This window comes from Mus caroli, unplaced genomic scaffold (assembly GCF_978045245.1).
Source record: "Mus caroli unplaced genomic scaffold, Mus_caroli_1 scaffold_18, whole genome shotgun sequence".
In the NCBI taxonomy this organism is placed as follows: Eukaryota; Metazoa; Chordata; class Mammalia; order Rodentia; family Muridae; genus Mus; species Mus caroli.
Window position 1 is genome coordinate 6,910,001 of NW_028227273.1, and position 118,179 is coordinate 7,028,179.

At 48.5% G+C, this 118,179-nt stretch overlaps 1 protein-coding gene across 1 annotated transcript; it reads left to right on the forward strand.

Annotated features, from left to right (window-relative positions):
- Nucleotides 1-57,708: 57,708 nt before the first annotated feature.
- Nucleotides 57,709-104,440, forward strand: Kcnk12 (potassium two pore domain channel subfamily K member 12). The gene is made up of 2 exons (XM_021149667.3): nucleotides 57,709-59,486; nucleotides 103,417-104,440. Exons 1-2 carry the CDS (start codon nucleotides 59,096-59,098, stop codon nucleotides 104,316-104,318), a joined length of 1,293 nt encoding a protein of 430 aa, XP_021005326.1. The 5' UTR covers nucleotides 57,709-59,095; the 3' UTR covers nucleotides 104,319-104,440.
- Nucleotides 104,441-118,179: the final 13,739 nt, after the last annotated feature.

A 118,179-nucleotide genomic window follows, 5' to 3' on the forward strand; every position in this document is an offset into this window, starting at 1 on the left:
GTTGAGGGCCCCTGCCCCCAGTTGGTTTTTATTGGTAAATAAAGTTGTCGGTGGCCAACAGCTGGGTAGGGAAACACAGGCAGGACTTTAGGATTCCCAGACGAGGGACTGAGAAAGCAGCAGGAAGGGAGAAAGCCACCATGCCAGGGAACGAGTAGATGTCGTGCCTGAAAGATGCCAGACAGAGAACAGAGCGGTGATGTAGATGCTGGGGAACTCAGCCAGAGAGGTCTGAGTCTGGGGCAGCCACGATGGAATAATGGTGTTAGTAAGTAATAATTCAGGAATCTCAGAGGGAAGAGGATTAGCCACACGGAGGTTTGGAAGTGCCCAGCCATTGAGCTGTTGTAAACATAAGTCTGTGTGTGTGTGTGTGTGTGTGTGTGTGTGTGTGTGTGTTCATTCAGGCAGCAAGGAGGGGCACATCAAGGGGCATGGTCACCGGGACAGTCCAAGTAGAGTTATTTGTGTACTGCAACAACTTTGTGCAGTGGAGGGATTGGTTTATACACTGTTAAACTTTGGTTCAAACATCCTCATAGGGCCATCTTGCTGTGCTGGAAGACAGCCATGTCAACACTCCCAAAGAGACGGATGAAGGGACCAGTTAGTAACTGGACACTGTTTTCTCTTGCCCTGACCTATTCTTTTCAAAATTGTTCTCTCCTTTAGATTATCGTAAACTTCAGGATGATGAAAGAAAGGAAGGAAGGAAGGAAGGAAGGAAGGAAGGAAGGAAGGAAGGAAGAAAGAAAGAAAGAAAGAAAGAAAGAAAGAAAGAAAGAAAGAAAGAAAGAAAGAGGGAGAGAGGGAGGGAGGGAGGGAGGAAGGAAGGAAGAAGGAAAGAAAGAAAGAAAGAAAGAAAGAAAGAAAGAAAGAAAGAAAGAAAGAAAGAAGGAGGAGGAAGGAAGGAAGGAAGGAAGGAAGGAAGGAAGGAAGGAAGGAAGGAAGGAAGGAAGGAAGGAAGGACAAACAACCCACAAAGAAAATGAAACATGGCTGCCAGGCAGCAGCAACTTCTCATGAGACCTTTGGCTCGTGGAGGGGTCCTTAGGTGGAAGGTTGCTCTACTCTCCCCAGAGAAAGCAGAGGGCTTTGTTAGCAGGAGGCAGAGATAAATAAAGCTTCCTGCCTCCACTGTTCCCTCTTGCTAGGCAGGACGGCAGCCTCTGCTCAGGGATGAACCTGAGTTTTGACATCTATCACCAGAGCTGTCAGCCTTGCCTGGCTCAAGGTCAAGGGCCCGTCCGTCCGTGACTGGAATACAAGCTCAGCTCTGCAGTTCTCGAGGAATGTGGTAGAAGCACGTGGAGGCGAGAAGTCTTGTGTCTCTTGAAGTATAGAGAAACAAACCTCAAACGCCCTGTGTTGCTCTCCCCACTTGCCATTGGGCAGCTACAAAAGGAGAATCAAGTGCACACACAAAACCAAAACCCAAAGCTACATCAGAGGTTAGAGGCTTCCCGAGGGGGACACCAGGATTGCACTATGCAACTTTGACCCAACAGCCTCCTGACACCGTTTCTGGCTCTGGCTGCATTTTAAAAGCCAAGATACTGCAAACATTCTATTTTGTGGAATAAAGAAACGAACCCTTGAGTAGCCAAACTAGGTCAAGCCAAACTCCCCATACAGGGAGCAAACAGTCTTTAGGCACCGTAGACAAGTTTCACAATTTTCTGAGAAAGCCTGCAAGGGACCCTGAAGCAGGACTTGAGAGCTGCCCCAGGGTGGGGCTTACACTAGGCAGGTGTGAGGCTGTGTCTAGAAGGCCAGAAATCACAGAGAAAAGGGAAAGGGCAGCACGAATTTCAGCAGCCATAGCAGAAAGTTCTAGAAGAGCAAATGAGCTGCTGGGTTTGAACGCCCTTGAAAGTGGCTCCCAGGTTTGGGGAGGGAAAAGGCATCACTGATGGGGAGGCCAGAGGAGGGTAGGAGCAAAAATGAACACAACATCATTTTACATATATGTGCATAAAGTGTCATAGTGAAGCCCATGGTTCTGTATGCTAGTTTAAATATTAATTTATTCTTTATTATTTTTGAGAATTTCATACAGTATATTTTTATCATATTCTTTGCTACCTACTCAATGTTATGTTCTCTCTCTCTCTCTCTCTCTCTCTCTCTCTCTCTCTCTAGAAGAAAAGGAAAGGGAGGGGAGGGGAGGGGAGGGAAGGGAAGGGGAGGGGAGGGGAGGGGAGGGGAGGGGAGGGGAGGGGAGGGAAGGGAAGGGAAGGGAAGGGAAGGGAAGGGAAGGGAAGGGAAGGGAAGGAAAGGAAAGGAAAGGAAAGGAAAGGAAAGGAAAGGAAAGGAAAGGAAAGGAAAGGAAAGGAAAGGAAAGGAAAGGAAAACTCCACTAGAAACACGAGTCTGACTTGTGTTAGCCAACTGCTCTTGAGCCTGAGGCCTGCTCTGAAGTATGATTCACATACCCATTGGTTGGTCTATTAAAGAAAATTGATTTTCCCTATTGTATGGGATATAATTTGCCAGTGGCTTCTTGGCTAGGGGTGGCGCTCTGTGCCACGTGCCCTCCTTGGTACTAGGGTTTTGTCTGGCTTGAGCTTACGCTGGCCTTGTGCATGCCGCCGCAGCTTCTGTGAGTTCAAATGTGCATCTGGAAAATGCTGTTTATCTTAAATCTTCTCCCACCCCTGGCTTTTACAATCTTTCTGTCTCCTTTTCTACACAGACTCCTGAGCTGAGGGGAGAGGTGAGATAAAGACATTCGATTCGGGCATGAGCACTCCAAAGTCTCTCACTCTCTGTACACTTTTGAGTCTCTGCGCTAACTGCCAACAACTGCAAGAGGGTCAAGGGATACTTTGCTCTATGGGTATTATCTTAGGGTTGCATTGCTGTGAAGAGACGCCATGACCAAGGACAACATTTAATTGGGGCTGGCTTACAGGTTCAGAGGTTCAGTCCATTATCACCAAGGCAGGAACATGGCAGTATCCAGGTAGGCATGGTGCAGAAGGAGCTGAGAGTTCTACATCATCATCTGAAGGCTGCTAGAAGAAGACTGGCTTCCAGGCAGCTAGGATGAGGGTCTTTTGTTTTGTTTTGTTTTTTGTTTTTTGTTTTTGTTTTTTGTTTTTCGAGACAGGGTTTCTCTGTATAGCCCTGGCTGTCCTGGAACTCACTCTGTAGACCAGGCTGGCCTGGAACTCAGAAATCTGCCTGCCTCTGTCTCCCAAGTGCTAGGATTAAAGGTGTACACCACACCCGGCTTAGGCTGAGTGTCTTAAAACCCATGCCCACAGTGACACACTTCCTCCAAGGCCACACCTACTCCAACAAGGCCACACATAGTCCAAGAAGGCCATACCTCCACATTGTGCCACTCCCTGGGCCAAGTATATTCAAACCGCCGCAGGTATAGCCCCGTGCCATCAGTTTACAGTTATGATCATTTAGCAGAATAAGAGGAGTAGGCTTTCCTCTAGGAGTTTTCTAGTATCAGCTTCTTGACCTCATTAACATCAGGGATGAGTTCCGTCTCATGGAGAGGACCTTAAATCCAACAAAACAAACAAACAAACAAACAAACAGAAGTGACTGGTTTCTTCCTTACAGAGCATTCAAGCCACTTCTGCACCAGCGGACATATCTTTCAGGCGGGTCATGATGACAGCGTAATGCAGGATCTGTAGCATCTCGGTGAGATAGATGGTTACTTCTCTTCTCTGGTAGCATGTATAGTGCCTTGAATGTTAGATTTTTTTCCATGTTCTATGTCATGATGATGTGGTTTCTTCAACAACAAAGTCTTGCTGTCAAGTTGTGGAGGGTTACCGACAGCACTGTCAACAATCTATAATTTGGGGCGGGGGACCCCCTGGTCAATGACTCAAACAGATGCAAACCATCTGGTCCTGGGGATTTTATGGTCTCATATGATGGCTAGGTTTTCATACGTTTTTTCAAAAGACTTTAGAGTTACTCATCCCTCTCCATGAAAAAAAGAGAGGAGACCTGGGTTCCAAAAGGTGGCTACTCTGGTGTACCCCTGTTGTTTGTTCCAACACTCAAAAGGCTGAAGGAGGGTAAGTTCAAGACCAGCCTCAAAAAGCAAAAAAAAAAAAAAAAGAAAGAAAAGAAAAGAAAAAGAAAAAGAAAAAAGAAAAAAAGAAGAGAGAGAGAAGAGAAGAGAAGAGAAGAGAAGAGAAGAGAAGAAAAGAAAAGAAAAGAAAAGAAAAAGAAAAAAGAAAAAAAGAAAAGAAAAGAGAGAGAAGAAAAGAAAAGGAAAAAAAGAAAAGAAAAGAAAAAGGAAAGTGGGGGTGGGGGAGAGAAGAAAGGATGGAAGGGGAGAGGGAGAGATATGAGTTATAGCTCTGAGAAGAAAGGTTTCCTCAGAGTCACAGCTCTGCTCTGGGCTTTCCAGAGTGTTGCTCATGGTAGTAAGGAGCTAGGCAATCCCACAAGTCACACCACACAGCAAACCTCACACAGGAGATCTACTGGGAGAGAACAAAACCCAAAAGAGTAGCTGCCTTTGCTTGGGTGAGATGCAGCAAAACACCGAGCAGAAGACACGGTGGATACAGTTGTTTCTTGGAGACAGAGCATTCCAGGATAGAGCTAGGGTAAGGATTGGTGCGATTTCATGTCCCGAGCTTAGGGAAAGCCTAGGCTTGGTGGGTTTTCAAGTCCAGGGCTGGATCCAGTTGTTACGGCAGTTTGAGTGTTCGTTAGGTGGGATCTGGCAGTTGGAGGTCCTCAGGGGAGGGGCCTGGCCACTCCTGTCTCTCAAGGGGCTTAGAAGATAATGAAAGAACAGAAAATGGGTCTCAGAGGACAGCACTTCCATCTTAGTTGGGCTAAAACTGTCCCTCTGGGAACTTGGTGACCTGGTAGTGTCCTCCTCACCGGCCAGCCACATCTGGCTTTTCGGTGTCTCTGCCTTAGTTATCCAGGAATGGGGGTCTAGATTCTTTTACAACACTAGAGAAGTGGCCTCCTACACGGGCTGGGGGCCATCTTGAGAATGGGGTGAGACCAAAATGCAGCTTGGGAGGAGCAGGCCACTGTGAGTAGAAACAGAATCCGTTCTGCTGCCCACTGCCACACTGCCCCCCCCCCTCACACCGGGCAGTGTATGGGAACTCCAGAAAGCAGTTCCTTGACTGCAATCATACAGAACAAGTGGCCCTGCTTTCGTCTGCAGTGATGCTGCTGATGGTTAAGGACAGCAGAACGTTGGACAGAAGTCTCCCCACCGTGCATACACGCACCATTGCAGAGGTTGCAGACAAGAGATAACAAAGTGCCCACACACACCGACATAGCAAGAAGCTAAGTCTGGCGTTCAGAGCACCTAGCACCAATCTCCTTCTAGAGAGGCTGCTGGGTCAGTGTCTCTGGGCGTGAGTCATGTCTCAGCCTCCCTGCCTGGGGCACTGGCAGCCACCCCTCCTCTCCTGCTTGAGACATGACTGCTCTGCTCCTTTAGTTATTTATTCCCTGTTCCTCTCCTCACCCCAGCCTATGACTAATGGGCTTTTATCACCCCAGGGGATGATGGGAGGGCATCACCAGTTGTGCAATTATCTGGATCATTCACAACAGAGTCAGTGTCTCCACCTCCAGCCCCAGCATAATCTTGGTTCTGAAATCCCCCACATAAACCTGGTGTCCTAGATATCTGCTCTATACAGTGATCTGTACAGTGGCTCATGAGATGAATCCTTGGCCCCTGGTTCCCTTGGAATATGAGGCCAGCTCTGGACTAGTCATGATTCCAGAAAACTAGCTCTGCTACCAGCTTTTCAGCATCACAAACATGGCCATTTTAGAGCCAACGGGATGGCGGTAGAGGTGAATTCATCCAGGGAGACTGGAAATACTGTTGTCTCTTAGAGTGCAAGCATATATGGGCCATGCCTCAGAGATGGTGCCCTGCAGGACAGTTCCAGAGGGGAGCACTGCTAAAGAGCACCCAGTTCTCCTGACTAAAACCCTCTGCTCAGATCCACCTCTCCACCTAGTGAAGCCTGAGCAGTGGCAGGGCCAGACAGAGCCTCCCCACATCCTGTCCTTCCCTGCTCACAGCAGGACCTGCTATGTGAGCAGTGTTTCCATGAAAATGGTGTGTTAGAGTTACCTTTTTGTCACATCATTCAGATCCCTCCAGTCTCAAATGCCTTCGTCGGTCACACACCTCCTTTCTTTTTCTTCTTTTTTTTTTTTTTAAGATTTATTTATTTTATTATATGTAAGTAGCTGTCTTCAGACACTCCAGAAGAGGGCGCCAGATCTCGTTACGGATGGTTGTGAGCCACCATGTGGTTGCTGGGATTTAAACTCTGGACCTTCGGAAGAGCAGTCGGGTGCTCTTACCCACTGAGCCATCTCACCAGCCCCCACATCTCCTTTCTTTAGAAACTGCTTAGTCCCAGACCTGGACTCAGCTTCTAATATGCTGTGGTTCTGGGGCCCCACACAGCCTTCCTGCCTGTGAGCAGCAACCCTGGCTCTTGGGCACTCTCTTGGCATTCAGCAGGCTGTGGACCTGACCTGAAGGAGAACCTCCGTGAGAAGCCTTCCTTAGACTCCTGGGTCCTGTGTACAGGGAGGGCATGGGTAACTGTGAGGATGCCAGGTGACACACTCGGCCTGGATGTTAGCCTCTGGAACTCCACCGTGTATTATTCTGTGTAAATGTTCACAGCAGACGGAACAACCAGACAAGCAAGTGCTGAGGTCTGGGAACATTCCCAAGCTGACCCACAGTGTGTCAAGGCCACAAGGTAGAAAATAAGAACAGCGCCACCTAGAGGGCTAGGAAACACTGGGACAGATGCTTTGTTTATTAGTTCTTAAACAAGAGTCTCATTCAGGCTGGCCTTAAACTGGCAACTTCCTGCCTCAACCTGAAGAGTAAGGACTGAGATTACGGAAAATGGGCCAGTATGCTTGGCCAAAATCGTGGCTTTGAAGAAAAAAAAAAAAAAAAAAAACACAAAAAAACCAAAAAAACAGAGAGCTAATTGGGAACCTGATTCTTTTCACGGGTTCCATCTGTAAGAATGCAGCGGACTGGGGACAGACGACACTGCCAGGTGTGGCTACCTGAGAGGGTAGACACTAGCCTGTGGGCCTCTGTCATCTGTCTGCCCCGAAGGCACAGGAATCTCCCTACTTGTACAGAAGAAGCAGTGTCCCGGGGACTCTGCTCCAGAAGTGCTTGTTCAGGAGGGCAGCAGAGGAGACGACTCAGGCTGTGGCAGCTGCTGGCAACTCAGGATAAGGAGTGATCAATTCCCCATAGAATTTACAAGCCAGGCAAGCAGCCAAACCTGGGATTTTAGGACAGTGCAGACGATTGATCGTGAGTGGAGAAGCATGGGGGTTCATGACTGCCTCTACTCTCTCTCTCCCTCATTGACACTGCCACCAAAACTCCTGAGTCTGCCCCCAGCACGCCACAGCATCTGCCCCCTCCTCCCATGCTTTACCATAATCTTTCCAGCAACTTCCACACCCCCACTCCACCTGAACCCACACCCCTTTCCTGCATGAAATTTCTTCTCCTGGGGGCTGAGAGATGGCACCAACTGCTCTTCCCCTAGACCCAGGTTCAAATTCCAAGCACTACACATGGTGTCTCCCAACCATCTATAACACTAGTCTCGGGGACCCAACAGCCTCTGTCCTCTGTAGGTACCAGACACTTTTGTGATGCACTAGGCAAAATGCCCATACACATAAAATAAAACATAAAATGAAGATAAAAACCACAAAACCCTTGTCTGTTTAAAAGAGGTAGGAAATGAGACAGACAGCAGATTAATTATCAAAGGATGCAGCAGGGAACATGGGCGGTGCTGAGACTGGGGCACATGGATCTAGTTGATCTAACAGGCTGGGAAGGCCATCCGCAGAGACGCTACACACGGGAGCCCGCCAGGGATCAGGGACATACAGAAAAGAAGAGCAAATGGGTCAGTAGCCCTACTGTGCGACACAGAGGCTGTCTAATGTCTGCTGGGTGGGTTGTGGTAGAGTACTTGCTTAGCATTTGCGAGGCATGGGACTCGTGTGAATAAATAAATAAATATAATAAATGAATAAATAAATAAATATAAAGTTGTCGGATGGACAACAATTTTCTTTTTTTTTTCAGTGCTGAGGATCACAACATGGCCATAGGCAGGCACTCCAGGGCTAAGCCACATCCCAGCCTTTGGTTTGGGAGGTAGTGACTCACGTGCAGCCCAGGCTGGCCTGTGACTCACAAACCTCCTCCCTCAGCTTCCTAAATGCTGAGGTTACTGTGTGAGCCACTATACCCACCCAGGTCAGGCCTCAATACTTTTCTTCTTCTTTTTCTAGTGCTAGGCAAGTGCTAGACCACCGAGCCACACGGCCCGATGCTTTCCTCCTGTTAGCCTGTACCCATTCACTCTTCCTGACAACCTCTCACCTGGAGAATGGACCTCTGACCTCTGGTCTTCTATCTGCTCACCAACACTGTGTGTAGATAGCAGACTGTCAAGAAATGCATCCCCAGAAAGGGCGAAAACAAACACGGGACAAATACTGTGTATCTTTCATATGAAAGGTTTTGGGTATTTTTCATACTATGCTTGAAGTCCTGTGCATTAGAAGGTATTAAAAATAGAAAATATTTTCAGAAGCAAGAATCCAGCAGGGTTGCATTGAATGTCTGACATCTGTGACATCTCAAAAGCCCAGTGTCCACTGATATTCAGAGGTAGAGGTTTCTGTCTTAGCTCCACCCTCCACCGCGTTTGGGTTTAAATGTAAACTTACTCCATTTGCAGGGGCGGGGAAAGCACATTCAGAGGTCAGAGGACAACCTCTGGTGTCAGTCCTCACCTGTCACCTTGTCAGAGGTGACAAGACGACGACACCTGAACCTCTGTTCTTTGTTCTTTGTTCTTTTTCTGGTATATTTACCACTAGTCCCCAGACCCCATCACCCACACTGAGTAAACTCTTGAGGATTCTCCTGCCTCCACCTCCCGTCTCCAGCTGGGATTCCAGACACTTGTACCACACCCAGCTTTACGTGGATGCTGGGGATTTGAACTCAGGTCCTCACGTTCATATAACAAGTGCTTTACCGGCCGAGCCATCGCCCCAGCTCCATGGCTATATTTGATATTGTGAGGTGGGTTATGCTACACAGAGATTTACTGTATAAATACCTTTTCATGTTGAGAAGTCAGCATTTTAATAGCTGTGCTTTTTTACCTAAGGTGGGTTTCCCATAATTTATGGAATCCAATGATCTGTCCCCTGTAAGTCCAGACACTGGCCCAAACAGTTTCCTTAGGGTACTTTCTACAGTTCTAGCTCAAGAGGGATCCTCTTCCTCCTTCTCCTTCTCTTTTTTTTTTTTTGTTTTGTTTTGTTTTGTTTTTTTTGTTTTGTTTTGATTTTTCTAGACAGGGTTTCTCTGTGTAGCCCTGGCTGTCCTGGAACTCACTTTGTAGACCAGGCTGGCCTTGAACTCAGAAATCCACCTGCCTCTGCCTCCCGAGTGCTGGGATTAAAGGCGTGCACCACCACGCCCGGCAGAGGGGAATCCTTCTTGTGGGGAAGTGGAAGGTGATGTGGGGGCTTAAAAAAAGAAAAGAGGCCTGACAGGTTAGAACTAATGAGGGAAGCCCTCATCTCCCACGCTACAGGAGTTCCTGGCGGTAAAACACCAGCTGCACCAGGCAATGCCTTCTGAGGCCGACAGTTTCAGAACCTGCCTGAGCCACTGAAGATTGAAAGGGGCTAAGTAGAGCCACAACAGAGCTCCTGAAACCTCAAAGCCTATTTCAGTGACATACTTCCTCAAGCAAGGCCATGCCTCCTAATCCTCCCTCACATCAGCTGGGACTTACAGGGGACAGCTCATTCAAACTAGCACACTGGCCACAGACCAGTCAGGCTTAAACCTGTGAGTGCTATCTAAGTAGGTGCAGGGGGCGAGACTGCTCATCTCCCTCATCTGCCAGGTGCAGACTCAAAGCACCATCAGCTAAGATGCTAGAGACCACGACCTGCTCTCGGACAACCTTGGAGGCTGGAGGTCTGGAGCGAAGGCACCAGAGAAGCAGCTGTATCAAGGCTGCAGGAAAGTTCTTCCGCCATCCCCAGCGCTGAAGATCTGAGGAGCCCTGAGCATCATCTGCATCCTTTACCCACTATCTGTATCACTTATGTTTGGAGCCTTCATTGTCACATGGCCTTGGTGATGCCATCCCCTTCTTGTAAGGACACTGTCACGCTGAGTTAGGAACCTTCCTTCTCCAGAATGACCTCATTTGAGATAATTGAGTCTATGACAATCCTATTTCCAAACAAGGTCATGTTCAGAGATCCCGGAGGCTACGTACGACTCCAACAACTGAACCCTCCAGAGCCCAGAGGTCCTTCAGAGATGGCTGTCCTCAGTGCGTGGGGACAAGAGCACCAAATATCTCCACAGCAAGGGCAGTGCTCCAGAGAAAGCTCTAACTAGAGCCATGTTTGCAGCCCTTTCTAGACCCCTCAGAGATAGGGGATGAAGATCAGGCATGCATACACTTTTAACACATTGCAAAGTTTTAAAGTGAACAAACCTCAAGGTCTGGATATGCTGGCTACCAGATGTGGGGAGCAGGACAGTGGGATAGTAGTGGTATGGGAGGGAGGACAGTGAGTGGGAGGGAGGACGGTGAGTGGGAGGGAGGACAGTGAGTGGGAGGGAGGACAGTGAGTGGGAGGGAGGACAGTGAGTGGGAGGGAGGACAGTGAGTGGGAGGGAGAATGGTGAGTGGGAGGGAAGACAATGAAGGGGAGGGAGGACAGTGACTTTGAGTAGGAGGGAGGACAATGAGGGGGAGGAAGGACAGTGAGTGGGAGGGAGAATGGTGAGTGGGAGGGAAGACAATGAAGGGGAGGGAGGACAGTGACTTTGAGTAGGAGGGAGGACAATGAGGGGGAGGAAGGACAGTGAGTGGGAGGGAGAATGGTGAGTGGGAGGGAGGGCAGTGAGTGGGAGGGAAGACAATGAAGGGGAGGGAGGACAGTGACTTTGAGTAGGAGGGAGGACAATGAGGGGGAGGAAGGACAGTGAGTGGGAGGGAGAATGGTGAGTGGGAGGGAGAATGGTGAGTGGGAGGGAGGGCAGTGAGTGGGAGGGAAGACAATGAAGGGGAGGGAGGACAGTGACTTTGAGTAGGAGGGAGGACAATGAGTGGGAGGGAGGACAGTGAGTGGGAGGGAGAATGGTGAGTGGGAGGGAGAATGGTGAGTGGGAGGGAGGGCAGTGAGTGGGAGGGAAGACAATGAAGGGGAGGGAGGACAGTGACTTTGAGTAGGAGGGAGGACAATGAGGGGGAGGAAGGACAGTGAGTGGGAGGGAGAATGGTGAGTGGGAGGGAGGACAGTGAGTGGGAGGGAAGACAATGAAGGGGAGGGAGGACAGTGAGTAGGAGGGAGGACAATGAGGGGGAGGGAAGATGGTGAGTGGGAGGGAGGACAATGATGGGGAGGGAAGATGGTGAGTGGGAGGGAGGACAGTGAGTGGGAATGTAGTGGCTATTCCTGGTTGTCAACTTGACTATATCTGGAATGAACTACAATCCAGAATTGGAAGGCTCACCAGTGACCCTTATCTGGAGGCTTGGAGGTAGAAGTTTCTGATCTGGATCTTGGTATGGAGATCTTGAGGCACAGTGACTATGGCTTCCAGAAGACTAAATCTCTGAGTTCAAGGTCATCCGGGATTAAAGGTGTGGTGGAACACATCTTTAATCTGGGCTACACCTTCTGCTGGAGACAACATAAGGACATTGGAAGAAGGGAGTCTCGCTCTCGCTCCCTTGCCTGCTTGCCATGTGGGACTGAGTAACTGCTAAATCCTTGGTGTCAGAGACCATCCCATGAGAAAGTGAGCCCTTCACAATCTCCCTAACAGGCCAAATGGCCTGGTACTAAGAGCTGGTTATCACCCCCTTTCCTCCCTATTCCCTTCCTGGCACCTAAGGCTGTAAAAGCTAAATTATAGTCCCCTCTTTCCTATCTCTTCCTGAACTCCCATACCATCCAAGGACATGAGTTACGCCTGAGCCCAGCCTGACGCCCAAGGCTGTCAAGGAGGATCTATGTTCCAGAGATAAGATGCAGAGTGCCCGCTGCCTGGCGCCTGACTTTGGCCCCCCGTGTCAGCAGGTGCCCACTTCTTTGTTCTTTATATAATTCTCCTGCGACCCCTCCCATATTCCCCGCGATGTATGCTTTAAAAAGAAGGCACCTCAGCATAATAAACGAGACCTCGATAGGTACCCTTCCTGGTCTCCTATTTCCTCTTTTTCTTCCTTCCATCTCCTTCCAGGTTTGCGGTCTCCCTTGCACCCACGAATAACTGAATCCCGAGGGATGGGATACCTTGGACTTCCATTCACAGCTACTACTGAACCATTGTTGGGAATTGGACTGCAGACTGTTAGTCATCAATAAATTCCTTTACTACATAGAGACTATCCATAAGTTCTGTGACTCTAGAGAACCCTAACTAATACAGGGAGGGAGGACGATGAGTGGGAGGGAGGACGGTAAGTGGGAGGGAAGATGGTAAGTGGGAGGGAGGATGGTGAGTGGGAGGGAGGATTGTGAGTGGGAGGGAGGACAGTGAAGGGGAGGGAAGGTAATGAAGGGGAGGGAGGACAGTGAGTAGGAGGGAGGACAGTGAGTGGAAGAGAGGACAATGAGGGGGAGGGAAGACGGTGAGTGGGAGGGAGGACAGTGAGTAGGAGGGAGGACAGTGAGTGGGAGGGAGGACTGGGGGTGGGAAGGAGGACAGTGAGTGAGAAGGAGGACAGTGAGTGGGAAGGAGGACAGTGAGTAGGAGGGAGGACAGTGAGTGGGAGGGAGGAGAATGACTGGGAGGGATGACAGTAAGGAGAAGGGAGGACAGTGAAGGAGAGGGAGGACTAGGATGAATGTGTGACAGGTGAGTGGTCAGCTCAATCCTCTTCAGGGGTTCCAGCTCCTCCCTCCCCATTCCTTTTTTCTATTTATAAAAGAAAGGTAATTTTTCGAAAACAAATGAGTAACACATTCAAATTACACCTATTTACAAGGTGCAGTGTGTAATTTCACATGCATAGAGCTAGAGCCACCCTGAGCTGTCAGGAAATTAGCATTTCCATCTTCTTAGCTAGTCTTTATGTTTGCTTGGGAAAGTGGAAAAGGGATGAGAGGACAGAGAGAGGAGGCAGGAAAAAAAGATGAAAGTTTGAAACGGTCCTGCTGTCCATAGCACCAGAAGACAGTTCATGCCTCTGCTGAGCCTAGTGCAGCACACAGGCAAGCAGGCACACAGCCAGACAGGCAGGCACACAGGCAGGCAAGCAGACACAGAGGCACATAGGCAGGCAGGCACACACCCAGCCAGGCAGGCAGGCACATAGGCAGGCAGGCAGATAGGCAGGCAAGCAGACACACAGGCACATGGGCAGGCAGGCACACAGGCAGACAGGTAGGCAGACAGGCACACAGGCAGGCACATAGGCAGGCAGGCAACAGGCAGACAGGCAGGCACACAGGCAGGCAAGCAGATACACAGGCACACAGGCAGGCAGACACACAGGCAGACAGGCAGGCAGGCACACAGGTAGGCAAGCAGACACACAGGTACACAGTCAGGCAAGCACACAGGCACACAGGCACACAGTCAGGCATATAGGCAGGCAGGCACACAGGTAGACAGGTAGGCACACAGGCAGATAGGCAGGCACACAGGCAGGCAAGCAGACACATAGGCACACAGGCAGGCAAGCAGGCATACAGGCAGGCACATAAGCAGGCAGACAGGCAGGTAGGCACATAGGCAGGCACATAGGCAGACAGGCAGGTAGGCAGGAGCAGCTCTTCTGAGAGTGCCCCTCTCCTCAGTTCAAACCCTCCCTGTTGTTTACTTATCCTAGACCTTGGGCAGTTTTCCAACAGTGAGAAAGCTCAGGTTTGGGCCTTGACATCTCAGGGGCTTGCCTGGGTGGCCTGGTGAAGCAGAGCTGATGGAGTCTCTGTAAAGCCTCCCATCAATGGCTACTCTGCAGTGACTTTGGAGGTGTCTTATAGGAGCCTACTGCTGGACAGGACCTCACTTGGCTCTTTGTTCACTGATGTCCCCACCTCGGCATGTCTTTCTGCTCTGGTCGCCCAGTCATGGAAGCCAGGCAGCTCCTGGAATGGGGACATGGCTTGGGAGAGGCAGCCATGATTCTGGAATAAGGGTCTTAAAGACAGGACTTAGAGACCAAGAGAAGGGGCCTGTATAAATAGGAAAAGGGCCCACTCCTCCCGGTGACAGTGAGTTCAGGTGGACATAGGTCACACTGGTGGTGGGTCACTGAAGTTCCCTTTAGTAGTTTCCATCCTCCAGGGATGAGGCTCCTGTGCAGAAGATGGCACAGGGAGCATGTGGTTTGAGGAAGGAGGAGAAGCGGTGTCCTGAGGAGAGGCAGGTAGGCACTGCCTTGGGAACATTGCCTAGCGGGAACAAGTGATGCCTGGAGATGAAGCTTGCAAACCAAAGCAAGGCCACATGGTTTACCTGGTAGAAGATTCCCAGCACTGGCCACAGAGTACAGGGGACAGTGGTGAGTGAGAAGCAAGGAAGTTCAGAGCATTGCACCCAAGTTAGAACAAATATGGGCCAAGGACTCTAATCTGGTCTGCCTGCGGGGACAGTCAGGAGAGTGTGACCCAGGCCTCAGGGCTGCCAAGGACAGGCTTCCCTATGCAAGTGCAGTAAGGTGCCTTCACCTGGCATTGGCAAGTCCCCTCTCAGGTGGAGACCATGGGTGGAAGTCAGGCACATAGGCCATGACAGTCTCAAAAAAAATTTTTTTTTAACAAGTAATTTTGAGCTAATAAAAAATAAAATAAAACTTGGGAATTAATTTGTCTTTTCTGGGTGTGCTAAAAGCTACATCTGCCACCTGATCTCACTCCCGTCTGCCTAAGCTTCCTTGAGTGAAAAGGAAATGAGAGGATGATGGTCATCCTACCAGTGGTAGGGCATTTGGCCTAGTGAGCAAAATCAGTGTTGTGGCTTGCATACTTACCAGGTGAGCAGCGCTTCACCACAGAGCTTGAGAGGGCCGAGACAGGCTGACTCCATGACCGGATTCACACTGGCAGGTCAGGAGACTAGGTCTAAATCTCCGTTTCCAAGAACTGGGCAAGTCCAGGCAACCGAGTTACTGGGAAAACCCCAGGCCTTGGGCAGCCAATCAGAAGCTGCCCCACCACCTGTCCTGAGACAAGGACAATGGGTCAGCAACAGTTTCCAGGCTTCCCCAGCAACAGTTTCCAGTCCCCACAACCCCCAGCAGTGGCTCGAGAATGTCCCTAGATATAGAGCTAATCAATTAAGATAAATGTCACCTACTCCTCCCTGGAATTCCGCTAATGTGCTTTCAATTGGGCCTGCGAGCTCACTTGGGCATGTCCATCTTGGTAAATGGTAGACCCCAGCATGCTGGACTCTGCAGAATAAAACACTCTTTGCTTTTGCATACTATACGAGTCTGGGTATCATTCTTCAGCGAATCATGGACCCTTACAGACTGAGACATTTCAAGGGTCTTCACACCTGCTATTCTTGCTGCAGAGATCTGTGACACACAGAGCTGGGGGCCATACACATAATTATCTACCTCTTCTCCCAAAGTTCTGTGGCTATGCAGCTGGCAGAAGTTGTCTGGCCTCCCTATGGTAAGCAGCTACTCTTAAACCATGCCCTAAGGTTCCCTGCACCTTCTCTGCCTGTTCCTGTTATATATGAGTTTAAAGGCTATTCCCATTCAAACCCTTGCCTTCCACCCAGGGCCACCCAGCTTGCTGGTAGATGCACAGCAGGAGGGAGAACTGGGTCTCTCAGTGACAAAGGGCCAAGCTACTGACCGAACAAGAACACTTCCTTTGTCCCTTAAGTCACTCAGCTGAGAACAGATTCTGTGCCCCCAGGGATCACTTGTATGTACAATGGGCAGAAGAAACCACCCTGCAGTGAAGCCCAACGGGAGTCATCTGCAGGCTCACTGTACTCTGGAGCAAAGGCGTTCTTTCATGAGGGTGTCCTTAGCCTGAGTCAAGGGATGGGAACCTTTGTGTTCCTAGAAGCAGGCTGCTCCCACAAGGGAAGCACCAAGTGGGAAGCCTGTTGGATAGGCAAGCACAAAGCCTCCTCACGCCACATGGAGGAGACTGAGGCAGGATGACAGCCCCGGCTCTAAACCACCAACACTCTCTGAGGCTGGAGAATGACCACCTAGATCCTACTGAGGGTCTGCTGGTACCCTACAGGATCTGTTACGACTCATTCCCACAGAGAAACGTCTATGCTCTGTAATGCTTTTCTTCGAGCTGGGCCTGTCTGTCACAGCAACCTAGTCCACCACCATCTGATTATGTTCTGCACGTGGTGTCCTAGTTAGGGTTTCTGTTTCTGAGATAAACACCGTGACTTTGAATAACCCCAGGAGGAAAGGGTTGATGTCAGCTCAGAGCTCTCAGGTCCCACTCTATTGATGAGGGGAGTCAGAGCAGGAACTCAAACAGGGCAGGAACCTGGAGGTGGAGGCCAATACAGAGACCACAGAAGAGGGCTGCTTACTGGCTTGCTCCTTGTGGCTTGCTCAGCCTGCTTCCTTAGACCACCCAGGACCACCAGCCCAGGAATGCTACGACCCACTGTGAACTGGACCACCCGCCTCTCCCCCCTATCAACCATCAATCGAAAAAACATCCTAAAGACTTGCCTACAGGAGCCATCTTTTGTTTAAGATCTCTTCTTCCTACATGCCCCTAGCTTGTGTCCGCATGACATAACAACTAGTCGGCACACGGGAGCATGTCCTATGCTTACAGAACCCCCCTAGATGTGCACAAACTCAGTGATTTCACAAAGTGTGGTCCCAGTACAACAGCATTACCATCGTCTGGGAAACTGTTCTCATGGCAAATGTCACCCCTCCCCCAAGACCTACGGAGCCAGGATTTAGGGGATGGGACTGAGCACAGCTTCAGCAAGCTCTGATAACCAACGTTCATCCTGCAGATCCACTAGGTTTCCCTCCCTCTCTCGTCAGAGCATCTGGCTGTCATGCCGAGTGCTCCAGAGCTATCAACAGTCAACCCCTTCTATAGCTGGAGAATGGCAGCTTTGCAAGGTGGTCTGGAGGTGCCCTGCAGGAGCTATCATGGAATGCCATGTATCAGGAAGCTCCACTGCCCCAAATTCTGGGGCCTGTTCCCCTCAACCAAAGGAATTATTTTCGTGTCACTGTCAGAAGGGACAAATGACTGTCGACCTGTGGTGCCTATTAGCACACCATAGCTCATGCTGGCCTCCAAGCTCCAACACAAGTCTCAACTCTTCCCTTGCCCTCAGCTTCTCATTCTTCTTGTGTTATTTTGGCAACGCTCTTGTTAATCCCACAGATTCGAGGAGAAAGACCACTGACCCAGATCATGGGCAAATTAATTAAAACAACCAATTAATGACAGTAAGGGTTTTTTTGTGTTTTGTTTTGTGTGTGTGTGTATGTATATAGGTTGTCTTCCCTAAAGATGGAGTTTAAGAGATCAGCACTGAACATGGGTAAGATAAGGGTTCATATTATAGTACAAGAACAGGGTGTTTCCAAATGAAGAATTTGGCAGGCAAATAGGCAGGGTTATAAGAGCACAAAGATAACAAGCTGGTTATAACAACCTCCTGAACCAAAGGCATGGTTGAAGAGTTGTCATAACAAGGTAGTTATGACAAAGTGGTTGTAACAACATGTAGGGTTATAGGTCTCGAGTCCTCTCCGTCACAGGGCGTGGTTCCTGGGGAGGCAGGAAGCAGAGTTGACTGTGTTTACCCCATGCTGTCAGTGTGTGCTGGGCTGTAGGAGAGCCCCAGGACACTGCTGAGGACGGGGCGGGCGGGAGAAGCACAGTCTGAGGCATCCAGGGCATGCAAGCAGGTCAGGGCCGTCTGGTTCTCAGGCTCTTGGACACCCAGGCATTGCTGGATGCCGTGGAAGAGCTGAGAATGGAATGGAGGCACTCAGGTTGGATCTAGCCCAGGGCCAGTGTGTGTGTGGGAGGGGGGAGGGGAGCTCTAGCTGGTCCCTGGAGAAAGAGTCCTTGGCTTGGCAGCTGCAGGCTTATTGGCTTAGTGGTTGGGAGCACAGAGAGGCCTTGCACAATGGGAGACTAGACTGCAGTTCTATAGGCAAAGGCCTTCTCCATGGCTCCCCACAGCGGATCCTGATAAAAAGAGGCAGTTCATGGTCTTGAACCTACATGACCACAGGTCACGTCTTCTACCTGTGGAGGGAATTGGTCTGTTGCCCTTACGTGACTGATGGCCACAAATCTATAGAGGGCTATAGCTAGTGACATGGGTCTGGTGCCCAGGACACCATGACAAAACGCCTACCATCCCTTCAAGGTCTCTAGGGTTTCGAGCCTCAGCTCAACCGGGAACCAAGCTACCTTTCGAGGGCATAGCCCAATCCTTGAGAAAAAGATTAAGTCATAAATACAAATGAACCTAGTTTGTCTTTACTATTAGATAGAGGTCAAGCCAAGATGAAGCAGGCTCCTCTCCTCTCCTCTCCTCTCCTCTCCTCTCCTCTCCTCTCCTCTCCTCTCCTCTCCTCTCCTCTCCTCTCCTCTCCTCTCCTCTCCTCTCCCATTTGCCCACATTCTCTTTGTCTTCCTTTCTCACTCTTCCAGTCTCTCTCCTCCCATGCCCTCCCTGGTCCAGCTTGTTGGCTGTGTTCAGTCTACCACTTTCTCTCTCTCTGCTCTGGACTCTTCCAGATGCCTCTAGCTGTTCTCTTCCCTCATATCTACAATAAAAACCTTTGGGGACTGGAGAGATGGGCTTAGTGGTTAAGAGCCCTGGCTGCTCTTCCAGAGGACTGGGTTTCAATTCCCAGCACCCACATGGCAGCTCACACCTGCTTCTAACTCCAGTTTCTAGGGATCTGACAACCTTACATGGGATGATATGCAGGCAAAACACCAATGCACGTAAAATAGAATTAAAAACAATACACTGAGAAAATAATAATAAAAAATAAATCCTGTAGTACTTAGGCAAACCTTCCCCTCAAGCACACCTTGCAGCAGCCAAGCCCTCGTCCTGTGAGGGAGGGAGGACCTCTAACTAAGGGTGATTTGGAGCAGCCTGTCCCAGAGGCCAGGGCGCTGCACGCAGATGCTCAGAGTGCTTGTGGTCATCTGTTTCTAGGTTCCCACCCTTCCCCACCCGCACCATCTCTGTTTCTCTCCGATGCTCTGTAACTTCAGACAGAGAGAGGAAGAATCCAAAGAGTGAAGAACAATCGCCGCTTAACCTGAGACCAGGGCTGCTGCTCTTCTATATCTGGTCTGACAGCCAAAGACAGATGACAGACAGAATTCCACTCCTACCACAGCTGAAGAACTTCCCTAAGAGTTGGTTCCGGTAGGTGGTAGATGGGAGATCTGGACAGCTGAAGGGGCGGCCACCCTAGTGGAAACAGCGGTGAGCTTAATTTAATTTCTCTGGTCACATCTCATTACCTAGCACAACGCTAGTTTTGCATCTCAATTTTGTTTTTCTCTGAGGTCTGCCCTAACTGCACGAGCTAGCTCCCTGATTTTGGGGTTACTGACCAGTTAAAGAAGCAATGCATTCCTGTCACTGTCCCCACAGACAGCCCACCCCTGAGAGCACTGTTCTGAGATATCATACACCTGAGAAGTCTGAGGACTACACATCTATGAGCAACCTACCCCCAGGGCAGATTCTAGCCTGGGCTTCAGGCTGCTCCAGCTGGCATGGGATAGAGCAGAGATGATCTCACCACACTAAGTCTTTCCTAAACTGAAGACTCATGAGAAAATTCACACTATCATGGTTTCCAGCCTTTATATCTGTAGCCATGTAGACTCCCAATGTAGACTCAAATGCACAAAGCAGGATGATGTCATAATAAAACTTAAAAGCTAGAGCTTTAGATGGGGTCAGGGACATGGAAGCTTAGGAGAGATTGATGGAAATCCTTTCAATGGCCTTAGCTGGAGAGAAGGCTTAGCAGTCAAGAGCTCTGGTTGCTCCTGCAGAGGACCCAGGCTTGGTTGTTAACATCCACAATGGTGGTTCACAACTATCCATGGTGGCTACAGATCCGGGGATCTGACGCTCTCTCCACTCTCCACAGGTACCAGGCATGTATGTGGTACACATTTATTCATGGCTGGCAAAGCACACATACACATAAAATAAAGTAAAAAAAAAATCTAAGATGAACAAATAAAAGACAGTCATGAAGAGGCTGAAGAGATGGCTTAGTGGTTAAGAGAGCATGTTGTTCTTACAGAGGACCCAGGTTCAGTTCCAGCACCGACCTCACAGCCATTTGTAGCTTCAGCTCCAGGAGATCTGTGACTTTTCTGACCTCTATGGGCACCAGGTACACATGTTGTGCCCATTCAGACAAAACACTCATACATGGAAAATAAAATAAATAAAGAGAGTAATGGACACCGAGGGCCTAGAAGGGCCAGGGTAATATTTCCAGTTCTGCACTATCTCCCAGAATCCTCTCCTGTCTGTGGAAAAGCAGGCTTTGTTCTCCCCTCTCCGCTTTTTGAAATTGGATTGAAATGAAAAGAAAAAATTAATACCATTATATTTTTAAGTTCTGTGTGGGGGAGTATGGAGAAAAAGGCTCCCAAGGCTATGTCTATCAATCACTCTAAACAAGCACTGACTAAAACAAAAACGTGGGTGTGTGAGCTAACTCCACAGGTGAAGACGCAGCCTTTGTCAGATCTCTGGAACACACTTGGTGGAAGGAGAGAACTGAGTCCTCCAAGTTGTCATCTGACCTCCACACGAACACAACGTGGCGTGCACACGCACACTTACAAACCGACACATACATGCACAGGCACACATGCTCACCCACAAGCACACAGATATATCTGTTAAATGCATGTTAGTCTCTGAGTAAACTTAAACAAGACAAATCACAAGAATTAATAGCATGGCACTTACTTTTTCCATGACCACATTTAATTCTAAACTGTCCCTGAGATAGGAAAGCTCACTAAGAAAGCACTCTTACCTCTCTAAGACGGGGAGTAACCATTCCTGGGAAGATGGGGACCCTTCTTGCTAGGGTGAGGTTGGCCACTCAACCTTGAGTGACAGACTTAGGAAGACTTTCCTCATGACAATAATGAGTAAAATGAGCCCACGTTGTGTTTAAGCTTGAACCTAACTTGGTTTTGACGCTATGATTCCCATTACAAGTCCCCCACGTGGGACCACATGGTGGTCTCGAGGCCTCAAGCCTGGCTTAGCTTCCCATAGGCTTCCCTAACTATCAACTGTGAGCTGACAAGGTCTCTCCCCACCTCCACTCCTGTCTGCAGAGCCCTCCTCACTACACTGGAGTGTCTCTGTTCACTCCCTGCAATGAAATATATTACAGTAAGGGGGTATCCAAGGCAATCCGAGTCAAGGTGCACCCCTGAGAAATTATGCCATGGAACAGATCTGGTGTAGAGGGGGTTTATTGGGGGAGGTGAGAGAAGTGAGGACCTAGGAGTGAAAGAGGCAGGGGGTGGAGTGTGGAGAATGGAGGAGGAAACATGGGGGGGGGGGGGGAGAGAGAGAGAGCACTCTGGAGTGATGATGGGTCCTTTCATTGCCCCACACAGCAGGTGCACCTGGCAATTGAGAAGGCTAGACTGATTCCATGATAAACTTCAGATTGGTAGTTAAGGAGACTAGGCCTAAGAACTGGGCCAAGTCCAGGCAAGTCAGTTACTAATAGAAGAAAACCCCGGGCTCCAGTCTTCTTGACCTGATCATGTTTCCAGAATGCCTAGAGATGGAGTAAGATAAAGCTCACCTACCCCAAATTCCAATGTGCTTTAAATCAAGCCTGCAAGCCCACTTGGTTGTCTCTCATCTTGGTAATGGGAGACCCCAACATGCTGGACTTCTACAGAATAAAACACTCTTTGTGTTTACATACTATTTCAGTCTGGGGTATCATTCTTTGGCCAATCATGGACCCTTGTATACTGAAGGTTGTGTCAGGTCATGACGTATGCAGTTGCTAGGTCTCTGAGGGCAGGCCAGTAGAATTACCTGTATACTAACACTAACCCTGTTCTGAATTCTTTCCATGTTCCTCCAATCCCGGCTGTCCACACCTCTTGAATATATTCAGTCTCATTAGATTCTGAGCATCCTCCTGGCTGACTGTGTAGTCTTCCATGATAGCCCAGAGATGGTTCTTGAAACATCTTACAGCAGCCTAAGGGTTATAAACCGAGGGGCCAGGCAAGAAGGTGGGGGCGGGGAGGACTCAGCTGGGTCATACGCAGAAAGCAACACACTAGGCCAAACTCCTGTATTTCAGGGAAATGCTGTGCTATGCCTTGTTATAGGAAGCCTGGTTGGCCCCGTTGGACTTGGTATGTGTATGTGAATAAAATGTAATGACCAGTCAGGAAAGAGCTGTTACACAGGGTGGGGGTCGGGGGAGGTGGGAAGGGGAGTGATAAAACCAGGCAAATCCAGGTGCTTGTTTTCAGTTATGCCCCCACCCTCTTCCTCCCCACCCCCACCCCCTCCAGCCTTGCTGTAGAAGTGAGGACCATAGCGAAAATGTGGTTAAAAGCCCACCTGCTACTGGGCAAACGCTGTTGTTCCGGGGATCTCTGAGGAAAAACTCTGATTTCTCCCCTGGTGGCCTGAACTTCCTGAAGGCTGCTCAGTAACCCCCTGCTGCTGTTTTACAGTTGCTAAACTGAAGGTCTCATTGTCTGTACATACCAGCTTTGGTCCTAAGCCTAGGCAGTAAGGAGCAGGGCAGGCCTGCAGCTGGAGATGAGGGGTGTGCATGGGTGAGTATGAGCGGGCATCAGACCACAGGACACTTTATCAGCTCTGCCCAGGGAGAGAGTTGATACGTCCTAATTTCTGGGGGAGAAAACAGTTTCTTAAAATCCAGTTAGCATGTTTGAAGGACTGTAGTAGGCCATAGCGTGACAAACGGGCCCAAGCTCTGGGGGCCTTGCCCTTCCCACATTCTCTCTGTCTGCCTAGTTACAGTTCTAAAGCAAGTCCTTACGGTTTATTCCCTTATTTGGCCACTTCCTCCTCCTGAGGCTGATGACCAAGGTCCTGCTACTGAAGTTCAGCAATCAAAGCCTTTTTTGGCTCATCTAATTAGCATACCCATTCAAAACTAACACCCTAATCCCCACTACCTTTACAAGATGCAATTTGCATATGGGCCACTCCTCCGTATCCAGAGGCAGTCCTTTGTCCCCCACCCCCTCTTGTTCCCTTCCCCTCTCCCTCATCCGCTCTCCTTATTCCCTGCTCTTTATCCCTCTGGGGTAAATAAATCTCTTTTGTGCTTGAGAACTTGGTCTTGGTGTGTTCTGGGCTGATTTATGTCCTTTCACCCATACAAAATGCGCTATTGGGAGCCTTGACCTATGTGACTAATAGTCAACCTTTATAAGGAAACGAACCCACAAGAGTACTATGTAAATATGTGTGCGTGCCCAAATGTACATAGGTATACGTGGTCCGTGGTGTCTGGCATAGCCTGACTCATTAAAAGAGAACTAATTATACTAATAACTACTGAAGAACTCTTTGCCCTGATGATGTAACACAGTGCCTCTGGCTAATCCCAAGGAGTCAGAAACAGCACAGTGAGTCAGAAACACAGGATGTGAACTGACCTGTAAGAGCCCAGAGGGTCTCATGGGGGACGGGAGGGCAGGATATGCACACCTGAGCACCTGTTTAGAGGACGAAGTGTGGACTGGCTGGAGCACGGCATTTGTGGTGTAGAACAAAAGACCAGGTCTGGGGCTTTCTTTTTCCTTTCTAAAATGTTTTTTTGTTTGTTTGTTTGTTTTTAATTTTATGTGCTCTATTTGCATGTACACCTCATGCCAGAAGAGGGCGTCAGATCACACTATAGATGGTTGTTGGGAATTGAACTCAGGACCTTTGGAAGAGCAGACAGTTGTGCTCTTAACCACAGAGCCATTCTTCCAGCCTCCTTACTACATTCCCTTGTTCCTTTATTCCTTCCTCCCTCTCCCCCCCCTCCTCCTCCTCCTCCTCCTCCTCCTCCTCCTCCTCCTCCTCCTCCTCCTCCTCCTCCTCCTCCTCCTCCTCCTCCTCTTCTTCTTCTTCTTCTTCTTCTTCTTCTTCTTCTTCTTCTTCTTCTTCTTCTTCTTCTTCTTCTTCTTCTTCTTTTTCTTCTTGTTTTGTTTTTCTTTTTTCTCCAGTGACATGGTTTCCACTATGTAGCTCTGGCTATCCTGGAACTCACTTTGTAGACCACACTGACCTCAAACTTGGAGATTCGCCTGCCTATCTCTCCTGAGTTCTGGGATTAAAGGCATGCACCATCATTGTTGGTATTCTGTCTAAACCCCACCCCCCCACCCCATCCCACCCCACCCCCCAGTTCCTGGCAGCAACCAGGTATGCTCCTCCCCACAGTTACCTGGCAACAGCCAGATAGGCTTGGCCCACTATAAAAAAACGGCTGCTTGCCCCCCCCCCCTCTCTCTTACTCTCTTATCTCCCTTACTTTTGCTTCCTGCTTGCCCCCTCTCTCCCCATTCCCTCCCCACCTCCCCCTCAACATGGTCATGGCCAGCCTCTACGACTCTCCTCTTTCCTCTCTGCCTTTCTCTGTCTCTGTTATTCTCTTAACTCCCCTTCCCATGTCCTGAATGAACTCTATTCTATACTATAGAATGGCTGGTCTCTCAGGGAGAAGGGATGCCTTGGCATGGGACTGCTGAGGGACCCACTTCCCCCACACCCTGCCAGAACATATTCTTATAGCTCTTTCTCTTTTTATGATCACAACAACCATCATTTGGCTTGAGGCCCTCCTGAATGCCGGGTGAAAGAGTTCGGACCTTATCCTGAGGTAATGAGAGTGTCCTGGAGGGTTCTTGAGCAGGGAGCAAGGTGATGGCGTGGAGCATAAGATAATAAATGTAGTCCATTCTGTACAGAAATGACTTGGAAAGAAGACTGGTGGCAGGGATACCACCCTGGCTTCTTTGGCTGCCCCAGCATGTGCAGATCGGACATGGGTGAGAAGAGACACATCTTAAGCCCGTGAAGAGAGCTCAGAAGCTCCTCTAGGCTCCAGGCTCACCCTGTTTCTTGGCTTTTACAGTTGACAACCCTGATCTAGCTAGTTCTCATCCATGGCCATTTTCCTGGAGAAGTTAGCATGGGGACCCAGAACATGATTCAGGAAAGTTGTTTTGACTTTTCCACGTAAATTTTAGAATCCATTTGTTGATTTCTATAAGAGTGACCTGGGATTTGGTAGGGAATATAGCAATTCTACAGAGTAATTTGGGGTAGGGGTTCCAAGGAAATGGCTCTGTGGGTAAAGGCACTTAGCACCAAGCTTGACAACGTGAATTGGCTCTCTAGAGCCTACATGGTAGAAGAGAGAATGGGCTTCTGCAAGTTGTCATCTGTCCTCTGCATGTGCCTCGAGGGACACATACACACACTAAATGCACAGATAGGTAGATAGATAGATAGATAGATAGATAGATAGATAGATAGATAGATAGATAGATATTAAATAACCAGAGAGAGCTAGCATCATAAGAGCATAGAAACTTCTAAGCTGTGAGCAGAGGTGACATTTTCATTTGTTTAGTGGTTGCTTCCTGCCCCCCAGCCCCATATTGTTTTGCTTGCTTTGTTCTTAGAGATAAACTGTCATTCATTATAAAGTCCTGGCAGGCCTGCTCTCACCATATAGCCCAGGCTAGTGTAGAACTTGTGGCAAGCTTCCTGCTTCTGCCTCTTGATGGCTGTGAGGGCAGATATGAGCTACCAGTCCTGTATGCTCAGTTTTGTTGTTAGTGGTTGTACCTGGCTGGTTGGTATTTGTGAGAGAGATGATTTGAAATAAGAGTTCTCTGGTTCAGCCACTGGTGTACTGGGGATATGGATAGACACAGATGACCTCCTAAAAGAACCAAGTTTGAGAAACACTGCCTGAGTTCAGGTTTATTATTACACAGTTACACAAGACAGGGCCTCATTGGCATCAAGCACACAGACAGATAAATGGAATAGAATAGGGCCCGGGAATAGACTCATACATGGATGAACCCGTGGTTTCAACATATGCAAAAAAGTGTGTGCACTGGCAACATGTTCCCATCTATAAACTTACAGAAGGGCACAATCCTCCAAGTCCCCCACATTCATTTCCAGACAAAACCCAAAATCCATGCCCTGTCCAGGATCCATACTTGCATAAAAAGAACTAAATAAGGTTGGCAGGATGGCTCAGTTGATAAAGGTTCTTGCTGTGAAGCCTGAGAACAGGAATGCAAAACCCAGGACTCACAGGATAGAAGGAAAAAGCTGACTCCCACCCAACTGTCCTGTTACTTCTGTGCCTGTGTGTGTGTGTGTGTGTGTGTGTGTGTGTGCGTGCGCGCATGTGCACTCTTGAGATGGAACTTCATACCTTGCACACACCAGTTAAAGTTCCTAGTGCTGTAATAAATGCCATAACCAAAAAATCAAGTTGGGGAGCAAAGGGCTTATTTGGTTTATTCGTTTATATTTCCAGTTTACTGGTCATCATCTAAGGATGTCAGGATAGGAACTCCGCTGCCTGTTGGGGAGACAAACACGCTGCTGTGGGGCAGCATCGAGAAACTGCTCCAGAGGCAGAAAAGCATAGTCTGAGATGTGGGAAAGTTGGGGCTGGTTCAGGGGTCCCCAGACCTGGCCGTGGGACTCTCTGACTCTTGGACATTCAAGTGCTGCTGGGAGTCACAGAAGAGCCAAGAAAGGAATGGAGGGCCTGTGATCTGGGGACAGTGTCTAGCCCAGGGCCGAAGGCAGGGAGAGCGGGAAAGCTCCAGCTTATCTCAGTGTTGATTGTCCTTAGCTTGGTGGCAGCAGGTTAGAAGCACAGAGAGGCCTTTCACGGGAGATTTAGGTTCTGTAGGGGAAGACCTTCTAAACGTTTCCCATGGCAGTGATGGATGAAAGAGACTGTCCATGTTTATCTGTATCGTTTATTGGCTGCTCATTGTGAAAAATGGATGAATACCATACAGTACCCACTTCTCAGGGTGAACCCGAGATTAAATACCTTTTGCAGGGAGGAGTGGCTGGGAAGGGAGGCTTATTGGCTAAACCCTCAGGGCCTCTAGGTACCTTGTCAGCACAGAGAACTCTGTTCTGGGCCTACGTGACTACAGGTCATGTTCCCTTGTGTAGGGAGTGTGGCACCTGTTCCAGGCCAGGAGTCTGGCAGGGAGCAGGAAGTTGCCTAAGTCTCAGGTGTGTGCCCACCAAGTCTCCAGGTCTCAACCTGCTCTACCTCACCAAGCTTTCTGGGATGGTTTTACATCCCACACTCAAATAGGCAGGAACCTGGAGGCAGGAGCTGATGCAGAGGCCATGGAGGGATGTTACTTACTGGCTTACTCCCCAGGCTTGGTCAGCCTGTTTTTATAGAACCCAGAACCCAAGCCCAGGGATGGCCCTACCCACAATGGGCTGCACCTTCCCCATCAATCACTGATTAAGAAAATGCCTTACAGCAAGATCTTACAGAGGTATTTTCTCAGTTGAGGTTCTCTCCTTTCAAATAAGCTTCTGTGACATTAATACAAAGAAATCCAGATCTCTAGGTAAGTATCCTCCCACTGACCAACATCTCTAATCACTTCTTATCCTTTCTTTTGAGACAGTCTTAGTAAACTTTATAGCCGTAGCCTTGAACTTCTGATCTTGCCTTCATCTTCTGAGGGGCTGGGACTTCTGTTAAATGGGTGAATTGGACAGTGGAGCCCCTTAAAGCTCCTCAAAGTGTTTAACCAGGGCAGACGCAGCGCTGGGTCAGTCCTGGTGCTGAGGGGGTAAGCGGTACCCCCATTCATGGCGCCTCACCTGCATGGAAGTACTCCATCAATGGCACCCGAGGGTGGCTCAGGATGACTGGGACAGAGAGCCAAATGAAAATAGTTCCATTTTCCAAGCAACCAAGTGTCCAGAGAGGAGTGCTGAGTAATCTCTCTCTCTCTCTCTCTCTCTCTCTCTCTCTCTCTCTCTCTCTCTCTCTCTCTCTCTCTCTTTCATCTGGGGCAAGCCCCAGTGAACGTAGGTTGCTGTGTTGAGCTGTATGTTGGAGTGACAGACATCCCCCAATTGCCTCACAGTGATAATACCTTCTATTTATACCAAACACCTCTCCTCCCAGGAGAGAGCTGTGTTTTCCCAATATTGATTCAGTAAGCCATACAGACTGAATTGAATTAAAATCCACAGCAGCCACACACAGCCTACCCACTTCTCCTGCCTGCCCGACTCCCTTGCACTGCTATAATACAGTCAGGCAGAGAAGTCAGGAAGGCTGGGCTGCTACACACCTGCCCCATGTCTGCTCCAGAAATCAAGAGGGTGACTGTGCTACCGTCTGTCCTGAGAGAAATACAACATACATAAGGGTCTTTAACTGTGCCACCATCCCTTTTCCATAAGTTTATGCATTTCAGATCATTAAACCAGAGAGGTAAGGCCTGCTCATAATAATTACTGAACACAATAGAGACTCACATTGAGGACAGCTTTGGAGTGTGCATGTTTCTGAATGTGTGTGTGTGTGTGCATGTGTGTGTATGTGTGATGTGTGAGAGTATGGTGTGTGTACATGTGTATGTTAGTGTGTATGTATGAGTATGTGTAAAAGTGTGTGTATGTGTGTGAGTGCATATGTTAGTGTGTATGAGTGTGAGTGAATGTAAAAGTGTGTGTATGTGTGTGAGTGTATATGTTAGTGTGTATGTGTATTGTGGGTAAGAGTGTGGTATATGTATGTGTGTGTGAGTGTGTGAGTATAAGTGTGTGTGTTTGTGTGTGTATGAGTATGTGTGTAAGTATATGTATGAGTTTGTGTGAGAGTATGTGTGAGTGTGTGTATGAGAGTGTGTGTGTTGTGTATGTGCCGTGTGTGAATGTGGTGTGTGTATGTGAGTGTGCATGTATATGGTAGTATGCATGTATGAGTCTGTGTATGAGTGTATGTATAAAAGTGTATGTGTGTGCATGTGTGAGTGTGTATATGAGTGTATGTGTGTGAGTGTTTGTGTATGAGTATGTGTGTATGTATTTGAGTGTGTGTGTGTGTGTGTGTGCTAGAATTGAACCCAGTGTCTCACCTGTGCTAGGCAAGTGCTCTGCCATGCAGCTCCAACTACAATTCTTTTCTTTTCTAATTCTGGCCATGTACCACAGACAGTTGGTACTCTGCCCTTGCACCAGGGCACACAGGTTCCAAGTGGGCATTACCATGGCACTGGCTCATTGGGGAAATGAAAAGGAAGGGGCAACTGGGCTTTGCCAGCTTCAGCCCTTCAGTAGAGGTTGGGCTAACCTGGGCCTATCTGTAACCCTGCCCAGAGGAACAGACTACAGTCACAGGCCCAAGATGACCATGCCCTAGTCCCACTGAGTTGATGAGTAGATGTACTCAAATGCACACCTGCCCACCTCACACCTCACACACACACACATGCCAGAGAGGAGGCGGCGGGATGCCTGTGGCTTAAGACAGTGCAAGCAAGGGATACGCGGAACACATCGGTGAAGATTGCATCCCTCTTATGCACAGGGTTGTGGTGTGGCATTACCATCTTCTAGGGCACTGTGTCCTCTGCCCAGACTGGGACAATGCAATGGCTTTGGTGCTGACAGCACAGGAGTGCCTGCACAGCAGTACTCAGAAACCTCAGTGGGCTGCAGTCCTTATAGGTCTCCCAACAGCTCAGAGGCCATTCAGGCATCTGCCCACCCTCATCCATCACCAGCGTCCCCCAACAATATCGTAGTCCACATAAACAGGGATACCCTAGGCTGCCCAAGGCTTCCTTCCCCACTCAGAGCCTGTCTGATGCTCACTGCTCTTCATTATCAAGTCCCACTTGCTGCCACCTTTGGTCAGCAACCATGTAATCTTGGCTCCTTAAAAGAACATCAAAGGATGGGACATGGGACCACAGGCAGGACACAAAGTTTAAGGCAATTGTGCTGGCTCTACATCCTCAGAGAGCATACTCCAGTGTTGGCCTCTGTCGTGTCAGACTTAGAATACCAGTGTAGGGCTAGGAATACAGCCCAGTGGTAGAGTGCTAGCATGCACAAACCCCTAGGCTCAATCATTAGCTACTCCAAAAGTAAACAACTTTATATATATATATATAATGTTTATATATATGTATATATATAATGTTAATATATATGTATATATAATGTTTATATATATGTATATATATAATGTTAATATATATGTATATATAATGTTAATATATAATGTTTATATATGTGTATGTATATATATATATATATATATACGACTTTTATTTACGACTGAGAAACGGAGACCTTGCTTAGGTCCATATATATAATGGACCGAATATGTGGCTCAGCAGTAGAGTGTCTGCCCCACATGGCAGCAAACAAAACTCAGGTGAAATTCAATGATCCAGAGATTAGATTAAAACTCATCCTAAAACCTCAGGTCCAACCTGTCATTTGCATCTCTTGGATGTATAAATGTTGAGTAATAATTAAAACAATTATTACAAGAAACTTTCTCTGTTATCGCTTTTTACATATTAAATATCTGTTGCGAAACTGAATGAACATCTGATTGGAAGACTAGAATAGTGAGCTGCACTCTCCAGAGGACAGGGAGCCACAGGGGGTAGGTGCTATGGCAGCTCTGGGAGAGGAAGGGAGGAAAGAAGGAAGGGGGGGAGAGACAGAGGAAACATACTCAGACACTGCTGCTAGCCCTGCAAAGGCCCCTTTGAGTGGGTGTGCATGCGGGGGCACTTACAGCGCTGTTGGTATGGATGAGCAATGCCTCCGGGCTGAGCATTCAGACAGGAAGCTGCCTTTCCCACACAGTCCAGGGAGCGCCAGCGTCACGAAGGGTCAGTCAAGGGGAGCACACCTCCCCATCCCTCACTCAGAAGCAACTGCTGCAGGAGGATGCTGGTGCTGCCAGTGGGAGGAGCTCTAGGCGCCTCCCCACCCCAGGTGGTCAGTTAATGAAAACATCTTGGAAGAGCCGGGGAAAGGGGCCGGCACGGGTGGTCAGCATTCTCTGTGTGTCCAGCCAGCTGAAAACCATGGGTCTTCAGGAAAAACCAGAATGAGGCAGAGCTGAGAGCAAGTCTGAGTGAGGACCCAGGTCATGAGTCTGTGGGGACAACGGTTGAATAAGCTCCTTTTATTTACGACTGAGAAATGGAGACCTTGCTTAGGTCACACTGGCTAGGTGAAGTTCAAGGGTCCAAGGTGCCCCTGCAGTCAGTGTCTTGGCCCACTCAGTTACAACAGCAGCGTGTCATGAGCTGGGTGGGTAACAAACGGCAGGAATTTCTTCTCCTTATTCTGCATACTAGGCTGTCTCAAATCCGTGAGCCAGCAAACTTCATGTCTGGCAATAACTGGGCGAGATAAACACGCGGAGTGCAGGGACCGCTGGGCGGGCGTTGGACTGTGAGAAGCCATGGGATCCCGCTCTGGGGGTGAGGAAGGCGCAGGCTGAGGTCCCCAAGAACCTGCCAGAGTCTGGCTCCAACTCTGGGGCACCACAAAGGTCGCTGTATCACGGAAGAGCTGAGAATGGGTGGGACCCTCGGGCGGACTCTGGCCTGGGGGCCGAAGGGAAAAGCGTAGGAGGAGAGAGCTCTGGTTGGGTTCCCTCGGGGACAAGAGTCCTAGGCCAGCTCAGGCGGCTTGCTCGGTGGGCAGGCTGCATGGGTTGGCTGGTGGCCGTGGATGGAGCACAGAGGCCTCCTGGCAGGTTAGACGCGCAGCTCATTAGGGGAAGACCTGCTCCATGGCTCAAGCACAGCGGAATCGCATGAGAAGAGGCAGTCCATAATTTTAAGGCGTTTATTGTAGAAAGGCAGAGAGAGAGAGTGAGGAAGGAGAGGCCGGCCATGGCCATGAGGAGAGAAGGGGGAAGGGAGTGGGGAGAGTGGGAAGAAGAGGGCAAGGAGAGGGCAAGCAACTCCTTTTATAGTGGGCTGGGCCATCCTGGCTGTTGCCAGGTAACTGTGGGGGTGGAGTCCAGACAGAATACCAGGAGCTTGGGACACTGCCTACATGACTGATGGCCACACACCTCTCTGCAGGGGAGAGGGGGGAGGCTGTAGCTGTGACAGGAACCAGGGGCCCAGAAGGCGTGGCCAAACACCTTCCGTGGGGTTCAAGGCCTGTGCTCGGCTGACCAGGGATCAGGCTGTCTGTGCACAGCTCACTGCCCCCCATCCTGGGACCTGGCTCTCTGGTAGCAGCCATTCCTGGGTCTCTTACTTTGTTTTTCTATTACTGTGGTGAAACACCGTGACCAAAAGCAATTTGAAGGAGATAGGGTTTATTTGGCATACACTTCCACGTCACTGTTCATCATAGAAGGAAGTCAGGACATAAGTCATATCAGGGCAGGAACCTGGAGGCAGGAGGCAGTGCAGAGTCGGATGCAGCGGCCATGGAGCGGTGCTGCTTACTGGCTTGCTCAGTCTGCTTCCTTATAGAACCCAGGACCATCAATCTGGGATGGTCTCACCCATCGATCACTAATTGATAAAATGCCCCACAATTGATAAGCTTGCCTACAGGCTGATCTTTTTTTTTTTTATAAGATAGGATTCTTTTTAAAGATTTTATTTATTATTTATTATATGTAAGTACACTGTAGCTGTCTTCAGACACTCCAGAAGAGGGCGCCAGATCTCATTGCGGATGGTTGTGAGCCACCATGTGGTTGCTGGGATTTGAACTCTGGACCTTCAGAAGAGCAGTCAGGTGCTCTTACCCACTGAGCCATCTTACCAGCCCCTACAGGCTGATCTTAAGGAGACATTTCTCAATTACGGTTTCCTCCTCTCAGATGTCAGGTTGACATAAAAACTAGGCAGCACACTGGATTACAAATTGCACCTTTGTGTGCACTAGCTGAAGGAATTTCATACAAGTGAGGGACATTCTGCTGGAGGCCTGCAAGGGGGTGGGGGGAAGGCATGACTGTGGCCCTTAGCGATATGGTTCAGTCAAATGGGGCAATAAAAAAGGAATTTGCATTCAGCCCTCTGGAAAAGAGCCTGGTGGTTCTTTAAAACACTGACTATAGGATTACTGTGTGATCCAGTGATGTTATTCCTGGGTAAATGCTAAAAAGAACTGACATACATATATACAGGGATATATATATATATATATATATATATATATATATATATATATATATATACATGGATGTTTGTAGTGGTGTTATTGATAATACCTCAAAGAAACTAGGTTATAGCTCAAGAGTAGAGTGCTTGCCTTGCCGGCACAAGGTCCTGGGGTTGCTCGCGCGCGCAACAAATAATGAATGAGTGAAATAAATAGATGACTGAGTGAGTGAATGAATGAATAGAAATTGGATATGGCTCAACAGTAGAGTACTTGCCTAGCAGGCACAAGGCCCTAGGTTTAGTGCCAAGCATCACAAACAAACAAACAATGAGAAACTGGGGATACAGCTCCATGCTGGAGCTTTTGCCTACCACACTCAATCACCTGTTCGGTGGTCCTGGGTTCAACAACCAGTACCACCAAAATAATACCCAAAGGCAACTAGGCATGGTGGTTCGTACCTGTCATCTAAGCTGTTAGGGAGCGGAGACAAGAGGATCATCACAAGTTCAAGGCCTGCCTGATTCATATAGTGAGCTCTAGGCCAACCAGGGCTGGCTACACAGTAAGGAACGGAGAAAATACCCAAAGGCGAAATGTTGCCATTTAACCTCTATCCAAATCGATCGGGCGGCAGCCCCAATGTTCTCAGTTTCTGAATGAAAGACATACACACATAGCCTTATAATTTAGTATGCCCTAAAGAGCTCAATGGTTAGGCCACTCCCAAATCTACACTTCCCCTCTGATATCCCTGAGTTATTACTTACTAAGATCTATATTATATCTTTCCTGCCCTAGACCCATGGGGGTGGGGGCTGGGGCCACTTTTCCTCGGCTTTTATATGTTGGCTGTCTTACATGTTGTCCTGCTTGCTCTCTCTCTCTCTCTCTCTCTCTCTCTCTCTCTGTCTCTGTCTCTGTCTCTGTCTCTGTCTCTCTCTCTCTCTCTGGCTGTTGGCAACTTTATTTACCAATCAGAATCAACTGGAGGCAGGGCCCCCTCAGCGACTTTCATGTGGTGGATTCTCGTGCAGTTTTGGGAACCCAATTAACGTAACACAAGCATTAGACTAAATTCACAACAGCGAAACACTCCAAATGTCTGTGGGTGGTAGATGGGTAGTGTTGTATACCCACACGATGGGATATTATTTAGCCATATAAAGTAATGAAGTACTGACATATCCTGTTATAACCCGATGAACTTATAAAAGTATCATGCTAAACAGAAAAAGCCAGAGATAAGTGCCACTCAGTAACACCCTTCAGATAACGAGCAAAACCGAGAGCATCTGTCTGGGTAAACGCCACAAGGACCCGTTTCTTTATTTCTTTCTAATTTTGAGACAGGGTCTTATGTAACCTAGGGTAGCCTTAAACTCCTGATTCTCCTGTATCCATGTCCCAAGTGCTAGGATTACAGGCATCCATCAATCATATCTGTTTTAAAGACCTTTTCCCATTAATTTTCCTGGTTAGTAAAATTTTCAGAGGTGGCGAGACTAAGATATTTGCATCTCTTTTGGAAGACCTTCTTTCATTTGGGCTGAGAGACTTATGTGGAATTGGGGAGGAACTGGAGAAGATCACGCAGACCTGAATTCTGGATTCTTCAGTAGCCTCTGAGAGTTTTCAACTATTCCCCACCCAATCCCCACCAGCATGCTCGCATCCCCATCCCGTGCCCATCCCAGCTCCCACCCACAGCCACAGCCACACCCCAGCCCTTAGAGCATTCCTGTGTGTACACGTGGAGGGCAGAAGTCGACCTTGAGTGTGACTTCTCAGGAGCCTGGCTATCCTTTTGGAGACAAGAGCTCTCACTGGGACTGGGGAGGCTGGTTGGCTGGCCACTGCCTCAGGGATGCACCTGTCTCTCCCTGACCCCTGCCCCAGCCCTAGGATGAGGAGACTTCAGTAGCAGTGCTGGGGATTGAACTCAGGTCTTCGTGTTTGTGCAGATAGCGCTTTATTAACTGGGCTGTTTTTCCAGTCCTCCAGTTCCCTTTCCAACTGCCCAGTGTGCTGGAATGTCATACCTAGGGGGCATCCGGTTCACTTTTTGTTCTTGCTTCAGCTGGATTTTACCTATGTTGTCAAACTCTGCTCAGTACAGTAGAGCAACTTTTCTAACCATTCTGGAAAGGTTGTCACTGTTCATGGCTTGCTAACGCAGTTTGAGGCTTACTGAAGCAGGCCCGTGCTCGCAGTACTTGGAGGTGGAGGTAACAGTTCAAGGCCTGCTGGGATATGTGAGACCCTATCTCAGTACCGTTTTGGATCAACAATTGTTTTTTGTTTTGTTTCCGTTTGGTTTTTGGCGGTTGCCTTTTCCCAACTTAGGTAGAAACTCTGAAGACAGAAGCTGTTTAGATTGTTGGCTATCATCTAAGCTATACATCCCACAGTGCCAGGCACAGAACTAGGTCTGAGAGCTGAAAAGAGCGCAGCCAGCGGGGAAATCAGTTAGGATGGTGCTTAGACTAGAACAAAGCCAGCTCTCCAAAGCCTTTCACACATGGGCTACCCTTTCAGCATTGTCATCCCCACTAAAAATATTTTTCTTCCACTGCAATTGTCAGTATCTTCTTTCCAATGAAGAGGATGTTGACTGATTTTTGATCAATTGACTGCAGGACTAGAAACTGAACCTAGAACCTCAAGCACGCTAGGCAAGCAGGCAAGCGGGCATCCAATTAGCAAGCTACGCCCCAATCCTCTTTTTACATTTTATTTTTTTGATACAGAATTTCACTAAGTCTAACCTTAAACTTACTCTGAAGCCTAGGCAGATTTTGGACTTTCAATCCTCCTGCCTCGGTGTCCCAAGTACCTGGGGTTATGGACTTGTGCCACCAGACCTGGCTAAACACAGACCTTAAGTCTTAACCAACTTGACCATTCTTTATATGCCTTATTTTATATGGCTGCTGTGGATGTGTGCATGTTAATAGACTCACATGCCTTCTACTTTGTGAATATGTCCAACGCTACTTTGTTTCAGAGATCGTAAGAAAGTTCTTTTCATCCTGACCTAGCATCAGGCTACTTCTTTCCTCAAGGAAAAAAACACAAGCTCTTCCTCCTCGTGCTCCTTAGAGCTGGTGACTTTCTCTCATTTTCCCTTCCTATTTAAAGGTTTACTTTTATTATTGTTTAATTGTGTGTGTGTGTGTGTGGTGGGGGTGTGTACACGTGAGTATGGGTGCCTGCTGCTTCAAGAAGAGTCCGTCAAAATCCTTGGAGCTGAACTTACAGGCATTTTGCGAACCACCTAACATACGTACTGGGAATACAGACCAAGTCCTCCACAAAAGCAGGCTGTGCTCAACAGCTGCGCCATCCCCAGGGCTTCCCCGCTAGGGCCGCCATAAAATATTAAGGCCTAGGTTCAATGTTGAGGCCGAGGCCGCTGTTACCTGGCTAGCCTGCCATGATAAGGAAACGTTCTCATATGTTTTTGCTGTTACTAGGAAAGTTTCTAATGCCAAGATTGATTGCATATTCTGTTATGTTCTGTGTCGTTGGAAATCAATCATGCTAGAAGTCAGTAGGACTGTTTTGTCATAGTTACCCACAGTAAACTTGGACCAGAACCAACCACCCAACCTAAATCTATGCGTGAGCTTTGATGGTCCTTGCCGTTCTAAGCTGCCGCTGGGATGAACCCCAACATAATAGAGACACCAGCGCCAAATAAGAAACTAGTTGGAATAAGACTTCCATTTTGAGTAGTGTCGAGTAAAGTTTAAGTTCTCAAAACCTCCCTGGGAACCGACATCTGACGTGGCAGGAAGAGACATTTACATGGGTAATGGACATCCTGGTTGGCAAGTTAAGACTTGAATGTTAGACAAGTCCCATCCTGGTAGACAAGTTAGGACATGAACGTTGGACAAAGCAAATCCCCTGTCCCAACCAATGGAAATGGGATAAGCATACAACAAAGATATATTCCTAAGGAAATCCCCTATCCCTAAAGCTTGATTGGTGGAATAACTTGGCATATATGTTTGTGGACTTTGGGCTAAAAACAAACAAACAAAAAAAACCTTAATATCATGGTTCAATTCCTGAATCTGGACCATGGTTCTGGTTGATCAGTCCTAGACCACATGCTCAATAGCCTATCCCTGTCTGACTGAGGTCAAGTTTTGTGTGGTTTCTGAGGTAATTCTTGGACCCCAACACTCCCCCACAACTTCCTCTTATTTGCCTGTTCCTTTATTTTTCTTTCTGTGTAGCCCAGAATGTCTTTGAACTTGTGATTCTCTTACCTTGCCTCTTAAGCTCCGGAGTCAAGTGTCATGTATCATGTGACACTATGTAATCGTGTTATAGTGATGAGAACATGTCCATCAGCACTACACAACATATGACCATGCTAAAACTGGGAAAATCCTGGCATCCTGACTCCTGGAAGCCTCCCCCTGCTTTATTGTATAGTAATTTCCTCTGAGTAAAAACATTCCATCCTCAAGAGAGGCTCTTTAAGAGTTGAGTGGAAGTAAACAACTTGCAAGGCTCAGAAGTCCCTAAAGTTTATAAGATACTCAAGGCTCCACCATCATCAAGGGTATTTAAGCAGTGACAGGCTGCCAATCTGCAAAGATGCCTGCACATTGTGTAGAGAGCTCGGGGTTTCAGCCTTTGTGAGTCATTACCCATGCTGGGGTGGGTAGTCAATGAGGCAGCTGCCTTTGAGTTACCATGCTCCTCCAAACAACCCTAATAAATTCACTGATCTACTAAGTTTGATTTGGATGGTATTATTACTTGGGTCTGTTGTTGGTTCCCACATCTAGGATGAACAGACGATTCTCATCTCACCAGGAAGGTTGTCACACTACACCTTTCCATTAAAAGTCTCTAACTACTGCATAAATGCAGTCTCTGAATCCACGTCCAGGAATGCTCAGAAGGAAGGCACTTTAAAACATGACTTCTCCCTATTTAGCCAGCAAATAAAACTTCTTGCCTGATCAGAGAAGTGTTTGGTTATTTGCCAATTTAACAAATACCAAAAAGCATTGGAAGGGGGGAAAAAAAAAACATACAGCAAGTTGGGTCCCTGGGAGGAGGCTGGACTCTCTGGCCTCAGGAGAGCCAACCAAGGGACATATATCAAGCAAAGCTCAGAAAGAAGAAGGAGGCAAGCCAGCCACAGAGGGTAAACTGTGGAGTGAAGAGACTTGAAAGTAACAGGCTGAAAGCAACCATCATGGTTTCCCCTTCCCCCGGAATTCCTTTAGGGTTTCTTTAAATTAATTAGAATTGTTTCTATTCCCATCTAGCTTTCAAATGAGTGAGACTTGGGATATATTTACTTGGCTGTATGCAACTACTGGGGATTAGCCTCATCTATTTTTCTATTTACTAGGCTGTGGGAACTATAAGGGGAAGAAGAGGGGAAGGGAGGATAGCCCACAACCGGCCAGAGTTCCTCCAATGCTCTGGGCAGGCAGACAAGGGAGGGCTGCCAGACGCTTTCCACTCAGCCCCAGGTGGGCATCTAAGCCACTGACCCCACTTGCGGAGGTGGGGGGCAGACAAGGGGCAGCCCTCGACCGGGGCCCCAGGGCAACACCCTGTAGCTCCGGGGTTATGGGAGAGAGGGCTGAGGAAGAAAGGTTCCCATGCAGGCGAGAGTAAGCACAGCTGGCCTTGATGAACAGAAACAGTCTATGGTTTTAGAGCTTTATTGTAGAAAGGCAGGGGGAAAGAGAGAAGGTAGAAAGAGAGAGATCGGCCATGGCCAAGAAGAGAGAAGGGGGAAAGGAGAGAGAGAGAAGAAAGGCTAGAGAGTAAGAGGGAGAGAGAGTAAGAGAGAGAGGAGAGGGAGAGAGAGAGGAGAGGAGAGGAGAGGAGAGGAGAGGAGAGGAGAGGAGAGGAGAGGAGAGGGGAGGGGAGGGGAGGGGAGGGGAGGGGGAGAGGGAAGGGGAGGGGAGGGGGGAGGGGAGGGGAGGGGGAGAGGGAAGGGGAGGGGGAGGGGAGGGGAGTATAAGGGGAGTAAGAGAGTGAGATGGGGCCAAGCAGCCCCTCTTAAGGTATGCTGTTATCTTTACTGTTGCTAGGTAACTGGGGAGGAGTGTAGCCTGAAAGTCAAAAGCTTGGGACATTGCCTACATGACTACTAACCATGCTTCTTTTGTGGGGGCTGAGGGAGGCAGTAACTTCGACAGGAGCCTTGAGTCCAGGACACATGAGAGAACTCCTTCCATCCCATGTAGGTGAATTATCACCACAGCATCCCAGGGTTCAAACCTCAGCTCGACTGGAGACCAGACTGTCTGTGTATAGCCCAATGCCCAACACTAGGCTATCTACTTCCCAGCTTCATTACCCAGGGACTTGCTGCTTATGTCTCCAGCAGTCGGGGATGGGGGTGGACAGGATATCAAGTATGCTTGGCCCATGGGAAGTGGCACTTTTAGGAGATGTGGCCTGGTGGGAGGAAGTGCATCACTGTGGGTGTGGGCTTTGAGACTACTATGATTAAGCTCTGCCCAGTGTAGAAGAGCATCCTCTTTTGGCTGCCTTCCAATCAAGACCAGCACCAGGTCTGCCTGCATGCCTTCATGCTTCCCTCCACGATGATAATGGACTAAACCTCTGAAACCGTAAGCCAGCCCCAATGAGATATTTGCCTTTAGAAGAGTTGCCTTGGTCATGGTATCTCTTCATTGCAATGGAACCCTAACTAAGACAAGGGGTATTTGGAGAGTTGCTTTGGTCACGGTATCTCTTCATTGCAATGGAACCCTAACTAAGACAGGGGTATTTGGAGAGTTGCCTTGGTCATGGTATCTCTTCATTGCAATGGAACCCTAACTAAGACAGGGGGTATTCGGAGAGTTGCCTTGGTCACGGTATCTCTTCATTGCAATGGAAACCCTAACTAAGACAGGGGGTATTTCACTTAGGCACACACTTTTGGTCCATCTTCATCATGTCTAATGGAGACCTCCTGTTCTCTCTGTCTTCCTCCTCTTTTATTCTCCTCCTTGTGGTCCCTACCTGGGACCCCAGCCTGGCAATTGAAACTCTGCCTATTTCTATTCTCCCCAGTAACTGGCTGTAGCCACTTTATTTAACCAATAGTTTACACTGGGAGCAAGGTTTACATAGCAGCACTTGGTGTATGTGAGGATCTGCTTGTGGGGACAACCAGATCTTGGGGGCCAGTATTTACTAGCATTTGAATACGTAGCGGCACCAGACCAAACCCCAACAGGTTTCTGAAGCCCTGTGGGAGACAAGTCTTCACCTGCCCCACAGAGCTCTTCCTTGTCTCTGCCTCCAGCTAATGGGCTCGTGCAGGCTGGTAATTCACGCATCTCCCCTCTGGCCACACACACCTTCTCCTTTGCTTCTGCCTGTCCCTTAGGCCTGGCTTAGTCAAATCTCTCCATATGCATCTCCAGAACGTGGCATGCACCTTCATTGCTAAAGTACTATGGTCACTTTTCATCAGCGTGGATACATGTTAATCCTGAGGCTTTAGGAAGACAGGAGAGCAGTCAGGCTCAGTTCTTGTATACAGAACCTAGCAGCCTTTGGTAAGCAGTTACTGTCCAGTTCTGCTTAGTGAGAAAGACATGAGCCAATGAAGCCACAATGTTCCTGACAAATGGAGGGCCCCTGGAGACCTGTCCGGGGCAGTGCACAAAGAGAACAGTCTCTGAAATTTTCACTAAGCCTCCTCCAGCACAGCCTGCGCCTTCTAGATAGAAACTAGGGGAGCCAAGGACAGCCATGGCTTCCAGAGTGCATCACACTGGTGCTGTGATGTGTGCGACTGGTGTGTCACCCTCAGGGCACAGTACTCTGTGCTTTTTACTGTAGAGGAATGAGTGCATGGGGCAGCCAACATGTTTCTCCCAGCCTGTAACTGTGTCAAGAGTAAATTCAAACAGCACTTCTGCCAAGGAGAAGCCCTTGCAGGTGTGTTTGTCCACATTCCCCGTTGTTGCTGTGACAAATGCTTGAGAAAAGCAACCTGAAGGAGGATAAGATCCATTCAGGATTTGGAGGTCTTCATCCATGGGTGGCTGGCTTTGTCATCTCCGGGCAGAACTTCACAGCATGAAGCTGAGATGGAACAGAGCTGGTCATTTTGTGATGGCCAAGAAGCATCAAGACAAGAAGGAGAGAGGCAGGGGCAGAGTGCACTCTTCCAGAACATTCTCGTAGGAACCTGCTTCCTTCAACAAGGCCCCACCTCTTACTTGCACCATCTCCCAATAAGCCTTTAAATTAAGAATCCATCACAGGATTAATCCACTGATTACTCCAGAGGCCCCAGGATCCAATTAGCTCTCAGTAACTTGATCCAGAAGCCGAGGACCAGGCCTTTAACACAAGAGCCTTTAGGGGACACGTCTCATACTTAAGGGCTGACATCCAGCCAACCTCTCTGGAGCAAACCCCTCCACCCTCCCAAATCATGCCCTCTTATCTTTCCAGCTGACAATGCTGTAAGGGAGTGAGCACATTGCATGCTCAGGAGGAGCCTATGGGTTTCCGACGTGGAAGGGAGGACCACACAGAGATACAGTTTTGTCCACTGGAGTCTATGCTGACTTCTCTCTGTCCTTAGCACCCTTGTCTGGGATAGCAGCTACCTCTGTGGCCTTCACATTCTTCTTCCTACCCAACCAGCAAAATCAACACAATTGTAATGTGTTAGAATCCTCAAAAGCGCAGTGCCTGGGCACACAGAACAGGCACCGAAATGCTGCTGAAGAAGAGCTGGAGGGTGTATGCGTGTGCACAGGTGTGTGTGCGCATTCGTGCTTGTGTGTGTGTCTGTATCTGTGTGTGTGTGTGTGAGTGTCTGTATGTGTATATGAGAGAGAGACCTTCTGTTATCCTTGCACATTCTCCTGAAATCCTCCTCCTTCTCCTCCTCTTCCTCCTCCTCCTCTTCCTCTTTCTCCTCCTCCTCCTCCTCTTCCTCCTCTGGGTCTCTCACCCTTGTTAAAAGCTTCCCAGCACACACCTTTAATCCCAGCACTCAGAAGATGGAGGCAGGCCAATCTCTATGACTTCAAAGCCCACCTGCTCTCCATAGCAAGTTCTAGGCCAGCCAGCACTACATAGTTAGACACTATCTAAAATAAACAAGTAAATGAAAAATAAAATAGAAGCTTCCTAGCTAAAATGATCACCCAATCTCCCTAGAAAGGTCGATCCGATATTCTCAGACTTCCGAATCATCCAGTGTCAGTGTCAATGTGTGGTTCAGAGCTCTCTCTCTCTCTCTCTCTCTCTCTCTCTCTCTCTCTCTCTCGCTCTCTCTCTTTCTGTCTTTGTTCTGGGCTACCAGCGTCTCATCTCTCCCACTGACAGGAATATGAAGGAGTCGGTGCTGTTGGGGGTGGGACAGAGCACAGGCCAGTCTACCTTGAGGAGAGCATCATTGGGTGAGAGAGAAGAGGAAAGCTGAGCTGAGAGAGAAAGCCTGGAGCATATGAGGAAGCTACGTGCTGGGTCTACATCTCTACCTTAGAATCATTCAAATAGGAATTTTGAACACTTGAATGTACAGTTAGTAAAAGAGGTTGTGCAACTGTGGGCATAAAGACTAGCTTCTCTGCCATAAAGAAGCAGACAGGTTTTGATAATTTTGTTCCTATATGCTATGGTTTTGATGAACAAAGTCACTACCTTAGTCAGTGTGGCAGCTGCAGGCCTGGCCGTTATGCCCACATTCTAGGAGGCACAACTGAGAAAAAGAAATAATGAGAAAGCAAAATCTTCACCAGCCAGTGAGATTTTATCATTTCTGGAATTGCCCAAAATATATTGCTAGAGTTTTAATTTACACTCTCGTCTAGGGGTTGAGGGTGCAGCTCAATGTTAGAGCATGAGCTTGCCATGCCCACGGTCCTGCACTCAAGCTATAACAACAAGACAAAACACTCACAGCTCAGTCTGAGGGAGGCTGAGAAACAGGATTTTTTTTATTGTGTGACACAGGGTCTGTCTGTGTAGACCTGGATGACTTGGAACTCTCCTGGTCTATGTAGACCAGGCTAGCCTGGACCTCATAGAGATCTGTAGACCAGGCTAGCCTGGACCTCACAGAGATCCGCCTGACTCTGCCTCCTGAGTGCTGGGATTCAAGCTGTACCTCTATGACCAGCAAAAATATGAATTTTTAGTTAGGTGTGTGTGTGTGTGTATGTGTGTGTGTGTGTGATGTGGGTATATGACTATAGAGGTCATCTTTTGGGAGTTAGTTCTATACACTGTGGGATTTGGGGATCAATTAAAGTTACCAGGTGTGTGTAGCACCGGTTTTTATGTGCTGAGCCACCTCACTGGCTTAAAAAGGGCATTTTACCTGGGCCCACTCAGATTAAATGATCATCCTCTTGCTGAGTCTGAATGGCAATTAGCATCTAATTAAGAAGGGCTGGGCAGGGACGTTCAGCCAGACAGCAACCTGACACCCTGAGTCAATCCCACAGTGCAGGAAAAAAATCCCAACAGTTATTCGGCTTCCACATGAGGCATGACTGTGCATGCAGTGCACACACATACAACCTCAATACTCATTTTTTTTTAAGAAACCAAACCCAAATATTTGCTGCTATTTTAATGAATAAGAAAAGAAGTAAAAGGACAGAGGGACGGGGAAAGCAAAAACTCTCAAGGATCTGCAGTGAAACTCAGCTAAAACAGCACTGGAGGATACCGGGCACAGAAGTGATGTATACATTAAATAAACAGCAAGAACATGAGAGAAATAAGCCCACTACATAAGCCCATGCTCACTGACCAGTTCCAGATACAGAAAACCATGCTCAGCAAACAGCAGATACTCAACAAATGCACTGAAGTATGTTTAATGGCCTATATTAGACAAAAGATATGTTTAGAATATATAAAAATATCTATGGATTTTTCTCAAATGAAATTCATATGTATGTGGACAGACTTGAGTGATGGCTACATTCATGGGGTCTCTTCCATGGTGGACAGTAAGCAGAAAGGGAGGGAGGGAGGGAGGAACCAAGGTCAGCCGTAGCCTTCGAAAACCCACCCAGTGACTTGCTTCCTCCAGCTAGCCCTCTAAAATTCTAGAACTTCTTAAAAAGAGTACTAGCAGCTAGGAACCAAGTGTTTGACGTGTGAGTAATCCTATAGGGACATCTCATATTCAAGAATAACAATGATGAACGACAGATGGTATAGAGATGACAGAGTGAGCCAGAAGAGACAAAAGAATAATTAAAATGATGGAGAGCAGTCATTCTCTCTGAACAATGACATAGAATCTGAAGGAATCTGTATTTTCCGAATTTTGCTTTTCTGAGCTTTTCAATTATTTAAAGTTAGCAATTTTTAAAGGTATTAATATAATTTTTTTAAAAAAAGATAGGGTTTCACTCTGTGGTTCTTTTTTTTAATTTTTAATATTTTTTATTACATATTTTCCTCAATTACATTTCCAATGCTATCCCAAAAGTCCCCCATACTCCCCCCACCCCACTTCCCTACCCACCCCTTCCCATTCTTTTGGCCCTGGCATTCCCCTGTATTGGGACATATAAAGTTTGCAAGTCCAATGGGCCTCTCTTTCCAGTGATGGCCGACTAGGCCATCTTTCTTTTTTTTTTAAGGTTTATTTATTTATTATATGTAAGTACACTGTAGCTGTCCTCAGATACTCCAGAAGAGGGCATCAGATTTTGTTACAGATGGTTGTGAGCCACCATGTGGTTGCTGGGATTTGAACTCGGGACCTTTGGAAGAGCAGTCGGCGCTCTTAACCACTGAGCCATCTCCCCAGCCCCTAGGCCATCTTTCGATACATATGTAGCTACAGACAAGAGCTCCGGGGTACTGGTTAGTTCATCATGTTGTTCCCCCTATAGGGTTGCATATCCCTTTAACTCCTTGGGTACTTTCTCTAGCTTCTCTATTGGGAGCCCTGTGATCCATCCAATAGCTGTCTGTGAGCTTCCACTTCTGTGTTTGCTAGGCCCCAGCATTGTCTCACAAGAGACAGCTATATCTGGGTCCTTTCAGCAAAATCTTGCTAGTGTATGCAATGGTGTCAGCGTTTGGAAGCTGATTATGGGATGGATCCCTGGATATGGCAGTCTCTAGATGGTCCATCCTTTCGTCACAGCTCCAAACTTTGTCTCTGTAACTCCTTCCGTGGGTGTTTTGTTCCCAATTCTAAGAAGGGGCACAGTGTCCACACTTTGGTCTTCATTCTTCTTGAGTTTCATGCGTTTAGCAAATTGTATCTTGTATCTTGGGTATCCTAAGTTTTGGGCTAATATCCACTTATCAGTGAATACATGTGTGAGTTCCTTTGTGATTGTGTTACCTCACTCAAGATGATGCCCTCCAGGTCCATCCATTTGGCTAGGAATTTCATAAATTCATTCTTTTTAATAGCTGAGTAGTACTCCATTGTGTAAATGTACCATAATTTCTGTATCCATTCCTCTGTTGAGGGGCATCTGGGTTCTTTCCAGCTTCTGGCTATTATAAACAAGGCTGCTATGAACATAGTGGAGCATGTGTCCTTCTTTCCGGTTGGGACATCTTCTGGATATATGCCCAGGAGAGGTATTGCTGGATCCTCCGGTAGTACTATGTCCAATTTTCTGAGGAACCGCCAGACTGATTTCCAGAGTGGTTGTACAATCTTGCAATCCCACCAACAATGGAGGAGTGTTCCTCTTTCTCCACATCCTCGCCAGCATCTGCTGTCACCTGAATTTTTGATCTTAGCCATTCTGACTGGTGTGAGGTGGAATCTCAGGGTTGTTTTGATTTGCATTTCCCTGATGATTAAGGATGTTGAACATTTTTTCAGGTGCTTCTCTGCCATTCAGTATTCCTCAGGTGAGAATTCTTTGTTCAGTTCTGAGCCCCATTTTTTAATGGGGTTATTTGACTTTCTGGAGTCCACCTTCTTGAGTTCTTTATATATATTGGATATTAGTCCCTTATCTGATTTAGGATAGGTAAAGATCCTTTCCCAATCTGTTGGTGGTTTTTTTGTCTTATTGATGGTGTCTTTTGCCTTGCAGAAGCTTTGCAGTTTCATGAGGTCCCACTTGTCAATTCTCGATCTTACAGCACAAGCCATTGCTGTTCTATTCAAGAAATTTTCCCCTGTGCCCATATCTTCAAGGCTTTTCCCCACTTTCTCCTCTATAAGTTTCAGTGTCTCTGGTTTTATGTGAAGTTCCTTGACCCACTTAGACTTGACCTTAGTACAAGGAGATAGGAATGGATCGATTTGCATTCTTCTACATGATAACAACCAGTTGTGCCAGCACCATTTGTTGAAAATGCTGTCCTTCTTCCACTGGATGGTTTTAGCTCCCTTGTCGAAGATCAAGTGACCGTAGGTGTGTGGGTTCATTTCTGGGTCTTCAATTCTATTCCATTGGTCTACTTGTCTGTCACTATACCAGTACCACACACACTCTGTGGTTCTTGATGGCCTGGAATTTACTATGGAACTTAAACCTCCCTCAAACTCTTCCTGCTTCAGCCTCTTCTGTGATTAGAGGTTTGAGTGACTGTTAAAATGTGACTATATTAGCTGCTGCTTCTTCTTCTTCTTCTTCTTCTTCTTCTTCTTCTTCTTCTTCTTCTTCTTCTTCTTCTTCTTCTTCTTCTTCTTTTCTTCCTCTTCCTCCTCCCTTTCTTCCCCTTCCCCCTCCTCCTGTTTTCAACCCTGGGGATTAAACCCAGGGCCTTGCACAAGTCAGGCGAGTGTCAACAACTGAGCTATATGTCTAGCTTGCATAGTCTTTAAAAGTAATGTCAAATCCATTCGAGACAAAATCAATATAGCCTTGTGTCCTTACCTACAATACAAAAACTATTGATGAGGTTTTAAATAACAACATGTTGAAGCAAGCATTTAAAAATCATTTCTCAATGGATACTGTTATTCCTCTGGACTTGTTTAGATGAAGACCCATCAGCTTTCTGGATTGAAGATTAAGATAAACTGGTCCTCGGTGGCCTTTAAGGCTCTTTTCACCCTAGGATTCTCATCAGCAGGGAGTGACTGGTGGCTCCATTTATCCACAGATATCATGGTGACATGCATTCTTCACACAGACATATTTGGAAACCGAAGCTCTCAGCACAGTTTTAGGACCAGAGCCCCTGACTCCATGCTTTGTTATCATTCATCTGGCTTGCTCTCTGCAGGTGTAGCTGAAACCTCACTCTGTGGTAATGCATACAGAGACACTGAAAATCTGACCTAAATTAGCTTCATCAAGCCCAAGTCCACCAATAGGAGGTCGTCGATTCTCACTCTAGAAGAATCTCTGGATCTCAGAGAGTCACTACGTGAACTGACATCATCTTGAGATCGGCCAGCGAGGTTGTTACTGGGACTCATTATAAAAGTGACGCTGTCCCTCAAGCACATCTGTCTTCTGCTCATTGGTTTCCTCTTCTACATGCTGTGACATTGACATGAAGAAACATTTGCAAGTCAGTGAAGAAAACAAAGGGAAGACAATGGCTTCCGGTAAACAACCAAGAAAGAAGCTCAAGCAACCTTTCATAGGATAGAAACGACCAACTTCCATCAGCTTTTAAAAATAAGCTTTATTATTTAAAAAAAATTCCTTTCAAATCAAACATCACACACCCAAATCAACCATACCCAAAGTCTACAGAACTTAATGAATGCAAATGTAGTTACCATTGCATCAGCACGAGAACCAATGAAGCCCCTCATTAGGTTTTACACTTTTGGTATATCTGGTGCACATATCAAAAAAATCCATGACAGAATTAGATCTAGACAAACAACTAGCCTTATAACCTTTCCTAATGTGTGCCATTCCTGCCACACCAATTCTTCTAAACTTGTTCCACAAAATAGAAAATGAAGAAATTGATTCTATGCAGCCAGTATCATCTTGGTGCCCAAACCAAGTAACGACAAAAACCAAACCAAAACAACCACAAAGTAATTTATTTGGTGAACATAGATAGAAAAATTTTTAACAAAATACTTACAGACAAAACTCCAAAACACATTAAGGAAAGTATATGTTATGACCCCATGGGCTTCATCCCAGGAAGTCAAGGTTGGTTCAATATAAATCAATAAATGTAACACACCATATAAACAAACTCAAGGACAAACAGTGTAATTATTTCAATTGACGTTGAAAAAAGTGTCTGACAAAGTTCACCACGACTTTATGATAAAAGTCCTAGAAATTTTAGGAATGGATGGAACATACCTCAAAATAATAAAGACTTTATACAATAAAACAAACACCCAACAATATATTAAATGGAGGCAAATGGAGAGCTTTTCCTCTAAAATTGGGACTGAGAAGTGTCCACTCTTCCCTCTCTTATTCAATACAATGCTCAAAATCTTAGCTACAGCAATTAGACAAGAGAAAGGCATGAAGGGATGAAGTCAAACTCACCCTGTTTCCAGACGCCAGGATTCCTTACTTAAAAGACCCTGTTAAGTCTTCTAGAAAACTCTTGAACCTAATAAACACAGGTAGTTGTGGAAGAAAAAAATCAATATTAAAGGGAAAAAACCAGTAGCCTTCATTTATATTAATAGCTTACTCTCTCATAAAGAGATCAGAAACAATATTCCATTTTAAATAACTCCCCAAAATTGAGTAGTTGGGAAAATATCTAGCCAAATAAGTGGAAGGACTTTAAAATGAAAGATGTTAAAAAAAGAAAATCACAGAAGATATTAAAAGATGACGAATATTCCCTATTCCTGTATATGTAGAATCAGTTTTATGAAAATGACTATACTGCCAAAATTAATATACAGAATTAATTCAATACTCACCAAATCCCCATGTCATATTTTACAGGTTTGGGGGTGAGTGAAGTATTTAAATAGAACCACAAATGGCCACAAATATTCAGAGCGATCCTAAGGAGGGAGAGCGAGGCAGGGATTACAGTGCAGAGCTTGTATCATACCGTGGCGCTTAGGGCAGCACAGAGGCCCTAAGACCAGCATAAGCACAGGTAGGTAACCTTACTGAAGACTCAGAAGTACAATGACAGGCTATGTCTGTTAATGTTTGACAGGAGAAGCAAAAGCATACTTTGGAAAATGGTACTTTTTTCTTCGTTCAACAAATGGTGCTGGCAAAGCTACAGTTCTTCTGCAGAATGATGAAATTAGATTATCTTTCACCTTTCACAAAAATCAAATCAAAATGGAGCACAACCTTAATTTAAATTCTGAAACATAAAATTTTTAGAAGAAAATGCAGGGAATGCTCTTATTTTATTTATTTATTTATTTATTTATTTATTTATTTATTTATTTATTTTGGGGTTTTGTTTTGTTATGTTTTGTTTTGTTTTTGAGACAGGGTTTTAATGTGTAGCACTGGCAGTCCTAGAACTCACTCTGTAGATCAGGCTGGCCTTGAAGTCAGAGTTCAGCCTGCCACTACCTCCTAAGTGCTGGAATTAAAGGCGTGCACCACCATTGCCTGATTTAGAGAATATCTTTTTTTTTTTTTTGGTTTTTCAAGACAGGGTTTCTCTGTGTAGCCCTGGCTGTCCTGGAACTCACTCTGTAGACCAGGCTGGCCTTGAACTCAGAAATCTGCCTGCCTCTGCCTCCCGAGTGCTGGGGATTAAAGGCTTTCGCCACCATGCCTGGCGAGAATATCTTTTAAGATATTGAGGTAGTCAAAACCTTTACAGTTGAACCCCAGTTTCAAAAGACGGATACATGAAAACAAAGAAAGAGAGTCTATACAGCAAAGAATGCAGTCGGGAGTTTTAAAAGGAGCCCACAGAACAGGAGTAGCCTTTACCAATTACACTTCAGAAAACAAGGGGCTGGTATCCAGAACTCACAAAGAACTGCAAAGACTAAATACGAAGGGAATGAAACTGCCAGTCAAAAACAAGGAAAAAATGACTTGAATAGACAGAGCTAGTGGGTTTGGTCTAAGGCTGCTTGCATTATGTTAATTTGGGTCCCCAAATTTGCACAAGAATCCACGCGTCCACATTCAAGACACTGAGGGACTCTGCCCCCAGTTGGTTTTGATAGGTAAATAGAGTTGCAGGCAGCCAATGGTTAGGCAGGGCAGACAAAGGCAGGACTTTTGGGATTCCCAGGCTACAGACAGAAAGGAAGGAGGAAGAAGGAGATCCATCTTGCCAGGAGAAGGTGGAGGACAGAAAACATCCTCACCATGTAGGAGCTGAGGAAGGTCGGGCCTCAAAAGTGCTGCCCAACTGGGTCCAGGGTAGCAAAGGCAGAATATAGATTTTAGTAAGTAATAACTTGGGAATACCAGAGGGAGGTGGATTAGCCACAGGGAGGTGGATTGGCCATGTGCAGGTTAGGAAGTGGCCCAACCATTGAGCTATTTAAGGCATATAAAAATATAAAGACTGAGTGTAAGTGTCCTTCATTCAGGAACCCAGAACATTGGGACTGGTAGTGAGAAATGTGCTACTGCCACCAAGATCAATTTAAGTATTTAATTGGGCACTGCTACAGACAGGAACACAACTGACCATTCCATAACTATTCTAAAAGTGTTTGATATCTCCAGCCACCAGGGAAATTCAAATTAAAACTGCTTTGAGAGCCTGCCTAGCTCCAGTCAGAAGGCTGGTGTCAGCAAATATTATAACAATGTCGGAGAGGATCTGGAGACAAAGGAACCTTACTCACTGGTGCTTGTAGAACAAGTCAATATAGCCGCTTCCTTGGAGGGTTCTCAAAAAATTGAGAAATTAAATTATCCTATGACCCACCTATTTCATTCCTGGCCATATCCTCACAGAACTCCATCCCCAGGAGAGGTATTTGTATATTCATGTTTATTGCTGCTTTTTTCAATATAGTGGAGAATTGGATCAACCTTGTCCATCAAGACATGAATGGATAACGAAAACACACACATGTGCCTTCCGGTCACAATCTGCACCTGGGAGCTAAGGCTGTTCCACAGACTTCTGAGCACAGGTCCCACCAGGAGAGAGCTGGTTTCCCAGGAGTATTCTCACTCTTGGGCCCTGAGGTGAGAGAGCCACTTTCTCTCCAATAACTATGCAATGCAGGACTGGCCAGGAGTGCACAGGGCACAGGAACAGTGGATCAGCTGGGACAGGACCCTGCTGGTCGCCATCTGCACCCTGGAGCTAAGGCTGTTCCACAGCCTGCTGTGTACTGGTCCTGCCAGAAGAGAGCTGGTCTCCCAGGAGTGCTGACACAGGCTTACAGGCCCACAGGACAGACAAACTCCAACCAGAGACAGCAAGACCAACCAACACTAGAGATAACCAGATGGTGAAAGGCAAGGGCAAGAACCTTATCAATAGAAACCAAGGCTACATGATCATCAGAACCCAGTTCTCCCACCCCAGCAAGTCCTGGATACCTCAACACACCAGAAAAGCAGATTTGGATTTAAAACCACATCTCATGATGCTGATAGAAGACTTTAAGAAGGACATAAATAACTCCCTTAAAGAAATACAGGAGAACACAGCTAAACTGGTAAAAGCCCTTAAAGAGGAAACACAAAAATCCCTTAAAGAATTACAGGAAAACACAACCAAACAGATGAAGGAATTGAACAAAACCATCTAGGATCTAAAAATGGAAGTAGAAACAATAAAGAAATCACAAAGGGAGACAACTCTGGAGATAGAAAACCTAGGAAAGAGATCAGAAGTCATAGATGCAAGCATCACCAACAGAATACAAGAGATAGAAGAGAGAATCTCAGGTGAAGAAGACACCACAGAAAACATTGACACAACAGTGAAAGAAACTGCAAAATGCAATGAGGTCATAACCCAAAACATCCAGGAAATCCAGGACATAATGAGAAGACCAAATCTAAGGAGAATGGCTATAGAAGAGAGTGAAGATTCCCAATTTAAAGGGCCAATAAATATCTTCAACAAAATTATAGAAGAAAACTTTCCCAACCTAAAGAAAGAGATGCCCATGAACATACAAGAAGCCTACAGAACTCTAAATAGATTGGGCCAGAAGAGAAATTCCTCCCGTCACACAATAATCAGAACAACAAATGCACAAAGCAAAGAAAAAATATTAAAAGCAGTAAGGGAAAAAGGTTAAGTAACATATAAAGGCAGGCCTATTAGAATTACACCAGACTTCTTGCCAGAGACTATGAGAGCCAGAAGATCCTGGGCAGATGTCATACAGACTCTAAGAGAACACAAATGCCAGCCCAGGCTATTATACCCAACAAAACTCTCAATTACCACAGATGGAGAAACCAAAGTATTCCATGACAAAACCAAATTTACACAATATCTTTCTATGAATCCAGCCCTTCAAAAGATGATAAAGGGAAAACTCCAACACAAGGAGGGAAACTACACCCTAGAAAAAGCAAGAAAATAATCTTCTTTTAACAAACTAAAAAGAAGATAGCCACATGAACAGAATCCCAACTCTAACAACAACAACAAAAATCAAGAAGCAACAATCACTATTCCTTAATATCTCTTAATATCAATGGACTCAATTGCTCAATAAAAGACATAGACTAACAGACTGGATATGTAAATAGGACCCAACATTTTGCTGCATACAGGAAACCCACCTCAGTGACATAGACAGCCACTACCTCAGAGTACAAGGCTGGAAAACAATTTTCCAAGAAATAAAAAGTGACTTTTATACTAGCCACAGTGGTCCACACCTGTAAGGACAGTGCTCAGAAAGTAGAAGCACAATTCTGAGTTCAAAGTCTGAGATGGATGACAGCACTTAGATACAGCTACTTACTCATACATAAGGTAGAAAATAGTGTCTGGGGGCTGGTGAGATGGCTCAGTGGGTAAGAGCACTGACTGCTCTTCCAAAGGTCCTGAGTTCAAATCCCAGCAACCACATGGTGGCTCACAACCATCCATAATGAGATCTGACACCCTCTTCTGGTGCGTCTGAAGACAGCTACAGTGTACTTGAGCGAGCGGAGTGGACCAGAGCAAGTGGGGCTGATCGGAGTGAGCAGAGGTCCTAAAAATTCAATTCCCAACAACCACATGAAGGATCGCAACCATCTGTACAGCTACAGTGCACCCATATACATTAAATAAATAAATAAATAAATAAATAAATAAATAAATAAATCTTTAAAAAAACAAACAAACAAAAAAAGAAGATAGTGTCTGAGCGGTTCTAAGACGATCAGTGAGGGGTAGAGGGAGGCCCTTGGAATGCGGAAGTCGAACAAAACTTTACCAAGACAGATTAATTTTTAAAAGAAAGTATTTTCTGGAACAATTTTCTTTCTTCAGGCTGAATTTTGGAATCAACTCTCGTCGCCATAATTAAACTGTCTCGGATTTCCCACCTTTCTGTTGTTTTGTGAGAGAGGTCCTTGTAGCCCAAACTGGCCACAAACTCGCTGTGTATATCGAGCATCTGGTCCTCTTCCTCCCCCTCCTCCGTAGTACTGGTATCACGGACATGAACTACCAGGGTTTTACGGTGCTGGGGATTGAACCCAGGACGTACTCGCTAGGCATGAGTGGACCAACTGAGCCGCAGCAGGCTCCCCTCCCAGCACTTACTTTACTTTTTAATAAACTATCTTTCCTCGGTCATGGGTTGCACATCTTTAGTTCCAGCACTCAGGAGGCAGAGACAGGTAGGTCTTTGTGAGTCCCAAGTCATTTAAGAAAGAGAGAATGGAAGGAAGGAAGGAAGGAAGGAAGGAAGGAAGGGAGGGAGGGAGGGAGGGAGGGAGGGAGGGAGGGAGGGAGGGAGGGAGGAAGGAAGGAAGGAAGGAAGGAAGGAAGGAAGGAAGGAAGGAAGGAAGGAAGGATGGAAGGAAGGAAGGAAGGAAGGAGAGAAATTGTTTTCCTCTGGGCAGGTATTTGTTTATGACATATTCTCACTATGTGTATGTGGCCAACCTGGTCTGAAACTTGTTGCATAATCCAGGCGTGAGTCTTAAACACACAATCCTCTTGCTTCCCCCTCCTCAGTGCTGTGATTACACCAGGCCTAGGATGCCATGCCTGGTTCTATTTCTATTTTTTAGGTAAAAACTTGCCAAATCAATTATGCTTGTGCTTCTTTTTTTTTTTTTTAAAGATTTATTTATTGTTATATCTAAGTACACTGTAGCTGTCTTCAGATGCACCAGAAGAGGGCATCAGATCTCATTACAGATGGTTGTGAGCCACCATGTGGTTGCTGGGATTTGAACTCAGGACCTTCGGAAGTGCAGTCGGTGCTCTTAACCACTGAGCCATCTCTCCAGCCCCTGCTTGTGCTTCTTAAGCAGGTTTGTTGAGCTACAGTTCATAGCATACAATTCCAGGATTTACAATACACAACTGGACGCCTGTCAGCCTCCTGAGAGAATCATCCGATCGATCGTCAGCACAATCGGCTGCCGTCAGAGGAAACTCACATTCATCCGTTGTCATGCATTCCCACTCAGCCTTGGCCCCTCTTGGGGCTGGGCTGCCTCCCTCTTGGTGGATTTACTCCTTATGGACATTTCATAAAGCTGTAATTCACACTGTGTGCTCTTTTGTGGTATTTTTTCCTTACACATACAGTTCTTTTAACATTATTATATGTTATTGCCCCAGTCAGTCTGCTTCACTTACAGCTGAGCATTTCATTGCACAGACATATTATGTTTTATTTTCTCACACGTCAGCTGACTTGTTACCGCCGTGATGGTCAGTGTTTCTGTATGTATCAGACAGGCAATTCTGTGTGAATTAGCTGTCTTCCTGTATGTTGGTTGAGATCCCAGGTGAGGTTGAATCTGAGTTTACCTAAATTTCCTGGCTAGCACTATAACATTGTGTTTCCCTTTATAAAGAGAGAAAGAGCCAGGTGGTGATGGCGCACACCTTTAATCCTAGCACTTGGGAAGCAGAGGCAGGTGGATTTCTGAGTTCAAGGCCAGCCTGGTCTACAGAGTGAGTTCCAGGACAGCCAGAGCTACACAGAGAAACCCTGTCTCAAAAAAACAAGAGAAAGAGAGAGAGAGAGAGAGAGAGAGAGAGAGAGAGAGAGAGAGAGAGAGAGGAAGGAAGGAAGGAAGGAAGGAAGGAAGGAAGGAAGGAAGGAAGGAAGGAGCAGAGGAAGGAGAGAGGATGGAAGAGAGGCTGTGTCCGGTCTGAAGTTCCTGAGTACATGCAGACATAAGAAAATTGGGGTTAAAATGCTGGCACCAAAGTAATTGCTTCAAAATTTCCTACAAAGAAAAAGCTTTGTGGGAAAAAGAAAACGTGGGTTGGCAGGGTGGCTCAGTGGGTAAAGAAGGGTACTCAGGACCAAACCTGATGACCTGAGTTCACTCCTCATAGCCCACATGGTAGAAGGAGAAAACCAACTCCCATAGTTGTGTTCTGACATCTCTCTCTCTCTCTCTCTGTCTCTCTCTCTCTCTCTCTCTCTCTCTCTCACACACACACACACACACAAACAAACACACACACTAGGGTGCACTCACACATGTGCGCGCACACACACACACAATCAAATCAAAATTTTAAAAGAAAAAAAACCTAGATTGACCCTATATTTGAAGATCTGAAGAAGAGGGGCCCACAGCATAAGCAGGAGCCTGGTGACTGGGTGGGGAGCAGGGTGTTTAAAGAGTTCGAGGTGGCAGACAGAGCTAGATGACACCCACAGACACCCCAACTCTGAGAATTGAATAATTAAAGGTGTTGAACCCCAAACTCAAAGACTTAAACACCAATTTTGTATAGTATTGGGAAGCCTTTGGAAAGTGAGGTGTAGAGGTCACATGACAAGACCGTGGGCAGAATGACAGCAATGGCTGGCCGTTGGAATGGACCTATGTGAGGAAATTTTGCCAAGGCAAGTCCTCTCCTTAGGAGGCTGTTGCTGCAATTCTGGGCTGAGGTAAAGGCACTGATGATCGCCAGCTGGCACAGTCAGTGGTTAAATGGGCAAAAAACACATCCATCCTGGGTCTGGTTCTCTAAAAGACCCACATCTAGGAGCAGGGGCTCATCACTTCTATTACATACATAGATTTGTCATTTGGTGCTGAAAGTGAAGCCAAGGTTTTGCTGCTAATCAAGCCACAATCACAAGTCAGAGGAGAGGGTGGGCCCTCTGCCAGCTGGCTAAAAGCTGGACCCAGAGGCACAGGACATGGCAGTCAAGCACTCCATCCCCACTCTAGGAGTCTGGGCAAAACCCCGAGAGGTCTGGCAGTGCCTTTCAGGGCCATCTCGTGAAACCACACTCTCAAGGCTTCCTTCAGAGCTGACCACCCAAGTGGAGCCTAGTCCCAGAGGTCCATGGCTAGACCATGCTCATTGTCTGCAGGTAGCTGAGGGGAGTCAAAGGCTGGGTACAGTAACAGTTGGCCATAACAGTGCCTTGCAGTGATGATAGTTGGCAATTGGATAAAGCTCTCACCATGTGCTACACAGTGCATCAGAGCACTCAGGGCTCTTTCAGTGGACAAGCTGTTTTCTTCCTTAAACCACAAGTAAACCACTTGTCATCCAAGCCTGGGGGTCATGGTGGAATGGGTTTCTTTCCATCTGCGCATACCAAGAAGAGCACAGTCCCCTCCACCCATATTCCAGAGCAGTGTCTCTAAGATGCAAACATCGGTTATTCCTGCCTAGTCATTATCTGCATCCCGAGTCGGGTGCTGCTCAGCATGCATGCTACAGCTTCCAGTGCCAGCCTGTGCCTCCATACATGGGTGGGAGAATCGCAGGTTCACAGCTGTGAAGTGTTCAGTGAGTGGTCCACAGTGAGTCCACCACACTTGCAAGCAACTCTCTGAATAGATCTTAGCTTGGCATTTTCCTGCAGTAGAAGCTAGCCAGCTTGGCCTTGGCCTGGGGAGGGGACCCAGGCGAGGCAGCTCTGGATTTTTCCAGCGTGCTCTCAGTCACCTGGATTGCCTAAGAAACCACTATCCGCCCCCACTCCACCCCACCCCGTTATCTATATCACTAGCAGGATCCTCCCCGAGGCCAATGAAAAAGGGAAGGGGACCGAAAAAATAAAAAAGGAGGGGAGAGCTACGGGGAGATGGTGGGATTATCTGTTTATACCTAGGGTGTTCCTTACTACACAACTTTATGACCCCAGCCAAACTGGTTTCTGCCAGGCAGAGAAGGACCAGCGGCTGCGGACATCATCCGCTATCTTTCCTCTCCGAGGTAGGGTGGAGGACACTTTCCTAGGGTGTTCCAAAGCACACCACTGTTCCTCCTAGCGAGCTTCTACCCTCCTGACCCTCCACCGCACCCGGGGTGTATCCAGGCTCTCGTCCCTAGGACTGGTAAGCTGGGGTAGCATAGAAGCCACAGCAGCACCCGGCCTGTGAACCTCCTGCTCTGGTGGCCCAGAGTTCCCCACCTGCGCGTGACTCCTCCTCCTGTCTCTATTCCGCAGCGTCCGCACCCTGGCGACACGCTGTTTTGGCGACCGCACCTGCGTCGGGGTAGGGTAGGGGACACTCTGGGGATAGAAGGAAATGCAAGGAGGGTCTTGGGAACACCCCGGTGCCGGGTGAGCAACCTCGCCTACGGTGGAGGGGGGAGGGCAAGGTCTGGAGCCTCCCACCCGCAGGCTGCGGCACCGATGCGCTGTCCGCGGTGCTGACGCCGGCCGGTCGCTCTGTCGGGAGGGGGAGCAGACGCCCTGGTTCCCGCCGCGCCCGGAGCTCATAGAGGCTGCCTGTCCTCGGTTCCCAAACCGTATCTTTTCACCCAGATGAGTCCGCCGGAGTCCTGGCGCTGCGGTTGGACCCAGGAACAAAAGCGTGAGCAAAGGGAACTTATATTTCAGGCTAGAGCCCGAGAATCGAAAGTCGGGTTCTGCTCCCGAGGGCCCCCAGCCCCTGAGACCTCAAAGCACCAAGTTGAACAAAGTTTCCCAGTGGCTTTGGAAAGGAAGACGTTTCGGAGCCCAAGCGCGGGGAAGGAAGGACAAGGTTTTCTAGCGAGCTGGCATCCAGCACGGCAGTGGGACACCTGCTCTGGTGGGACGCACTGTTGCGGCCAGAACGACCTGGAGGCTTCACAGCAGCCCAACTCTCCACCCATTCCTCCCTTCCTCACTCACCCCTCCCCAACACTCCGCCCCGGGCTCGGATGACTCCGCCTCTCCGTGTCGGGTAGCTCTTCAGCGGTAGCAGGGAAAGGAAGGGAGCGCTTCCCCGGAGGACAAGGCTGGGCTCTGAGGCTCGGAAGCCGACGCCGCCAGCTCAATTATAGGGGAGGAACAGGACTGCCCGCACAGCCTGCGCCTAGGCGAAACCGATCCCCAGCAGCCTCATGGGACGCTCCAGAGGACTCCCTCTGTGCCCTGCCACCGTGCTCCGATCCTAGGCGTCCGGACTCCACGGTTCACCCTGCTCGCAGCCCGCGGCCTGTCCAGAGTGGAGTATGCGGCCCGGGGCCCCATGGACTCCGGCCACCGGGGGCGCTGGCCTAGCTTCGGAGGCAGGAGCCCGAGGGCAGCAAGTGAGGAACCGCGAGAGGCTGTAAGGCGTCGGGGCGCGGAGAGTAGCGCTCCAGCCCCGGTGTCCGCTGGGCCGGACGACCGGTTCGCGGCCTGAACGCCCGGCAGGAGGCGGATCGCCCTGCCGTCCCGGTTCCGGGAAGACTGCAGGGGGGCTCCGCCGCGGCCCCTGACCTCTGGCCACCATCCTCACGCTCCTGCTCCTACGGCGGGGATGTCACGGCCCCGGCTCCGAGCGCCGCCCCAGCCCCGGGGCTGAGCTGCGGACCATGTCCTCTCGCAGCCCCCGGCCCCCGCCCCGCCGCTGCCGCCGCCGCCTGCCGCGCCCCTCCTGCTGCTGCTGCTGTTGCCGCCGCTCGCACCTCAACGAGGACACCGGCCGCTTCGTGCTGCTGGCGGCGCTCATTGGCCTCTACCTGGTGGCGGGCGCCACCGTGTTCTCCGCGCTCGAGAGCCCGGGCGAGGCGGAGGCGCGGGCGCGCTGGGGCGCCACGCTGCGCAACTTCAGCGCTGCGCACGGCGTGGCGGAGCCGGAGCTGCGCGCCTTCCTCCGGCACTACGAGGCCGCGCTGGCCGCCGGGGTCCGCGCCGACGCGCTGCGCCCGCGCTGGGACTTCCCTGGAGCCTTCTACTTCGTGGGCACCGTGGTGTCGACCATAGGTGAGCGGCGCGCCCCGCGCGTCTTTCCTCTGCGCGCCTGTCACTCGCTGCCCTTTCCACCGGTCGGGGACCGGGCCGGCGCCCCCCGGGACCCTCCTTTCCGTCCTGATTTTCCTACTTTTGCCTCACTCTCTGTCCTCTCTCGTCCTCCTACTTTTCTTTCCTGCATTCGGAGCGAGGGGTTTGCCCGAATGGACCATCTCTAGCTCTTTCCTATCGGCTAACACTCATTGACTGTGTGTCAACCAGGAGCCACTTTGAAGGCTCCTTGTTCAGCCTCTGCTCCTTAGTATTGTCCTCTGGAAGAGCGTATGTGAGAATATATGTCAAGGGCTGCTATTTCCCACCCAACCCAGCCCTTACTATCCTCAGGAATGATTACAAAAGCCATTTCTGCATCCATTCTCAGCGGGTTAATTTCCTCCTCTTCTGTTGACACTCCCCCACCCCCTCAAAGTAAAATCCGTTATTCAAAAGCCAGTCCTTCCGCTTAACTGTTTTACACCATTCCCCTTGGTTTTCCCCTTCATACACCCCTAACTTCTCCAAATTCTTGACCTCTTGTCTTTGTTTCCCCTTTTCCAACCAGTAGTGGTGCCAAACAACAGCCAGGGGATAGTTGGCTTTACATTATACTTTGATATAAACAGCTCACATTTTCGTAACCTCCGGGGAAAATGTGCAGACTCTTCACACACACACACACACACACACACACACACACACACACACACACCTACCTCTGCTTTTTTTTTTTTTTTTTTTTTTCAGCTAGATTGAAGTCTCCTCCAGCCACCACTCTGTCCGCCCACTTCCTTTCCCCGGAGTTTGGCATCATGTAAAACAGCCACTTCCCCCATCTATTTAGGTGTACAGAGCGCAGAAGAAACAGACTTTGACAAGACTTGCTTGTGCCTCACCTACTCCTTTTCGGAGTCTCAGGGTTGGAGAAGCGCTTGCTGGTCACACAAGTCGTCCCAAGAGATCCTCTTCTACTAATGCAATTCAGGAGAAAGGGGGCTGTACTTTCTGAGCTGTGAGCTGAGAAACTTTGTGAACACATTTCCTCGTGCCAGTTCAGAGCATGAGGCATGGACTACCCACCACCTGCCTGCTGCTTCCTGGTAGCTGGACAGAGGTAGCAGGTTTGTTCAGGATATGCACAGAGGGAGATATCTCTCTCTCTCTCTCTCTCTCTCTCTCTCTCTCTCTCTCTCTCTCCTATGAAAGTGCTTCCTTGTTGACAACCATTTTTCTTCCGTGTCATGCTTGATCTGATTATTTTAAATAGAAAAGGCAAATATGGACTGAGTCCGAAGTCTATACAAACTAGATTTTTTTTTAAAAAAATACCCTTTAAAAATATATCATGTTGTTATGGTGATTGAAGATATAAAATGACCCCCTCTCAAAAATCCCCTTTTGAGAGCTGCATCGAGTTGCTATAGCAACTAGAGGTGGCTTTTTAAAGTGCTTTAAAAGTACTAAGGATGCTTAATCTTAGAGGATGACATCATGTGTTTATAGTTCATTGCTAGCATGCATTCTTCTGGTAAACACTCCCCGTTGCCCTTCTACCTACAGGGATCCCTGTGAACAGGCTACATCCCAGTATCTGTCTCCCAGTGACAATCTCTTGCTTCCCAGTGGAACGGCAAGATAAGCAGAAGCTGTTGCCAGTGTGAAGCCCCAGCCCCACCCCAAGACCCTACTCTTGTGGCCTGTACTCACGTTGTGGCTCTCATGGGCTTTGCTGTCCCTTCAGAAGCTGTGATTCTGAACCCAGGCTTCTTCTCTCTTGTCTTCACGAACAAAAACTCAAGTCAGCTTGTTTGACGATTGCTCCATGCCTCAATCTTTATTGTCAGGACTGGCTGTTCTCTAGTCAAGTGGAAAGGAATCGTGTTCTCTCTTGATTTGTGGTTTTAGGTGTAGGAGGCAGTGTGAACAGGCTATTCCCAAAGCTCGTGGCCGTGGTAAGAGTGACCTAGCATGTGGCTTCCAAACTCTGCAGGGCAGCATTAGTATCAGCCTGTGGATACTGAGCTGGCCCTCTGCGGGATACCAAACCGGCCATATGAGTAGTCTCTGCCAGCTGCCTGCCTGGTGCAACACTGGAGGGTAGAGGTTTAAACTGATCCTCTTAGGTCAGTCAAGTGAGTTCTGCTGAGTTGCCAACCACATGGCTATCCTGGCCACCTTCTCTGTGGAAAGAGTATTTGGATAAGATTTCAGTGAAGGGCAGTGGTGGCGCGCACCGTTAATCCCAGCACTTGGGAGGCAGAGGCAGGCAGATTTCTGAGTTCGAGGCCAGCCTGCTCTAGAGTGAGTTCCAGGATAAGACAAGAGAAACCCTGTCTTAAAACAACAACAACAAAAAGGTTTTAGTGAAGACCTACAATGTCCATTTCATTACTGCCTATATTTCTATTTCCCTTTAAATGCCCAGCTGTTATTATTACTGGTGCATTGATGAATGCAAGCATGCAGGGAAGCACAGCTCAGCCAGGGATCTTTCTTCTGCCACCTCAGCCTCTGAGGAGAAAAGCTATTATGTTCCGGGCTTTCCTTGATCCGTGATCATCACAGAGTCTGTGTGGGTCACGCAGCAAGGTGGATCTACTTATCTGCCGAGTGAAACCGAGTATTTCTCTTGTTGTTGTTTATCTGGATTCTAGTTTTAGTGTAGACAACCCTTCATTCCGTAACTACCAAGTATTGTGTGTATCGGGCCCGCCCAGTGCTATATTTTGAGAAAAAAAAATCCATCTTTGTTCTACCTGCCACGGGTTCTAAGCATATTCTGATACAGGCAGCTGAGATGCAACATATTTAGCCATCATCACTAAAGATGACCAGAACACAAAGGAGACCATTGGTCAAATCTGTGTGGTATACTGTTAGGAGAGTTATACAAGGTCGTATGGTTGGTTCATAGTACACTAATTTTATACACATAGCAGTGGGGAATATTCTTGTGTGAAACTGAAATATTAATAATGTACATCTATCTACCTGTGTGTTTCTGTCTCTGTCCTGTCTCCCCTCCCCCTCTCCCTGTGTGTGTGTGTGTGTGTGTGTGTGTGTGTGTGTGTGTGAGTGTCTGTATAAATCTGACACTAAGGCAGGGACTCGTTTGCTCATCAGGCCAGCAACGGAGTAAGTACAGAAAAACTTGAAGGATTACACAGATGTTACAGGCAGATGAGGCAGAAGCAGCTACAGGCCTTAAATGGCTGGAAAGGCAAAAGCCAATACAAACTCAGAAAGTCAGAGACGGGAGACAAGTGATACCGAGAAGGAAAATCCTGGTGAAGTCCGAAAGCTCGTGCTGTCAAAAGCAGGAATTCAGGGGAGGTAACAAGAAGGACAGGGTTGCCTTTCAACAGTAGGCAGCATAAAGGAAGGTTCAATCTGGCCTTCAGTCTGGCCATGTGTATTCAAGGTCAGATGGAACACCATAGTGAGAGGGAATGTTTGCCCTTGAAAGGGGCCCCATCTCCTGAGCTGGGTGCTTTGCAACTGTGTAAACACACACACGTGTGCGTGCTGCACAGACCCTGTGGGGAAACGTGCCTACAATTGCTCAGCAGTAGCTGAGGCTGTACAAAAATTCTGAGTAGCTCAAGCAAGATGTCTAAAAAGTCCACCTTATACTCTAAATTATCCATCTTGATTGCTCACACAGATCAGAAGCTCTGGGTAATTACTACTTCTCCCATTTACCCTCCATGACATGTTCCCTAGGGGGTTGGAATTGAGTGTATTTTAATGTGAACATGTTTGTATCTGCATTCCACCATTTAACAAATACCCAAAGCAACAGAACTCATGGCAGATGCAAGCATGGCCTTTGGTGCACCGTTATCTGTGTCTTCTGGGATCAGATGTGCTGGCAATGAGGACAGCAGCGCTTGCTCCGAGAGTTGCTGACTGTGTTCTTAACAGCAGCACTCTGGCTTGGAGAAACTCGGAGCGGTCCAAAGGGTATTAATCCATCACCTCACATCTTAAAGGATGCTTTATTGGTTTTCTTTGAAAAGATTAAAAGGAAGCTCTCCCTTAGGGCTTTAATTATGCGTCTGCTGTCAGATTTACACATACAGAAGAACATATTTAAAAGTCTTTCTCAAATGGCAGCTTGATCGAAACAGAAATATTTTTGCTTCCTTCTCTTGGGCTTCCTGGCAGAGCTTTTCAGCTGTAAAGCTAACATCATGCCGGCAGAGACGATATGGTGTGGGTATGGGAGTTGTCGATTTTGGCACTGCATAATTTAGCTTGCTGCTTTCAGAATTGGGCACACTTAATTATTCGGCCATGAGATTAGTAACAAGTCCTAACTCCACAACCCCCCTCCCCCCCCCTTAAGCAAAATACACGAGTTTTTAAAAATGCTTTTTTTTTTTTTTTTTTTTTTTGCTGCAGAGGAAACAAAGACATTAGAAGACCAAAATGTCACTACCATAATTCATTTGGGTAATTCATAATTTCTTCAAACATGTATGTGAAGTAGCTGGAGGTGGCTTTGACACCAGGAGTGACATACATGTCGCAGAGGGGGTGTGTGGGGGAGAGCGCCTTCTCTCACTTCCTTCTTTCATTAGCTGGTTTTTGTTGGAAAGTGGTGCTGTGACAGAATTGAAGGATGTTGGAGAAAGCACACACTGGATTTGAAGCTGTTGCTAGCACAAGGAAGTACAGTCCTACTCTCTGCCACCCCCCACGCCCCCATTTCACACCCCATTGATGACCCAGGCCACAGTAAACAGTGATTATTTAAGTGAGACAAGTGAGCCAGAGACCAGATAACACTGCTCCAACGCCGGCTCTTCTCATGTCGGATTGTAGCATCAATGTCAAGTCCATGTCTCCTCATGGCCTCACATGTGGCTTTGAATAGGTGCATACTGTTCTCTATGGTTGATGTTTTCTTACTGCAGGCTAGCTGGTGGTGGTTCCCAGTCTGGGCTATTTTGAGTAATGCCACAATGAGCATCGTTATGCATATGGCCAGCTCCTTCTGTATAGCTCCTCTCCTCAGGGAAGAGTCTCCAACAGTGAAATCGCTGAGTCAGCGGTGCTGCTGTTGTCACAGCTTCTGGCCAGCCATCTCAGAGGGAGGAATTGTTGGCTTTTTCCCAAGGTGAGCTCCTGCAAAGCCTCTCGGCCATCCGCTAATTGCCCCCATGGATGCTGGCCACCTCTATACTGGGTTTCTCCAGAATCCTGCTGAACTAGGCATCTTCAGCCTCCATTGCTGCTTCCTGTGGGAAACACAGGATGAGAGAAGGAGAAGCAGATGGAGACAGCTGTTGCAGGTTGTCAAAGACTGAGACAAGAGGAACATCTGGTCCTCATCTTCCCTGTCTCTTAGGGAAGGGACTGTCAGCTGCTGGGGAGAACTCTTCTGCCCGGAGCTGAGGACTCTTCCCAGGGGCCCTAGTCTTGTGTGGCTCAAAGTTGCATCAGATGGAGCAAAGATGCATCCTTGAAGTTCTATAGCTGGAAGTACCATGAAGATATTCTAGAATGTTCCCTCAGCATTTAGAAGAACATTCTGTTAAGAAAAACCAGTCAGCAACCCATTATAGAAGAACAAACTGTGGCAGAGCTGTGCTGACTGGAGATCCCCAATCATTAGACCACCCCTCAGACGCCATCAGCTATCCAACACCCCCCCCCTCCTTAAGACACAGTCCTGCTATGTAATGTGGCCTCAGCTGGCTTAGAACTCATTTCCCAAGTGTGAGAATTTCAGGCATAAAATACCACACTTGGCCCTTGATGTCTTTGAGGAGCCCTAGAGCCTTGCAAAGACTGGTCTAGAAAGGACTAAATTAAATGTATTCCTCATCTCACGAAAGGCCCAGCGGGGGCCATACGTTGACGAACGTTCCATAGCAAGCCCAAAAGAGCACTGAAAACTCAAGCTTTAGAAAAGATTCATCACATTGCTGAAGGTAGATTCACTTCCCACTCATAAAGGGAAAGGATGGGGATGCAGTGGGGGACTCATGGGGGGACACTGTTCTTACCACTCTAGTACACACTGCTCAAAGCAGGAAGTCAAAGATTGAAGTAGGCTAAGCTTCTTCCAAGCTGGTACCTAGGCTTCTAGAAGAATGAGCATCAACGCTACGTGAGGAGGAAGAAGGGAAAGAGATTGTAAAACTTCCTGATCTGCAGGCAGTGGCCACAGACTTTAGTGTGTGCTTGGCGTCAAATCCCCCACATTCCTGGCTACAGTAGGCCTATCCTTGCTTTGTAGGCTTATCATATTAGGAGAAGCTAGGAGACAGCCAAAGGCTATTGGTCTGATCCTGGAGTTGTCCCAGCCCCAAGTCTTCTCTGAGTGCCTAGGCCTTCCCCTTACCTCTGTCCAGTACCACTGACCCCAGGTTCTGGAATCAATAGGAGGGCTATCAACCAACACAACCAAAATGTGTCTGGAGCCCCAGGAGTGCACCCTGGGAGGCTCGAGCATCAGACCTTCACAGTAGCCAATCCCACTGGAGCTGAGGTAGAAGGTAGAAGGCCCTGAAGCTACAGCATCTCACACTACAGGACTGAGAGAAGCTGATGGCAGTGCAGAGAGGTGCAGGGAGAGGCAAAAAGGAGACTAAAGGTTCTTGGTCCTCACCCAGGCTGGCATATGGCTGCTTAGGGTTCTGGCCCTAGGAAGTTCCTAACTGCTGCCATTTCATAGCCAATTACCAATCCCAGTCCTTAGAAGCAACTAGACTTCCTCTCATGGCAAGTGGATGTACTGAAAGAGGCGTTGGACCCTGTCTTGGCTGTCACTTTCTTGGGCTTGGATAAGCTACACTCCTGGCTCATCCATCAGCAGGTCGCTAATGACATGAGTCTGGGCTTCCTGAAGGAGGGCTCTGTTTGGTTCCCCTGCATCTCAGAGGACCCATTCTGAGGTGACTGGGGTGGAAAACTTAATGCCTTAATGTTTCAAGTTTTACACTCTCTTGTCTTCAGGATGGCTGTGGTAGACTAGAAAGGCAAGGTCCCCATGTCTCTCACACTGTACAGTCTGAAGGAATCGGCTAGTGACTTCTTACCCTGCAGCCTCTATTTGTAGTCTACAGTGGGATCTCAGGGCCTGCATTTCACACAACCTCTTTGCTATGTTTAGACTTCTGGGCTACAGACTACACTTTGAAGCCAAGGATCAGGGAAGGAGCACAGTTAGGGGCAGTGGCTGTGCAGCTTTGGGCAGAAACCATCCCAGCACTGGGGAAGTAGAGACAAGGTGGACTCTGGGGCTTGCTGACCAGATAGTCTAGTCTAGCCTTCTTGTCAAGTCTGCCAAAGATTATCTCAAGGAGAGGGGAAAAGAGATTGGGGCTATAGAGAGGATTTAGAAGTCAGGAGCACTTGTTGCTCTTGCAGAAGACATGGGTTTGGTTCCCAGCACCCACATGACAGCTTACGACCATCTGTAACTTCGGTTCCAGAGGATTTGATGCCCTCTAGCTTCTTCAGGTATGGCACACAAGCAGTACACAGATATATGTACAGACAAAACACTCATATCCACAACAATAAAAGTAAATAAACACATCTTTTCTTTTCTTTTCTTTTCTTTTCTTTTCTTTTCTTTTCTTTTCTTTTCTTTTCTTTTCTCTTCTTTTTTGAAATATATGTTGATGGCCTCAGGCCTCCATGCGTATGCACTGTTGCTATTGCTTTGATAAAGCATCCTGACCAAGGCAAGGTTGTCAAGTGCTGCTTACTGGCTTGCTCCCATGGCTTGCTCGGCCTCCTTTCTTATAGAACTCAGGACCACCAGCACAGAGATGGGTGGTGACCCAGAGTGGACTGGGCCCTCTCCTGCATCAATCGCTAGTTAAGGAAGATCCCTACGGGTTTGCCTGCAGCCTGCTCTCAGGGAAGCTTTTTCCTCTCCCGTGACTCTAGTTCGTGTCAAGTTGATACAGAACCAGGTAGCATCGCTGACCCTTTCTCAGCCTGACACACAGACTCGTCACTGTGAAGACAGGCCTCTTCTTTCTTATTCATCCCCAACAGTACACATTAGTAAAGACGTCACAATATTAAAGCATTTTAACTTTGTGAAACTTACAAAGTCTCACAGCCTTTACAAATTCAAACAATTAAAAATTAGGTCTCGGGAAGATACTGCTTTTAAAATCCAGCCTTTTAAAATCTAATGCCTCTCTCAACGGCAGGCTCCTATAAAAAATAAGCTAAATACTTCCTTACTTCAAGAGGGAAGAACCAGGCTCAGTCATGATCAGCAAAGTGAAACCAAACTCCCAGCTTAAATAACTCAATGTCCAATGTCTGGGATCCTCTCCCATCTTTTAAGCTCCTCCAAAGGGCGCGGGTCAAGCCTCTGGCTTTGCCTTCTGTAGCACACAGATTGTTTTCTAGGCTCCAGCTGGCCCCACTCCACAGCTGCTGCTGGTTTTGGTGGTCATCCATGGCACTGGCATCTCCAAAACTCTGGGATCTTTTGCTGCAACTGGACTGCCCTTTCACCAACAGCCTTTCATAGGCTCTCTTCATGATGCCAAGCCTCGATTTCTCTGCATGATCGCTTCAGTCCTGGGCTTTCGACTGCCACTTAGCCTGCACCTTCTCCTTTCCCAGTGGCCTCTCGCTCCTGGCCTCTCAGTACAAGGCCTCAGCTGCCAGAGTGAGGTACATCTTGTGTGTGTTTGGTAAGTCCGGAGCAACAGCAGCAGCAGCTTGCCAGAGCTGGCTTTGCCTTATTGGTGAGCCTTGGGCTGCCTCACCACCTTGTGTGTAGGGGTCCCTCTGGGTCTCTGCCACATCTACAGAGTGGCATCCACCACTCTGAAATGGCCTATGTCTCCAGGGCATGTCTTCTGTGCTGTTATATAACTACTGTGGTGATTTGGTTTGTTTTGTTTTTTGAGGCAGAATCCCACGTAACTTAGGCTGGCCTTGAACTTGCTATGCAGTTGAGGATTGTTCTTCTCTCTGATCAGAGTGGTGGCCTGAGGGGGAAATGCAGGACCTCTGGGGGTGACAAAGGTCCCAGGACACTGTGGGCACAATAAGAACAGACTCTTGGAAGGCAGGCTTCACTGAGCAGCTCTTTGAATTGGGAGAACAAAGGCTGTTTAAAGCTTGGAGGAGTGGGTAGATGCTTTCAGGGTGAGTGTGCGACATTGGGGTACGCCTTATTTACATGAAGAGGAATTCTAGGTATTTGCAGGACATGATCTTATAACCTGTTACCTGGACACCAGGCTATGTGACCACCTCAAGGGTGGCAGAGGAGGGGGCTCATAAGGGTATGAGCACCGGAACCATATAGGCCCAGGACAGGGAGGGACCGGTCCTACTCCTGCTGGCCTCAAGATGAGATTTTTGGGGTTTGGACATGTCTCAACCTCAGTCTTGCCCTGCACTGGCTCCCATGGTTGCATGGCTTTCCAGCCCCTTTCCAGCCCCTTTCCAGCCCCTTTCCAGCCCCACAGAGGATGACCTGATTCTTCTGCCTCGACCTTGCAAGTACTGGGATTTCAGGCCTCTATCATCATGCCTGACCCAGAAGGTTCCCTTTAAAATGTTTTTTTTTTTTTCCTGTAAGCCCACCTAACTAGTGTGTTATTTATTTACTTATTCACTCATGTGTTCTTGGAGACAGGGTCTTAAGCAGTCTAGACTAGCCTTGGACTTGCTATGCAGCCAAGGATGACTTGAATTCATGATCTTCCTGAGTTCATCTCCCAAGTATTGGGACTGCAGGGATATGCCAACTATGACCTGTTTTATAGGGTGCTAGAGATCGACTCTGAGGCTCTATGACTGTAGGTATGCACGATGCCAACTAAGTTACATCTCCAGGCCCCATCTAGTGTCTTAACATTCTGTATATGATCTGGCAAAGGACTAAGTGCCTGAGCCCAGTGCTTCTCTGCCCCCAGCCTCCACAGAGCTGTCAGCAGCCCCGCCCTGCCCTCCGTCTGTCTCTTGGCAGTACTCAGTTGTAGGAGGAAGTTGTGAGTCTGAGAGTAAGAGAGAAATCTGGCCCAGGTGGGTCCTACCCTGTTCCTCTTGGTAGATCCGGTATCAAGGCCGCTAGGTTGGGACCGCTGGAGAACGATTCCAGCCGCTCCTCTCTCCAGACACCATGCTAGCAGTCAAGGCCTGTTCTGGGACTGAGGTGAACAACCAACGCCCTCATCATCTCCTTGGCTGCCCCCTCCTGCTGTGTGTCATCTAGCCAGTTTGTCACCTTCACCTCCCCTAATCCTTTGCACAGAAAACAAACAAACGAACAAAAATAACCCTCATTTTGTAGCTTCAGAGGCAGGCTCAGAGAGGTTTAAGGTGGCTATCATCATGCAAAGCGGTCCTGGCAGAATGGGGATTCGGGGTCCTGACTGCCCAGGGTCTTGTCCAGTGTTCCTGACTTATATACTACCACACTGGAAGACTCATAGCCCAGCCTCAGGCCTGTGCACTGATAGGAGAGAGATGGGGAAAGAAGTCTCAGGCAGAACTGAAGCACGGTTTAGGAACTGTGATCTGGCTCTGCTGTGTTAGCCTCCACGGCTACACTGAAGCAAGGGTCGCCTGCTCTCCATCCTTCACAGCCCACACCTCTTTGGGTCCTCCATTAAGCAGGCAAGCTTGGTGCTAGTACAAGGGAGGGTCTGCTCAAGATCACAGCCTAAAGGTAGACCCGGCCCCACTGTTATCCATCCTCCATCCTTAACTTCTGACTGCCGTTCCTCATAGCACCCCAACGCTTCCATCCACCCACACACCCCCACACTTGCTCAGGCACTTCAGAGCTACGGGACCATCGACCGTGCCGTTCCCTCCACACAAGAGAAGACCCTTCTCTTTCTTCTCTTTTTTCTCTTTCTTCCCATTTCCTACCCATTGAACTTGCTCTTCAAGGTGCTTCGTATGAAAGCCCTGCTGTGGGCCTCAGACATATGCTGATCACTCATGTCTGTGCCAGCCTCCCCAGCTCTAGTGTAAACTTGCACTGGGCAGACTAGGGACGTCCAAAGCTGGCACGTGACCTAGCACAGCTTTTGTTATCCGTCCTTTTTTGCTCCAGGACAGCAGCTTTCTCTTCCTTGTGCTGGTCTCCACTACACTAGTGAAGTGACCATGACCAGGCCAGCATCCATGTGTCCAGTGGCCACCATGAAGTGTGTTCTTTATCTATAGATAATTGAAGAAGAATGGTACCTTCTATTCATTTTGGAACATGTTGCTTGGCAAAAAGTACTCACTTAGCCAACATATGTTGAATGGATGAGATGGATGGATGAATGAATGAATGAATGAATGAAAACTTTGGACCACTGGGAAACCGCAAGCTGTGCCCCTTATTCTCACACTCCCAGATCTTCCTTCCCTAATCCCACCCCTGTGGCTGGTAAAACTGAACATGTTCCTGGTCCCTCTGTCTGGCCACTGACTTAATCTCGCCAAAGTTGGCAGTGTGCTCTGTACTCTGGCAGAGTCCTCTGGAACTCCCCTGGCTGGCAGAACAGTCTTTGTGACTTTTGAGTCAGATGGGTCCTGTCTTGATCCTGATTAAGGGCTTTTGGACATAAAGATGCCTGGCCATGCCAAATTGCTGGAGTGAAAATAAACCAAGTAAAATAAGATCTTAGCTCTATCACACACACACACACACACACACACACACACACACACACACACACAGACACACACTACTGTCCTCTCCCCCAATGGGCATGGTGGGAAAAGTTCAGTCCTGAATGGGAATACCTGCTTGTGGTCCAGTTTCTCTAAGTGCTTCAGAGTTCAGCCTTGCCCTGGACTCAGCTGTGTCTGTCAGTCCTGAAGTCATGAGTGTCCCTAGCCCTGGCACTGCCTGTGCCTTCAGCTCAGGACACCCCACGTGGACAGACACTGGCTCGCAAATTTGATGGAAGTTTTTATCCGTAAGAATATATAATTCCACAAACCCAGAAAAGCCACACCTACCCACACAGTCCCGCACCCCCACGGTGCCTCCAGAAATACTCAGGAAGCTTTTATTGGAATTGGGTGTCCCAGCTTTCTGGAAAGTTACAGTTGAGATCAACGCAAACCCTGATTCACAGCCCTCTCCCTTCTCCCTTCCAAATGGCCGAGATCTCCTTCCTTGCTGCCAAGTGCTCTGAATTCAGAGCACCTTCTGCAAGCCTGATTGGCTCTTCAACCCAGACCCTGCTAGAAATGCTGCAGGGACAGTTCCTACAGGAGGGGAAGAAAACACATCGGCACTTTGGAGGCCTGGAGAATTTAGATCACAGGGATGTCTTCCTCAGAAAGCAGAGGTGACCTGTTAGCCAATCCTGGAGGCGATGTAGCAGCCCCTCCCCTCCCCACGTCAGTGCAGAGGTAGGACCTCAGGCCCAACCCATCTAATGTGCTTGCCAGCATCCCCATACTTCCTGTTGGGTACACGTGTGAGTAGTGGTTAGCATCTGTCTCCTTTTCAGACAGATGATGGGTGGGTTCCCAGGAGGTGAAGACTATGTCCCTGGCCCTTCTCCTCTGCCCACTGTATCAAGCATGGCACATGGCTCTAGACACATTCCTGAAATGGATGTAAAGTTGAACGAATGGTTAAGATTTCCCAGGCCACCTGCATGCTTGTTAAAGTAAAATATGAAACCCCCACTTACAAACCCAAGGACAAGCTGGAGAGGAGAATCAGTTCAGGGTCCTCCTCTGCTGCACAATGGGCTGAGGTTTACTTGAGCCACATAAGGACCTTTGTCGAACAAAAACAAACCAACCTTTAAAAAAAGAAGAAGAGAAAGAGGGGAGGAAGATGCAGAAGATGACCATGATAAGAAAACTCCAGTATTTAAGCAATCCATGGTTCTTTCAGGCCAGGCGCCCTAGCACGTTAAAAATGAACAGAATTTGAAGCCAACAGCTTCAGAGAGTCCACTGATGCCTGGAGCAGCCTCCTTGGTCCCTATGGTCAAATTCACAGGCAGTAACTATTATATAAGACGTGCTGGGCCATTGAGACATGTGGATGACAGGTTGGACAGTTGCAGCAGGCACTCGGGCTGTGGAGCTGCCCAGCAGACTGGGCTGCGGGCCTGACAGGTAGAGAGGGCCTCACAAAACTCCTAGATGAGTGCTGTGTGAACGAACGACGGTGTCGTGTCTGCAGTTTAAAGATGAGGAACTGCATCAGAATAGAGTTTGCCTTGCATCCATGTGCTGGTGGGAGTGCTGAGGACCCTGGATGATGCAGTCATGACCTGGGCGCCTTGCTATCTCCTCTAAAGCAGGCGCTTTACTCTATCCCATTCCAACAGGTTCTAGCCACTCCTTACAATGACCAATAAAGTGAAAAAAAAAAAAAGTGAGGTTTGGTAGGTGCACACTTGTAATCTCAGCGCTTGGGGGGGAGAGGCAGGAGGATTAGAAGTTCAAGACCAGTTTGGTCAACACAGCAAGTTCCAGGCTAGCCAGTGCTGCGTAGTAAGATTTAATTTAAAAAACAATAGTCATGTACTATAACTTTAATTTTTTTAACCTTATTTTTAGTGATGGTTCTTAAATGCTTTCACCCCCCTTCTAGCCCACCATGCCCCAGAGGGAGTGGAGAAGAAAGGATACAGGGGAAGTGGACCTGTTTAGAAAGCATCTCCCATCTGTGTTGTGTGGAAATTGGCAGTTCAGTTCACAGGTTAGCAGTGGCAGCTCGATCCACTCGAAAACTCTTCACCGATCCACCAGCAGTCTAGGTTGGTAGAGTCAGGATAGCAAACCCGAATCAGCAGAGGAATCAGCAGAGGTGGCACTGCCTAGAAGAGACAGCCAGGCCACAGTCTTGGCTGGAGTCAGCAGGAGAATCACCAGAAGACTCTCGGCGTTGCCTCTCTCAGAGAAGCAAAGATCAGCAAGATGAGAGGCCCAAAGCTTTGCACAGCGAGTTCTGTAAGCAAGCCTAGCTCAGCCTCCTTCGCTGTCCACCGAGTCCTATTTATTCCCTCCAAACATCACGTGTCCGCCACGGGTCTTGCCTCACCATGAGTCTGATTTAGCAAAACTCTACGGACTCTGTCTCAGCTGACATCACTCTGTCAATCAGCTGGAGTCCGTGGACGTGGTAAGAAACTGCAGCACACCACCGAAGTTTCTTAGTGAGTTTCTCTCTATGGAGTCCTGACAAACGCAGCTCAACTATGAAATGTAAGGCGGGCCAATACTTGCATGTTGTTAACAAAGAATCCTTCATCACGCGTCCTTTCACGTGTTTGCTTTAGCAGAACATCCTCTCTCCTGTGTCCGCTTCAATGAAATGTTCCTTCAGCTGTCCGCCATGTTTGCTCCAGCAAAACATCTAACACAACTGACTTTCCAAAGATCCCTTACTTTTCCACTTAAGTGCATGGCGGCACATGCCTTTAATCCCAGCTCTGGGGAGGCAGAGGCTGGTGGATCTCTGTGAGTTCTAGGCCAGCCTGGTCCACAGAGGAAGCTCCAAGACAGCCAGAGCTACACAGAGAAACCCTGTCTCAACAAATAATAATAAAACAAAAAAAAACAAGAACAACAATAAAACAGTAAGCAAAGCTATGCCAAAGGACAGAATTGATTCCTGCCTCGGCTCATCCTTCCTTAGTCTTCACCTCCATGAATGTCACCAGCACTACAGAGCTATCCCAAGTCTTTCTCCATAACCTTCCATGTCTAATGCATTATCTAACCTTGCAGGATTGACCTGTAAGGCTCACCGTGACCATCACTTCTTGTCTCCCTCACCATAGTTCTTAGTCCCCCAACCCTCTGCACTGTCTCCCTGGGAATGCTGCCAGGGTCCCAACCCATCTTACCTTCTTGCTTCCCCTCTGCTTCTTGACACTCCATTTTCCAAAACAAAGACAATTATCTTTAAAAGGGAGAGGAGAGGAGGCTCGTGTAGCCCAGGCTAGCCTATAACTCCACATGTAGTCAATGTTACCTTTGATCCTAATCCCCCTTCATCCACCTGCCAAGTGCTGAGATTACATCTCAGCCACCGTGAGCCAACTTACCAAAGATCTTTAAAACCGTAGATCAGGTCAATGCACACTATCGCCTGAAACCCTCCAATAAATTTACACTGCCTGAAAATTATCTTCTTCCTTCTAACCTGCAGGAGCCTGGTGTTGCTTCCTCCTCTGCTCCTATACTGAAACCATGTTGAACATCTTAGACCTCAGGACATTAGCAGTTACTTTCTTAATCTTACTCACATCTATTTCTTACTCACAGGGCACACTGCCCTGTGAGTCACAGATGCATAACTTCTGTTGTCTGGAGCTAAAACTGTCACCCGTCATGGAACCTTCCTGGCCCCTGAGACCCCTCGCACTTGGTTCCTGGCTGCCCTGAGCTCTTTTCAGAAATCTTAGTCATTTGCCTGCCCATCCCCTGTGTATGAGAGCAGGGGCCTCATCTCTCGTCTTCCCACTGCCTGGTGTTTGCAGGACAAATAAGTAAACTGCGAAAGGACTTTGGGAGTGGGCACTGTTTATTTCACGTATGTATGCAATGGGCTTTAATCATCCCTTCTTACTCTTTATTCTCTTATCCCTCCTCACCTTCTCTCTGAACCCCTCAACTTTACAAGTGAATCCCGTTCTCCTTGCATGTCTCTTTTCTTTTAGGAGAGGGTCTCATGTATCCCAGACCAGCCTTGAACTCACTGAGATAACCAAAGAGAACCTTGAATGTCTGACCCTCCCACCTTCTCCTCCTAAGTGCTGGAATCACAGCCTAGGTTACTACATCCAGTTCCCGTTTTAACAAATCTATAAACTGGGAGTGCCCACAGACCTGGTTTCTCATGGTGTGTGAGAGAGAGTACAAGACAGTGAACGTTGGTGCCTTGGCTTTGTGTTAATAATTCCTCTAAGATGGGCTATGCTCCTCTGAATACATGATCAGGCTGAGGTCACATCGTGGCCAAGAAGCCAACCCCAGATCCTTTGTTTTTTCCACTATGTCTGACAGGGTGGGTAAGCTGGAAAACAGCGAGGACAAGGGCAGGACCTAGCTTCCCTGAGCATGTTAAATAATGACCTTCCATTCTCTTAATGGCAGACCCTGAGTGCCAGACAGAATGTGTAGACTTGGAGCAGGAGCCATTATAAATTCCCAAGTGCTGTGGAAGAGTATCATTGCCACACAGTCAGGCAATCTAGTTAGCTTAAACCAGCAGCATCTAGACTGCCTAGAAACAGCCAAGTAATTGTGAAATCACTTGTCTTAGCTGTTTACCAACATTTCAGTCACCCACTGCCAGCTGTCCTCTCCCCCTGATCAAAAGCTCTGTGTCTCTAACAGTAGCACCTACTTTGAGTGGCGTGTACTCGGTCTGTATATTTAGCTCTGGCCCACTGTGCGATCCCACACTCCTCCAACACGGTTGCCATTGTGAATTGTTTTTAAGTTCTGAGTGGCTTGTGGTGTTCTGTTTTGTACCTACAGTTTGAATGGACACTTAGTGGGATTCGGCAGATGGGATGTAGAAGCTGTGCACAAGCCTTTTCACAATGACCTTGTGGGGAGGCCCTAACCCAGAGTTGAGAGAGAGAGAGAGAGCCTTCAAAAAATAGACTGAGGGGATGCGATGTAGCAGCCTAGGAGGAAACTAGGTGAAAAGATCCAGGAATAGGAGCTAGAGGTTGCTGGACCTCTGGAAAGTGGCCATAGAGGACTTCAATTCCCAGCACCCAGCAGGTTACAGCCACCTGCAACTTGCAACTTCAGCTCCAAGTGATGGCTCTTTCGGTCACCAGAGGTATCTGTACTCATGTGCACATACCCACCATCAGATACACAGGAGAGAGAGAGAGAGGGAGGGGAGGGGAGGGGAGGGGAGGGGAGGGGAGGGGAGGGGAGGGGAGGGGAGGGGAGGGGAGGGGAGGGGAGGGGAGGGGAGGGGAGGGGAGGGGAGGGGGGAGGGGAGGGGAGGGGAGGGGAGGGGAGGGGAGGGGAGAGGAGAGGAGAGGAGAGGAGAGGAGAGGAGAGGAGAGAAGAGAAGAGAAGAGAAGAGAAGAGAAGAGAAGAGAAGAGAAGAGAAGAGAAGAGAAGAGAAGAGAAGAGAGAGAGAAGAGGAGAGAAGAGGAGAGAAGAGGAGAGAGGGGGAGAGAGGGGGAGAGAGGGGGAGGGGAGGGAGAGGGAGAGGGAGAGGGAGAGGGAGAGGGAGAGGGAGAGGGAGAGGGAGAGGGAGAGGGAGAGGGAGAGGGAGAGGGAGAGGGAGAGGGAGAGGGAGAGGGAGAGGGAGAGGGAGAGGGAGAGGGACAGGAAGGCAGACAGACAGGAGAATAAAATACATCTTGGGGGTCAAAAAAGACCATGTATGAAGACAGGACAAGAGATTAAGGGCCTGAAACTCTCCACAGTGTACCAGGAGAAGCCTTTAGAGGAGGAAGCTCTCTCCTCCAAAGTGGGCTCAGCAGCACAGCCTCCTGTGTCCTTCAGAGAGAAAGGCACTGGGGCTGTGTTGTAGCAGAAGCAGCATAGAGTGATGGCCTTAATTCACGGAGTCTTTGTCCTTACCCTCTCCTTTACCCTCGGCTAAAGCCCTGCTGCCTTTCTTTCTTTTTAATGTTTTTTCCATAAAACCTTACTGCTCTTTTATGGCTGTTTATGGCTGAAGGGCACCCCAGATGCTTACTCCAAGATGGTACTCTGATGAATTCTATCCAGAGCTAAGAGGCGGGAGGGGGAGAGAACACAGGGCCTGCTGCATCTCCAACTCTGCTTCCTGCTGTGTTTCCAAGTTTTCCCTGCTGGGCACTGTACTGAGATGACATTCAGAGCTGCCCTCCAGCCTTTGGCCCTAAGCACAGGGCAGCCTGTCACTACAACTGTGCCTTAAACCAATAGACTGCACTCAAGCTGGCACCAAAGCCTTTTAAGGGTTAAAGAACCTAGCAGTAGAGAGCTCAGGAAACCTTGTGATGTGGAAGCAGGACTGGGGGTGTCACACTGATCACCGTCTTCATTCTCCACAACATTTATCAGCCCTTGTGTCCCAGCTCAGTGTCCAGAAAACATGGTTCCATTTATCTGTTTACTCAACAAGCATTTGTTGGATGTCCACTGCGTGTACAGCCTTAAATCCCAGGGCACAGCAACAGACACACAGACAGATCCCCAACTATGACATTCTAGTTACAGAATATAGGCAATTGGCTAACAAACTCATGAGCGTTGGATGGTGACATGTGCTACAAGAAGAAAACCACAGGGGTGGCGGTGGAGATCTATTCAAGCTCACTTAGCATGCGTGAAAGCCCTGGGTTCAAACTCCAGCCCACTTCTACATGCATGTGGCGTACTTACATACATGCAGGAGAAACATTCATATACGATGAAAAAACAAACAAGCAGTGACAGCAAACAGCTCAGCTGTTTACAGAGATAGGGAAGGCTGGATCAGGCTTAGGGCCAAAGGCTAGAGGGCAGCTCCGAATGTCATCTCAATACAGTGCTCAGTAGGGAAAACCCCAGGCTAAACCACTAGGACCCCAGGCTAGACCATGAGGGCCCAGGATCCCATGTTAGACCACCAGAGCCCAGGACCCCATGCTAGATCCCCAGAGCCCAGGACCCCATGTTAGACCACCAAGGCCCAGGACCCCATGCTAGACCACCAGGGCTCAGGACTCCATGCTAGACCATCAGGGTCCAGGACCCCATGTTAGACCACCAGGGCCCAGGACCCCAGGCTAAACCACTAGGACCCCAGGCTAGACCACAAGGGCCCAGGACCCCATGTTAGATCCCCAGAGCCCAGAACCCATGTTAGACCACCAAGGCCCAGGACCCCATGCTAGACCACCAGGGCTCAGGACTCCATGCTAGACCATCAGGGTCCAGGACCCCATGTTAGACCACTAGGGCCCAGGACCCCATGTTAGGTCACCAAGACCCAGGACCCCATGCTAGACCACCAGGACTCAGGACCCCATGCTAGACCACCAGGGCTCAGTAACCCATGCTAGACCACCAGGGCCCAGGACTCCATGCTAAACCACCAGGGCCCAGGACCCCATGCTAGACCACCAGGGTCCAGGACCCCATGTTAGACCACCAGGACCCAGTACTCCATGCTAAATCACCAGTGTCCAGGACCCCATGATAGACTCCTCAGAAGAGAGCCTTTTGTTGTAACACAGCTGTCTCTGTACCTGGGTGACAGTGCTGGGTGTCTCCTTTCCAAGGGAGCTCCTACATGTTACCTGCTGGCCTCAGCCCTGAGCAAACTATTTGCCCAAAGAAAACAAGAGTTCAATGGAAGTTTAGTCGGGCAGTTCTAACCTATGACCTCTGTGCTCCATTCTTAGCCTCCATCTTTGAGATTCTGGACGTGTTCTGTACCTTTCCGCACAAGCAGTCAGCATCTGAAGGTGTTTGCACAGCAGGAAGCAGCTACACACATCACTCTTTACACCCTCATCTTCATCCTGTGGCAGTGGGTACAACGTGAACCATTATCTGCAAACAAGGAAACTGAGAGAGAAAAGAGAGAGAGAGATAGGTTAGGTGGGATGGAGATGGCTCGACCGTTAGAACTTGCTGGGTCCTTGCAGAGGACCCAGGTTTGGTCCCCTCAGCCGTGTGCCAGCTCAGAACTCTCTACAACCCCCAGTTCTAGCATCCAATGCCCTCTTTTGGCCTCTGCAAGCACTGGGCATGCACATGGTGTGCAGGCAAAACATTAGCACACATAGAATAAAATAAATCTAAAATAAAAATTTTAAAGATAGATCCCATGACTTTCTGGGATCGAGGAGCCAGTTCCTAACAGAGCCGACACCTAACGCAGGTGTTACTGATACCACCCTGGCCCACCCCACCCCCACAAAATTGGTACTCTCCGAATGACAAATGCAGAGGCATAAAGCTACTTACCAATGATTGAGGGAGGGAAAGACGAGAACCTGTGTCCTGCCTTTTCTGATAGTGGCTTCCTGTCTACCCCAGGGAAAGGTTGGCATGTCCCCAGCCATTCCAGAGCTCAGACAGCCACCACTAACCCTGCGGTCTCAGGCAGAAGTCAAGCCAAAGAGGAGGGTAAGGAAGCCTACCCAGTGAGGCCAGCTCTGCAGAGTGGCACTCTGGTGCGGTGTGGATAGGCAAAGGGGAGAGGTAACACTGTGAACACAGGCCTGGAGTTCAGCTAGAGCTGAGACTGCAGGGTTCGAGTTCTAGGTTGGCGCATGCTTTTCATCCTAGCACTTGGGAGGCAGAGGCGGAGGTGAGTCTGAGGCCAGCCTGGTCTACAGAGTGAGTTTCAGACCAGACAGGGTTACAGGGTTAGACCCTGTCTCAAGAACCCTAAGCTAAAACAAAAAGAATGAGCTGGCAGGCGTGGGTAACCGCCTACCCTGAAATCTGAGGTTGTTCTCCCCGTCCCACACGGTGGAAGAAGGGAACTCCCAAGAGCATCTCTGGTTTCCACTCATTGCACACACAAGCCCACAGACACACACACACACATTAAAAAAAAAAGGCAATAACCTTTCTTTAAAGAAGCCAAAAAGAAATAGAAGAAAGGGCAGGGCAGTGGTGGCGTGCGCTTTTAATCCCAGAATTTGGGAAGCAGAGGCAGGTGGATTTTGAGTTCAAGACTAGCCTGGTCTACAGAGTGAGTTTCAGGACAGTCAGGGCTACAAAGAGAAACCCTGCCTTGAAAAAACAAAAAAAGAAAGAAGGAAGGGAGGGAGGGAGGAAGGAAGGAAGGAAGGAAGGAAGGAAGGAAGGAAGGAAGGAAGGAAGGAAGGAAGGAAGGAAGGAAGGGGGGAAATAGAAGAAAGGGCGGGATATTTCCTATTTCTACCACTATAACAATTCTGGAGATTGACCTCTGAGTCTTCCCCTCTTGATAAAAATTGGGGTATTGCTTTTCACGTTTTTTTTTTACACATCCTTTTTAGTAGATACATAGTATTCCTTAGAGAGGATGCACCCGGTTTGTCCGAAGTACACGCATCTCCCAGAAGGCCTAGCTCATGGCCCCTCCCAGGAGGACCCTGGTGAGGAGAGTGAGTAATTGGGTTGTCTGGGGGTGGGAGAGAGAGTGGGTTATGTTTGGTACATAGTATGTGTTAGCTCCAGAGGGGCCATTTAGAAGGCTGGAAAATTACAGAGTGCTCATCCCCAGCCCACGTCTGCCAACAAAGGGCACCTACAACAAGTCCCGGGAAATTATAGCTTTTGCAGTCTGAGCTTCCCGGACAGGAGAAAAGTACACAGGGCCCGTGTGTCTGAATAAGAAAGCTGGAGCCATGGTGCAGCCATCCTCGGGCCTAGGAGGGAAGCGCTGAGGAGAAAAGGCTTGTCCAGCCTCTGCCCTGTGCATCATCTCAGTTGTTCAGAGCTCAGTGGCTGAGGTGCCGGGAGGCAAGCTCCTCCAGGTTGTCAGCTCAGTGAGGGAGGGTGACCCAGGCCAAGACGATGCGGAGGATGCTGAAGGCAGAACTTCTTTGGTGCAGCTCTGCCCTGAGACGACTCTGGCCACCATGCATGCACGAATGTATACCTGCATGCACACAACCACACACGAACACAGATACACATAGACAAACACACACAGGAGAGGTGAGAGTGGGGTGCGTTTCTAGAATGTCCCTGGCCTTTCATTGGGTCGGGTAGAGCAGGCCTGGGGCTTCAGCACCACATTTGGAGATCCCTGCTCCCTTGTTGGTGAACTGGCCCCTCGGAAGAACCTCTACCCTCCTGCCAACCACAGGAATTGCTATAAGGACTGAAGCCAGGTTGCTGACGCTTCACTTTGCAAATATTAAATGCCCCTTTCCAGACCTCAGTATCAGACACAGTAGGAGTGGAGGATGTCCCACCCTGTGCCCAGCTCCCAAGGGATCATACCATGGCAGCTACAGGGTCTTGTGACAATCCATAGTCCAACCTCTGTTTAACAAAGACCCAACAGAGCACATGCTTGGAGCCCATACCCTGTCACCTTCTGCAGTGTCCAGCCTCAGAGCAGAAGTCCCAGTAGCCTCGCAGAGACTCCCCCACTTTCAGATTTTTGCTCTGAGATCCCCAGGTGATGTCTTCAGAGATCCCCAAAGTGACATTACCAGAGACCTAGAGAGGTTCAGCCCCACTGGGGTCCCCAATGGAGTTCTGACCCGAGTCCTACCAACCTCTCACACAGTCACCTGAACTTTGGACTGTACATCCAAAGACAGGGCAACAGCACGGCCTGCTTAGGTACATGTGAGAAATAAACGTATTAAAATCTAAATTCACAAAGGCCACTCAAGCTTCAGTGAGTAAAGTGCCACAGGCCAATGACTCAGGTTTTAAAAAGTGTAGCTGTCACCTGCTTTTGTGCTGATGGTAGTGGTCAGTGGTGGCCGGTGGTGGCTGGCGGTGGCAGGTGGTGGTCAGTGATGGTCAGTAGTGGTCAGTGGTGGCCGGTGTTGGACAGTGGTGGTCAGTGGTGGCTGGTGGTGGCAGGTGGTGGTCAATGGTGGATGGTGGTGGTCGGTGGTGGTCAGTGGTGGTCGGTAGTGGCAGGTGGTGGATAGTGGTGGCCAGTGGTGGTCAGTGATAGCCAGTGGTGGATGGTGGTGGACGGTGGTGGTCAGTGGTGATCTTTGGTGGTCAGTTGTGGTCAGTGGTGGCCAGTGGTGGTCAATGGTGGTAGGTGGTGGTCCTGGGGATAGGACCCTAGCAGCTGTGTTTACATAGATGCTTCAAGCGTTGGAGAGATGGCTCAGCCGTTAAGAGCAGGAGACCCAGGTTTAGTTCCCAGGATTCATTTGGTGTCTAACAACCTGTAACTTCTATTTGGGGGTGGGCGTGGGGGGGGTTGATGGCCTCTTGGGGCATTGCACACAAATAGTATACAGACATAATATGCAGGCAAAACACTCATACACATAAAATAAGAATAGTTTTTTAAAAACTTCTATCTCAATTTATTCCTTTAAAAGGATTATAGTCACATGCCAAGCTATGAATGGACTCAGTGGGTGTATTTTGTTGTCTTTTTTTGGGGGGGGGGGCTTGAGTCTTTGGCAGTCCAAGCTGACCCTGAACTTTCTTTCTTTCTTTCTTTCTTTTAGATTTATTTATTTATTATATGTAAGTACACTGTAGCTGTCTTCAGACACTCCAGAAGAGGGAGTCAGATCTCATTATGGATGGTTGTGAGCCACCATGTGGTTGCTGGGATTTAAACTCCGGACCTTTGGAAGAACAGTCGGGTGCTCTTACCCACTGAGCCATCTCACCAGCCCGACCCTGAACTTTCTATGTAGCCAAGGAAGACCTCAAATTTCTGGTCTTGTTCCTCCAGCTCTCCAGCGCTGGCATGATAGGCCTATGCTACCATACCTAGTCTATGGAGTTCTGGGCATTGAACCCAGGACTTCGTGCATGCTCAAAGGCAGGCTCTCTTCCCACTAAGCCACATACCTTTATTCATTCAGACGTGAAAGCACCTTTCCGTCAGCTGGTGGAGAAGCCTGCATGCTTTTGCAGACTGCTCTTACTTGTGACTGACAGGAACTGGCAGTGCTGAAAGGCAGAGCAGCCTGGTACCCTCTCTTGACACTGGTTCTCTCTCTCTCTCATGCCATCCATGCTGGACTTGTATGGTCACCGTGAGCTGGTGTGTGCAGCCCTGTAGGCCTCTGAAAGCTCATCCTGGCTACAAGACACCAGAAAAAGACGTGGGTTTTAGAACCCTCTTAGGAGACGTTGGCCTCAGAGAAGCAACCAAAGAGTAGGGATGTGGCCCACCCATGACTGTCATCTCGTCCCTTAGGAGATGGAGACAGGAAAATCAAGAGTTCAAGGCCAGTCTGGGGTGGGGGGTGGGGGGTCTGGAGAGATGGCTCAGTGGTTAAGAGCACTGACTATTCTTCTAAAGGTCCTGAGTTCAATTCCCAGCAACCACATGGTAGCTCACAACCATCTGTAATGAGATCTGATGTTCTCTTCTGGTGTGTCTGAAGAGAGTGACAGTGTACTCACATACATAAAAAATAAATAAATCAAATTTGCCAGGCAGTGGTGGCGCATGCCTTTAACTTGGGAGGCAGAGGCCGGATTTCTGAGTTCGAGGCCAGCCTGGTCTACAGAGTGAGTTGCAGGACAGCCAGGGCTATACAGAGAAACTCTGTCTGGAATACATGCGTTACTGTGTCAAAACAGAAGAACTGAAGGTGGTAAATGCTGAAGGCATAAAGAAGTTCGATTGGCAGGTGTTTATTGCGTTGTCCTGTGTGGCTGTGGCTGTGCACACACCCAGATGTACCCCACACAGCCTGTATGCAGAGGTCAGAGGACAAGTTGCAGAGGTTCCCTCTCTTCCACTGTGTGGGTGCTGGGAATTGAACTCGGGTCATCGGATTTGGCAGCAAGCACCTTTACCCTCTGAGCCATCTTGCTCACCCTCTTTATTACTTTAGATGGGGTTTCATTCTGTAGTCCAAGCAGCCCTCAAATCCAAAGCAGTCCTCCTGCCTCCGCCTCCTGGATGTTGGGATGACGGGCATGTGTTGTCATACCTCACTAATTTTTAAACATTTTTATTGTATCAGTTTCTTAAATGTTTTTTTTTTATTTTATTTTGTGTATGTGTCTGGGGGTGGGGGACTTAAAAGACAGTGCATGCGCCATGGGCAAAGGACAACTTGCTTGAGGTAGGTTCTTTCCTTTCGCTTTCTGGTCCTGGGGGTTGAATTTGGGTCATCAGGTTTGTCAGCAAGCACCTGGACCTGCAAAGCCACCTTATTGGCCTTAGACTAATTTTTTTTTAAAGATTTATTTATTTATTTATTATATGTGTGTACATTGTAGCTGTCTTCAGACACTCCAGAAGAGGGCATCAGATTTTTGTTAAGGATGGTTGTGAGCCACCATATGGTTGCTGGGATTTGAACTCAGGACCTTTGGAAGAGCAGTCGGTACTCTTAACCGCTGAGCCATCTCACCAGCCCCCGACTAATTTTTTTTTACATTTATTTATTTATTTATTTATTTATTGTATGTGTGTGTGCCTGCTATAGAGGGCCCATGGGACCAGGGGACAGTCTCAGAAGTCGGTTCTTTCTTTTCGCCATGAAAGCGGCGCTTTTTCTGCTGTGTCATCATGCCAGCACCTAGAATAATTTTTTTCAAAGCAAAAATGTTGTCCTGTTTATTGAGAATCTGTTTATTGAGAATCCTGTCTATTGAGTCCTGAGATTTATAATGAACCTGAAAGGCATAAAAACTGGATTTGCATGCAATGGCATCTGTCCTTGGTCTGAGCAGTCTCCATCCACCTGCAGGAGGGAGATGAGCCAGTGAGGACAACCTAGAAGAGCCAGAAGCAGATGACCCATCTCTCAGGGGAGGCTATTTCCCTGGGTATAAACACCCCCTGCAGTTAGTGGGATAAATATAAACACAGCCTCCTGACCAAGGCTCTGGAATGAAGCTTTGCATCCTAGACTCCCTGCTGCCTCTACTGCTGCTGGAAACAGTGGCCAGGGTTGGCCATGTGGGCTCCTGCAGCCAGCCAAGCTGCCAGCCCACATGGATCTGGTTTGGCTCTGTGACATCGCGGGCAGGCAGATCTCCTGGGATGCACCAACTTCTCACAGTGCCATTGGCCAACACTGAAGTCAAGGATTTGGTTTCTCTGTAAGCCTCTTGCGGTTCTCTGTGCCTCCCTGTGGTTATCCCTTTGTGTGTCTCTAGGTCCTCATTGCTTCCTCAAACAGAATCACATGAGGGCCTCCTTGCTGCCTTTTTTTATCTCAGAGGAACTATCTACCAATACAGCCACATGCAAAGTGCTGGGACCCCGGCAAAAGAAGTGGGTCCAGTCCAGCCTGACATGGGCCTCAGAAGCCTGTGAGCGCATCCTGGCTGCCCATCATTAGAGGAAAAGAATTAGGCAGAAGGATGATTAAGGAAGCTCAGAAATGATAATAATAATTAATAATAATAAACAATAATAAAAGGTGAGAGGTTCAAGTTTGAAACCCAGCACGGCAGCAATCCCTCCACACTGCTCTGCCGTGGGGATGGTCTTGGGCAACAAGGAGTCCAGGACTCTGTAGTGATAATTTTTGGAATTTTGGTATATTTTAAAAACACAGAAATACTATAAGAATATGTTTTCATGTTAACATGTAGCCTGGTGGAGCTTCATCCGGCATTGAAGATTTAATGCAACTTCTGCAGGCTCTGGGCGTGGTCACAGATAAACGTCTTGCTCCATCCTCAAAACTCAATGTTATAAAATAGTTACCGGAGCTTATGGTCCTATGCCCTCAGGGACAGTAAGGGTGACCTTGGAAAGGAGTAGATTGACTTCCCGGGGATTCATGGTGTTCTCAGGAATTATAGATGAAAATTTTAAGGAGACATTAAAATTATGGCCTACGTAAAGAGAGAGGTGTGATTTAAAGCAGGTGACAGTGTTGCTCAGCTGCTTCTGTTTGCCTACATCAAAGGCAAACCTGCTCCAGCAGAAAGAGCTGGAGAGGTCTCCTGAAAACCTTGGCCACTACCCCAAAAAGTGCTTATTTTATTGGAAATGTCCCTGTTTATAATTTCCTGGTACACATGGCACAATTAAAGGCTTAAAGCAGGAGGGTGGAAATGTAGTGACAATTTTGGAATTTTGGGTTCTTTAAAAAAAAACACAGAAATATTATAAGAATGTACTTTTGTTTGAATCCAAAGTGTAGGATGCAGGCTGACAGTCGGAAGCAGCTGACTATGATTTGCCTCATGCTCTAGCAGAGGTGTGGGTTTTGCCGCTACAGTTTCTGCAATTGTGTGATGTTCGGAATCCTGGGAACAATTGCTAAAGCCCCCAAGAGGCAGGTTTGGTGGTTGGTCGTCCCTTGGGGGGTGGGGATGGGCGTTGGTTGTGGTTTGTTAGTAGTCATGCTCAAAGAAGAAATAAAGGGAAAGAAATTAGATTCAGGAATCACTACCTCTCTCTCCCCCTCTATCCTTCTTTCTCTCCTGTCTAGTGATAGGGGTGAGATGGAGGAAGATAAAGGATGGGAAAGCCCAGCTACAGGACTCCTTAAAAGGATGAAAGCAAGCCAGCATCATGGGAACCAATGCTTCGGGCACTGAACAAGGAATCTCATGGATACTTAAATGTGGGACACAGACAGCAGTGTTCCTCCTCTGGTTTTGTAGAAGATAGAAATGGCTTTGAAGTGGGTGCCTCTACTATCCCTTCATAAAGGCAGAAGAGCTAGCATTAAACCATAGGGAAGGCATTTCTGTAGCCTACAGTCTCCTTTCTAGTATATGTTCTACCCACCTGTATTAGTTTTATGTGATAGAATACCCTAACAATAGCAACTTAAAAAAAACAGGGGGTGATTTTGGCTTACAATATCAGGTTACAGTTCACTGTAGGAAAGTCAAGACAAAAGCTTGAAGCAGCTAGCTACATCCACATTCATGGGATGCATGCTTATTTTCGCTTAACCCCTCTCAACAGTCCAGGGTCCTGGATCTAGGGAATAGTACCTCCCACAGTGGGATGCGCATTCGCACATTAATTAACACAATCAAGACACAGACGTGCCCTCGGGCCAACCTAATGAGACTCTTTTCCCAGATAATTCTACCTTGTGTGGAGTTGATAGACAAAACTAACCCATCACACCTGTGAACACAGAGCCGGTGTCTGCGATGGCTGGAGAGACGGCTCAGCAGTTAGAGGTGGGTCCTATTCTTGCAGAGGACCTGAGTTTGATTCCCAGCACCTCCCTTAAGCTCTAGGGGATCTGATGCCCACTTCTGGTTTCTACAGGCACCTCCACTTGTACGTATATCACAGAGACACATAAACATATAATTTACAAATAATAAAAGTAAATATGGTTTTTTTAAAGAGATAGCATTTGGAATTCTCACCAGAGGGACTCCTTGTGTATCACTGGGCTCTCCTGGGACCCAAAGTTGGAAGCTAGTCTTCCTCTCATCCCAGCCCTTGGACAGCAGTCTCACGTCATGGCCAGCACATAGTAGGTACTTTATAACATTATGAAAGCTAGGGATAGATGAGTGCATTGGTGAGCTAGAAAAAAATGGCACCCTCACCTATTGTATCTTGGACAAGCTAGAGACCTGTCCAGTGTGGCCTGGCCCTCCCCACTTTGCCCTGTGCAGGAAACCAACCTCAATAACAAGCCAATACATCATATTTATTAATGTCTACTGTCCACTAAGTATTCTGCTAAGTACATGGACTATTTGTTTGATCCTTCCAACCTGTCTGCATCTAATAGACAAGGAAATGGAGGTATAGCATATGGCTTGCTGAAGGTCCCAGTGAGGCATGGTAACTGAGTGGACCCAAACACCTGATTCTAGGGCCTATGGTTTGGCCATTGTGTCCCAGTATATGAGTGAATTGCTCTGTTTCTCTGGGGCAAAGTGGCACTCCTGGTGTGTGGGTGCCCTCAGATCCCCAGGAGGCGCTCAGAGCCCCCTTCTCTCTCCTCTCATGCCTAGAGCAGGCTGATTCCCAGCTGCCAATCCTGAGAGAGTTATGAGGTTTTCCTCTTGCTTTTTTGTTGTTTGGCTTTGTTTTAGCTTTTAGTTTCATTTGGGTTGTTCTGATTAGGTTTTGTGTCACGTAGCAGAGGATGGCTTTGAACTCCCAATTCCCAAGTGCTGGGACAACACCATGTTAACTTGTTTCTCCATTTACAGTCTACCTCCATTAGAGTCTAAGTTTGTTCTCTCCCGTTTGTGGCCTGAGTTGGTTCCTTCAGCGCCTCCTGACTGTTGCCCTGTCTGGGTCTCCTCTTTCCCATACATGCATATGTCCATATACATGTGTGTGTGCACACATAAGCACAGTTGCACACACTCTCAAACACACACACACACACACACACAGAGAGAGAGAGAGAGAGAGAGAGAGAGATGGCTATTCTTTTAAATTGAATGAATTTCTGAAAGAAAAAACATGTCACCTAACGTGCTCAGTGCCTCCATTGCTTAGCGTCTCCTGGATGTCATTCTCCTTCCATAAAGTCATTAGTGGATCTGGCTCTCTCTCTCTTACTCCAGCCAATGAGAGGACCAGGCCTTCCCATCTTCTTAGGTATCTGTGTCACCTGGGAGTGTGTTGGGGATTTTCAGGTGATCTCTTCGGGCCTCTTCCTCTCTCTGAGATCTTTTGCCTCAGTGCCTCTGCTCAAGCAGCTGAAGGCCCCAGGATACTGTCATCCAGATGCTGCTGTCCTGAGACCGCTGCTGACCCACCCAACTCAGCACTGAGACTGCCTTCTCCTCTTGCCTCGGCATCCCACTCCCTCTGCCTGTTGTCTGTTCTATAGCACTCAGCTCCATCACGCTGGTAGCATACCTGTGTAGTGCTTGTGGTTTGCCATCCATCTTCCAAACTTAGCAGTAAGTGTCATAGAGCAGTGAACCATTTGGCTCACCGATGACTCTCACGGTCCTGGCACAGTGCCTGGCAAAATCCAGGCAAGCCCTTAGGAAGTGTTTGGTAAATGTTGACAATTCCTTCATAGCTTCCTCCCTTTCAATGCTGAGGTCCTCAGGAACCATCGTTCTTAAACCATATGTGCTCCTAGGAGGCCTCACCTACAGCAAACCTGAACCCTCAGTGCCTTCTCTGCTTGCTGGACATCTACTCAGACCCAGGGGCACCTCCTCCAAGAAGCCCCTCTCCCTTCTCTCAGAGCTTCCTGGCTTCCAGTAGCATCTCCTTTGAGGTCATTTCCATAGGCAACACCTTCACTGTCACCAGGCAGGACCTTAGGTCTCTCCAGTAGTACTCTACTAGAGATGGGCATATAGCCTAGCACATGCAAGATTGTAGGTTCAGTCCCCAACACTGCAAAAGGACAAAAGCAAGAATGACCCCCATCTGTACCCAGAAATGTGAAATATTTATGAAAGCATACAGAAGAAACCTAAAATGAAAATCATATTCTCAGTACCCAGAGATATGCTCCCCCGAGGAAAAGAATGCTTCTGCGCACACACGTGCACATACACCAAATAAAGCAGACACTGAGAGAGAAGTTCTGCTACAAATATAGTGAACGGTGGCCCACTGGATGTTGCCGTGGGGCAGGGAGGACAAGACCAGTTGGTGATAGATGAGTGCAGCTCCCCAAAGCCAGACGCTAGCCTGGTGCTCACAGAAGGGCTATGCTGCCCTGCGACTCAACAAAACTCCCACATCAGAGGATCTCGCTCAATCACCATAACAGAGAGAGAGAGGGGGCTAAGAACAAAGCCCTGTAACCAAATCCTAACACAGGCCACAGGATGAACATCCACCAGACCTCAAGGGCAACCAAGCATTCTCTGTCTGGCTATTTGGAATGAGTGGCAGTGCTCTGTGGCTCCCATCTGCCCGCTAAGAATGATCAGGGTACCCATCATAAGCTTGCTTGATTCCTTGGCAGCATCCAATCCAGAGTAAAGCCTGCTGCCTCCCCTCATCCTCAAAGTCAAGCCCAGATCACAGAATCAGCCCTCTCAAATCCATGATGTGCAGTAAGCCCTTGTCACAGTGTGCCGGCAAAGCCAGTTTGTTCAACAGGTGCTTTCCTGGTGTCTTTGGCAGTTTGTCAATGTTATTGATCACAGTTGTTCTCCTTCCCTAACTTCATATATCAAAGACACATTACACATAGAAGCAGTTCAGCCCAGAGCCCAAGAAACATTTTAGAAACTCGTTAAAGGAATGCAACTACATCCAACACAGAAGCCACAATCCTGGAACAGTATCTGCTGGTAACTGACAGAGTCAGTTCCAGGAATAATGTCAAAACTATTCCCTTAGGGTGGGAAGAAGCTGGGAAATTGTGTATCCTCGCTGGCCAGACAGGATGGAAAAAAACCCAAAGGGCTAAATAAGACTTCAGGACAATGGTTGACCACGCAACAGTCACAGGCATCATGGGAGTAAGCACCTGAGGAGCAGAAAGAGCTGCTCAGTAGGCCAGCGAGGTGGCTCTGAGGATAAAGACATTGCTGCCAAATCTTAGGATCTGAGTTCAATTCCCAGGACCCACACGAATTGACTCATACAGGAGAGCATTGACTCATACAATTTGTCTTCTGACCTCCACACTCAGGCCATGGTATGTGTGTAACCCCCCCAATATATAGAAAAAATAATGTAATAAAAATTTCAAAACGTGCCATCTGGTGACGAGCCGATTTGTAAGGTGAAGGGTGCAGGAAACGCATCACAGCTAGTTATGGAAAACAGTCGGCGCTCAGGTAGCCAGAGCACGGGTGACACCGCCAGGCTGTGCTTCCATAAAACCCACGTGAGGTGAGGTGGTGTGCAGAACGTGACAGTGTTCCCAGTCCATCTCTGTGGTCACTGGGAGAGGACAAGGCTGGTCAGCGAAGGAGGAGGAGTAAGGCCATGGAAGGCCTTGTCCAGTGCGTTCTTCTATGACCTTCACCAAGGTCATTGACAGTTCCCCCCACCCCCACCCCGTCTTTGTCAATGCCCTGTGGTTGTGAAGAGACAGCATGACCACAGCAACTTCCATAAAGGAAAACATTTAACTGGGGCTGGCTCGCATACGTGTTCAGAGGTTCAGTCCATTATCGTCGTGGAAGGAAGCATGAAGGCGTGCAGGCAGCTCGGGTAGCTGGAGTTTTACATTTCAGCCTTCAGCAAGCAGGAAGAGGGAGTTACACTGGGCCTGGCTTGAGGGTTTGAAACCTCAAGGCCATCCTGAGGGACTCACTTCCTCCTGTGAGGCCACATCCACGCCAACGAGGCCACGCCTCCTAATAGCACCATTCTCCTAGTGACCAAGCATCCAAATCTATAATGCCCCCTACGGGGCGGGGGGGGCATTCCTATTCAAACCACCTCAGCCCCCATCCCCAAACTTATTCCACAGAGCTAGGGTAGCATCCTGATCACAGCAAACCTCGGTGTGGGATGGTCAGGTATGGGTACTGAAGCAAGACCACAGCTTCATCCTTTTACTTGTAGGCTGGGGCGGGCAGGGCAGGGTGGAGTTCAAGAAGACGGTGGAAAGGCTTTGGGTTCACAAACTGTGCCCTGTGTTCTATGTTCTTTCCTACTCGGCCCTTCCCCAAGCCTGTGTAATGGCTCTGGGTTGCACCTCCAAAAGCACTAATGGGGTGCTAGGCCTGGGGTTCCAAAGCTTTCATTCACTCCAAGGTTCTACTTACTTCCTCTACAACACATGGTCATTGGCTTTCCTGCTACAGCGGCTGAGAGAAGAGTTTTACACTTAGAACCACCCTATGCCATCAGCTCAGCCATGGTAATCTCACCCCTGCTGACCCCTGCCAGACTCTCAGGGAGGCTCTGAGCTGACACACTCTGAGCTGATATGATAGGTGCTTTGATGGACTTGTCTGCTAGCCCCTAGTTAGCAGGGTAGATAGGGATTCTCAGTGGACCCTCCTGGGTACTTCTCTGGATGTAGCAGTGGGTCTATTTTCCTTGTGCCTTCTTGTCTATTATGAACAATTCGACAGGCCACCGTCTGGGGGCAGGGGTTTGCTGACAGATGTAGAACACCATAATCAAAAAAGACCAAGACTGTGCATCTCTGTAAGTCACCGAGGCATCCCCAGAACCTGGCAGCTAGCTTTTAGGGGCTCTGTCCCCTCTCTCTGTAAGTACCATGTCTCTTCAGCCTAGACACAGAAGCCCTCAAGGCAGCCTGAGGCTACACAGGAGGGCAGGAGGAGGGTATACATGGAGATGTATATAAGGGCCTGGCTAAAGGGAGTTGAACCTTCCAATGCGAACAGACTTATTTCCCTTCTAGAACCATGGTATTTAGGGGTTGTTTCTCCCATCCCTTCTCTTTCTCTGAGGGTCAGCCAGACTCTTCCTGGTCATCCCTGGAGCACTCTAAGATTACTCTGAAGTAGGAAGATCAAGGAGCGGGGCTTAGCAGGCAGTAGAACAACTCTGCAGCCAGCTGCTCCTAACCCTGTGTTCTTGTTGGCCACACTTCTGCCTCAGCCAAGGCCTTGTCTGGTTTTAGGTTCTGTCTCTGCCCAAAGTCTTGGGCTGAGGCTGGGCTTCTGCTCCTTTGATGGGGGTGCAGGAGGGGTGCTGATCTCATCTTTGAAGGGGATTAGTCATCACCGAGACAGGGACAGAGCTGGGGTGGGGGCAGGATAAAGCCTGATTCTATGTAAATGAGTCATCTTCCCTGAGAGCTCCAGAGGGCCTGCATTTGACAGCGGCTCCCCAGGAGAGGTTGTGGAGCGGGAGGCAGGAGTAGTTACCGGCTTTTAATAACTCAGTTTGTTGAATGATTTCTGGTGAAGAGAGAAGAGTTTAATCCCAGAGAGAGGCACAGAGTGGGGGTTGAGAGCAGCCCCAGCAGGAAATCTATGCCAGGGCACAGAGCTCCAGGGAACTGCTTTTTGCTCACAGCTTAACAAAACCTTTCTCATGTTGAAAAGCGCTGGCCTAGCTAGAGGCTGGACTGTGGCTCAGAGGTAAGGAGCTCGCTGTGTGTGTGTACAAGTACAAGGTCTTGCATGACATCTTCATCACCAACAGAGAGAAAACACTGACCTGCACCATGGAATTCAGTCCCATTTCTCAGCTTCCCTGAACCCTCAGGCTCCCCAGCCCTCAGCCTCCCTACCATTAGACAAAGAACATCATCTCCCGGGTCCCAAAAGGCAGGCCAGGCAAGCCTGCCTAGGATGATGTGAGGCAGTATTTTTGTCCTGTGGCTGGCTCGCTCCTGCCGCTGTATCCAGTCATCAGACACTAGAGTGAGACAGACACCCACCCCTGCACTCACAGGCAAGGCCTAAGTCAGACATCCCTGCTTTTCAAATTGGCCCAAGCACAAACAGCAACTAACATGGAACACAAGGTCTCAGTCTCAGCTTTCCCACCAACATCTACCTGTCTGTCTGTCTGTCTGTCTGTCTGTCTATCTATCTATTATCTATCTAATCTATCTATCCATCATCTATCTATCTATCTATTATCTATCACCTACCTATCATCTATCTATCATTTATCTATCTACCTATCACTTTTCATCTACCTATCATCTATCTATCATCAATCTACCTATCATCTACCTATCATCTATCTATCTATCTATCTATCTATCTATCTATCTACCTATTATCTATCTGTCATCTACCTGTCATCTATCTATCCATCATCTATCTATCTATCTATCTATCATCTACCTATCATCTACCTATCATCTCTCTACCTATCTAGGTATCATCTCTCTACCTATCTTTTGGGCTTGACAAAGCTGGTGCTTACCCCTACATGGACCTCCTACCCAGCAGAGAGCCCAGAGGTGAAGCTGAGGCCCAGTGAAGGGCAAAGATGCGTCCCTGACGAAGCCAGGCTGAGCTTGTTTCCAGAGCCCAGATTCCTATATAATGTTTTAAAGTGCACTTTTCTCACACATCTGCCCTGCAGCACTTAAGCTGTGATGTAGGACCATGTCTGGCCTAAGGTGTTTCTCACAAGGTCCTTCTATCCCTCCCTAGCCCCTGTGGAAACCCCATCCTCCTCCTGTGCTCATAACCACAGTGAAAGATTGGGCACTAGGTTTCTTGGAGGAAAAATCAGAGGATACAGAGAAGTGTTTTGTCCGTGTGGCCTCACTTGTAGAGGGAACAAAACACCAGCTACCGCAGCTCCTGCCCTCTGCAGTCCCTGAAAGGTGCCCAAGCCTTGGGAATGGTGACTTCCTGACTTTCTTTGAGACTTCTGACTTTTTCATTCCTAGAATGCAGAGCTGGGTTGCATTTGTTCATGCAAAGCTACGAGGTGAATAGAAGCCTCTCCCAGCACTCTCCTTTTCTTTTCCCCACAGATTCGCATACTCCAACAGCTGCATGCAGGCACCAGAAGGCTGACCCTACGTGTGCCCCAGACCCTGTGTACAGCTGATGGGAATGGCATGCCTTTCTCAATCCTGGAGTTTGGCTACTACACTCTTGAAATTCCAGTCTTCAAAACTGAGCACAAACACCCTCTCCACCCACTGGGCTTCCCCAGTCACTCCAGCAGGGGCACTTCCTTCAGGAGGCGCTACTGTGGATGCACCTGGAGGCTGGGGTAGTCTGTAGGGGATGCTGCTGTGTCCTTAGATCCAAGCACTGCCACTCTGGGCACAGCCTTCTTTAACTTCCAAACTCTCTCATGTGACCTCTCTTCCCTTGTCTTATCCCAAGTTCTTCCACCTGCGAACATTATCATTTATACCGTGATCTTGAGCCAGTTACTAACCTCAGCATCTTTATCTGCTAGGTGGATTCCATTTATGAGTCTCACACATGGGTATGATAGCAATTCCCACCACAGTCCATCCAATCAAAGGCACTATTCAGTGTGGATACTCTCAACCATGTATGTATCAGGAGGAATTTAAAATACTGCTAAATAACTGCCATTGCTTGTAAGGTGCATGACAGTTTGAGACATGCTAAAATGTAACCATTGGGAAAGGCTGTGAGTTAAAGTCAAGGACACCTGGTGCGTGCCCTGGCGTTAAGGCAGGGATTAAGTAGACTGCTATGCAGTAGCCCTTGGCACAGTGCCTGGGGTTGTGAGGGCTCAGTTGATGCCTGGAGTCCTTTGCCTTCTTCAGATCCAGCCTTCTGTGAGCTCTTCTGTCAGTAACCTTCCTCAACCCTCCTTAGCCCTCCCTCTCTCACATGGTTCAGGCTTACCAAGATAGCTGGTTGTCCACCCTGGAGAGCGACATAGAGCAGGCTGACAAGTTACAGTCCTGAAGTGCCAGGTCTGCGGCTTGTCGCCTGGGAAGTCTCTGATCCTGTCTTTCTCAACTGACAAGACTTCATCCATGGAGCACGGCTGAGAACCTCTTTCCTCTCTCCTTTTCCTTAAGTTTATTTATTTTTATCTCGTGCATGTTGATGCTCTGCATCTGCGTGTATAATGTATCTAGCTCCAGATCCCCTAGAGTTAGACACGTTATATAATTGTGAGCTGCCATGTGGTTACTGGGAATATAACCTGGGTCCTCTGGAAGAGCAACCGTGTTCTTGACCACTGAGCCAATTCCTCCAGCTCCTCTCCTCTCCTCTCCTCTCCTCTCCTCTCCTCTCCTCTCCTCTCCTCTCCTCTCCTCTCCTCTCCTCTCCTCTCCTCTCCTCTCCTCTCCTCTCCTCTCCTCTCTTATAGATCCAGGTCAGGCTGCGTTCCATCCACAGTGCAGCCCCCCACTTCACAGCTCAGCCCACATCTCCTTCTCTTCTGCTTCCAGACAAAGAGACTCAGCTGAGCCCATCCTTCGTGAGTCCTGGAATTCTTGAGTACCTGGAATTCTTGATTATTGAATTAAAATTGATTTTAAGCAATTCAAATTTATCAGGGTATGGTGATGCATGCCTGTAATCCCAGCCCTGAAACAGGGGAATTGCAGAAAGTTTGAGGCAAGCCTGGGTCACGGAGCAAGATTGTCTCAAAACTGTGTCAAATGGGATGGTATTGTTCAGAAAGGCTTCCTAGGGAAGTGTCATCCAAACAGGTGAGACTAGCAAATAAAAATGCAAGTCCTACAATTCCAGTTCTAATTCACATAGGGAACTGCCTTTTGGTAAAAAATATGCCTGCAATGGAAATTCTAATTAACTATCTACAGCTGGACAGAGTCCAGTTAAGAAATCCTCCAAGATACCTACTGCCATATTTAACTTAAATTTAGCATCATAATGACTTCAGCTGTTGTATAGCAGATTCATATGGAGATAGATACTTGTTAACATGCACTGATAAACCCCCTGGAATGGGCCGCGTCCTGGAATCTGCACTGTAATGGTACAAGCAGCTGCTTGTAACACCCTGATGGTTAGTTAAATCACCCTGGAGAAATTCTTAGTGGCATTTTTAGTCTCAAGAGACTGCCAGGTTGAACTATAAATTAGACCCCTTGCCCCAGAGTCAACAGTACGGCACCTCCTGGCAGAAGGTCCCAGAGGGTAAAGGGCCAGGTCTCCCATGGCCTGCCCAGTGCTACACAGGTCCCAGGGCAGTACAGCCTCTGACACATGGGTCCAGCGAGCACCTGTACTTCCACATTAACGTCCTTGCCTGTGTTTCAGGCAGGGGCGGGGGTGAGGGTAGTTTCGCCTCTTCACAGAGTGGCTGGATAGGAAGAGAGTGTCAGTGTCTGGTGTGTCACACAGAGATTGTCACCCAGGGGTACATGATGCCCATTAGCAGTGTCTGCCCTGTCTTAATCCCAGGCTTCTCAAACTAAACTCAGGGACCCTGTCAGCAGGATGGCATTTGTGAGGGTGGCAGCCTCGCAGTTCCATCAGGGTGACATGCTGAAGCCCTGGGTGCCTGCTCTTGCAGACTGGGATGGCAAATCGTGCGACATCAACAACACAGCGGGCCTGGTGTGAACCTGGGGACTAGCTCACCTCTTCAGGGCATGACAGGTCAGGGGGAGACTCTGCGCCAGGGGGCTTTGAGGTCCTCCAGACTCAGTCTGGATGCACGTGAGCTGCCTGGGTTTGAGGGCACTGCTTCTCTACTGAGGAAGCAATATCTAGGCTATCTCCTCAGCCTCTCCCCATGCCCAGAGCCCTGAGTGTTAATGGGGAAGAGAATGGATCGTTCCCCGCCCTGTCTACTGAGCTGAACTAACTATGGCTTATAAGAAAGTAAGGGAGAGAAGTGAACCTAGTGAACAAGACCAAAAAAAGAGAGATGCTCACTGACTGTCCAGTGATTAGCCAGCGGCCCTCCAAACCTACTGTCACATATGTACAGAGAGTGTCATTCCAGGCTTACAGTCATTGCCCTCCCAAGTAGTTGTGCTGAGTACAAACTGAGCGAGGGCCACAGAAGACCCCAGTGTAGGTTCTGGCCCTGCTATATGTAGCAACAAGAGGAACCAGCTATGCACAAGTATGCGGGTATTAAAAGCCACTTATCTGGTCTTGGTCATCTTGCTGGGGCCCTTGGGAGGTTTGGCTATCCAAAATAGAAGTCAGATCCATACCTCAAATCCAAGTGCTAAAGGGGGGGGGGTCTCAGTGGAAGCCAGGACATGGGATAGGGGTTGGGGATGGGGGTTAGGTATCTGCCCCACACTGGAGGATGGAAGAGAGACAGCCTTGGTCATATGGAGCAAGGTTGGCCTATGGAGACCCCAAGGGACAGATAAGTAACCTGACTATGGTTATCCAGAAGCTGCAGACATCTCCTATGCTGTGCCCAAGCCCTGGGTCAGGTCTTACCTAAATGACCAGCTTGTGTCACCTGTGAACAGAGGAAGAGCGGTGGCACCTCTGCATGTCCAGGCGAAGACGGTAGCCACAATGCAGGAGAGCGACAAAGACTCCTAGCAACGGAGTCGTGACACTTAGGGCTGATATTCTTCTCCATGCTTCCCCTCTCCCCAGATTGGGGGGGAGGGACGCTGGCAACTGCTTCCCTGCCTCTTTATAGGCTGTAGACACACTGTGAGCTGGCACACACTGGGCTGGCACAGTGTGCAGAGCAAATGTAGTGGAGCTGGTATGTTGAATGTACCCACGCAGAGAGCGGGTTCGTTTCCTTCTATCGTCGTCTTTAAGAACTTCCTTTTGCAGCCTTAACAGCATTTTCCACAGACGCCGGTGTTCCCTGTAGCCCTCCCTTTTGGTTTGCCTTTGAGCACCAGTTCTGAGATTGAGAAATCACCCTCAGGTACCGAGTCTGACCTTCTAATTCACCTCCCGCCAAAGCTTAGCCACGGTAGCACTGAAATCTTGTCTTATGTCACTAGGCTCTTAACATCCTCTTTTGGCTCTTGCTGGTGGGGCTGCACTGACCACTCTAAGAGCAGGTGTGCCCTTTCTTAGAGGCCTGGGTTCAAGTCCTTAGAACCAACCAACCAGACAATACTCATGGCCAAAGAACAAAACGGAGCGAGAAAGGGTTCCATAACGCGCTTGCAAGGACATGACCACCCTGGTTTGAAGATCCATGCAAAGGTCCCACAACCTCCTAATAGTGCCCAGGGATCAAGCCTTTGACTAATGGGAATTTAGGGGATATTCAGGATTCCAACACAGCCTCAAACCCTGAGGACACTGTCAATCCACTCCAACATCCATAAGACTTCCTGCAGCCCCAGCCCACAACCAGACAGGAGGAAGGACACACCCAACTAGGAAGAGAGCAGCCTGTTTGTCATCTGAAGTCCAAGGTTCTCTTGACAGCTCCTCATAACCCCTAGGGGTAGCAGAAGGCACCTGCACACAGTGAGTACCTCAAATCTGTCTCCCATCAATATCCAGGATCATCTCTAGCCTTCAGATACCTGGAGGTGTGCAGGGGGTGGGTGAGGGTGTCCTAGTCTTTAAACTTGTTTTTACCTATTTAATAAGCCCAGCATGATCTGTCTTGCTGTCTTGGGGTCACACACCTATGATCCCAGCAGAGATAGAATATGGGATCTAGAGTCCAAGGTCCCCATTAGTTAAACAGTAAATCTAAAGCCATCCTAGGCTACATGAGACCCTCTTGCAAAGAACCATACCACCACCAACAGCAGCAACAACACCAGCAGCAGCAGCATCCCTGCCCCACCCCCCACCCCCCCCACCCCCACCACCCCCCCCCCCCCGCAAAGAGGAAGAATGAGGAATTATTTCTCAGACTTGAAACTTTAGCTGAAAGACAGAAAGAACAGAAAAATCCAATTCAGCATTCTCTTAACAAGACTAAGCTCAGTTTTCCTGGCTTAAGATTTTCCATTTCTTTAGCAATCTAACAAAGGAATTCCTCTGCCCGCCCGCCCGCCTGCCCGTTTTGTTTCCCTGCTTAAGCAGGAGCAGTGTGCTATGACAAGTGGAGGTAGCAGTCTATTTTCTAACAAGCTGCAGGCCAGGCTCTCGCTGCCTATCCTCGCTCACCAGCACAGCAAGGGACAAGGGAGGAGACAGAATTAGGGTCTCTTGGGTGGGCATGGAGCTCAGTGGTAGAGCACTGGCCAGCCTTGTCCCATTGCTAATCATCTCCAGCTGTGACAAAATAAAATAAAGTATCCCATTGATTTTCTCCTAAGCTCTAGAAAAACAGTCCTCAAGTTAAATAGTAACTTACAACCAAAGGAGATTCAAGTCTTCCACTTGTAACACTCTAAAGCTCAAGAATATTTTTTTTAAACACAGGAGTGTGAGAAAGACAGACTATTCACAGTTTAACACATCTGACACAGCTAGCATTTGGGTGCCATTTTGAGGACCCCTGCATGTAAGTCCCAATCTTCTGCACCCTGTCCCCAAGAAAACCCCAACTCTTATAATTTGATCAGCAAAGCAAGCATCCCTTTATTTAAAAAAAAAAGTATTATATTACTGAAGTAGGCTATTTCCTTTTGCATACGGCCTCTTTTGTTCATAATACTGTAAATATCTATGGCTCATGCTCTTTTTCTCAGTGTGTGAGGTTCCCTTGTAATGAGAATACCATGGTCTAGGTGTGTTGCTGGACTGGCTTATATGAGTGGTAGGCATTTGAGTATAGTCGCCCAAGACTTTGAATGCCAGAGGTTTTAACTCCTCCTGAAGCCAGAGTCACAGGTGGTTGTAAGTCCCCTGGTTGCTCTAAGTGTTTCTGCTTGAATGGAAGAGTATCCCGGGACTCAGAAGCCCAGGATCCAAACAGCTTTGAGGTGGGACAGTGTCCCAGTGGAAGGGCATCCTAAGACAGGAGAGCACAGGACGCACACAGCTCTGAGAAGCCTCCTCAGCAGAGACCCTGCAGCCCCCAGGGAGGAGGCTCTCAGGAGCTTCAGCCCCACTTCACTTCCTCCCTTCTCTCCAGTGCTTCTTGGCTTCTTCAGCAAGAAGAAGGCAGCAAATCTCATAAGAGAGATTTACTGAAGGGTCCAGGATGTAGAGGGACAAATCCAGGGGTGGCTGCCTCTGCTCCCTGGAGTGGACAAAGGGCAGAGCTTATATAGGATTTTTTTTAGGGGTTGGGCTTTTTAGGGCAGAGATTTCCAGATTGAGGATTAGTTAAAGTTCAAGTCCTGAGCTTGGGGAGCTCAGGGATTGGTGGCTTCAAGGGTTAGTAGGTTCTCCTGCTCGGGGATTGGTGGGTTTTCCTGCTCGGGGATTGGTGGGTTCTCCTGCTCAGGGATTGGTGGATTCTCCTGCTCAGGGATTGGTGGGTTTTCCTGCTCGGGGATTGGTGGGTTTTCCTGCTCAGGGATTGGTGAGCTCTCCTGCTCGGGGATTGGTGGGTTCTCCTGCTCGGGGATTGGTGGGTTCTCCTGCTCAGGGATTGGTGGGTTCTCCTGCTCGGGGATTGGTGGGTTTTCCTGCTTGGGAATTGGTGGGTTCTCCTGCTCAGGGATTGGTGGGTTCTCCTGCTCGGGGATTGGTGGGTTCTCCTGCTCGGGGATTGGTGGGTTCTCCTGCTCGGGGATTGGTAGGTTCTCCTGCTCAGGGATTGGTGGGTTTTCCTGCTCAGGGATTGGTGGGCTCTCCTGCTCGGGGATTGGTGGGCTCTCCTGCTCGGGGATTGGTGGGTTCTCCTGCTCGGGGATTGGTGGGTTCTCCTGCTCAGGGATTGGTGGGTTCTCCTGCTCGGGGATTGGTGGGTTTTCCTGCTTGGGAATTGGTGGGTTCTCCTGCTCAGGGATTGGTGGGTTCTCCTGCTCGGGGATTGGTGGGTTCTCCTGCTCGGGGATTGGTGGGTTTTCCTGCTCAGGGATTGGTGGGCTCTCCTGCTCGGGGATTGGTGGGCTCTCCTGCTCAGGGATTGGTGGGTTCTCCTGCTCGGGGATTGGTGGGTTCTCCTGCTCAGGGATTGGTGGATTCTCCTGCTCAGGGATTGGTGGGTTTTCCTGCTCAGGGATTGGTGGGTTTTCCTGCTCGGGGATTGGTGGGTTCTCCTGCTCAGGGATTGGTAAATTCTCCTGCTCAGGGATTGGTGGGTTCTCTGCTCAAGGATTGATGGCTTTTTTCCTCCCACCTTCTTTTTCCCTGCATTGGGCCCATGGATGAGGGTGGGAAGTCCTTCCCGGATGCAGCCTGCTTTGGCTGAGGCACCATCTCTGTGGAGCTGCTAGGGAGGCTGGAGAGGAGGTGCTGCCAGTGTGGACAGCTCCTGTGGGGCAGCTCCTGCCATGGTATTTCACGAAAGTCCTGAGTCATGAAATGAGCATGCACAGCTCCTGTGATGTCTGCAGACTAAGGAGGTGTCGTGGTGCCACCATTCTACAGGAGCCTCCATTTTAACAGGTGCCACCATGGTAGCAGCTCCGGTGGGGGGCATCTTACAGCAGCCATAGGCTGCAGCTTAGAAGGAGGGGCTGCTCCCCCATTTAGGGGCTACAGGTACTCAGATAGGAACTGCTGCAAAAGCAGTATGTGCTTCTCCAGCCTCCAATCTAGGACTTTCTAAATTTGTTTGCTTTGTGAGACAGGGTCTCCTATATCCTAGGCTGGCTTCCATCTTACTATGTAGCCAAAGATGATTTTGAACTTCTAGTCCTCCTGCCTCTACCTCCTAAATGCTGGGATTACAAGCGTTCATCATCATGCCTGCTCTCTAACCCCCCCCCCCTACTCCAATCCACAAACAGTGTCGATTTCTTCGTGAGCCCAGGGACTTGAGTTTGGCTTTAGAGTATTGTAAAATCCTTCTTACAAATTTCTGGGCAAACCACTAACATTTTCTTTGTTATGTTACTGTTACTTGCTTCTTTTAAAATTCTTTTGTGGCCAAATGTGGAACGCAAAGAATAACCCATCTTTCTCAATGAGCAATATCATACAATTTTCCCTGAACTTCAGTCAGTAAGTATAAGATGAACAGGCAACTTGGGCACTTCCTCCAGGGAATCAAGAACGTGATTAGCATCTACGCCCAAGGAATGTGCTCTTCAAGTGGTAGGTGTATGCGCTCTGGAATATTTAAGGAGATAATAAGCCAAATGGGACAAAGTATCCTTGACTTCTTCCTAGAGCTGGGCCTGCTGCACAGCAGCGGTCACGCACGGGTTGTCCTTTTCTTTTGGGTGTGAAGGGAGTGGTGTGCCTCTGAAGGTCTGCTCCCGTGGATGCGGAGATGTCTGATGATGCTCAGACAGCTCAGACTCTAAGCACCAAGAAAGTCATGAGAGCTTTCTCCCCACCCACAACCCGTGGCAGCCGGCTTTCTGTGGGAGTCCATTAACAAACCCTTCAGGGCCTGGCTTTCAACAAGTCAACAGGTTACCTCTTTATTAAAGGCTTCAAAGCACTAAGCAGCTTCCTGAGCAAGAGAGAGACCTTCCAGGACAAAACTCTAACCACATACTGGCACCACAGGGCCCAGCTACACCAAACATGGTGGTCCTGGAGGGGGACCTGAAGTCCAGTGGCAAATGTTCAGATTTGCACTCTAAAGGCAGGAGGGGAACTGGTCCCCAAATGATCCTTGTGTGGGGTTTGTAAGTGAACCAGAGCTAACAGGCAATTCTCTCTCACTGGGCTCAGAGTAAACAATCCTAATTACAAGATGTTCTTCTGGAAGCCCAGCCCAACAAGCCTGTCTGCGCGACAGAGTCCAGAGGAAATTCAGTTAGGGGAACGGATGTCATTCACTGGTTTTGTGGGCAGCTCAGAGGTTTGCATCTGCGCACCTGATGCTGCTCAGTGCATCCTATTGGTCCCGTCCAGTGCATATCCGCCCTACCTGAGTAGTTTAAATACCCCTAAGGCATAGGGCAGAACTCCATCTTGTTGGGACTCATCATGATCAAGAGCCACCAAAAGAGGGAACCGTCTAAGTACTGTCCCGCCCCCACCTGACTTAAGTCGGTCAGCAAATAAGTTAATTCCGCATCTGCATTCGCCTGCCACACCACATGCGACCACCAGCCCTCGCTGACCCTGGCTGTTATCTCCGCAGGTTTCGGCATGACAACACCAGCCACAGTGGGCGGGAAGGCCTTCCTCATCGCCTACGGACTGTTCGGCTGCGCGGGGACCATCTTGTTCTTCAACCTCTTTCTAGAGCGCATCATCTCGCTGCTGGCCTTCATCATGCGCGCCTGCCGGGAGCGCCAGCTGCGCCGCAGTGGCCTGCTGCCCGCCACCTTCCGCCGCGGCTCGGCGCTGTCGGAGGCCGACAGCCTGGCGGGCTGGAAGCCCTCGGTGTACCACGTGCTGCTCATCCTGGGCCTGTTCGCCGTGCTGCTGGCCTGTTGCGCCTCGGCCATGTACACCAGCGTGGAAGGCTGGGACTACGTGGACTCGCTCTACTTCTGCTTCGTCACCTTCAGCACCATCGGCTTCGGGGACCTGGTGAGCAGCCAACACGCCGCCTACCGGAACCAGGGGCTCTACCGCCTGGGCAACTTCCTCTTCATCCTGCTCGGGGTGTGCTGCATCTACTCGCTCTTCAACGTCATCTCCATCCTCATCAAGCAGGTGCTCAACTGGATGCTGCGCAAGCTGAGCTGCCGCTGCTGCACGCGCTGCTGCCCGGCTCCCGGCGCGCCCCTAGCCCGGCGCAACGCCATCACCCCGGGCTCCCGGCTGCGCCGTCGCCTGGCCGCGCTGGGTGCCGACCCCGCGACTCGCGACAGCGATGCGGAGGGCCGCCGCCTGTCGGGCGAGCTCATCTCTATGCGCGACCTCACGGCGTCCAACAAGGTGTCGCTGGCGCTGCTGCAGAAGCAGCTGTCCGAGACGGCCAACGGCTACCCGCGCAGCGTGTGCGTCAACACGCGACAGAACGGCTTCTCGGGCGGCGTGGGCGCGCTGGGCATCATGAACAACCGGCTGGCAGAGACCAGCGCCTCCAGGTAGAGCGGCCGCCCGCCCCCAGCGTCGCGGACCCGGCCCGGGCTGCGCGCCGCCGGGCGGGTTTGCTTCACTTCTCTCCGAGATGGCGCTTTCTTAATCTTTATCCAATAAAAACGAAACCAAAAAAAAAAAACAACCACCAAAACAAACATGTTTTCTAAAGAAATACTATTGGGCCAGGCCTGACGTTATCAAGGGCAAGTTTTAGATGAGACTGATTTTTTTTTATTATTTTTTGAGTCCCCTCTTGGAGAATCGTGGCCCCCAACAAATTTCCCCTCCAGGAGGAGAAAAAGTGGCACCCCAAATTCCCCGCTCCGCGCCAGTGCATACTGCAGCAAAGAAAGTGAGTGCATCCCTGGCTTTCGCAGACAGGCACTAAACCCTTCCCCATGCATATAAGCAGCTGGCAACCCCAAAGCATATGGTGCCGCCTTTCATGGCTCTGAATTACCTCCTCAGCCTTTAGAATACTGGCTCAGCCTAGCAGCTTGCTTCTGGTCGTCAGAAGTGATATAGTCACAGTTTTGACAGGTGGGGGTAGGGTGAGCCATATGTTGCCTCCCTGTGTATATATATAGAACAGCCACTACACACAGGGAATGCTGTAGTATTATGCAATTAGAGGAAACACAGCACCCACCCGCGATCGGCAGCATACCCCACCCCCACCCCCACACATACTTGAACATTGCAAATGGTGAGGGGCTTAGCTGGCCTTTCTCAGACCGAGGCTAGTCCACTCCATAAGTTCTACTTGCAGAAGCCCAGGGGGACCTGCAGGGAGGGGCTCTCTGACTGAGAGACTTGCTCTGCTTCAGCGTGTTCTCTGATGTGAGCCCTCAACCTTCTCTTCATTCACAAGCTTAGTGCACACGCAGGGCGGCTTTCTATAACTAACAGAGACCAGCTGTCTCCTCTTAGAGAAGACTTTGTTACTGTTGTCCTCTTAACTACCATTGACCAGCTCAATTCTTCCCCTTTCTAAGGAGCCCAGAGGTGCAGAGCACAGTCCCTCCCTCCCCCCATCCACCTCTTCTTTGATTAGGGGCTCTACCCTCTACTCCCAAGGGGTCTACAGCACCAGAAACCCAAAGCAGCCATATTACAAATGTCAGGCCATTTAAGCTCCCATGCCCACCACATAGTGTTTGAGATCATGTTCTAAGTCATGTGTGGTCCTCAAATAACCAGGTGGGTTGTTTACTGCATTGAATTCTACACCAAAGGTGGAGGAGGCAGGAGGGAGGGAGCTGCCAGAACCCAGAGGAGTCATAGAATGGAAGGGATGCTCTCTGAACGGTCCTCAGGCCAAGGGACAGAACCTCCCAGACTCGTCCTCTGCAGAGGGACATCCAAATGCCCAAGGCTTCATTGAAATGGCAGAGTTTGGAGCTGTGAAGGAGGACCACTTCTGCCCTTTGTCTCATCTAAAGAAATGTGAACATGGAAGGAAAGTAGTGTTGGTGTTTATAAGCACACAGTGTGGCCCCTGTGCACCACTTCTGATAGGAATTCCAGCAAAAGTGTCACCTCAATATCATCCTTCTCCTTGGCAATGTGCCTGTGTGTGTGTGTGTGTGTGTGTGTGTGTGTGTGTACACCATTAAGAACCATGCTTGAATGTCAAACTCTTCTTTCCCCTTCCAGTTCAGATAGGAAGGAAAAGAACTAACCCAGGTCACAGGGACTTGGTTTGAGTAATTTCCAACCTGCTCTACAGTTGGCCTTTAAACACAGGCTCTCATCTGATGGGACACCGGTGAAGTAGGGCTGGCAGAAGACAGATTAAGTCTTGCTAAATCTTCAAGGGGTAGCACCCTTCCAGAAGCCATGCTTCCAGGATCCACTGTGACTGTCCATCAGGGCTAGCTCATGAACTTGCATCTGAATGATGGCTTTGGTCCCAGAATATTCTTTATCCAGTCTAGGCCTTCTGACAGGACCTGGAAGTAAAGCATCGGGCTTATCCATTTAAAAGAGGAACAGATTAAAAAACATCCAATTAGAGATGTCACCTAGGCAACGGAAATAACTTGAGGAGCTGAGCCATTCAGAGGGGGGGAAGCAGAGATCCCATGGCAGAGGCAAAATAGCAGTTTGCCCACAGGGAGGGAGCTCTGGCACAGTAGGACCAAGTTAGCACAGCTAGACGGACCTACTAAGACATCCAGGCCACCATACTGATGAACAAACACGTAGCTCTGTGCAGTCCTTCTTGGGAGATGGGGAGCCACCTCCAGGAGCCTCCTCCAGGGAAGAAGAATGCCAAGCGTCTGTCCCTTGGCAGCATCCTCTGTCACCATGCTTCTTAGGCTCTCTATGTTGCTAACGTTGCAGGGCCTAGCTGTTTCCCATTCCCTCCCTATGCTTTGGCTTTGGAAGAAGGCAAGTGGCTGCAGTTAGAGCAAGCCTCTAAAGGAAATAGACGCATGGTGTGAGGGGGCAGGGAAAGGAAGCCCCTTTCTCCTTCCTTCTCGTGACTTCCCAGAGAAATCTGTCCTCCACCAAGTACAATACATAGTATCTCAGGATCCAGTGACACCTGTACATCTTGGTCCCTGTCCCTCTGGTCCCCACCACATAACACCAGTCTCAGTCCCACTATGTGGTATGACATACCGTCATTCTCCCCTGTCCAAACCAAAGGATTCAGTTCCCCAGTTGCCCGGAGGCTGCTGAGCTCTTGAAAAGCTGGGGCTTCCGGGTCAGGGGACTTGATGGACCAATAGAGTTATGTGGTATGGCTTCCCGTTTAAGGGAAAGCTAAGAAGAAAAGGCTCTCCTATCACTTTGGGAACAGCGACATCGATCAGGACCCCTTTACTAAGAAGGTCTCCACATCCTTAGATGGTAACACCTCTTCCATGATCATGGGTGTCTCTAGAATGACCCATGGCTGGCAGCTCACCAATGCTCTCAGCTCCTGTGGGCTGCGGCTCACCTGCCTGACCTCAGGTCCACACACACACACACACACACACAGTGTTCTAGTGCATAGTAGGCTTCTATACTGACAGTGTGACTCCCATAATCCTTTGTCTTCTGGTTGTGGCCACACAGAACACAGAAGCCAGGGGCTGGGCATCAAGCCTTCTTAGAGTTAATCAGGTCAGTAAAGAAGCCACTGTTGATGCCATCGCCCCACTAAAGCCATGCAGTCAGCCCCTGTGTCTTCCCAGTAAAGCTCAAGGTCCTGGTGGGATGGTCTAAGTGACCAGACAATCTCAGGCCTCCACCCTTGAACAGTGACAGGGAGCCCTAGCCCTTGCGTGTCATGCGTACACACGCACAGCAGCTACAACAAGTCACTAGCCCTTTCCGAGGGACCCTCCCAGGTAAGGCCACTTTGAGAAGAATGGTTTCTTTTTCCTGTTTAATTCTCTCGAGATCTCCTAGGGCTTTGTTCCCCCTCGGTGTTGGGGAGTTTTGTGTGCAGTGTGCATGTGTTTTTGTGTTACACAGAAGCCAGCATCCAGTCTCAAGCCCACCCCTAAGAAATAGATGGTCACCAAGACACCCAGAAGGCACCTCTTCTTACAGGTTTTGGAGTGAGGGTAACTGAGCCCTTATCAATAGAAGTGACACTTCTAGAGGGGACCGAGTCAGCCAACACCGGGCCTGTGGACCACCTGGGTCTATCTAAATGTAACCTTTTACACTCAGAGGGGTCAAAATAAGCACAATACTCAATAATCAGTGTCTGGGAGGTCCTGCCAGCCAGCAGCTCAGGGCACTTCAGTGTCCAGAAGAGATGCTGGGGCTTTGTCTGTCTATCTCTAGGATTGCTGAATCGCACCACATGACTCTGAAGGCTCCACCAGCAGAGTGGGAAGGGGAAAAGGACCTACTGAAGCCATTCCTGGGCACACATGGTCTCAGCACCACAGGTGTGGGGCCTGGACTCCCGTGACCCCAGAGAAGCCCCAGAACCTATAGGCATCCTGACCTGTGACAGAGCAAAGCCAGTCTCGCTATGTTCTGAGGAGGAGCAATGGCCTTTCTGCAGCAACCCCTCCCAAGACCCTGCTTCCTCCCCGACCCTCCCACCCCCACCCCCCAAGGAAGCCGGCCCTGGCATTACTACTCATTTCTGATGCTGTGTTCTCTGGGGAGTGGTTCGAGCATGCAGGCGAGCCTACAGCACTTGAAAACAACACTTTTCTCCTTCCGAGCAGCACTTTGCTCTGAGAGCACTAAAGGGTATTTAAATTAACGATGAATAAAAAGTAGCCTGCCACCCTTTGGGCTGTTTTGCTTTCTGTCTGGTCAGAGCTCCTCCTCCTGTTGCCCTGCTCACACTGCCTCTCCAGGCCCTTTCAGACTTGTGACTGCCAATGGGGATTGTTCTACAAATCCACAGAGCTACCCCGAGCCAGGCTGGGCTAGGTTGGTAGAGTCAGTGCAAGCATTGAACCATGACCATGTTCTCAAACCTGGTTGTCCACACGACCCTCCAAAGTGATCTTGAAAAGATGCTGGGGCCAGACCCTACCCAGGAGGGACACTGGGCAGGCATTAGTACTGTTGTAAGGAGTACAGGTGATTGTAGAGCCTGCACTACAGACACAGCAAGCGCATGGTGGAGATGCTCCACTCTGATCAGAGCTCTGGATGCTGGATCTAGATCTACAGACACGGAACTGACGCTGCTCCTTGCTCTCCTCATCTTTCAAATGGGTTCATGACTCCACATCCCAGTTAGGAGTAAGCAGAAGTAAGAAGTACAAAGTGTGCAGAGATGCAAGGTGTCCCCAACCTGAGAGGCATCATGAGGACATGGGGGCCCCTTATGTCCCCAGGGAGATGGGTTCTTTCTAGTGCTTTCTTTAGCAGGGCGCTCCTTTACAGCTCCAGCATCACAGAGCCACTGAGACGTCCTTCCTCCTCTGCGTGCCCCTCCTAGAGGTGCAGGATTATGGAGGAGTCTTTGGAGGGGGACAACAGAGCCTCTCTCAGGATCTAGGGCCCCAGAAATCCAATAGCCACCAAAGCCACCCCAAGATATCAGGTACTTGTTTGAAAAATTTGAAGAGTGGGATTCACAGACCACAGAAGGTATTAGAGAGATGGTTGTTATAGACCAATAGGCAAACACTTACAAGATGAAAAGAAAGAGAACAGAGGTCCTCTGTAGCAGGGAGGGTACCAGGAAATAGGGTACCACTAGGCCTGGCTACCTTGGAGTTAATAATGTTGGGGAAAGGGAGAGGGGGAAGGCAAACTGGTCAGCCCAGTTCCCATGGCACGTGTCTAGAACTTTCAGTTAGATTGTCATTATTATTTCCAGGAGATGGGTATTTTTTCAGGGAAATCGAGATAAGGAACACACACACACACTCACACACACACACACTCACACACACTTACACACACTCACACACATACACCCACTTACACACACTCACACACACTTATACACACACTCACACACACATACACACATTCACACACACTTATACACACTCACACACACTCACACACACGTATACACACTCACACGCACACACACACGCACACACACACACTACCCTCCCATTGCCCAGCCTCTGACCATACCAAAACCAGAGACATTTGAGCTTAAACATTTCTGGCATCTCTGAGCTCTAGCCAGGGTGAAACTGCCAACAGGCCTGACATTTCCTGCTTTTAGCCAAGAAAGAAACCAGTTACTTTTCTTTGGGGTCTTTTTTACCCTAAACTTCCTTTATCATCTTCCATGCATCCTAATCCATGGCCACACCCACCCTTGCTCCACCCACCTCTCCTGGCCCCACCCGCCAAAGTCTACAAACTCTCCAGCATCCTAAACTCTTCCCCCTGCTGACGGCAACGAACCAAATGTACCAGCCTCTCTCTTCTCCCGTCTACACCAGGGACTTCCATGACATTACAGGATAAAATGGAACAAAAAGTTTAATCAGGGATGGAGACATGATTAGAGGTTCAGAGCAGTTGCAGAGGACCAAGATTGGATCCCAGCTCCTTGGAATCCCAGTTGCTTACAGTTGGCTGTAACTCCAGTTCCAGGGACCAACGCCCTCTTCTGGTCTCCTTGAGCACTGCATACACATGATAAGAATAGGCAGGCATGCAGGCAAAACACTCACACACATAAAATAAAAACAAAGAACTCTCATCAAACCACTGACTCCATACCAGTTTTTTTGTTTGTTTGTTTGTTTGTTTGTTTTTTTTTTTTTGGTTTTTCGAGACAGGGTTTCTCTGTATAGCCCTGGCTGTCCTGGAACTCACTCTGTAGACCAGGCTGGCCTCGAACTCAGAAATCCGCCTGCCTCTGCCTCCCAAGTGCTGGGATTAAAGGCGTGCGCCACCACGCCTGGCCCCCCATACCAGTTTTTGCCTTTTGTTTTAATGCTAGAGAAAGCTGCTCAATTGGTTCACCATCTGTGGAGTCACACTCCCTCCTGCTTAAAGCACCCTGACCAGTAGCATTTCTGGGAAGTTGGTTTCTAACAGCCTTGTGTCCAACTAAGACCATTAGCTAGGCTAAAATTCTGGACACGCCTGGGCTTCAGTCACCCACCAGCTCTGTGTTTGATGAGGGTCTCCAGCTGTGGCCCAACTGTGTGGAACATACATCTCTTCATTGAATGATTCAGGTGACCTTTCGCTGCTTTTCAGGTCCTAAGACCTTGTGATTCCTGAATGACATTTTAGGAGTCCAACGGCGAATGCCTAGGTGGAATCGCTCACCCTGCCTCCTCTGTGGTCGGTCACCTCTCTATGAAGATATCTGTGTTCCTAATGAGTATCAAAGAAAAGGGAACTTAACTTAGCATGCAGCAGGCCAGACTGCTGGACAAGAGACTTATAGATTTATCATAATTACAAAAATCAATGGTCCTTCCCCCTCCAGTTTGTCCTGGGCCACAGAAGTTAAGGGCTTCTCTAGTTTGGGGTTCTTGAATCAGAGGGTGAAGAAAAAGAATGACAAGACATGTTAGCGCTGCAGACCCTGGACTCCAGGCTCTGGCATGTCAGCATAGGCGGGGAGGGTCTGTAGCTACAGTCACTTGTGGATGCTGGGACCACTGAAAACTTGTGGTCACTCCGATGCTGCAGAGAAAGCTTTCACACTGAGCCCACAGGAAGAGGAGGCTGCAGGGAGCCTACTGGTGACTCATGGGCAGAGGTAGCGGCTCTTGAAGACGAACAGAGGCAGGCTCTTTCCAGAAAGGAGCATATAGTTCGTGCCTCAGGTCTGGGGTGACAGAACAAAGATGTGACTGAGGGTCAGATCATGAAAGGCTTCGTAAGCCAAAGCAGTTTCAGCTCATCCTGTAGAATGTCAAGGGAAGAAAAGTCTGTGGAAGTGAGGGAGGGCTTGGCCGACAGAAGCCATGACTGTGCCTGCTTGTGGGCAGAAGTCTGAGAGAAGGATCAGTGAGGCAGCTCAGGAAGTCGACACGTCAGGTGACAAGCCTGAAGATTCAAGTTCAACCCCACACGGCAGACAGAAAGAATCGGATCCTGCAAGCTGCCCTCTGACCTCCACAAATGTGTCATGGCAAACATGTGCACACACACACCAAATAAACACAATCCTAACAAAAATTGTAAGTCCAAGAGGCCCCAGGCTAAGTAGGTGGCTGGAAGTGGGACCACACGGAAACTGAGAACCCTGGAGGACAAATAGGCTTAGACAGGAAAGACAATGAGCTCCATTAGGGAGATGCTGGGGTTTTCCATTTCTTTCTCTCTTTCTCTCTTTCTTTCTTTCTTTCTTTCTTTCTTTCTTTCTTTCTTTCTTTCTTCTTTCTTTCTTTCTTTCTTTCTTTCTTCCTTCCTTCCTTTCTCTCTCTCTCTTTCTTTCTCTCTCTCTTTTTCTTTCTTTCTTCCTTCCTTCCTTCCTTTTTCTCTCTCTCTCTTTCTTTCTCTCTTTCTTTCTTTCTTTCTTTCTTTCTTCCTTCCTTCCTTCCTTCCTTCCTTCCTTCCTCTCTCTCTCTCTCTCTCTCTCTCTCTCTTTCTTTCTTTCTTCTTTCTTTTTTGAGACAAGGTCTTTATTTGTAATCCTGGCTGTCTTGGAACTCACTATACAGACCAGGCTGGCCTCGAACTCACAGAGATCATCTGTCTGCCTCTGCCTCCAACCACTGAAAGTAATGGTGAATGCCACCACACCTGGCAAGGAGCTAGGTTTAAGGAGTAAGGAAGTGTCCTAGAAAGAGGTTTCCCCTTAGCAAAAGCTAGCCTTGTGGTCTAAGCAAGGCTAGTAATGTGAGGGTTCTCAGCTTTAGGAGACAAATGAAATCATCTCTCCCGTGGTCCTCAGCCTTCTGAACACTGTGACCTTTAGTCCAGGTCCTCGTGCGTGCTGTCCCCCAATTATTCTCATTGCTACTTCATAATTGTAATTTTTGCCGAGGTTATGAAGCACAGTGTAAAATATCTGGTGTACAAGAAATCTGATATTTGACCCCTGTGAAAGGGTTGTCCTGGCGTGTCCCTAAAAGGTCATAGGTTGAGAACTGCTGAGAGCTTCTCATAGCTGCTGAGAGCCCAACAGTGCGGAAAGGGCAAAGAAGAGTATCAGATCCCAACAACTGGGGAGTCGACGGCGGTCACCTCAGCTAGTGATGGGTTCCTGTGAGTCCCTGGGAATGAGGCTTCCATGTCTAAGTTTCATGGGCCACATGTTAGCTAGAGAGCAAACGGTGCTATGCTAACAGAAATCCAAAATCATACTGGCTAACAACAGGTAAGAAGTTTATTTCTCTCCCTGGAAGGGGAGCCAACATGGAGCCCCCAGCACGCTTGTTCCTGACTATTTCTGCACCATCCCCGTGTAGAATGTCCTAAGACGATTGACTTACAATGCGGGCGAGGCGAAGGTTTAGATGTACGCCTCTCTTCAAAGGCATGGCGCTAAGGCAGCAGATCACTTTCACTGTCTACCAGACCAAACTTTGTCAAATGACCTAACATGGTCACAAGACGACCTGAAAACTATTTTTCTTTAAGTTAGCCATGGTCCTGGTGAGAGTGGCTCCAGTTTAGCTGAGGGGACACTCTGTAGCTGCAGTGGGGTCTCTAGGGGCTCATGGTAAAGCTGGGCTTGTAGCTCGTTGTTATTGCTGGTGTGAGTCAGCCCCAATGTCTGTCTTGTCATCACCTCATCCCTCAGCAACTGTGCCCCATCCACAAGCCCATCTGGAAGGAAACTGGCAAGGGATTCTGGGAAATGTAGTTTTTAGACTTCCAAACTTCAGCCAAGCAAAAACAGTTTAGAGGCACCCCAAGCACCATGTTGGGAAGTTCACAAACTCTGGTAACTCTAGAGTCCTGAGATCCAACACCCTCTTCTGGCCTCTGTGGGTACCTGCACACACATACAAACAGTGCATAGAAAGATATACACACACACAAACACCAAAATAAAATCAATCTTTAAAAATAAGGTAAAAGGGTATACCACTGCAGTAGGAGGCCTCAGCCATCATGAAGCAAAGACATCACATTCTTCATTTGGTCAGCCGTTTGCTCTGGAGTCAAGGTCACACTGTTACCCAGGCAGTGTAAACACTTGGACTCAAGGTACCTCAGCCTCCACAGGAAGTACAGAGTAACATGCCCTACTCTAATCCACTCTTGAAAGCATCCTATTTCCTTTTGAGGGACACATTCACAGAGGGCTGTCTGTAGAATCATTAGAAGACGCTTATCCAGACGGCAACAGTCAGTCAGCACCTCTGGCCTGCTGCTGGCTCCATGTGATTGCAACCAGGTCCCTCTTATCAGTCAGTGCTGTGGACTGGACTCAGTGGGTCCCTCAGCCCTCTGGGAATCAGGGTCCCAGTATTCAGGTGGGCAAGGAGTTGGCGGGGTGACAAACAGATGTGAACACAAGGGAGTGTTGATCTGAATGTAATTTCTCAAAGCGAGCATCAGACTTATATTACAGAAGGTGACAAGGACGTTAAGTGATACAATAAGGTCATTCAAGGTACACTGAGGTTACCCGATGCAAAATGACTCTTTACACAAAACAGAGGAATGCATACATACCAGCTAACAGGAACCAGGCAGTGTTTACAACTGGGATAAAAAGCAGCCATACCTAAGGTCAGTTTATTCTTAGAAGCCAGGGGCAAGGGCTTCATGCCCTTGCCATAGTTCCAATTCTAGTCTATTGTATAATCCACTTTCCCCTTAGGCCATTGTAAATTCCTGTGTATGGGAGTGACCCAGCTATTGTTCTAAGTATACTTTGTAGACTAGCCCTGAGATGTCTAGCTCGATTCCAGTAAATTGTAATGCCTGATTTCTTTCACTGTCTCTCTGTCAACACTGGAGGCTTTTCATCTGAATGAGTAACCTTTTTACAAAAAAATCAAAGCCCAAGGTTGGTTCTTGCGCGCGTCCGACTCGACCAGCAAGAACGACACGGCACACAAGTAGGATCCTTCTGCAGCCAAGCTTTAATGCATCTTGAGAGGGAGAGCATAAGCTTACACACGGATGCGAAGACTCTGAGGAACCCAGCCCTGTGCCTTATATAGAATTTTTGTCCCGCCTCTGACGTGGCGCATCCTCACAGGGCCATTTCCAAACGGACAAGATAACGTACTTAACGGATGTATGTCCTCGCGGACAGGGACTATCCAGAGACATGTGCAGTAAGCCTTTTTACTTGTTCAAACACCCAGCTCATGTGCCATCTTGTAATGGCGAATGTGGGAGCGGCTTTCCACATCTCCTCCTTTTGTTTTAATTTTAAGGCCACCCAAGCAATCGAGAGTGAGGGTGGAGGTCAAATTCCCAGTGTGCAAGATAGGTCTTACACAGGGTCCTCCTCTTAGACTCTTCGCCCAGAGGAACCCTGGCCTGACCCTATGTCGTTTTTCCTGGGAGAAGGAAACTTGGACATATAACCTTCGTATAGATGACACACCCTCCTGGAAGAGGTTTTAACAGCCGCTTTGCCCCTTCCACTGCAGTGCTTAGCCTCGCAACTCTCCTTGGGCTGCTGAAGCGCACTCACTCTGTCCCGTGCAATGAGACTAGCCTCGTGGGGTGCAAGAGCTGAGTGGCCAGCGACCTTTTACTATACATACTGGGTCCAAGTTCGGCTCCACACTTCTCTAGAAGGTCCCCATCCAAGCCTCATAAGATATGGTAATAGTATCTTTCTTTCTTTCCTGACAAATCTTGAAATTTTGAATGCCCTGTGAGTATTGGCCACGCTCAACCACCGGGACAATCCTATTCAATCCACCCTGCCTCCCACAATCCCTTTCTTCGTTTTTCCTGTCTTCATTCTGAGGTAATTCCAGGTTTCTGCAGCCTCAAGCAATTTCGCAATCAATGCTGATTATTCTTAATATCCTCTCTCTCATAGGCAGCAATCCTATTTTAGCAACAAATAAAACAGCATCATTTAAAGGCGTTCATACATAGCCATTATCTCAAGCACTTGTACACGTTCCCACAGGAGAGACACCACCTTTTTAAACAGGCAAGATCCTATCATAAGTATCAAAAGAAGCATCACAACTGATCCCACGAGTGTGGAAATCAAAGTTGTCATCCAGGGGGACTGACTGAACCAGCCCTCAAACCATCCTTTATCGGCATCAAAGATTTTTTGTCTCTGTGCAAGGCGAGTTCTCAATTTTGCCATGCTGTATCGCACTAATCCGGTCTTATCAACCCAGAAACAGCATTCTTCTTTTAGGGTGGCACACTTCCAAAGAGGATAAACTCGTCTCTAAATTAGTAATTGATTTTTCAATTTCCTTTATATCCTCATGCATAGCTTGTTGCAAAATTTTGAGCTGATGAATATTATTAAGCGCTACCGCCCCTGTGCCTATACCAGCAGTGATGCCGCCTGTGGCCAGGCCTCCCAATAACACCGCTAAGGTAATAGAAGCGGGATCTCTCTTAAGACGTTGGGGGGCTGGCATTCTCATAGGCTTCCACAACATGACTTATGGGATGATAAATAATCCTAGGCCATAGGGTTACCATAACACAAAGAATACTGGTAAAATTTAAGGTAGCAAGGGAAACGCAGGGGGTAAGGCCAGCACTACAGGCCCAATAAGTCCCTTCTGGCGGGACAAGATAGCCAGAGGACTGGGAATGAGAAGATATATTTGTATAACTTCTACTTATAGAAAAAATGGCGAACGGATCATGACCAGTACGGTACAATCTCAGACCCCAACTTTTTGGGCCATCCCAGTTAGCTTTCTTTCCTGCCTCAGTAAAGGTAATCACCAATGGATTACATCGGCCCCCAGGGGTGGCTCCAATATGGCTAGTTTTTAAAGAATCATAGCAGGGGCCACAATCAACCCTCCTTCCATCCTTCGTGCATTTCCATTTTCCTCTCCCCCCATAAGTATAGCCAGGTGTATTTCCTCTCTTAACAGTAATGAAATCCCATGTAGATGAGGGATTCCAATAGGCATGCCCCGTGGTCTCACACCCCCATACTTTACTATAGCCCTCTGCCGGACCCCCACAATGAGGTGACACCTTATGACCAGGGCAAACATAGATGTCAAATTCTCTGGTAAATTCTCTTTGATTAATATATTGGCATCCATAATCTCCAGATGGATCATGATCAGAGGGATCCCATTCATTACCAACCAGATCACACAAATCTACATAAAGGATTGGAAAAGCCTCTTTTAGGGCACCCTGCAAAACAGTCTTATTAGCAACAACTCCTGTTAACAAATTAGAACTAGTCCAAGTCACATTATAGATCTGATGTGGGTTACTCCCTGATCTTTGAGTTCCTCCCAGTGTCATCATTTCCAGAAGTAGGATCATCCATGTCCAGCTCCGTCGCAATGGGTTCTTCTACCGCCTGATGGATTGTTCTCGTAAGGCGGGCAGGGATCCAAAAAGGATTGGCTTCATCCTGTGGAAAGACACATACGGCTCCCCTGGATCTGATAAATATGGGATCCGGGCCCTTCCATTTGTTATTCAAAACATCTTTCCATTTAACCCTTTCTTTGGGCCTATCTGGCTCTGAGTAATGACGTTCAGCCGCAGTATGGCCATGAGCATCAAGATTTAAAAAATTGAGTGTAAAGAGTGCCATAGACACAGACACTCTTGGTACTCGGGGTAGAGCCTCCTCGACTCCCCCTTTCTGTTTTATTAGATAGGATTTGAGGGTGCGGTGCGCCCGCTCAACAATACCCTGTCCTTGAGGGTTGTATGGAAGTCCAGTCAAGTGGGTCACGTCCATCTGACGGCAGAACTGTTGGAATTTTTGAGATGTATAAGCTGGACCATTATCAGTCTTGAGGAGTTTGGGTTTCCCCCAAGCACTCCATGCCTCAAAGCAATGTTGAATCACATGTGAGGCCTTTTCTCCAGTTAGGGGAGAAGCAGACATGATACCCGAGCACGTGTCAATGGACACGTGGAGGTACTGAAGTTTGCCAAAGGAGGGGACATGGGTAACGTCCATCTGCCAGACCTGTAGGGGTCGAATGCCACGTGGGTTAATTCCTACGTGGGGTTCTGGCAGAAACTCACAACAGTTTTGACACTGAATGACAATGTCACGGGCCTCCTTTCTTGTCAAGGAGAAGCGACGACGCAGAGTTTCAGCCGTCACATGAAATTTGTTGTGAAACCTCCTGGCAGTTTCTATTGGAGACGATAAGGCTGCAGCCACCATTTTTGTAGCTTTGTCTGCCATATCATTTCCCTGAGCCATGGGCCCAGGCAGGCCCGAGTGGGCCCTGACATGAGTAATATAGACTGGAAATTTTCTGGCTAATAGGACTAGCTGTATTTGCTGAAAAATATGGGCAACCTTGCTAGATGACCTAATCACCCCAGCCACTTCTAAAAGATTTACAGCATT

Coding starts and splice junctions, on each gene's coding strand:
- Kcnk12 (XM_021149667.3), top strand. CDS start 59,096: ATGTCCTCTCGCAGCCCCCGGCCCCCGCCCCGCCGCTGCCGCCGCCGC. Junction 59,487..103,416: donor CACCGTGGTGTCGACCATAG/GTGAGCGGCGCG, acceptor TTATCTCCGCAG/GTTTCGGCATGACAACACCA.